At 39.8% G+C, this 132,077-nt stretch overlaps 3 protein-coding genes across 5 annotated transcripts; 2 read left to right on the top strand and 1 right to left on the bottom strand.

The window, feature by feature from the left end:
- The first annotated feature begins 41,908 nt into the window (after nt 1-41,908).
- On the top strand, nt 41,909-110,389 carry LOC108597904 (protein bric-a-brac 1). The gene is made up of 5 exons (XM_033293700.1): nt 41,909-43,271; nt 43,338-43,547; nt 107,694-107,751; nt 107,819-108,243; nt 109,062-110,389. Exons 1-5 carry the CDS (start codon nt 42,081-42,083, stop codon nt 110,079-110,081), a joined length of 2,904 nt encoding a protein of 967 aa, XP_033149591.1. The 5' UTR covers nt 41,909-42,080; the 3' UTR covers nt 110,082-110,389.
- Nucleotides 110,390-111,928: 1,539 nt separating this feature from the next.
- On the bottom strand, nt 111,929-113,099 carry LOC108599038 (oxysterol-binding protein-related protein 11). Its single transcript, XM_017985818.2, has 4 exons — nt 112,928-113,099; nt 112,683-112,852; nt 112,233-112,629; nt 111,929-112,168 (listed from the first exon to the last, which is right to left on the bottom strand). Exons 2-4 carry the CDS (start codon nt 112,768-112,770, stop codon nt 111,964-111,966), a joined length of 690 nt encoding a protein of 229 aa, XP_017841307.1. The 5' UTR covers nt 112,771-112,852; nt 112,928-113,099; the 3' UTR covers nt 111,929-111,963.
- Nucleotides 113,100-113,475: 376 nt separating this feature from the next.
- LOC108597902 (kalirin) lies at nt 113,476-122,686 on the top strand. 3 transcript variants are annotated; one of them, XM_033293379.1, is made up of 5 exons: nt 113,476-113,555; nt 114,341-114,859; nt 118,404-118,962; nt 119,022-121,121; nt 121,184-122,686. In XM_033293379.1, the coding sequence occupies exons 2-5, from the start codon at nt 114,681-114,683 to the stop codon at nt 122,591-122,593; spliced, it is 4,248 nt and encodes a 1,415-aa protein (XP_033149270.1). In that variant the 5' UTR covers nt 113,476-113,555; nt 114,341-114,680; the 3' UTR covers nt 122,594-122,686. The 3 variants fall into 3 exon arrangements, with proteins under 3 accessions (XP_033149270.1, XP_033149271.1, XP_033149272.1); XM_033293380.1 differs by having other exon boundaries at nt 113,529-113,566; XM_033293381.1 differs by lacking the exon at nt 113,476-113,555 and having other exon boundaries at nt 114,246-114,859.
- The last annotated feature ends 9,391 nt before the right edge of the window (nt 122,687-132,077 follow it).

The following is a 132,077-nucleotide window of genomic DNA, read 5'->3' as shown; positions in this document are numbered from 1 at the left end:
ATGGTATGCGTAAGGTTGCAGCACCAGCAACAACAACAACAACAGCAGCAGCTGTGTATATAGATTTGGCGAAGCAAAAATTGTTGTTGCTAGGAAAACTGAGCCTGGGCTTTGAGTTTTGGCTGCGTCGTAGTTAGGGAGAACTGACAAAAACTCAATCACTCATTCGTCATATCACCTTAGACTCATTAATGCATTGGGGGCTGCTGGGCTGAGGGCTGGTGGAGGCGCTGCAGGGCGCTGGCATAAGATTTTACAGCGTGTGCGTCAGCTGATAACGAGATGCACTGCCTTTGATCGATGACGGCGTCGTGGCGTCCGTGGTCCGTGGCCAGCTAGCGCTGACTGCATTTCAATTAGCAGACAGCCGGACAGGACAGGAGAGGACCGAACAGGACAGCACAGCACCGAACAGGACAGGACAGGACAGGACAGCGTGTGTTACTTAAGCCAGCTCTGGCCAGTTACAGTTACAGGAGGCATCGGGCATTAGGACCGTGCGTAACAACATCAGCAAGTCCACGCAATAATTGAGTTTTCATCAAAGAGCAATCAGGCGAAATTTTGCACACCGAGCGCGTTCTTAACTAAAAGCCTCTGTACCCCCAAAAAACCTTTGCAAAGTCTGCAAGCGAACGTCAGAGGCACACACAGAATGCAGTTGCTGTTGTTGCTGTTGTTGCAACGACGCCATGTTTGGTGCATGATAGATGCTGCAAATGCAACGCTATAAATTTGCAGCTGCCTACGCATAAGTGAGGGTTGGGCCAAGGCTCGGAATTGGAGTTGGAGTTAGAGTTAGAGTCGGTGTTGCCGTCTAGTCAAAGTGGAAGGCGCCAAAATGGTGGCATAAAATAAAATTTAATTAGAAACGTAACCATGGCCGTACAGTCCTTAACCACACACATGCTGCCTAGCTGTGCCTATGACTATGCCTATGCCTATGCCTATGAAATATTTTTCGGCAACGGCAACAGCAACAGCAATGGGCAACAATAACGAAAACAAGAAAATGCATTTGCAACGAGAAATTGCAGGAAAATGTTCAAAAGGCAGAGATGCAGGCATGTGCCTTGTCTAAGGCCCCAGACCCAGACCAAAGAGCACATTGTGCTCTCTGGGGTGGTGGCATGTACGCGCTAGGCATAGGCGTGGCACATGCAACGGGAACGGCGGTCAAAAATTTCGAAGCAACTCGACAAGACAAGCCAAAGGGGTCCTCTATGTATTCCACGCAGTTGGGTGGCCGTGAGGCTGCGGGTTGCGTGTGCGTGTGCGTGCATTGGCAATTGAACAAGAAGAACTTGATGGAAAACCACGAAACTAAATTGCTGCCCAGGCGCAGGCCAAAAGCAAAAGGCGTGCTAGCGATGGTGATAAAAACTATACAATTGTTTTCTGGATGACTTTGGTTATTCTAGGCTTTGATATGTTGGCTTCAACCAAGTCTCTATGTGTGTGTGTGGTGTGTGTGCAATGCATAAAGCAAACATGCCTGATTTCCATGTAGTTAATTGATGCATTACGCGCACGCACAGCAAACTGTGTGGGGGCGGCGTTTTCTAATTAGAAACAAGAAATCACTTGGCCACACATGACGCTATTTGCAATCTAGACGAGGCTCCGTACTGCTTCTGCTCCTGCTCCTGGCAGTGGCTTGTGTTTGCTTTTTATTGAAATTGATTTGGCTATGCATAAATTGAAACGGTAAAAATTCTAGCTGCAGTAATTACAATATATCTATCAAGCCAGCCACCTGTCTCCATCTCCATCTCCTCTCAGTCTCTCGGTGTAGTTGGCCCGTGGTCAGTTGGCAGAGTGTGTCCTTCGGCTTTGTTTCATTTGCTTGGCGAAAGTAAGGGCGAAACGCAGAATTGAAAACGCTTTTGCATAAATAACTCTAAGTAAATTTTAGCACACATACACGTGCATGAACATAAGCATGCTATATATGATTGCATATATAAATTGCCAACTTGCTTTCCATCTTTGGATTTTAGCGTTGCCCTGCAGCTTTTGTTGCATTTTTTTCCTTTCACATCCATACACTTTGTTGTTTTTCTGATGCTATTCTATAAGAATTGTTGCTATAGTTGTTGCTGCGTTCGTCACGTCCATTGGCCCATTCATTTTTTCACACACACACACACACAATAATACGCAGCGTGAGGGTGTTTGGGTGGGTGTGCCACTGCCTTAGCGTTAGGATTTGTTTTCATTTAGTTTTTATGACACTTTTTTTTCTTCTTCTATCTAACTCGCTTATGTAGCACACGTAAGTATTTTGTGGCTGCTGCATGCAGCATATACGTCTTATATGCCACACAAGCTTTTTCCATATTTCAAGCTAACGATAAATCCAAATACAGTGCACACTCCTAAGTTACGAATTAAAAGCCTTAAAGCCATTACAAGGTTTATTATAACTTTTATTTTGTACTGGATTATTTTATAAACTCAGCGTAATTGTATTAAGCTTAAACTATATCTTAAATTTGTGTGCAATAAGAAATTAAATTGTATTAAATGTATTATTATCGAAAAGTATTATTATCACAGCAAACGCTAAGTACTATATATTTGAATGAGAATTATGAGACTTTTATGAACATTTGTTAAAAATGTTGGGATGAAAAGTGTGACTTTTTATTAATAAGCAAAGTTGCTGACATAGATAATTAACGAAAGGGATTCGACCAATTTTAATTTTCAAATATAAGATCTAATGAAATATTAGCATTTGCATTAGCCTAATGTCAGACCTCAATATGAATATGATAAACATCAGACTTCAATAAATATTATAAATACTATCAGAAAATTACTACATTTTGCAATAAAATTTTATGCAATTTTTATTAAAAATTTTTTTTTAATGTTTGAAATTTATTTATTCGATATTTCAGTTCCGGCTTAATTTATTTTTTGGCAATCTATTAGAATTTAAAACCATAAATTTGTAAAATTCATAGCTCTGCTAACCCTTGCGAATAATTAAGTAATTAGTTGTTCTGTTCAGGTGAACCCCAAGCAGCAACACCTGTAGAAAAGTTGGCCAACTGTATAAATTAATTGCCTAAAATGATTTTAAATACCATAAGATAAAACAATTATACATAAAATATGTTAAATCAAACGATTTCGAGTTGAATCACGCAGTCTAATTTTTTTAGAGTATGCGTATTCTTCTTAGTTTGTTACTGAGAAATAAGCTGGAAACTTCATATATCAGAGAACAGCGGTTGGTCAGAAGCTAAAAAATTATATATATATACCATATATATAAGGTAGATTTTTATATATAAATGAAAACATAATCAAACGATGTACGTCCCCAGTAACTAAAAAAAACGCATCATTAATTTTTAATTTTAGTATTTGTATAATATCGAAGATTCGGGTTTGGGCGTGCCATTCATAATTTCATTCGAAGCCTCAACCAAATCATATTAACCCAAAGTATTAGCCATGCAATTTTGCAAAATATTTAAATTCTAAAAGCTTGAGTTCTGATACTCTTCAATACAATTTGGTCGTTTATAGCGTACTTATGAATAGCCTCAAAAATAATTAAAAAAATTATATTTCCAACAATAATAACTATTCGACATAGCCAACATAATATGGGAACGTATTAAAAAGCGTTCTTACAAATATTTAATTTTTATACAAGTTTTGCTGTTACTGTTACATAGTAATTCAGTTGTGCTATATTATTAATATCTACAAAAGAATCGTTCAGATTTTTGAATGCTTGGCAGTTTAGAATTGTGAAAGCAAGCAATTTATATTTATATTTTTACCGAACTTGAACTGTTATCTAAATAGTTAATGAAATATTCAAACTAAACGCTAATCAAATAGATATAACGTGGCTATAAAATAGTTTAAATTTGATACGCTAGTAAATTAAATTAAAATCTAAATCGTAAGATGCTCGTTTTAGCCATAAAAATCATCTATTTAAATTCTACAACTTATTGTTAAGCTACAGTTTTTCAATAAGTTTGCAAAACAACAGCATAAATAATCTTTTATGGTTTCTCTGCTTTTCTTAACGAGCGCAAATTATATTTTATATACAAAGTAAGCGACATGTTTGGAAACAAGTTTTTGTTAAATAAATACAAACGTATTTTTTATTGAAACTAGTTTGCAAATTAAATGCCCACCGAAGATGCCACAAGCAGCGCCTGCAAACTGGTTTGGCACATCCTTGCAAAATTCATTTCTGCCCTGGGCTTAGGCATAGTCTGCATTAAATAAACTAAGCACGCATCTTGGCAAGCAAGTTTGCAATTAAATGCGTTTGTCTGCTATCGCTCTGCTAATTTCATATAAGAGCAACGCCTTTGGCTTGCAGAGCTCAATTAGGCAAAGGCTCTTACAGTACCCCTCCCCGCCTCCCCCCAGCGGTGTTTAAAGAGCGTGACTGGGGGGTAGAGATAGTGCAGCAATTACCTGCCATGTCAATCCATAAAAATCCATTTGCTTTTGGCTACCACTCTATGGCTCGAGTTTGCCGCCGCCTCCTCCTGGTTGTTGTTGTTGTCGTAGGTGTGACAAATGCGCTCAAGCAGCAGCCTGAACCAGGACCAGGACTTGGGGTGCTGGCTGCTCGTAAAGCATTTCACGCAACGCTGCAGCTTTCAATGGAAATTTGCTTTCACTTTGATGCGCTGACTAGCCCCCACCACCAACACAACTATATAGCAAAGGGTAGCTGGTGTGTGTGTTAGTGTGTGAGTTAGGAAAAAAGCAATTTTTCTGGCCGACATTTTTTCGTTGTATTAGTGATAAAACTGGCATTAACTGTATCAACGATGGCAGTTAGACAGTTGGACATAAAGCCTTGCGCCCTCAGCTCCAATCTCCTGCAACAGTGCTGTTTGTGTTGCTGCTGCTGCTCCCTGCTGGTCAATGTGGCAAGCATGCGTGAGAAGGTGGCACACACACACACACAAACACAGAGTGTTACAAATAACAGCGAGCGGATGTAGTATATAAAAAGTAAAACTAAAAAATGTATATAAAAGGCAAATGCGAAAGTAGATGGCAAACACACGAGCAGACACACACACACACACACAGACATAAGCAGCTGCGGCGTGATTGGTCCAGCCGTGCAGCCTTTGGGGCGTCTAGGCTAGTGCGTGTAAGCGATTTACACACACACACACGTGCATAAAGCTGTTGGCATTAGTATATTCTTCGTTTTTTTCATGCTTTGCTTTAGCTGCTTTTAGCATTATACAGCAAATTCATTTATTTGTCGAAGCATCAATGCTGAAAGCCTTTCCCAGTTCACAGACCCTGCTCAAAATATAATTAAGAAATGCATAAAAAACGTTATCTAGTCATATGCAAAAAACAAAGAGCAGCAGCAGCAGCAGCAGCAACAGCAACAGCAGCAGCAGCAGACAACGGCCAACAGCTAATAATAATATATTATAATAATTTGGATGCTGAAAATATCGTATGATTGCCGGCTGCTGCACACGACACGACTTCTAACAGCAGCAGCAGCACTACCTACAACAACAACAACAACAACGTTGTAGTTGTAGTTCAGAAAAAAAAAAGGTAGCCAGCAGCATCGAAGCATCGATCAACGATCGGCCTGGGACTCTTGCCAGTCAACAGTCAGCGCCATGCGCAACGCCCCAAAAAGCAGAAAAAAAAACTAAACTGGACTACTGTTTTTGGTGAGAGGAGCTGCCTGCTGCCTGCCTGCCACAGCCTGCAAATGAGCTGAGGGTAGATCCAAGCCAAGCCAAGCCAAGCCAGCCAAGCAAAAGGCCATCTTCGGCCTGCCCGTCTGACGGCTTCTGTTGTACGCAGTAATTTTGCAGTTGCCTGCCTGCCTGCCTGCTTGAGTGCTTGCCACAAGTTGTTGCAAGGCAAGTCGACTGCAGTCGACTCACTGGCAGAGGCAGGTTGGCCTTTGCTTTGCTTTGGCGCGCCAGCAACTGCTTATTACCATTAATTTTGAATTGTTTTTCGTGATCTTAACGATTGCCGCGATTTGCAGCTTAAGAAAAGAAAAAAAGCTGCAAGAGCAGCAAAAAATATGAAAATATATATTTGAGCTGCAAGTGTGTGTGAGTATTTCCTGCACAAGTTCGCTCGCTTTGCATGAAGCAGCACAAGATTTGTCTAAAATGCATTTTCAGACTTTTCCAGCAAAGCCATTGCTAGCCAAAGAAAATGCCGGAAAAGTAACTTAAGCTGCGACAAAGCTGCAATATGCAAATGGACTTTAAGTTAAGCGTTAGTAAATGTATTAGTCGTATCGTACTTTTGTTTTATAAAAATAAAGAAACAAGTATGTAAATTAGTTTTATATGGAGATTTAAATTTGTATTTATTTTTAAAAAAGGCGCATCAAAAATAAATCAACGCATATTGAATAAATCAAATAGCTCGGAACTTATGATTTTAATAAAAAGAAAATATTAATAAACTGCAATTCAATTTTTATCTATGCATAATGTTTATTTTCTTATATTATGTATATTTTGTTAGGGTTATTAGATTTTTGGATTATTCATTTGCTATTTTTGTATAAAAATTTTTTGCAATCAATATTTTATAGATAAATCGGATCTATTTCAATAAACTAAAATAAATATTTATTCTCTTATTATGTCTGGGACTTTCTCATTATTCTTTTTTACTTTTGTATGTAAATTAGTTTTGTATGTAGATTTAAATTTATATTTATTATATATATATATATATATAAATGCGCATCAACAATAATTTATTGATATTTTTCAAATACATTAACTACAACTCTTATTAGAATAGTTTCGTCATTTATTGAAATAAATCTACGCATATTGAATAAATAAAATAACTCTAAACTTCTGATTTAACAAAAAAAAAAAATAAATAAACGGCAATTCAATTTTTATCTATGAATACTGCTTATTGTCAGCCTATAATTATAATGTAATGTATTTTTTCTTAAGATAATTTAATTTTCGGATTAGTCATTTGCTATTTGCGCATTTTTGTATAAGAATTTGAATTATTTATTGTGGCAATCAATAAATAATAGATAGGATTTAAATGAATGAACTAAAATAAAAATTTATTCTCTTATTATGTCTGGGACTTACTCATTATTCTGTTTTACTTTTGTCGGCCCTAATTCATACTTGCAATCCTTGGTTTTTGTACATATATATTTTGTTTTTTTTTTTTTTTAAAGTTGAGTGAGTATAAAAACGATCTCGGTTGAACCTAAATGAGTTCATTCAGCTGGCATCATTATGACGATTCGTATTCAAATCGCAGCTAACAATTCTTGCTCTATAATTTTCTCAGCTTGCATGCGATTGCTGTTAACGCTGCCATTTCCATACTCTCCATGAATTTCTGTATGGAATTCTGTGTGCGAATGTGTGATTGTAATGGCTTCGTTTTGTGTTTTTCTTTTTTATGAGTTTCTTAAGAATTATTTTGTGTTGTGCCTGTTGTGTTTTTTATTGTATGCATTTTGCGTAATTACAGTAATGCGAGTGGCTGCAAAGCAAATGCAAAAACTTGCATCGAAATTAAACAGTAGCCAGCGCAAACGATCGATACACAGCGGCTGAAATCAGCGCCCATTAAGAGAGAGAGAGAAACGGAGAGAGAAGTTCAACTTCGTTATATTTGCATGTGTGTGTGCATTTTATACTTTTGTAAATTGCGCTTGCAAGAAGAAATTCAATTATGTGTAGTGCAATTGGTTGCATTGGTATTGGTTATTGCAGCGTATTATAAATTTAATAATTATTATCGACAATATTTGCTGCGTGCATAGAAGTAATGCAGGCGACGTTCAATGCGGCGTATACGCTATTTGAAGTATTGAATATTCATGCAGGCGCCCACCACCCACCACCAGCCCAGCACCCAACCCCCCACTGCCGAATGCGCTGAGTATTTCGCCCAAAATGCAGTTTGTTATATAACACACATAATTATAGGCAAATCGAGGCAACGAATTCTCGCCACGCATACAGTTGCGCGCACCTAATGCAAACGAGCCCCCTCACACTCACACGACGACACACACACAGTCAGCCCCCTCACTCCTAATTTTACACGCTAGCATTGGATGGGGCTGAGTCCACCCAACGGTCCTTATGTGGCATTGCATCAGTTGCTGTTTTGCGTGTGGCCAGTGCGGTCAGGAGGCCGAGGCGAATGCGCAAGAACGAAGTGTCTGAGCGCGGGTCTAGAAGCTTTCAATCGTGAACCCAAATCGCCTCGTACCCACTAACAACGGCAAACGGACGTGTTCGAATGTCGGGACTGTGTTGGGTCGTATGCTGGGGACGAGTTGTGGGTTGGCGAAGTCTGTACCAGCATTTTCTAATTATTTTATTACTAGATATTATACATAGTTAATATGTTGTAGACTCGCTAGTATGTTAGCTTTATATAGCTGTGGCGTATGCCCGTGTATATTGTATGTTTTGACCACTATATACATTAGTTTTCCTCGCTTTGTGTTTGCATAACTATTTGTATGTATGATGTGCGTGTGTGTGCGCTGTGCATGGTTTGCGGGATGTGTGCTGCTGGTGTGTAGATGTTTTGCTAAACCAAAGCTGCTGCTGCTGCTGTTGTTGTAGTTGTAGTTGTTGCTAGGATTCTGTTGCTGGCCATGAGATCGCAATGCTGAGCAGTATTTTCAATTCAACAAAAACCGATTTGAAGTGCGCACTATACAGTGGGCAAAGCTAGCGTTAAACTTTAATAAGCAAATTATAGACATAAATATTCGCAATATTCGAACTGGAGTTTGATTTAAGCTGAATTAAATTATAAGAAATATGTTTAGCTTGATTTAAGTTTTACTAAATACTAAAGCAAATAGTTTAAGAAATATATTTCTTTTAATTTATTTATATTTTATTAATTTACGACAAACATATTTCAGCTTAATGCTAGCACAAACTTATTTTAATTTTGTCAAAAAGAAGTTTTATGCAATAAAAAATTAATCGAGCATTTGTGTACTTATTCTACTAACACATACCACTGTAAAAGACAATACAAATGCCGTTAGAGGCGTTCGCTATCGCTGCTGTGCAGATGGTGGGCACCTCGGAAAAACTGCATATCGCCATTATAATTGACGAGAGCATTAGAGTGTTGGCTAAAGTCAGAGCAGGATAGCGCCTATATAAAGCTAAAAAGGAGCAGCAAACTACAGTGCGTGCGAGTTGCAGAAACTGGACATTAGGAAAAAGGCACATTAGTTTTCTGTCTGCTTGCCAAGGGTATTGTTGTTTGTTTGCTGTATGTTGTTGTTGCTGTTGTTGTGTTTTTTGCTTTTTGGAGGATAACATAGCAACAATATTTGCATATGCCACACACACAGAACATATACACACGCACAATGCATGCAACTAGGTCGAGTCTCAAGTATCGCAGCCAACAAACAAGGCGAAAACAACAAACAGACAACAGCAGCTATGTGTAGTGGAGCCGTTACAGAGCGTCCAAATGCAGCGAGTGAAAGAGAGAAAGAGAGAGAAGTGCATAAGAGTGAGAGCTTAGGTGGTAGAGTCTGCTCTCTGTGTAGGGTCAGCAGAAATTGGATGCGTGTGCAAAATGCAATGCATTTTCTAACACAACGCGAGTTGCAGATGCAGATGCAAATGCAACGCACACACACACACAGGCAGAGAGAGAGTGTGAGTGAGAGAGAGAGACCTATGCTTGCTTTGGGAGTGGGAGTTGGAGTGGGAGTTGGGTTGCCCGGCAATGTGCCCAACGTTTTTGTGATTTATTTTTAATTGAAATTCTAGAATGCGTGCAAAATACGCATGCAAAGTGTCTGGGCACCTAGAAAACTTTTAGGCGGATGTGCAGCCCACAACACATTACGACCTTCTCTTGTCTCCTTCGTCTCTTTTCTCTTCGCAACTGCACTGACGAGAGATGCGACGAGCTGTGCTGGGGCCTCGAGGCATAGGCGCATGCAGGGCTTGCGGGTTGAGCACAGAGAAATTTTGTGCGTGCCGAGTCCTGGGCAAAGGCAACAGTTACTTTAACAGTTGCCTGGGCGGCCTGCATTTGCTATTCCTACTGCTGCTGTTGTTGTTGTTGTTGTAATGCTGGCCACGCCAAAATTGTCTACAAAAACAAAAATTGGAATTAATTTTGTTTTAGAGAAAATTTGCGCTGCAACAGTCACATATGGGCTACGCCTAGTGGGTGGGGGCAGGGCGGTGCAAGGGGGTGGCGGTACTTTGCTCGTGCACTGGCTGCATATTTGCTGATAATAATTAAGTGCAGGAAGGCGTATAAAAGGCCTGCCCAGCCCACTACAGTGGTCCACATAAATGCGCAGGCAGTGACAATGGGCAACATGGCGGATTTTCGAACGTCGCGCTTGCGGTATTGATAATTGGCCAATGGCTCATATGTAGAACTACGCCAAGCAGCACACATAGAAATACATATAGCATATATATATATATATAGATATAGTATATATATAGTTTGCATTAGTCAGTGTGTTGTCTGCTTTGAGTTCCTGTTGACATGGCAGTTCTTTCGGCCTAGCACAGGCTGTCAGTAAACTTTGTTGGGTTTTGTCATTTCCGGCCTGAAGGTAACCAAATTTTATCGCTGATGTTCAAACTGTGCTTGTGTGTTGTGTGCTGGATTGTTTGGTGTTGCTGTTGCAATTCCTGTGTAGTCCTTGCTTGTTGGAGCTAAGCACGTTGCTGTTGTCGTCAACATCGTCATCGATAACCGGCGACAAGCAGCGCATTGAAAAGTCCAGTGTAGCCCATACTCTTACCCTCTACAACACCCCCCTGCCACTCCCTGCAGCTAGCTGAGGGGCGTTTGTCAGATTGGACTTAGGCCTGGCCACGTTGTGCAAATGTGCAAGCTGGCATCCGTTTTCTCATTTTGCAAGAATTTTGTTTTTGTTTTCTCTGGACACACTCGCTGCATAAGAGAAGGAGAAATGCACACACACACACAACATAAAACACACGCACGCACGTTTGGCCAGGAAACGGAAACGAAAATTTTGCAAAAAACAACGGCAACCGGGCTAGATGAGCTTAACTCTTGCAGAGCAAGAGCTGCTGGCCGGGAGGGAGGGGTGAGACCTATGCCTATGCCTATGACTGGGCCTGTGCCTGTGCCGCAGGAAAAGCAAAAATAACGGCGTAGCAAACATCGCTGATGAGCAACAGCAACATCAAATTGTAGTCAGCAGTTGCCAGTTGCCGTCTAGAATGCACAGTGGGTCAACAAATGTGCAAACCACCAAGATCAGCAATAAATAAGATTTTCTATAAAAGATTATCCCATACAAAAAAGAATAAATGGGAACACGCTCTAGAGCTCGTTACATTTTCTAAGCTAGCGCAAATTTTCTTAAGAGTTAAAATATTGGTGGTAATAGAAAGTTATTGCAAAAAAGTATTTAAAATTTGAACGAATTTTTAAATAATTAAAATTAAATGTTTAAACAAGGTAATGTATAAATGTGAGTGTTAAACAGATCTAACATTTGTTGCCAGTATTAGGAAAAAGTGAAGCTATCTAACCTAGTTTAGTTATAAATTGAACCTCAAATATCTAAAATTATCTATTGATATTTTTAATATTAAATTTTGATGTGCGAAAAGAATTATAGTTTTAAAAAGTTCGGAGGAAAGCCAACGAATATTAATTCAATATTGCAAAGTAAAAGTAAAAAAAAGACTTTCTGAATTTCGACTTTGGTATAATTACAAATCATTTTACCTAAAATTAGCAATACTCATTGATAATCTAGATCACAATACCTTTTATTTATTTGTCTTCACAATATATTTTAATAAATAGCTGTATTAAAACATTAAAAATGAGTTGTCAGTAATCTCAGCATAAAGATTATTAAGAGAATTTAATTGTATTCTATTTTATAGCAAATTCGCAACGAATAGTTATATATTATCCCTTAAGTCTTTTATAAAAGGAGCTATTAACAGACATTAAGTGATAGTCGCAAATAAAGTTTAAAATTTTGCCACACAGATTTCGGTAATCTCTGATCGACTGTAAATGTTACTGCTGGGGCCTTTGGCGTCAGCTCCTCTTCCAGTCTCCAGCTGCAGTGCGCTACGTCACTTTGCTTGTTCAATTGCACTTGGAGTAGTGGGCAGTGCAGCTGTTTAGGGACAGCGACCGTGCTAGTTCTCCAAAGGTACTTTTTTGGGTCTCAAATAAGTGCGCTCGGCGCCTTTTGGTCGCGGTGATGGCAGGTGCCCAAAGTTTGCTTGATGAGGGCATTGGGTGCGATGGCGATGGCGATGGTGATGGCGATGCCAGCGCAATGCGCCTGTTGATTATGATTTCTGTTGCGTGAAATACACACGTCCGTACGTAGGTTAGCCCAGGAGACAAAGCTGCGATGACGACGACGACGGTGGATGCGTTAGTGGGGCCTCTTGCTTTCTCGCTCTTGCACTTGCTCGATGCTGCTGCTGCTGCTGCCACTGGGTGTCCAAAATCGTTGAATGTGGGCTACAAAATGCCATTACCGCCACCTCAAACGATGTGCCGTTAGTTTTCGTTTTTCACTGACCAGCAACAAGATGGAGTACCCATCATGCGTGTATATACGTGAGTGTGTGTGTGTGTGGGTGTGCGTGTGTGTTTTGTTTTCTGCACATTTGCATTTTACGAATATCCTTGCGCATTAGAAGCCATTGCTGTGTCCGTTGCCGTTGCCGTTGCCTGTTACCCGTTGCCATTGCCGACCATCACCAACAGCCTCGAGTTAGCCTTTCGTTCGCAACGAAAACTCCACCCCGACTCCATAGCCGCCATCTCGGGCTTCTGCTACAGCTACAGCTAGAGCTTTGTCTCTGCTTCTGATGTCCGTATCCGCATGGGTTCTGGATTCTCGGTCTCGCTCACGCGCGCGCTTTCATTTCATTTGCCAGCACTCGCAGCCCAAAAGTTGTGCCTTCTACTTTGGCAGACTCCTCGACGGCGTTGGCTAACGCATTTTTCGCCAACGTCCAGCAGCAGGACATTGACGAACGGCATGCTGCGTTCAGCAACAACCAACCCAAACACCCACCCACCCAACAGCAGCAGCAGCAGCACCAGCAACCGACGCAGTGAAGTAGTATAAGGTTGCAGGCATTTTGAATTTCAAATTCAGGCAGCGCACACAGTCAGTCGAACACACACACTCACACACACCAACACACACACACATACGCTCTCTTTGGCTTGTGCGTTGTGTTCTTGCATGTTTATTTTTTTCTATTTCTGCTTTAGCTGCTGCATGCAACATCCTTGTAGCTCTGGTCAACGTCGTCAGCGCTGTCGGCCGCGCCTTTTTGTGCGAAAATATTCAACTTTTTCGCAACAGTAAAGATTTTTGGTTGGCTAACGCAGCCAGCAACCTGCAGCAGCGGGCTGTGGCTGCTGCGGTGCTGCTGCGGTATAGGCGTTTGGGTGTGCGGCTCTCTATATATATTTTGATATACATATATAGATTATATGCTTGTATAGTTAGAGCTGCTCACTGCCCAAGTCGCAGAAGTGGCAAGTGGCGAGCTGCGTTTTGTGGCTGGCTGGCTGGCTGGCTAGCTGCTTGCTTTAGGCCTGGGCCTACATGGCGTATGCGTTATTTATGCATGCACAGCGTACAGGCAGCACAATTATTTATGTGCAGTCTATACATAATCCATGCGACTGCAAATGAATTTCGAAAGCTATGCCGTGAGCTCAGCGCTCGCATGCGAGCATAATCAACAATTAATTAAATAAATGTTTTAGTTTAATGTGCTTTAATATAAAATATAATTAATTGTAACTTGAATATGTTTATACTATAGCACAAATAGATTGTGACGGGCAATCTGTTGGGTCTACTAGTGCTGCATTGAACAATTTGTTTATGCCACATGTGGCAACTTGCATAGCTTGCAAGTTGCGTTAATAAAATATTTAGTTTATATATATTTTTTGCTTTGCTTTTGCAGCGGCAACGTGCAACATGCAACAAGCTAAAAACGACTGCAACTAAAAGCAATTAATTAATTTGTTTACATTTGCACAAATGCCACAAAGAGTCAGGAAGTTGCTGCAAGATCCAGACGCAGATGCAGCAGGGCAAGCACAGCGAGGCAACAACAACTGACATGCATTGACCGCCGAAGCGTGCAGTAAAACATTTTCAATGGAACTGCCAACAGGCAACTGGTCTGCGCTCTTCTGCTGGTTACTCTAGGTGCCAGAGTAGAGCGGGAGAGCTCAAGAGAGACAGAGAGAGAGCTGGACTGGGCAACAAATAATTAACTGCAAGAATGCAATACGAGCAATGCGAATGGGGCGGCAGCTGTAGTTGCAACAGTTGCAACTGCTGTTGCTCTTGCTGCTGCTGTTTGTTATTATTTTTAATATTAAATTGCAATTGCTGCGTTGATTTAATAAAAACGAGCAACAAAGCGAACGTTCAGTGCAATAAATGTGGCAGCAACAACAACAGTAAACAGCACGTTGCAACTTTAATGACCAAAAAGAGATGCAACGTCGTTCATTGATCGCTGATCGTTGATGTTGCAGATGTGAGTCCCGCCGCAGTTGTTTTTACAATGTTTAGCTAAAGCAAACAAACCGCGATCCCAGCAAAGAACTCACACACACACACACACGCACAAAACTAAATCCAAACAATCTTTCGCTCAACTCGTAAATTGTGTAGTCTGCACAACATAAACTAAACATTAAATAAAATATTTTATTATGTTGCAGCGACCAGTTTTGCGCTTGTCTAGGTTGTTGTCATCAGCAGCAGCAGCAGCGGCAGCGACAGCAGCAGCAGCAGAGTTGAAGTCACAGCGTCATATCAAACAGTAAAAATAAAGAAAAGGTGCAACACACAGCCAGCACACACACACACACACACACACACATTGTTGCACGCAACGCTGAGCGTGGCATGGCATGCCGGCAATCCATGGCAGCTGCAACTTGTCGTCGCATGCAAATTCATAAACAACTGTCAATTTTTATTTATAATTTGTTTTTTCTCTCTTTGTATTTACAATTTGCTTTTTTATTTCAATTTGCAATTCAATAAATTTTACGCATTATTTGTGGCGCGTTTGTGTCTGTCAATAAGCTTTTTATTGAAATTGATATAAGGAAGTTTACCGCTAGCTCGTTGCACGTTGCCGCGTTGCGCGTTCGTTGACTTGCAACGGAAATAATTTAGACGCGCTCAAAAGTTTTGTTTATCGCACACACATTATAAGTAACTGGCCTTATGCTCACTTGTCTGAATTTCTCGATTGGCCTTTAATTAAATGACAAAATATGCGCGAGTGTAAACAACTCTCTCGCATCCACTGACAGCTGCAAAAGCATGAATTATGCCACTAATTGAGACAAACATGGCCAGCACAGAAAAATAAAAAAGCGCCAAAGCGACAGCCAACTGCGATTTGCTTGCCATGTGGGCAGTGCAGCCACTTCAAACTACAACTTGGACTTCGACTACGACTGCGACTGCGACAGCAGCAACAACGAAGACAGCCTCAGTCAAAGTCGATGGTGCTTATAACAGCATTTGGCTTGTTAATGTACAAAGAGGGCATGTTTCAGAGTGTCAGCAAATGCAGCACCGCCTTTTGTTCTTGTATTCTGTATCCTTTCGTGAGCTAGATGCTAAATGATGTATCTAGTATTCCACTCAATGTTGTTTTGCCAAGTCTCCACAACAGTTAACTAATCATTATTAACAAATTGCAGCGTGTCAAGTTAAACAATTTGTAGCTTTAAAAGATAGAAAAAGTAAGACGTTGACTATGCTTAGGCTTTGATTGGGCTTCAGCTTTGATTTATAAATATAAAAGTGTATACAACAGTCAAGTGAATCCAAATACGGATTACATTTAAAATAGTACTAATTAAAAAGTGAATTGTTCAGTCGATTGCAACCAATCGGTGTCTAAGTCTTTCAATAAGGATTTATTTTATATTCGAAATAAATACCGCAGATTTTCATACAAACTGTTCGACAAGTGTATATCGTAGTTGAAAGCGGCTGTCCATTTTCAAATAGCGCAGCTTGGCTCTTTTGATATTAAATACAAGAGTGTATATCGTAGTTGAACGTGTCTCTCCATCTTCACGTATCGACTTCAATAAGTTTAACTAGTTAATAGCTGCTCCCAAAGTGTATATTGTGGTCGAGCTTCATCAATTTGTACTCCTAATCAACACTTAAATTAATTCTGTTATAATATGAGAGACAAAAGTTAACATCGCACTCTCCATTTCTAAATCAACTTCATCTCGAACGTTCCCAAAACTTCAATCTCGTCTTTGCTCTGTTTCCATTTTAATATGTTCCAATGTTTAGCATTTTGTCTGATATTATTTTGATTATTAACGCTGTTGCTTTCGTTAGTTGGATTGTTTTTCATATCATATCTGAGTTGCGCTTGGCAAGCAATTAAAAACAAGTTTATTTTACAACAATAAAATTACTAATTATTATTATTATCATCAGCGAGTGTGGCTGCTTATCAATATCAAACGAGGTAAATAAAAACTTAACATAAAATAGGTAAAATGCCACTAACAAAGCAAAAGCAGAAAGAGGTGGTGGTGCGAGGGGCGGGGGCTGGTGGTGAGGTACTAACTGCATTGAGGACGTGCCTATCGAACTCAACAAGTTTCAATTATGTGCTTCAGTCGTTGAAAAAATAAAAAAAAGACAAAGATTGAGTATAAAACAAGCAATAGCTAAAACACTTTCGTAAGAAATGTTGTTGTTGTTGTTGCTGTTGTTATTGTTGTTGTTGTAGCTTTTGCTGATGTTGTTGTAGTAATAATTAATTGACTATTTGTTGCTTTTGTAGCGCGCTCAAGTGCCGCCGCTTGTTGCGAGGCACGTGGGGGGTGGGACGACAACAACGTCTCAACGTTATACTTATTATTAAATTGTAATTTTATTTATTTTAAGTGAAAGATATGATAAGAGCGCGCTGCTATCAAAGGCTGCCGACCGATCGCAGCAGCAGTTGCAGCTGCAGCAGCAGCAGCACTAGCAGCGGCAGCAGCAGGAGGCAACTTGTGTAAATTGCAACATTTCTATAAAGCCAGCTAGTTTATTAGTACAAACTAAATGCAATATGCTAAGACTAACGGTGACTGGCCAACAAGTTGCTGCAACTTTGTTGCCAATAGTCTGCTAATATCTAGAACAAAAACAGGCTGCTTTTAATCTTGAACAAGTTCTATGCCTAATGTTTGTGGCAAGCCACACATATGTATATTCAAAACAGACTGAGATAGTGAGAGCGAGAGGGAGAGACAAAGAGAGAGATGGCGTGATAGAGTGTTGCATAAGCACTTGACTGACAAAGTGGTTAAACTGCCAGTCAACGGGGCAGTCGATGGGTAAAAAGCGTTTTTAGTTGAGTTTTTAGTTAATGACGACAGCCAGTAAATTTAAGCAAAACTAATTGAAATGCTCATTTAAACTAGAGTAAGAACCTGGGGCGCAAGCAAAAAAAAAAGATGAGTTTGAAACAGCTCAGAGAAGCGAAGATTACATGCCCTTGAAACATAGAACATAATTAAGAAGAATAAGGATAAGGATAATAATAAGAAAAACTTTTTAAATAATTTTTGTATTATTAGAAGTGCAGAATTTAGTTTGCTACAAAAATTATACATTGGATAAGATATATCCCTATATGGAATTTTAACTTATTAAATTAAAATGTTTTATCGTATTATTATTCTTCAGATTTCAAATACAAATATATGTATAAAATACTAAACTATATAGCTCACATAAGCTATAATCTTCAACAGGACGATCTATAATCGAATTTCACTTTCAGCTGCCGACTCTTGTGTCATTATTTTTTTGAACATCAACACTCAGGCTTATAGTTAAAGTTAGAAATTTGTATAAGAGATTTTGTAAAATTCATTAATATGCAATTATTCTGTTTTAATTTCTATCATAATAGTTATTTTTTGATAAATTACATATTAATTAATTTTCAGATATGATATTGCCACAAATCGTTGTGGGCTTGCTTAGAAAAAATAGTAAAAATCTTATTATTATCCCTATTCTTATTGCTCTATATTATGCTTTATTTTAAAAGGTCATATAATCTTTGGTTCTCTGAGCTGTTTCAAAATCATCTTTCTTACGCCTCAGGTTTTTACTCTAATTCATGGTTTTAAGTAAACCGTAGTCCTGTGCAATTTAAAATACAAATTTGTGGTACCTCACAAATAGTCATAGAATATTTCGTAGTTTTTTTTTATAACAATCTCTCAATTTTTTCATTCATACAAATCGCCTAAATTAATTAACAAAATACTCTCAGCTCTGTTGCTTTTCGAGAGATCTAAAACCAACAAAAAAAGAGAAGACTAAACTGATTTATTCTACAGAAAACACTTTCGATCTTGGAGCTTTGATTGCCGCACATTATAATTTAAACTGCAGCAAAAACCGAAATCAATTAAGCTCGACCATTAAAATGCTATAGCCTTGGCTTGATTAACTCTCAAGTAGAAATAAACATATTTTTTGCACTCTTGTCTGCAACATTGTAATTGCAAAAATTTCTACAAAGCTCGTTTAGTTTAAATTGCATGTTGTACTACATGTAGTAGTTGCAAGTCTAGAGCGAGAAAAAAAGACAACAGAGTGAAAATATAAAAGTTAAGCCAAATGCTGAGCGTGGAGGCGGAGGAGCAGGAGGAGGAGGAGGAGGAGGAGGCTATAATCAGTGGCATAAAAAGTGTAGTCCGGAAATGACATGTATAAAAATCGCGAGTTGCTGCTCATTCCATAACTTTGAGTGCAATCTCAAGCTGGACAGCGCCACCCACATGCGCGAATTATTTCAATAGTTGCAATAATGACCTCACACACACACACACATACGCACACCCAGTTTGGGCTGTGGATTTCTATTGCTTAAGAACTACAACTTGAGTTTGCAATGCGAGTTGCCTGCTCTCACTCTGAGCTCTGGAGCTCTCCTCTCTCCACTCTCTCCGCTCTCGTCGCGTACATAACACCAGCGAGTTTATTATGTCTGCACTTGGGTTTATTTGCTTTTACTGCCTTTGCCGCGGCGATTTGTTCTTTCGATTTATGGTCGTGGCAGCGCAGGGCGCACTCGCAGTGGGCGCTGCAGCGGGGGCAACATCATTATCATCGCTGCTGCCGCAACATCATGATTATCGCAAGAGTCGTTGCTGTCGTCTACTGTGCAACATTGTTGCCTGCAACTGCGAAAAAGTCTGCGCGAGCGTGCGCAAAAGAGCGTATAAAACGTATAAATAAAAGAATTCAAATAAAATTTTTAATAAACGAGTTGCCATTAAATTTATACATTAACTATAATTTTTATAGTTGGCGACTTTGTTTTGTATATACGACTACGTCGAACTACAACGAAGCGCAAGACGAGGGCTGCGGACTGAGGACGGCGGCTGAGCATGACGACGACGTCAATGTGAAGAGTCGCTGGGAATCATCGAACTGAAATCGAGCAACTTTAACGATTTCATTTACGAACTTTTTAGCTTCATTGTATTTAAACTGCTTTGCTCTGTGTTTTTATGCTTTAAATATAATTTAAAAATTTGCTGTGCTCAGCAGGGGAGCTTGAATTAATATTTCGCCAGCGTCATACATAATTTTTTTATGAATCAACTGTAGGAACCGTGCAAATTATTAGTTATAAATATTTGCCAAAGCTTTAGATTTATTGCACATTTTATTTGCAGTGTATGCCCGATTCGTTGTGTTTTATACTATAAACATAGTTTTCAATAATATGCTGTGCGATAAATTTATGGATCAGCAGTTTATTTGTTTGCTTTATATTGTTGACAAATCGCAATCGCATCGCGTTGATATTTTGTGTTATTTTGTGTGTCGAGTAACGTTGCATTTGACAAGCTGAAAAATAATTTGTGTCTGTGTCTTTGATCTTTAATAAATTTTTAGAGCAAACAAATCCAAATCAGAAAGATTTCAAGCAACAAGAACAACATCAAAACGCGACAGCAGCAGCAGCAACAACAACAACAACAACAACATTGAGCAACACTGCAACTGGAAGGAAGAGTTGAGAACTTTACAAAACTGAGAGTGAGGGACGACCCTCAGTAATTGTTTATTTGTTTGCATGCTTGTGTGTGTGTTGTGTGTGTGCGTGTGTTGACGCTGTTGACGTCGGCGGCGCTTCTTTGAGTTAGATTGAAAATGAAAATGGAAAAAATAGAAAAGAATCTTGACAGAAATTTATAATTAAACAAATGCGGTGTGTTGAAAAATAATTTTCCATTGCTTTTAACAGCGCATTTCTCTAAATTTCTTAAACTGTCTTCTTCTTCTAGTCAGACTCATGTGTGTGTGTGTGTGTGTGTGTTTATCTATGAAAAATTTATATAAACAAAGGCAATTTAATTTTGTGGTGATGAATGTTAGCGGCCGTTTGCTGCCGCTTCTTTTGTTGTTGGTAATTGAGTTGTTGCTAGAGTTGTTGTTATTCCAGCAATTGTTGTACTCGTAGTTCCTCCGCTTGTTTGAGTCGGCGCTGATTAAAGCGCGCGCGGCACATTGTTTAGTTATTTTCAACATTCGAGTTTTTGTTTATATAAAATTATATAAATATGTATTGTATATGCTATTACTCTGTACATTTGTGCTTTGTTTTAATTCCCATTTCAATTACCTGGGCATTAGAGGAAGTCAGAGTTTTTAAATACTACATGCCATCCATTTATTCTTTTTTTTTCTCGATTTCATCTCTGAGCAGAAAATCAAAAATAAAACTTGTGAATTTTGGAAAATTGCATTTTGCATCATTAACAACGCATTTGTCAAATGCAATATGTACGCCTACATATTGCTAAGTATGTGTGTGTGTGAGTGTGTTTGTGTGTGTGTGTGTGTTAATGACATGCTCACAAATTCAAATTAACATTTTGGCAGCAATGCAGGCGACAGCGATATTGCCTCTGTATGTGTGCAAACTGCTGCAAACAGTGAGCGCAAATAATATGAGAATACGCTTAAAAACATGAGAGAAAATAATATTTAATATAATAACTATTAGCCAACACTACTATATTATAAGATAAAAATAAAATTAAATATAAATATTTTGGCTTTTAGTTTTTGTATTTGACATTTATTACTAAACTAAACTAATTATAAACAAACTATAAAAACTTTTGTATTGCAATTTAGATTTAATGTAGGTAAACTTGTCTAGCGCACTGTAGGTACATTTGTCATTTTTTGATCGAGCATCAAGCAAACAATTTAACACAGGCACATGAAACAGACACACATACGCGCATATTAGGCACAAGTGAGAGCGAGAGAGAGATAAAGAGTGAGAGAGAGAAACACGCACGCAGGACACACATTCAAAAATGCTGAGCACATTGCACTCGTCGCTGGACAATACTAAAAATCACATCAGAAATGCAACAATAAACGCAAAAACTACACAACAGCAAAGCCAACGACAACAAGCAACAACGCTGACGATGACGATGATGACGATGACGAGATGACGATGACGTTGGTGACGACATGGCAGTCAGCCGCAGCAACAGCAACAACAGCAACAGCAACAACAATACGACGCCCAATTGCAATCCCAGTACGTTGCCACCCACGCGCCACGTAGCTGATGCATTCGACATGCATGAACAACGAGCTCAACAACAACAACAGCAGCAGCAGCAGCAGCAACAGCAGCAATGTGGCAGGTGTGGTTGGATGGGTAGTGCAACAAAAGTTTTGTACTTGAACTTCCTTAATAGAATTTTTGAATACGCAAAAACACTTTCAAAGAATATAAATAATGGCCATTCGAATTATCATCATGGACTACTGCTGCAAGCTCTCAGGCAAACCGACAGACAGACAGACAGACAGAGACTTTTTTGGGGCTCAACATGAGTGCGAGTGCCAGGCATAGTCCTGGCCTGGTCGAGCAGTGCGATAACAATAAAACAAAAGGTTTAGGCTTTGGCTTTGTATGCGTTGCATTCGTAGAGCTGCAGCTACCTTTGGGTTGGTTGTTAGTTACTTTTGCTGGATAATGCAACTGATGACAATTGTCGTTACGGCTAGCTTAGATATGTATGCTCTGAGATCAAAGATAACAACATAACGACTATCAAAGATGCTTCTGCTTCACTGCTAAGTCGACACAACTCTGAGGCACAGATCTATGTCAGTTAAGCTAAAGTCAACTCTTGTTTAAATTGTATTTTGTTGGTTAAAAATTCCAGTATGATATCTGACTAGTACGAAAAGTCCACAATAGATATATACAGAGTCTCAGTCTTAAAGAAAAAGTAAGTCAAAAATTAAATAAAGAAAAGAGTTTTAAATATTTAATTTAAAAAATGTACAAAGCATTGAAAAACTTATTTAGTTTAGTTTAGTTGCATTTTAAACATGCATATATTTTTTAATTATTTCTATTTAAACATAAGCTGTTTGCTAGATTTGTTATAAATCTTTGACACTTGTTTATTAAAAATAGAAAAAATGTCTGTTTACTGTGTACAAAAAGTTTATAATAATGATGCGAAGAGTTTTACAATTTCGGATTAATCACAATCAACAATAGGTTTAATTTAATATTATTTATGTAGCAATTATTTAAGCATGATCTGTGAACTAGCTCTGTTAAATATAGTTTTATTCATTGTAAGTTAAATATGTAACCTAAATGTATAATAATTTTTTAAAACTCTGTAGTAATCTTATAGCAGGCAGTGTATGAAACTGTTGGTTGCTGCCGAATTTACCTACAAAATTGTATAAAATAAATATTTGAGGCGTAATTTCCTTTTATAAAATATGCAGTCTGCTCTTACTCTCGGATAGAATAGAATATAGAATATTCTATTGAACATTTTTTAAATTGGATTTCGTGCTGTCAAATTAAATATGTTTTAACAAAGTTATTTACTCCCACTCAAGTATTGGCTTAATTCAATATTACGCACAGCTCTGAAGATTCATTTATTATGGGGACAGTCAGTCAGACTGGAGTCAATGTGCCCAGCAGCAACAGCAATAGCAACAACAACAGCAGCAAAAAATAAATCATAAATTGGGCCCACAATAGGCACGAAGTCCAAAACAAACAATCCAATGAGGCAGCAACCAAATATGCATTGACAATTACAAGAGCACCCCAAACACAGCAGAGGACACCACACGGGGACATGGGACATGGGACATGGGCACAGAGACAGACAGAGAGGCAAAGGCAGCTATCATTATTTTCATTCTGGGCAACGGAGACGTAGCCCTTTTGCATTTTGCAAACATTCGCAAATTACGCATACGCAGTGTGATGCGGGTGCACACCCATGACCCCATGCAATGATATATTTTAGTTTTGTAGAATTTCAAAATTTGTTTGGCCAGCCCAGCGCTGTGTCGTTGTCGTTGTCGTCGTCGTCAACGAAGCGAAGACAATATCTGCTGGAGTACGGATTGGAATTGAGCGCTCGCGTTGCATGAAATGGAATTGGTCTACGATCTGGAGCTTTATGGTTCACTCGAGATGCCCAGTCTATGCATATGCAATGCGAATGCAAATGCAGCAGCAACTAAACTAAACAAAAACATGTCGAATAAAAGCAAAAATAAAAAGAGGGAACAAAATAACTAAAAGTATATGAGAATTGCATAAGAAATCAAATCAGAAATTGTCATAATAAAACGCATTGCTCCCATCTATGCTTTATTCAAGAGCCAGCTATGTTATGTTATATGGCTATGGCTACAATATCCTCAGTGTGCTAAAACATTTTCGGATTTTGATTTGCTGTGCTGAGCTGCTGCAAACGCTTTTATGCTGAAACAAAACAAATTAATAGAATTGTTAAATGCGACAGGCAAATGTGTGGCGTCTAAAATCCAGCAACATGCAAAATGTTACGTGAAGTGAGTGGCAGTGGGTCTGGGTGTGGGTGTGGGTGTGGGTGCTCCATGGAGTTTTTGTATAGTATACTGTGGTCGTTGTCGTTGCCATTTCTGTTTCGCATTCTGACTGCGTGTTGCATACAAAAAGCGCAGACAATGCGATTAGTTGTCGTTGCTGCAGTTGCTGAAGTTATTGGCAGTGCAAAAACTCGACCCGAGCAGAGGCAGAGGCTCTGCTCTGCTCTGTGCGCTGCATGGAGGGGTGGGGGGTGGTTGGAGCGTGTACGCAAAAACCAAATGACGAATGACATTTTATTACGGCACCCAGAGGGCAACACACACGCACAGTCGTGCGCCTAGCACTAGGCACAGCTCGAACTATGTGTATGCCTCGACAGAACTCATCTTGCATGCAAACTCAAAACTCAAAAATTCGTAGACACACTGCCCCACCCCCACTCCCACCCCAGTGGCTGCCACAGACTGATGGCTAATGCTCGGACGGCTGCTGATGAATTGGGCCTAGGTGGCTTGGAGGCAACTGCCCAGACCAGAACAGAACTGAACAGAACAGAACAGAGCACACATGGCAGCCAGTAACGGTAACGGTGACGGTAGGTCCAAGCCCAACTTAAATAAATATGAGTTCAATTTTCATTTTCGGCAATGTGCAAAAGGAGCGCCTAGCAGGCAGTAGCAGCAGCAGCAGCAGCAGCAGCAGCAGCTGCAATGTTGCTACGTTGATTTTATTGGCGGTTTACTGACCTGCGCCAACGGCAAACGACAACAGCAACAAGCAAAGAGTAACATTGCGTATACGTAACGAAGAACAGGTAACTGTCAAAAATGCGTGCCAGAGAGCTTGTTTCAATTTTTGCTGTGCTGCCTATTCAAACTGAAGAACATTTGATAGCAAAAATAAGTTTTTTTTTCTTGCTTTCAAGTTAATTGAAATTGCACTACAGTTTAATATGATGTCTATAGCTAATAAATATTTATCAAAGCAATATTTGTTGATTTATTAATAAAATGTCAGGTTGTACTATTCAATTATTTAATGTTTACAATGGGCAGCAGAAAAATTTTATAAATAGGAATTTAAAATTATTTAAGCGAACTTAAAATGAACACTTCTTGCAAGGATTAGGTCAAAGATTCTAAGCTGCGGACCTCTGTGTTGAAGACAGACGAAAGTCTGTTATAATCTATATAGATTACTCATGCAAGGAATAGTTAGTAATGCAAACATTAATAAGAACGGTTAGAAGCTGAAAAGTTCTTTTTACTTAAACAGACCTTAGTTTGACCTTAGTTTAGTTTTCGTGGGGAGTTTAAATAAAGTAAGTATACTAGAATAGAGAGAGAAACTCTAAAGCAGTGGTGCCCAAACGCTGCTTACGGCAGGGCACTCACTAATACATATGAACAAAAACACACAAATATATATATGAGAAAAAATTTAGTTGTCAATTTCTACACTGAAAAAAAAATATTGCCATTATTATCAAACAAATTTGTTATTAACAGAAATGTACAATAGAAATAATAAATTTCATTGAAAATTCATCATTATTAATTATTTTTATTTTTTTCACTGATTTTAATGACATTGTCAATGTCTTTGTTAGTTTGTGTTGTGGACAGCTTAAGTAGCGCTTCCAAGTGTTCGTTAGTTATTCGTGATCTGTGCTTGTTTTTTATTTGTTTTAGGTTTGAAAACGCAGCTTCACAAATATAAGTCTAAAGCCTCGCAGAGCAAAAATAAGAATTCTTCTAAACAAATTGTACACAAATATTTTTGTTTTGCTTATCATTCATACTATATTCATATTTTTTACAAGTAAGCAATCATCAACTGCAAGACGTATTATGTTGATAGCCTACTTTGTGGCGCTGGAGCGTTTGTAATCCACAGCAGCGTTAATATAGCTATTGTTAATACCTATTGATGCCTCAGCGAAGCATTAGGAAACACAAGCATGCAGTTATGCAAATGTTTACATAACTTTAGAGCTAATGCAATTGTCTAAGGGTCTGTCTATATTTAAAAAAGCAAAACACTTGCAGATCTCACGCTGCTGGATAGATAGTAAGGGTCCATTGCGGCGCCGCATTTCCTGTTGCCGCAGCTCAAAAGAAATCTGCAACTGTGGCCAAAAAGCAACAAGCAAAACGCCAGCAAACAATTACCAAACAGTATTTCCTTGAACATATTTATTAAACCTGTCCAAGGGGAACAACAATAACAACAACAGCAACAAAATCTACACAATGCGAAGACAATTGCAAATGAAGTCAATTGCTACTGCAAAAATGTTGCTGCCGCAGTGCCCAACAGCCAAACATATGACGTTCAAGTTTAGTTGTTGCGGGACCAGTGGGGCGGGGGCAATCGCGTAAAAAAGACATTAAAGCCAGTCAGTCAGTAAAAGCAATAATAAGCTAGCAAAGAACGCACAAAACTATAAAGAAGCAGCCATGCTCTAGCTCGGGACTTTGCCTATGAATTAAATAAACGGTGAACGGCAATTTTGAAATAAATAAATATAATGAATTAATGATTTTACTTGCTGCCGAAGTCGAAACGTTTGGCATAGTCAACGCATTGTTAGAGTATTAGTAATAGAAAATTGCTGCTGCTCACAGTAGCAGCTTGTCTGCAACATTAGCCACCACAGCAGCAGCAGCAGCAGCAACAGCAGCGGCAGCAACAGTTGCTTTGGTGGTTTTTGGCGGCGCACGTTTTCTCAGTGTGCCGCGCCGACGCGTCGTGTATCGTCGTGGGCGATGCTGCCCTCCCCCCCGTGGCCGCCGCCACGCCTCACAACGACAACTATTTTGGCTGCTACTGTGCCAGCTTTGCTTGGCTTGAAGCTTCACTCTGTTTTGCATGCCTCGTTGGGCACATTGCTGCTGCTGCTGCTGCCGCTGCTGCTGTTGTTGTTGTTGTTGTTGCTACAACTTCTTCAGCTGCAGCATCTGAAGACATTTGCCGGTAAGTTACTCACATTTGGGGGGCATTGTGTGTGGCTGCCGTTGCGACTTTTGCATACATATTGCTGTTGCAACTTGTTGCAGACCAACAATTGTTCGAGAATACGAATATGCTACCGGTGGTTGGTGGGCCGAGTTGGGGTCTGGGGTCGGGTAGGCCGCATGCAAAATATGTGTAATTGTTTGTTATAAGTTGCAGCAAAAGCGACTCAAAATGTGGCCCATTGTTTTGTGCATGATTTGTTGTTGTTTGCAGCCCGCCTGCCTGCCCAACCACCCACTCTGCCCCCCCAGCACAGCACAGCACAGCAGCAACGTCAGCATTTATTGTTAATATTTCGCATATTATGGAAAAACGCTGCTGTAATTGTTGGCAGCAATGCTATCTTCGTCGTCATATGTTGCAACATTGTTGTTGTTGCTGTTGCTGTTGCTAGTTACAAGTTGCAACTGCAGCAGGCATTCGCTTAATCGTTTATGTTTATTATACATACTTTATTATAAGTATTCATATGCCGACATTTGCATGGCCTTTGTTCTTGTAGCCGACAAGTTGCTGTTGTTGTCTACGTATGGAAATTATTTAAATTGCATTTGAGTGCTGTGAGTGGGTTTTTAATTTGAGCATGTTACCCTCACGCTTTGATTTTCAAATGCCAGCAAAAATAAAAATGTTTAACAAATGCCACACAATAAAAACAAAATTGTAGCCAAGGGTTGTGTTTGATGTAAGCGTCGCCCCCAGCTCCATGGCCAGAGGCGCAACCAAGCGAATTGTTTAATTAGAAGCTGCCACTAGCAATCGATGGAACCAAGTGCAATTTGTCAGCAATACTTTAATATTTTCAGCTACCCTATACAAATACATATACATGCATAATATTTTATTCCGTTTATTTGCTTGAAAATATTAATTTATGTGCCCCTTTTTGCATTTGTGTTTGTGTTAATCTTATTTGATACACTTTTGAATGCTTTGTCAAAGCTTTTGCTCATGCTTCAACACAAGCCTGTTACCCTTGCTCTAACTCACACACACACACACACAGACACACACAACTGCTGTGCAACTCAAGCAAATGGACGCAGACGCGTTGCCCTTTTGCAAGGCGCCAACAAATCAAACACAAAAACGCATGCAACACACACAGCGAGACAAACTCACACACACACACACACACTACGCTAAGCTGCACATAGATAGACAGATAACAGCGAGTCGAGTCGTGTGTGCAGCAGCGCAACCACCAGAGCACTCTCTAACACTAAAGTAATTCTCTCTCTCTCCTTTTTTTTCGTTGTTGTTTGGCACATGTAGAAAATCAACTAAAAATTCGCGAATTTGTGCGCTGGACAACGGCGCAAGTGCCACGCCCCCAGCACCCCATACTGAACTTTTAATTTTTTAACATTTTGCATATTATTTTGTTTGCAACGCAGTGGCCACCCCACTGTCTATGTGTGTGTGTGTGTGTGTCAAACATGCCATTTATATGCGAGGCTGTTGCAGTGGCTTGTAACGTTGGCGGAGTGGGCGGTGGGCGTGGAGCGCTGGGCTGTAGTAAAGGATTTCAGAAAACATTTGCCAAAAAATTTTTTATCAAAGCCTTCAGCTTCAGCAACATCTCGCAGGCGAAGCACATGGAGCATGGAGCATGGAGCATGGATCATGGACAGGCGGGCAACGCATTGTACGTGGCTGCTGTCCGGGAAATTTGAAACTCAATAGGCAACTAAAAACAAAACAACAAAATAAGAGAAACAATTACAAAAAGTCAACAGGCAATAGAAAAAGAAAATATATATACATATGTACATATATACAAATGTATATAGCGAAAGGAGTGGGAGTGGGAGTGGGAGGGGGAGCGGGAGCAGTGCGTTTGTTCCAGTTTGTTGTTTTTTTCATCTTTCGCTTGATTTTTACTGCACTTCAGAGCCAAAAGCACAGGCGACGCTTTGTAACCAAACACAAACCCTTTGCCTGCTCCAGCTCCAGCTGCTGCTGCTGCTGCTGCTGCTGCTGCTGCTGCTCCTGTCTGCAATTTGAGGCTGTGTTTTTTTCATTTGCGCTGCAGCGACGGCAGTCGGGGGCGACACACGTCGATTTTGCTGCGTTGGCGTAGGCTAGAGCTAGAGCTAGAGGCCATGCCAATAAAACTAAGCAAAAAACGCATTTAGTCTAAGGGCTCTGAGTGGTGTGTGTGTGTGTGTGTTTGTGTATGCGGCACTGCAGATAGCGCCTCGCACTCAGCTTGGGCACTTGGGCTGTAAAATACTCTTTTTTTTTTTTGGGGCGAGTTTGAGACACAAACGACTGCGACAGGCGGCAGGCAGTCAAAGTGGAAAAAGTATCTGGAAAAGCTTTAGACAGCGTTACGTAAATTGTTACAAAGTAAAAACACACACATGACGTAAAGTGTTGCATGCGCTTAAGCAGTAGCTGCAATTAAAGTCAAACTAATGTGCAAAAGCCTCACACACACACACAGGCAATCACACGCACACACACACACGCAGTAATGGGCGCCATCAGCTGCTTAGAGGCACTTTTTTGAAACTTGTGCTAAGAGCAGGAACAGGAACCATCTCGGGCTGCAGGACTAAGTACATTGTAAGACGACAGAGCACTAAAAGTTGCAGTTGACAATATTTTTCAGACTTTTTTCTAATTTATACGAAAAGCTCAGCCTAATCTCTAAGATATTATTCAAACAAAATATATTTATAAAATTGATTCTGTTTAAAAATGAGGAAAAAGTATTTTATGGAATTAGACCCAATAAATAATGCGCGGAATGAAAAAGCCCAAAACCTATCAGTACTGAAATTATGGCAATAAAAATTATTCTATTTAAAATATGTACAAACTTAAATAAAACACTTCCTCTTAAGTAGCTTGCAACTTAAGTAACTTATTATATAGACTCTTTACAACTTAAATATTATATTAAAATGTTTATATTGGGAACTTGTAAAGATGAGGATCCAATATTTGCTTCAAGCCGCAGTAAAGTCTTTTGTCATTTTATAGATTTTTTTTAGGTCGCGTCTGAGGCTTTTGTTTTAACAAGTCAGTAAACTCTGTTGTCGTAGTGCCCGCAATAAAAGTGAAAACTATTTCTGATAAGTGTCGTAATTCAATTACAATATTAATGTTTGTTTAAGTACATGTTGAGCTTAATTGAAGTTCACGGCAGCCAAAAATCTGCGAAAACAAATTGAGGCTCACTCAACGTTGCTTAGTTGTGACGTTAATCAGCAAACCGCATATTGCCTATGCGCTAATTAATAGCTTGTTGCATGCAACATACAACATTTGATATTGCCAATTGTGGCAAGCAATTAAAGCCAAACAAAAAGCAGCCAATTGTCTGCCTCACGCAAAATAAGCGCAGCTGCCACTGGCTGATTGACTAACTGCAATGCAAATAAAATGTTGCATCAGTAACAATAACAAATCCAGTGGCAGCAGCAGCAGCAACAACAATCGCATTGTGAACGAGTGATAAAGTTACCAAATGCGCTATCAATTACACGGCGATTTTTATCCATTGATGCTATAAAACGTGTCCGACGCCCAACTCTTGCCACCACCTGCAGCAGCAGCAGCAGCAGCCCCATATTGACACGTGCAACATGCTGTTAACAGCAAAACGCGGCAACAACACACACATGCAGTCATAATACAGCTGCAGTGTGCATGTGTGTGCGTCTGTGTGTGTGTATGTATGTGTGGGTGCGAGCAACACTTTTGCTTTCAAACGCATTTCGCTGCTGCTGAGCAAAAACAGCAAAACAAAAAAAAAAAGGCGTGGCTGTCGCGGCTGCATTCAAAAGTGTTATTGTGTGTACACATGTATGTTGTGTGTGTGTGTGTCGTGTGAGTTCCGTGTGTCTGTGTGTGCTGCAATCAAACGCACTGTTGCATGCAATAGCAACAAACAATACAAACAGGTCAGGAGCAGCCCACAACCGACAGCACACTTTTTTTTCTTGCACTGCTTTGTGTTCATGTGTGCGTGTGTTTGTGTCTGTGTGTGTGTGTTTGTTTGTTGATGCAGTTTTTTATGCACTCGCTGCTTTTGTAGTGACATTTAATAGCCGCAAACAGCTAATAGTAGTAGTAGTAGTAGTTGTTGCTACGTGTGGCCGAAAAATTTCATTCATAAAATGGCAGCTCAAACGCAAATGTTGTTTATCCCGCATGTGCGTGTGTCTCTATGTGTGTGTGTGTAGTAACATATTGCTGTCAACAGCATTGATCTGAAAGCCCCCTGAGCAGCCGCGCACACTTGCAACAGGTGCTGGCTGCATGGCGACAAAAAAATAATAACAAACGCCACTTGCCACTTGCCGCTTGCCACACGCCAAGGGCGACCACTTAGTTGTCATTGTCAATGGGCAATGCTGCTGCTGCTGCTGCTGTTGCAATTGCAATTGCATTGAGTGGCAGCCAGCCATAGCTGGGTTGAGTCTCTTGCCGAGCATTACGATATTTCAATTTTCATAAATATGCCTCACAACTAAAAACAAAAACAAGAGCAACCTAACCACAATATGTTAGCCAACCATTTGGCCATTTGGCAATGTGTGCACAGAGAGATTAAATCAATTTTTATTTACTGCTCAATTGTGATAAAAGGATTTCATGGCCATATATCAAACACATTTTGCCAAATGCCAAAAACGTTTTTCAACTGCACTTTGTGCTACTGCGCGACCAAATGTATCTCAACACGAACGTAGCAAATGCACAATTTAATTCAAATTATGTTTGATTAAGAAACGCAAGGAGTGAACTCAGTTGCTCATGCTGATAGACACAATAATAAATATTTAAGCTGCTTTGCGACTTAATATTAATTAATATTGAAAGTAAATTGCAAATGCAATAAATATTAATAGAAATTGTATGTCAAATGTAATAAATGCCTCCATCATATCTGTTAAATAATCATTTCTAATTGTAATCAAAGTCATTTTTCGATTTTACTTAATAACTTAATAATTGCCATTTCATTTTACTTAAAACACTTTGACATTTTTATAAAACATAGAAAGTTTAAGTCAAAGTTGTGCAAATGTATGTCAAAGGGAGTAACAGGCGTAGCTGTCCCCATTAAGTATATATATTCTTGATCAGCAAGGTAAGCAGAATCTATATAGCCATGTCCGGCTGTCGCTCCGCCCGCCTGTCTGCGTATTTGAGCAACTGTTTCTCCACAATTATCAGAGCTAGACCAACTAAAATTGTTCTCCTCCATATATCGAATAAAATGATTTGCATCCACAATATAAAACAATTAAAAATTCTTTAAAAATCTAAAATAAACGCTCTGTCATGTTTTTGACCGGTGCGGAATAATTGGACTGGATAACTTAGGGAATTATTTACATTTCAATATAGACGGCGTGCGTTTGCTGACGCGTCATACAAACTTCTCTGCCGACGCACAACAAGTAGGCAAATCAGGTAGCAGATTTAGGTTTGTGTTATAATTTCTAATAAGTCAGGGACGGGAAGCGCCCAGGGCTAGAGACATCTGGGCGGCCGATCGATAAGATGAGCTTATCGGCTCAGCTGATCCCGTGGCCTGCTCAGCTGATTTCGTTACAATACGTACGTAATATATATACGTATATAATTAATACTGTCCTAACTATTATTGCTGGGTGGGAAGCTCTCTCCGCCGGAATCGAGTCTGACTAGCGTGCCAAGTTAAAGTCTACGCAAGTCAATTGGGGTAGACCGCAAGCTTGCTTTGATACTTTGCTTTCAACTTGACGATTTTAACAACAAAAAATCCCTTTTGTCAATATTTAGGAATATTTTCATTCCTAATGTACCACGGTGGTCCAGTGATGAATCTTAGGATCTTCGATAGAACTCTTCAATTCAAAGCGATATCTATGTTGCTGGTTTAAGTGTAGATCGCAGTTATATATCCAAGTTTGTTTGAGTTTTAAGTTTCAGATGGTTTCTCATTGCTGCAATGTGTTGACACCAAGTAAGTCGACTATCCAGATGGAAACGAAGATAGTAAATAGATTACAAATGACTTAATAGATTATTTTCAAAATAGACATTTTAAAGTACTTAGAATATTTTCAATTACTTAAATTATTTTAGATAATCTTGAACAAACCCGGAATACTCTTAAATTATGTGTAATCGTTACTTGTAGTATTTTAAAATAATTTACGTATTCATTAAGATTATTTATCGAAAATAGTTTAAGTGATTAGTCATAGAAATTATAACTTTAAAGTTACGTCTTACTAGAGAAGAGAGTCAATATTCATATAAAGATCTGTTGATTTCACTTAACAGTAAGCAAAAAGTTCCTTGAGAAGTTGTGAGGCTTCGTGAGGCTTCGCTTTTACTTATGCTAATATGGATTAATATGAATAGGACAAAACTTTGGTAAAATAAAACTGAAGTAGTTGAGTTGAGTTAGAGATCGCTCTGTTATATTCGTGAACTTGTCTATCGTTCAGAAATATTAAGTTTTAAAGTCCGTATAATGAACAAAGTCTAATCTCTCATTGTCTGACTTTGAGGCAACGTTTTGGAAATAATTTTGGTTGTAAGCATAATTGCATTTCAATTAGTTTTTGTTTTGCGAACAGCAAAATCAATTGCAGCAATGCCGTGGCAATTAACTTGCTGACATGCCACAGATGCATTGTTGTAAGCTCAAAGGGTTTAACAACAGCAACAACAACAACAACAGCAACAACAATGTGGCAATTAAATATGCATGGTAATAGAGAGTGTTTTCTTGTTTAAATATCTGCAATATAACACAAACAAAAGTGCATAAAAAAATAAAATCAATGATGGGCCAGGCCCAGGACTTTGGGCTGGGATAAAAATCTGTGTGAAAAAGGCCACGAGGGCAGCCACAAATTTGCGGTCAATTGGGTTTGCCTGTTGCCGCAACAATCAACACAACATTGCATAGCAAATACACACACACAGAATATAAGTTAAATAATAATTTTGCCAACACACAACACACACATGCAGACATGTTGCACTTGCAACAAAAATGCAAGCTAAACTGAAAAACGCGCAAACCCATAAAAGCGTTGATGTTGCCGCATTTTCAATTTCATGTTGTTTTACTTTGCAACGCGACGCGACGCGACGCAAGCGACGCAGCTGCATTTTCACACTTCAACGATGAATGCAAAAAGGCGACAAGTCGCTGCATAAAAAGTGCAACAATTCAAATGACCAATTGGTCGATGGACCCCCAACTCAGCCAATAAGCCCAAAAAAAAAAGTAACGTGGGAAAAAACGCAGTAACAACCGCAAACAAGCGGACAAGGGGTGGGGGTTCGGTCTAGCCAATGGATTTGCAGCGAGAGGTGTTGGGCAAAAGTGCAGTGTCGATTGAAATCCCTAATAATCGCGTTGCCAACGCGCCGCCGAATGCACTTGCCACTCACAGAGGCATAAAAAAGCGGCGGCCAAAGCACGCGCCATAACCCAAAAGCCAAAAGCAACAACAAAAACTGTTTTTGGGTGTAGGCGGGGGCAGCGAAAAAATGCAAAAATGCCCAACGAGGCGCAGTCCAAATTGAGCGCCAAGGGGAGGGGGCGATGTGGCAGCAAGCAGGTTGCAACAACACCTACGCTGCTGCTGCTGCAGTGGCCGTCCACAGGCTGCTGCAATGACCTTCAGTGATTTTCATTTTTGAATTTTCACATTTTTTTCGCTCTTTGCGTTTGCGTTTGTTTGAGTTTCCAATTTTTTTCTTTTCATTTCGAGCTTTGTGGCATTGATATGCAGCGCGTGGATAATCGCAGCCAGTGCAATCAAAGTGCAATGCCAATGCCACTTTGCTTGCCTCTTTTTTTCTGCCGCCGCCGCTGCTGCAGCTGCGTTTTTTTCTGATTGCCGCCAACTGTTGCACGCAATTTGTGCCTGTTAGCTGGACAGTATTGCATGTTGCAGTCGCAGAGGCGTCAGCAAAGGGCTTGGAGTTGGGAGCTTTGGAGTTTTTGTGCGGCGCGACAGTGCAGCAGGCGCATAATTTGCGTGGGGCAGCTAGGACTGAGGTCCGAAAAACGCACAGAGGCCAGCCATGACCTTGACGCGTGTGTTGCATGCTGAACAATCGAATCGCCAGCAACAACAGCACAGCGTGTGATTTTTTACTCTTTGTTGTTGTTGTTGTTGTCGCCACGCGTGCACTTTGTAAGCTTTGGCTGCAGCCAAACACCTCATCGACTGCATCACTCTTTTTTCGCTGTCAATGACAACCAGCGGCAGCACCAGCAGCAGCAGCAACATTGCAACGCAGTTTGGAACTCGCGTGCGTGGCCCATTAAACAAACGCGCCGCATGCCGCGTCAATGGAGCCCTGGCAAACATTTTTTTGCGCCCCATTTTTTTGTGTGTGTGTGCTGTTGTTGCAGCGCTGCATGCAACGCACATTTTCATTCATGCATTTTCTCTCTGTGTGTGTGTGTGTGTGTGAGTATTGCGGACAAATTCATTCAGTTTTGATTCAGTTTTGGTGCATGTTTCACAGCCTCATTCATTGATGCAGTTTGCGGCTTATCAAACTACACTTTTTTTATTTACACCCCACCCCTCACCCACTCAGCCTTGTTGGCTGTTAGTCTAGGCGTTCATTTCGCGCTTTGTGCTGCGATTAGTGCTCATCAATTAGCAACGAGCGTTTCAAAATTAGTTTGTAAATTGCAACAGGCGCTGCTTTGTCTTATCTACAGTTGGTCCATTCAAATTGCTTTGAGGCATGAACTGCAATATTTTTGATCAACATTAGGACCAACATGTTGTTGCAACTTTTAAACAAGTTATAGCCGCTATAGCTTTAGCATTATACAATTGATATGCTCAAAATATAAACGAATTAATTTAATTTCATTAATCTGCAATCAACACTGCGCATATTTCAATTCAATTTGTTTATAAATTTTAAGAAATAAATCTTGTTATATATTTTTGATTAATCTCACATTTAATTAAAACAATTTTAATGTCTATGAAATACATCTTAAGCATTTTTTTTTGTTATAATTTATTTTATATGCATGATAACAAGAAACCAACTTAAAGCAATAAATCTGAAGAATAAATAAATGTTTTTTTTTTTAATAATTTCACATTTAATTAAAAAAAACTAATGTTAGCAACAAAAAGTCTAAGATATAAATCGTAAGCATTATTTTTTTTTGTAATAAATAATTTTATTTTGTTGACAACAACAAACCAATTTATAGAAATAAATCTGAAGCATAATATATGTTCGTATTTAATTAAAACAATATAAAAGACAGCAACAAACAAGTCTATGAAACAAATCTTAAGCATTAGTTTTTTTTTTGTTATAATTAATTTTATATTTATGCATAAATTTAAAGCAATAAATCTTTTTTTTATGATTAATTTCACATTTAATTCAGCGCTTCACCCCAAAGTCGAACATTAAGCCACAGCTTGTTGCACATTTGCTCAAAGCTGAGCAACAAAATGAGGCAGCCACATGACTTCAAACATAAACTCCAACTCCATTGTTGAGTCCTCGACTGAGAGTTGTGTGTCTTGCTTTATTTGCCAGCTTATTATAAGCGCGAAGCCCCTGCGCCTGCTGCAATTAAAAACAATTCCTTGAGCAACACACACACACACACACACACATACAAAGATCAAAATCTAAATCAACCCCTGCTTATGCTGCTGAGATGCCAAAAGATGTTTGCAGCATTTATACAAAGATAAGTATTTTTGCTTTCGTGTTGTGCTTGCGTTTTTAATATTTTCGCTGTCATTGTGAATGTTTTTAATTAGTCTGCGGCGACGGCAGCGGCGGCGGCCGCTTTGTTGCCAATGCCTTGACAATTTCAATCAGTGCAACCGCACACCGCTTGCCACCAGCAGCGCCACCGTCACTTGCCCCTTGGCAAGTTCGACTAAGAAATGTTGTTAAAGCGCTGCTGCTTTAAGACGCCAACTGCAGTGGCGGCCACATATGCGCCTGCTGGCAACTAATCCGTAATAAAACGTATACGCCCGGACGGACGGCCAGCCCCACTGTGCGAATGACCACAGCGTTTGAGTAGGCGGTGGATAGTGGGCAGAGGTGGGGGCGTGGCAGACTACTAACATCAACAGACGTCGACTTGGTTGTACGTAGAACAACAAACGACAGTTGCTGTCGATGTTGTTACAATAAAAGCAACAGCAACAGCCGCAGCAGCAACAACAACAACAAGAGAAGTGGATAAAAAAATTGTACATAGAAATGTATTTGCGTCTGCACTTGACGGCCCAGCTGGCCGAGCTGCGGGGGTGGGGGGCAGCATGGAGTCTGTTGCGGAGGCGTTCATTTGTATATAAATGCGAGAGAGTTGCCGCCAAAGGAGCGACAATGGCCAAGTGGAAACGGAAGCGACGCAATGCAATCAAATGGCGCAAAATCTACAAAAACTGCACACACACACACACACACACACACACACACACACAACAAAGGACACATACGAGTACACACAGATACACATACGTGCAGTTTCAGTTCAAGTTGCAACGCACGCGAAAATCTTTTGCCACACAGCGCCAGCGTCATGTGGAACTTCAGCCTATTGCGTTGAGAGTACAGTTGCGTCGTCTAAGCCACAGCACACACACACACACACACACATGTATATATATATATATGTACATGCAGTACCCTCGTCCTTGGTTGCCGCGTTCGTTTTGCCGCGTTAACTGTCCATCAATGCGGGCCCGGCAGGCAAAACGCCGCAATGGAGTTGCCCCCCCCACTGCATACAAAACTGCCCAGCTGGACTGTCTAACTGTTTGTCTGTTTGTGTCTGCGTGTGCACCCCTCTACCTGTCCCACACCCACACACACACACACTGGGACATACACTCACTGGCTCCAGTGGCAGTGTCAGCCAGCGGCATCGTTAGCACTGCGCTGTCTACTTGCCGCCCAGTCCGCTGCTGCGTCAGTCTTCCGCCTGCATTCGAACTTTGCTTTGGCTCTACGTGTGTGGGGGTGGCCACTGCAGCATACACACACACAGACACAGACACAGACACACGCTAAGCCCTTTTTCATTGCTGCTGCTCCAGCTCCATCTCCAGGCCTACCCCACACGCATTTTGGTTCTCGTTTTATTGCGCTAGGCATTTTTGCATATTTGAGGCATCATCGCTCATCGCTTTTGTGCGCGTAAGCTAACTTTAGACGCGGACATTGTGTGGACTCATGTGCGGTGCCCAGCCGAACGCAGCCCAACCCCAACTTATGCTCTGACCCTTTGCATTCTAAGCTGCAGTCCTTGCGCTTGTCCTTGTTGTGTCCCCTCGTTGGGCTGCACTCTTCTATTTGGCGTTTTAATATGCGCGATTTTTTACCCCCTCTCCGCATCAGTAAACTCTCTAGCTAGATGCTAACCTACCCATCTCCCCATCTTACTCTCTCGTTTGGTCACCTTCACACACACACACACGCAGAGTCACACTCATACATGAGCAAATGCTATGCAGCTGTTTTATTTGTTTGTTTGCATGTTCGTTCACTCATGTGTGTGTGTCGCCCACCACCCCCCCTTCTAAAATGTATTTGCCTCTTTGCTGTCTTCTCCGCCACCTACCACCCATCACCCTTCCCCTCGAACTGTCGCCCCCTTTCGAAAAAAGCCGCCGTTGTCACCCAGCGGCGTTCGCCTTGTCGTCGTAGTGCCTTTCGTCGCTTTTTGGACACATCCAAAACTCGAAACCCTCCTCCACCCCGCCCGCGACAGCAACCACATCTACTCTCGCATATCCACTGGCCAGTGTCCATGTCCACGTCATCGTTTTGCTCGTCAGCGTCGTCGTCACCAGTTAAATACATAAATTTTCGTATAAACGCGTTTCGAGTCGCGCGCGCGTCCTCGCAAAAGCAAATTCTCATATTTCGGGCCTCTGCATATTTCGCTACAAAATGCGTATACGCATGCAAGTTGCAACAAAGTGCAACAAATTTGTTGCAAGTGCCCCAGCACAGTGGAATGCTAAGCGCTACACATGGCAACCGGCGCTATATTTACAAATTTATTAGGCAAAACTATAGATTCATTAAATTGACAATAATTTTCAATGTTTTTCTATTTTTAGCATAATATAGATATAATAATAATAGAGTGCACGATGTTTTTTTAGCTATTTATTATCCGAATTGTTAAACAAAATTATAAAAATATAATTTAAAATAGTTGAAAATTATTCCTATCAATTTCAAGGAATCCCTTATTATTTGTAATTGCAATGATTAGTAATTGAAAATATTTATAATTGCAATTTTTTTTAAATTTAACAACTATGATATCTGAAATATATTTGATCTCACATTTAAGCATTAAACTAATTAATTATTTTTTTACAACGAGCATTTATTATTTCTACGCACTGTTAATGCTAATTAATTAAAAACTAAATGCTCAAACAATTTAAGAACCAAAAATCTTTTGTTGTACCTGGTGAGCTTTACGTAACGATCACTAAACAAAAATGTTAAGTAAATAAACAAAAACGGCTGAAATGCCTGTCAAATTGTTATATACAACAAGTCGATGAATCATTCTTTAGATCAATTGCGCTCTATACATTTTATTTGCTGTCTTTTATTTATAAGATATTCTGTGTGCAGTTGGCTAGTATTTAAAATAATATAGTCAGCCATTTGCCAAAACGCAAAAATTAATGCATAATTTATGACTGGCTGGCTGGCATTCGCTCTCTCGCTATCTCGCTCTTACTTGAGACTAGCTGGCTTGCTCTCACACACCTGAAGCGAGTTGATTTTAGCTAGTTTTTCTTTTTATTTCTTTATTTTATGCATATTTTGCCAAAAACAATAATCAAAATACAATTGCAAGGCGCACACACACACAGAATCACACACACAAATACACACATACATATGCAGCTAGAAACAATGACCAGTCTCCAGAGACAGCCCCCCAAAGCCAAAGCGGGAACTCAGTGTGGGCAGTACCAAAGGCAAGCGCACGAAGCAAACAAACGAGCGCATGGCAAAAAAAAAACAAAAAACCAAAAGCAAAAGCAAAGAAAAACTGGCAAAGTGCAGGTGCAATGCTATGCCTATATCACACACACACATACATACAGAGGCGCCCTCCTGCTCTACACGCTCTTTTGCTTAGTGGCCCCCCAGCAGCGTTCGTTCGTTTCTTTACACAAAGGCACCTCTGAAATCGAAAGAGAAGTCCAAGTCCAGAGCGCACTGTTGGCGTTGTGCGTCTCTTAAACACAAAAGAGCGACACACGGCAGGCAGTTTCAAGATTGCGGCGAATTTGATATGGCAAGCAATGGGAGAGCGTCGCAGTCGCTGTTGCTGTTGCTGTCGCTGTCGCTGCTGCGGCTGCAGTCGCTGCCATAAAGCCGGCAACTGAGAGCAGCAAACGGAACTAATTAAAGAACAATCTTTTCGCTGCCGCCGTCTCTGCTGCTGCTGCTGTTGTTGTGTTTTTTCTTATGAGTGCAGCGTCAGCTGAGAGCGCTCAAGAGAAAAAGAGAGAGAGAGAGAGAGAGAGAGAGCGAGAATGTGTGTAGCTTGTAATATAGGCAATAATATATTAAAAATAATATTTAACTATTAATGAAATTATTAATTATCAATAAATTACTTAACAATAACTCTCCCTCTATCTCTGTTCCCACTACCTCTCTTTCTCTCTCTCTCTCTCTCTCTCTCTTGGGCTGGGAAGCAAGTGGGCGAGCTCACGCACCTAGACCCCCCCTTAGCACGCATTGCCGAAAATCGAAAATTGCAGAACGTCTCCTTTTGAGCAACAGCAATTTGAGTAGCAGCAACTTTTTTGGGGGTTGCATGCGGCGCATTGTGTGTGTGGGAGAGAGCGCCGGCAAAATTTCGCGAGCGCACTTTGTGCACATTCGTTTCGTTTTCGTTTTCCCGAGTAAAGGAATTTTGGTGCGTTGCCGGCATTTGGCGTTGCAACTGCTGCTGCTGCTGCTGCTGCTGCTCTCCGCAGAATTTTTGAAGGCAGCAGCAGCAGCAGCAGCGACGTTGTTACTCGCTGTCGCTGTTGCTGTTGCGGTTGCTATCGCTGTTGCTGTTGCTGTTGCTGTTGCTCTTGCTGCGATTGCTCCTTTGCCTTGGCAATGCAATAAACTGCAGTTGCAGCGACTGCGACGCTGGCAGCGCACTATTTGCGACTTGAAAACTCGCGATTGACGACGCTGCCGCCGACGTCGACTCAGCGAATTCGCATTCGCAACTCTCGACTCCAATGCAAAACGCGACACGGCAACTACAACTACAAGCACAACAACAACAGCAGCAACAGCAGCAGCAGCAGCGGCAACAACAAGTCGCTGGGCGCCCTCTGCTCCACACAGTTTTCCACAATGCCGTCGTCGCCGTCACAGACACCGTCGTAGCCATTGCTAGTCGTCGTCAACATCGTCGTTTTCAACCGTGTGTGTGTGTGTGTGTGTCTGATGTGTGTGTGTGTGTGTGTCTGCTGTGTGTTAAGTTTGTTTTGAGTTTTTCCGTATCAAAATGTGCAAAACGTTTTCAGTCTAATTCAGACACTCGTGCTGAAAAGACTTTTGGGGCACGTTTTATTGCCAATACGAGAGGCGCCACTCACACGATACGTCATACGTTATACGTTATACGTTATACGCCACACGATAAACATACGAAACTGAAAGCCGCCAACAACAATAGCAAATAACAAACAATTTAAGCGACTTTTTTGGGCAACTTTTGTCAACCTTGCGTCGAATAGCGACGCCAACAATGTGCGCTACGTAGTGCGCGTAACGTAACGATAAATAACGTTAATTATTACGCGACGTCGCGGTTTACGTAAAGTGTTAATACACACACACACACACACACACACACACTAACACACATAAACAGACTGGCGATCAAATGCAACGTGCTGCTGATCAATAAACTTTTGGCGCGCGCTCTCTCGCTCTCTCACACACACACACACACACACACACACACGCGCGTAACGCTCTCTTACACTCCAACGCAAACGCAAAAGCAAACACAACAAAATGGCGTCCACGGCAGCGCCAACGCCAACGCTACCGCGTCAAAGCAGCAGCAGCAGCAGCGACGCGATCGATCGCAGCGAGCAGCTGGACAGCGAAACGAACGCCACGGAGCAGGCGCAAGCGGCTCAGCGGCAGCGCAGCGGGGGCACGCCGCCCAGAAATACAACGACGCCACCCAGCGCCACAGATAAGCCCAACACGCCGCCACCCACGCCGCTCGGCTCACCCAATCCCGTGGGCAGCTCCTCGCCCGGCTCCACGTCCACGCAGCAGCAGCTGCCCCAACAGTTCTGCCTGCGCTGGAACAACTACCAGAGCAATCTGACCACGATCTTCGATCAGCTGCTGCAGAACGAATCCTTTGTGGACGTGACGCTCGCCTGCGACGGCCGCTCCATGAAGGCCCACAAGATGGTGCTCTCCGCCTGCTCGCCCTACTTCCAGACGCTGCTGGCGGAGACGCCCTGCCAGCATCCGATCGTCATCATGCGCGACGTCAACTGGTGCGATCTGAAGGCCATTGTGGAGTTCATGTATCGCGGCGAGATCAACGTTAGCCAGGATCAGATTGGGCCGCTGCTGCGCATAGCCGAGATGCTCAAGGTGCGTGGCCTGGCCGATGTCACCCACATGGAGGAGCTCAACGCCGCTGCCGCAGAGGCAGCCGCGGATACGGCCGCTGCCTCGCCGGCACAGGTTTCACCCAAGGACACGACGCGCGGCGCGGAGGATCTCTTGGCCTTTATGCAGCCGGAGAAGAAGCTGCGCACCAGCGCCGCCGCCGCCGCCTCCAGCGATTGGGATTGCGGCGAGCTGCGTCTCTCCCCACTCGAGCGCCAGCAGAGCCGCAATGTGCGCAAGCGCCGCTGGCCCTCAACGGATACCATATTCAATCCACCCGCCAGCCCACTGAGCAGCCTCATTGCCGCCGAGCGCCTGGAGCAGGAGCAAAAGGAGCGCGAGCGTCAGCGCGACTGCTCGCTCATGACGCCGCCACCCAAGCCGCCCGGCAGCAGCACGCCGCGTCGCCTCACGCCCGCCGCAGTGCTCGAGTCGGCACTGCAGGGCCTGGAGATGCCCTCACCTGCAACCACACCAGCGCCCAGCATCAGCAGCAGTGCAGCAGCGGCAGCGGCTGCTGCTGCGCGTTGCTCACGCGCCTTGCCCCAATCGCTGCCCAGTCCAAGTCCACAACAGCATCAGCAGCAACAACAGCAGCGCAGAACAGCGCAGCAGCAGGTGGCACATCACTTGCATCAGCTGCAGCAGCAAGCGCATCATGCTGCCTCCGCTGGCGTTGGCGTCGGCGTCGGCGTACATGCCGCCGCTGCCGAGGCGCGCTTTCCGCTTGGCATGGATCTACCACCGCCGCCACATCATCATGGCGGTCCGTCGACTTCCGGTTCGCTGGCTGATGATCTGGAGATCAAGCCGGGCATAGCCGAGATGATACGCGAGGAAGAGCGGGTGAGTACGGCAAGTCTCTTTATCTCTTTACTCGATTCATTCACAAATTGGCTGAGAGCGCTAAGCAGAGAGCGAAAGAGAGCGCGAGAGCGATCACTGAACGTCGGCAGCGTCGCCAGCAGCGCTGCTCATATTCATTCGTTCTCACTCTCTCGCTCTCTCGCTTGGTTTGTTTTGATTCACGTTTCGCGCGCGTCGTGTTAGCGATCTTTGGCTTTGACGCTGACGCTGCTGCAGCTTTTTGCCGCCGGCAATTCGCTTCGTGACGTCATAATTGCTTTTGCGCTTGTCATCAGCAACAGCAGCAGCAGCTAAAGCAACTGTGTGTGTGTGTGTGTGTCAGTCAGTGGAAGTCGTGGAATGTTGTTGGCTTCGCTCATGATTGACGGCATTCACGTGCTACACGTCGACACCATTGCTATGGCTCTGCTGCTCATTGTTGCTGCTGCTGCTGTTGTTGTTGTTGACTCGCTTGGGTCGCTGCTCCCCAACAATTTTGTCTTGTCATAGGTTCCGCTCTGACTTTTGTTGTGGTTCACTGTCTTACGATACTTTCAAAAAAAAGAATAAAATAAACCACTGCAAATTGTAATTTAAGTGGAGCTTTAGATGAATGGGCTACACCGTTATATATTTCTGGGGCATTATAAAAATAAATGTAGAATTAAGTCATATCAGCAAAAGGTGGAGTTGGACTATAAATAAAATTAAGCATTTGCCTTACTACATTTGAACTACAAACATATTCTTAAAAAAAATTTAATAAATTATGAATATAGCATATAATGTTAGAATAAGCCATAACTAAGCATGGAAATAGTTTTAAAAACATATTTAAATCAAACAATTTATTTTGAACATAACTAAATTTTAAAATAAGCTAAATAAATATTCAAATTTCGAAGCTCTTCTTAATATCGTATTAGTTCTCTCTTTATATTATGACCATATTTCATATATGCGCTTATAAACAGTTTTAATTAAGTGATCTGCTCATCGATTTAATTATTTATTTGAATTTTTATTAAGCATTTGACAACTGTGTCTTTTCTCCACACTAATTTTTATTATTGTATTTAATAATTAAAAAGAAAGCAAACTGATCTGCAACTTTCATCAAATTAAGCTGGCTATTTAAGATGATCTTGAATACATATTTTATAATTCATTTGCTATCCCCCCAATATGATCTATAGAATGGCTAACAGTATCGATAACCGGTTATCGCTTTTAGCTTTTTCCTTAAAGACAAACAGACAGACAGACAGACAGAGTTCCATCAACATAAAGCTCTCGACGTCGACGTTGAATTCGCACTTTAATAAAAACTTTTATTTATTTATCTAATAGACGTCGACAGGCCAAAGTCAGCGACAGCGACGCGTTGAAGCTGCAACAAGCAAAGCGAAGCTCAGTTCTTCACATATTCAATTTCTGTGGCATTGGAATGCGATATTTGTTTGCCTGTGTGTCTGATCTGACCAGGTGGGAAGGTGGGCAGAGGAGCGGGCGGCGGGCGGCGGTGTCTGCACTCACCGTTGGGTCTGTTCGTGTTTATTGTCGCTTTCGAGTGCATTAATCAAATAAGCAATGGCCAAAAGGGTTAGGCGACCGCTGATTTGACTTAGAGCCAGCCGCAGCGCATTAGCGTGCTCAATACTTATGTTTGAGTTTGAGTATATTGCCGTTTGTTTTTCTCATATTTTTCTTACTCTTCTTATAGCTGTTGCTGTTGCTCTTGCTCTTGCTGTTGTTGTTGTTGTTGCCTTCTCGCGTTTGCTCGTTAGCGTCTCTTTCAATAAATATTTTGTTTTTATGCATTTTTAAATATTTTTTCTAGCTGGCCCGTTGGCTTTGCTTTTTATGTGCATAGAAATTCTTTTGAAAAGTGCATCTGCATCTGCAGCTCATCCAGCCTCTAACTCTTTCTCTCTCGCTCGCACACATGCATATATTGTTTGTTTGCCTTGGTATTAGTGTTGGCCATGTTTATGCTTTCCTGCTGTTTGCCTAAGCAATTGTTGTTCTTGGCGTTTATTCACACATTTCATTTATTAAAAATCTCTCTTGGCGATCGCTACTCCACACACAAATAAATAAATATATGTATGTGTGAGTGTGTGTGTGCACCCCCACTCCCCTCCTTGTCTGTCAGCCAATGCCATATATAAAAATCAAATATTGACAGGCTGCATCCGCGGCGCAACAAAATGCAAAAGAATCAATTCTCATGCAGCTTCTTTAATATTTATAATTCTTTTCCATTTATTTATATGTTGTTTGTTCCCTTTGTGCCGAAGCTGCATAAGCAGATAAAGCCGATAAGTGTCAGACTCGCTCTCGCTCTCGCTCCCTCTCCCACTCTTGCACTCTCTTGCTCTCTCGGCATTGATCTTTCAAGCTGTTGGGGCTCCTCTCTTCGTTTTTCTGGTGATTAATTACACTTTTATTTGTGTGCGTTGCCTTTTGTTGAATTTAAGTTTTGTTTTTCATATTTTATTGCGGCGGCATTTTATGATTGTGTGCATCATTAGAGATTGCATTTTATTTTTTTATTCTGGCTGCATCCACACACACAGTTCAGTGAACTTTTTGCAGCGATCTCAGCTTAAGCCGCAGGCGTAGGTGATGAGGGTTAATTAAATATTAATGGAAAAAAATATATGAAATTTTCGACAGAAAATATTTATCTTATGATTGTTAATTTGCGTTCATATAAATTGCATTTTTAAATATTTTCAAGCACGTTACGTTTAATTGAAATTTATTCTAGCCAAGAGTCAATCTTGATTAGCCGCAAATAATTACAAATGTGGTTTTCTGAGTATTCACACACAATAAATAAAAAAAAAGAAAACTCAACCCCAATGCAAGTCAAGCCTTGTCAATTAATCAGAAGATGAGGGCCATGCCCAAAACCCACACGCAAAGACCCTTAGACAGGGGCCAATGAACATAATTAGCGAGTGTCGCTTACCTCATGCAACAGCAACAAACTGCAAAAAGTTGTGTAGACAAATTACTGCAGGCAGACAATGAGCAGGAGCGAGAGAGAGAGAGGGAGAGTGAGACTTGAAATAAAAGGAATAAGCAGCGTCAAACGTGCCACATTCAAACTACTTAAGCTGCAACAACAACAACAACAGCAGCAGCAGCAACAAAAAAGGTGCAGCAACAAAAACTAAGCTGAAGCAGAGCAATCAAATGGCAACAGCAGAGAACAAAATGTGTGGCGTGCATAAAAATTGAAAAAGATGCAACTCAACACACACACACACACAAATAAAAAGAAGAACCAAACCATACAGCAACATAAAAAGAAGAAGAATAAGAAAAAAATGCAGGAATCTCACACGCTGCATTTGAACTGCAAGTGTATGAGTGAGCACTGATGCTGCACACTGTGTGCGTGTGTGTGTGTGTGTGTGTGTGTAGGTGCGCAAAAAGGAAGCCAACAAGCCACTTAACCCAATCGACAAAAGTCATTACACTCGTCACTCTGCTACAGTCAAGTTGCCAAACTCCCCTCGCAGCTGCTGCCTCAGCTTAGCTTCCCAATCTTTTTTTTTTGCTGCTGCTGCTGCTGCTGCTGAGCAAAAACGCTTGACGCTTCCGCAACGCCAGCAGCGACGTCTGCAGCGACTGCAACTGATCTTGTGCTGCTAAATTGGCCTCAAGTGGCACTGCAAGACTTTTTTTTTGTTTCGCTTTGTTGCAGCGCTGTGTGTATAAAATAATATAAATAATACAATTTATTACAAGCTGGCAGCACATGTGTGCGTGTGTGTGTGTGTGTGTATTTATCTAATGTATCTGTATCTTTAGCTCGCGCTGCGCTGCGTCGTTGCATCTGCTGCTGCTGCTTTTGTATACAGCGCAGCCTGCTGGCTCAATAAAAGTAAATAAATAAAATAAAAATGAAGAAATATATATATGCATATAGTAAATTCCGAACGCAGTCGAGAGGCGAACGCATCTGTGTGCGTCTTTAAAAATAAAAGCAAATATAAATTGTATAATCCGCTTTGATGTATCGCCTTCTGTTTTATATTATTCAGTAGTCAGGCATTATATGGCCACATATGTGTAGCCCGAGGCAACGTTTACGCATAGTTTTTAGCAAAGATTTAATAAAACATTTACATTTACAGTTACATGCATGTAAGTGAAGTAAAGTAAAAAAAAAACACAAGTTGCTTACGCAAGCAACAAATTGCTGTGTTTATATTTATTTCAAATGCTTGGCGGAAAATTTTTACTCAATTTTATTTTCATAATTCCACTGGGAGTGGGGGGGACAGCGGGCAACAGCTGCAGCCGCAGCCGCAGCCCCGCAGCCGCAGCCGCAAGTAAAAACGTTGATTAATCTATAAAAATAAATTTGTATCTATGCAGTCTTACATAGGCTGCTCTGCTGCGTGGCATTCTAATCGGATTTAGTTTGCCTGGGCTTCATTTATTTTATTTATTTTTATGCTTGTAATGCGGCATAAATAATTTATGCAGATAAATAACCCAAAACCAAAAAGCCTCAGAGCACCACAGGCAGCCCTCGCACCCGTTGCGCGCCCCCCTCCACCCACCAGCGAAGCTGAAGTCGCTGTCTAAGGCTGCAGAGCTAAATGTGTGTATCTGTGTGTGTGTGTGTGGTATATTGAAAGACCCAAGCTACGACATCATAAAGCAAAACAACAAACTGACAAACTGCGAGGCGAGAGAGCGGCAAAGGCACAGAAAAGGGTTTGGCGGCAATCAAATCTCTTTTTCCCAACATGCATACATATATCCTTCTAAAAATATTTATTTATTTATTTTTCAACTGCGCACACACACACACACACACACATGCAGCGAAGTTTAAGCCAGACACACACACACCACACACACGCACACTTATTTGTAAGTTTGTATAAATTTATTATATTTTGCATTAGTTGTAAGTCAGCCTCAACTCCACTCATGCCAAGAAATTGTGGCCTGCTGAGTTGTTGTTGCTGTTGTTGTTGTTGCGTGGGCAGGGGGTAGCCGCAGCCTGCGTCTGCGTCTTCGTCTGACTCCGAATCTGAGCCTCAGCTGCCAGGCTAGAGATAAAAAGGTGCGTGAGGCAAACGTAACGTAACTTATTATAAATTACGTTATAAAATATAACAGCATAAGCAGATACTGCGACTAGTGTATTAACGATTGCTCAGCTGGGCAGTCTAATTAATGAAAGAACTTGTCTGACAACCCAAACATGCAATACACATGCTTTGGGCCCATAGCCAGGGCTTAGGCTTTTTGCAAAGATTTTTAAGTTGATGTGCAGCGTCTTTGCATTTTTAATAACAACAAACAGTCAGTCAGTCAGGCGGGCAGGCAAACGATTTTATGGGACGAGCCCCACCACCAGCAGCAACTTGCTCTGTAGGAATACAAAGAACCGAAGCTGGGATGCTTAAGTAGACGGCAGCGGCAGCAGCAGCAGCGACTCAGTCAGTGCAACAAACTAAAGACAAATATTTACAATGAGCGGCCGATTAATCACACGAGAGAGTGAGAGAGCTAAAAAGCAGTGCGAGAGGTGGAAGGCAACAAAGTATTAAATAAATAAATAAATGGCAGCGACGCGCTCAGCAACAACAGACAGCATCATCATACTCAGCCTGTGTATGTGTGTGTGTGTGTGTATCTTGAAGATACAAGTTTAACTTGGCTTTTGTCTTTGTGCATGGCTTTGTGACTGCGCCTGCAATATATCGACAAAAATAAATTAATTAAAAATGCAGTCGAGCAAACAGACAACAGCAACAACAACAACAACAACAGGCAAACTGACAGCGACACAAGTGGGCGGCAGCAAAACTTTTTAATTTTTTCTGTTGCTTTTATTTTTGTATTAATTTATTTTTTGTGTGTAATTTATTTAAAAGGCAAAGTGAGTCAGCAGCAGCAGCAGCAATTTTTATAATTGCATTTATTTATATACAATAATTGTTGTGTGTGTGTCTCTCTCTTTCTCTCTCTCACACTATCTCTGTCTCTCGTATTTGAGTTTATAGCCGACTTGTGATTGTCATCAAAAATCGATCGCTGGTTGCAAAACACACATTTATTCGCTTTTATTGCAGCTGCGGCGATAAGATACACACTGGCTGCTTAATCTGCCACACGAATCGGTGCCGCGCAGCAAATTAATGTAAAATCATAAACCAACAATATCAATTGATATTTTTTTGTTTTTTATTATTTATAAATAATCCTATGATTGATGGCGCGCCAACAACCAACAAGTTAACCCAACTTGGCTCCAAGTGTTACGAAGAGCGCAAAGATTAGCTGTTTAGCTTGTTAATGCGTAAAAAACGTTACGCCCTGCGCACCGTTACTTTCTTTACACTTGTTGTTGTTAGCTTTTTTACACGTTTTTTCGCTGCTGCTGTTGCTGTTGTTGTTGCTGCTGCTTTGTCATGTCATCGTCATCGTCAGTCTCATTGAGAGCAGCTGTTGTCGTCATTGCCGCACGCTTTGGCTATTGTATGTGTTTCAGCTGTGTGTGTGTGTGTGTGTTTGTGGCGTGGTGTTACTGTTTGCGCCGGGCCATAACCTGCCACAACATTGAAGCTTTGCCCGCACAGCAACAACAGCCAAAAGATACTCACACATCCAGAAGCAAACGAATTTAGTCAAGCCATCCAAATTGCGTATACCCTTTAAATACTTTTTAAAATCTTCTCATTTGCTACCGAAGTGAAATATAGCATACCATATATTACATATATTTTTATATATATGTATAAATTATAATAGTTCTTGCAACCAATGTTGCGTCTTTAACATCCTTATATATAATTTGTTTTCTTTTTAAAGAACAATTCATTTTCAGTATATTTTGTTTTCATTTTAAATACTTTTGATGTATAAATATAAATTGATATATAAATATATTTAACACTTCCAATCTATAAGCTTATCAAATTTAAAAGCTAAAACATAATTTTAAAATACTTTAAATATTTTTTGTAATCTTTTTCTATTATCGTCGACTGTTCATAGTTGACATTAAATAAATAAATAAAATTAATATAAATTTATGCAACAAATTTTAAAAATTTCGAAAATAAAATAGTAAAAGTTATTAATAAAAAAACTTAAGTTAAATGAATATAAGCTGCTCAACCAATCAGATACTGCTATTGAGCTCTGCTCAATTCTTTCTTAGAGTTGCTTCAAGTTTTAGTTATCGATATGTGCAAAGTCAGTGCTCTCTCCAGTTTTTACTTACTGAACACTACTGCTGCTAATCGAATTTCTTACTTTATTTGAACTTAAGCTCATAGTTGATATACCCCATTTGACATTCGGTTAACAAAATCAAAAAAAACCCAAAAAGCAGCAACAAATTCGCGGCGCATACGTCGACGACTTTGACTTTGATGCGTTTGCTGCACGCTTTGCTCGCTTTTGTCGAATGGACTGGCCGCAAGCAGCAGTGGCACGTTGCACTGTGAATGGGGCAGGGGGTTTGGGGGCACTCTTGAGCATTCGCACGCTCCACTAACGGCGCTGGCTGCGTGTTTAGAGTGAATCGCTCGCTGCGTCGCTTTCATTCAATTAGATACATTTGTATCTTATGACATGTATTTTCACACCTTTTGCGTTTGCTGCTTGTAATTGTTGTGAGTGAGTGAGAGGAGTGCGCCAGCTGTGTGTATCTGTAAGATACTTTATTTTATGCGCTCAAGCTGCATTGTGCAATAAAAATAAATACGTTTTGGATTTTTATAACATTTAACATTGTGCAGAGCGCATTTTTTCTTACTTATTTATGGGCTCGCCGCCGTATAGCACACAAAGCGTTCTAGAAGAAGAAAAAGATGCGCGCGTCCCCCCACCCCTGTCCCCTCTCTCATTGTGTGTGCGTGTGCTGCGCTGCGCTGCGTGTGTACCTACGTTTAAATTTTTTATGAGTTCGTAATAAAGTTTCAACATTTTTCATCATTAAAATAAAATATAAAGCCGAAATTATATTTTATCGTCTTTGCATCATTCTTTTTCCTTAAATACAAGGCGCACACACACACACAAACACACACGCTGCCGCTTGGCAGCAGCAGCAGATACAAAGATACAGATACAAAGTTGAAGTTATGTGTAGCCAAGTCGCGGCAATAATAATGAATATATATGGAGAAAGACAAGAAACCGCACTTTAAAGCGAAGACGGGGCTACTCTTGCAACGAAATACAAGTAAAGAAAGGAAAATAATAATAATAAATAAAATAACACAACAACAAAAGAATAAAATACAAAAAAAATATATATATGAGCTCGGGCTGGATCTGAAGCTGGAGCTGGGGAGAAGCTGCAGCGAGGGCAAGGGCGGCAGAGGAATATTCTTTAATTTAGACTCTGCACTGCTTGGCAACACGCGGGGCGTGGGGAGGGGGATGGGGATGAAGCGCAAGTGTGTGCGAAAGGGAAAACAAAAATAAAAAACGAAAACGTAATATAAAATAAATATTTCAAGAGCTTCGACTTGGTTGCTGCTGCTGTAGTTGTTGCGGTTGTTGTTGTTGTAGTAATTTATAATATTCCTTAACGATGTGCAAAGGGCAAAGGCAGCAGCAGCAGCAGCGCACAGTGGTCAAAGCATTGAGAACACGCGTCTTAAAAATTATGTTACACAATTAATTTTAAGCAATTATGTAAATTTAAATAAATTTTCAGTATAGTTAAAATATTCTTTTAGCAGCCCACTGTGCACAGTGTAGCTTAAAACATATTTTTTTGATTATTATTTTATTTTTTGTTGTATACTTTACTTCTTTTTAATGCGCAGCTGCTAAGGAAATGATTTTTGAAAATTGAAGTTTATGACGATGAATGGAATACATTTTTTTTATTATATGCGTGTGTGTGTGTGTGTGCGTCTGTCTGTATGTGTTAATATACGCTCATTTATATTAATATAAACAATAATTTTTTTGTGTTAACGCTGTAAACTTAAGTTCTGTTATGGCAGCGCATTGAACTTTGCTTGGCAGTTAACAGTGGTACGATATAATAATGGCACAGTGGAACGCAATGGCGGGCGGAGGGTTGGGGGGTAAGCATTTTAACACGTATTTACTTGTAGAGTGTGCTGCTAGCTTTGAGTTTAATTTGGCTTAATTGCGTGCAAGTCGTTGCTCGTATCTCATTATCAGGCAACGTCGCTGTCGCTGTTGCAGTCGCCGTCGCAGTCGACGTCGGCGTCATTGTTGTAGTCGTGCGATTAATCAAATCAAACGAAATCAAATCAAAGGAGATTTACATGCACACACACACACACACACACACGCTAATGACACTAATACATTCAGCTATGTGAAGTGCAAGCCGTTTGTTGCTGAAGTATCTGCAACTCGAGGTGGCATGCGGCTCTGACTGCAGCTATGAGTATGACAAAGCATTTTTAAGCCATTTGATTGACTGACGTTAAAATATTCACGTGCAGCGATTTTAATCGCTAACAACGTGCCCAAATGCACTTTTTTTCATAAGTGCGCCCCTTTGCTCGAGGGGAACTTTCCCAATTTGATGCAATTTGTAACGCATTGTAATTTATTGAACTGATCATAGCTGACAATAAATAAATGCAATTTATTTATTTAATGTCAAATATGAACTGTCGATGAAAAAAGAAAAAAGATTACAAAAGGAATTTAAAGTTAAATTTAAAAGTATTTGAAATTTAATAAATTTGATAAGCCTTTAGATGGAACCCAATATTCGATGCAAGGATTGGGGCAACTCAAAAACCCAATCAGGTCTGGATTAGTGTTAATTATAAATATTTAAAAAAAGTTAAAATAAATAAAATCAGAGGCCTCTGTGTTGATAACAGAATAAACTTTGTTGCAATTTGGTAATAATTTACTACATTTAAATAAATAGTAAATAGTTGCTTAAAATTAAACTTGAAATAAATACTTAATTATATTTTGGAAAAAGAAATTCATTTTTAAAACGGCAAACATTATAAATTTGCTCAGATTGAATTTGGTTTTGCTGATTTTGACATTAGTTTCTTACCTTTTTATTGCGTTTATATTAATTGCATTAAAAATAACATTTGATTTTATTTATTTTTAATTTAAATATAATTTAATTGCGAAACTCTTAAGCTAGAGCATTCAAGATTCGATCTTTACTTTTTACAATTTATTTGTATCCTCTTTGGATGCATGCAAAAAAAAAATCAACAAAAATGCAACGAAATAATAATTATTAAAAACATATGTGTGTGTGCGTGTGTGTGTGTGCGTCTATGTGAGTTAAACATTACAGAAAAAAAGATAATAAAGAAAAATGAGTGCAAATGCAAGCAAACAACGTTGTCATTGTCATTGCTGTTGTTGTTACTGTTGCTGCTGCTGCTGCTGCTGCTGGTGCCTTTGGCTGCATTACTTGTTGTTGCTGCTGCTGCTGTTGCTGTTGTTGTTGTGCCTTGGGGCCCTGCGTTTGGTGCGCTCCGCACTGAGTGGTGCTCAGTGCTGACTGTGACTGTATTGGGGATTAATGAATTTGATATAATGACATTTTAGATTGCATCTGCATAACATTTAATTGTGTTTGCTTGTCAGACAGTACCCCAGCGCCCAGTGCCGCCCACTGCCGCCCGCTTGCCTTGGGTTGCTAACTGTTGTTGGTTGCAGCTAACGCAATTTTTGTGCCTTGTCATTTAGAAAAATGAAAATCGTGTGAGTTTAAGTGTCTGCACTCTTTATAAATTCATATAAAAATGGCACATGTGAGTTTGTGGGCGTGGCCCGAGCTGCGGACAAGGCAAACTCTGTATCGATTTTGTGTGCGTGGCCGAAACTTAGGCCGTCTTATTATTACGTTTGGCTTTTTAATTTTCATATGCAAATGGCGTATAATGGGCGACTTATTACGGCTTAAGCTGCGCATTTCGTATGCAACACCAAATGGCAAATAGTTTTTCAGTTTCTGTTGCTCTAGCATTTCCAAAAGCGAGCCCAGACCTAGTTTTTTACAATAGGGCTACGTTTGTTCCAATTAAAAGCGCTGTGTGCAATTGCATGTATGTGTGCCTCTATATGTGTGTGTGTGTGTGTCTCTGTGTATGCCTAATTTGCCAATTAAGTTAATAGGCATTTATTATTTAGCAATAAAATATGCAAAGCAATTGCTCAAAATGTGGCACAGACAGCTAAACAAACTGTGCGCGTAGCTAGCAGTAAAAGCAACTGCAACAACAGCAGTCAAATTGCAACTTTTTGCAGCGAAAACTTTGTCTTCTCTCTCTTGCCAAAATGACAGCAAACAAAAGTGCATTCTATTAATGAAACTACACTGCTACAAAAATTGTTAATACGCAAAAATTTTACGCTCTACCTGTTTCAACGATCTCCACCAATCAGCGCAGAGCAGCAGCAGCAAGACAAAAGCTGCAACGACGGCGACGACGACGACGTTTGTATCGACGACTTTGCCGACAAAAATAAAAAAAAAAGAAACATAATTTACTTTCGGCTGCATAAACAATGCAATAAAATAAAAGAATCGATGCGAAAAGGCGGCCCAAAGAGCAGCAGTAAATAAAATATATGGCATTGGAATAAAATATTTGTAACAATAATAACGCAGTTCAGTTGCCGCCGCCGCTGCCGCTGCAACGAGTCTGCAGCCAAGCTCTGTTTTCATACTTATTTATTTTATTTTTTTGTAGCAGCAGCAGCAGCAGCAGCAAGACGTTAGAGCTGCCAGTGGCTGGGGCAGCTCAAGTGGCAAGAAGTTGTGTGTAGAGTTGAAATTGGCCACGGCCGCAGCGTAGCGCAGCGCAGCGCTGGCAGAGGCGGCAACACTACTCAGTTATTAGGGGCAATCAAAATGAGCAGGAATTCAGAAATTATTATCCATACGGCGGCAGTGAGCAGTGAGCAGCAAGCGATACCCAAAGAGACTTTCGTACAGGACACGATGATGTTATTGCTCTGCACGTTTCGATTCTGTGCGATTTGTTTTGTGGATAAAACTTTACCTGTATCTCTCTAGCTGAGTGTAGCGAGGGGGAGTGGGGGGTGGCGCCAAAAACTTTGCTAGCGCTACCTTTTGGCTAAATACAAACAAAATACGTGGCCCAATAAATTTTGAAATGCTGCGCTGCTTCGCTACTATTTGCTGCTTGTTTTTCATTTTCTTTTTTTTTTTTAATATTTTATAAATTATTACTTTTGCGCAATTGCTTGTTATTTTAAATATGTATTTGCTATGTGCCGCACACACACACACGATTTTTATTGCATATAGTTTTTAGCTAGAATTCGTTTTATTTATGTGCTTATAAAATAAATTACGCATACGCTGAGACTATTTACAGACTTTGTGCGCTACAAATAGCTTTGCGTATGTGTGTGTTCGTGTGTGTGTTAGCCAGGAGAAGGCCTGAAAATAATGCCTTAAATAGTTTTGCGCATAATTTTCAAGCGCATTAAATTTTATATGCGTTATTTTTACGACTTACTTATACTTATATTTTATTTATTATGCTTTTTGCAATAGAGCAAACGTACGCATATTGTAAACGGCAGAAATGCAATGAAAAATTATGAGCTCAATTTATGACAGGCGCCATTACTAAGGAAATAACAAAGCAATTTATATGTAGACAGTAATATACTATTGGCATTAAAAACATTACTCACAATCTGATAAATAATCGACAAGGTTGTGCTAAGAATAAACTACAATAACATTTTCAATTTTTAAGTATACACAAATACGAACTAAAAGTGTATAAATTAAAATGAACAAATTTTAATTAAATTTTGTAGTTTCAAATGATTTACTGTTTATATTAAACAGAGATGATTGGGTGCTGGGAGTTTTTCCAATCCGTATTACAAATGTTAACTCCTTAAACAGAGCTGCTTCAAATGTAATTTTAATTTAAAATATTCTTAATTAAATAAATAATCAATCAGCGAATTAAGCAGAACGGCAAGCAAAGAATTTTTAAATGTCGAAATTTCTTCTTAAATTTTGTGCTAATAGCTGAACACTGCGGCTGGTAGTAAATTGGCGATTTTGTTGGTGAGTTTTGTTCACCAACGTTAGGTATTGCAGGATTATAGCTTAAGTAGTACATCGATTGGATAAATTGAAGCAATGCACACCATTTAAAATAAGAATCAAAGCAGGCGTAAGTTAGTGAATTTATTGATGATAGGTATGAATTAATTATTGTCAATGACATACCCATATAAATTTCACCTATGCTAGTGAATTTTAATCTTATCTCAACTGCTTACTGCTCAACATCTTTGCTTACAGTTAACATTTATGTTACTTAAAATATGTAACTTTGACGCTATTAAAACTTAAAAAATTCAGCATAAACAAAATATGTAAGCAAAGCAATTTGCTAGCTTAAAAAATTTCGAGTTTTGCGCAAATTAAATTAAATTAAAATAAAAATTGTTTAAGCCCTAAGCGCTTCAGCTCTGTTACTTAACTGCACGCTCACTCACCGATCTGCGCCTTACATCATGTAAATATAAGTGGGGCAAACGCTTTTATTGCATGATTTTATCACTTAAAACAAAGATTGACTTGTCATAAAAAATTTTCCACTTTTAAGACAAAAGCCAACTTAACTAAATAGAACACACATATACTCGTAGTACAGACAGAGCCGGCAAGTGTTAAAATAAATATGAGCGTTTAAATACAAATAAAATATATATGTTAAGAACAAAGTCAAGCAAATATTGTTAGCTAGCTAGCATTCGATAGAGTCAGAGTCGCTTTAGCTCTCTCTGTCGTTCGTTCGCTTGCAGCTTTAGTAACTTTGTTTGTGCATTGTCTAGTTTACCTACAACTTGGCTCTGACTGTCGGCCAAAAGCAAATATTTGTAGCTTTAAGGCATTTTTCTTCTCGTTTTAATATTAACTTATTGTTTAAATAAAGCGTCATGTAAATATCGTTGTAAGTGTGTGTGTGTGTGTATTGTGAATTATAAATAGTTATTACGAAAAAGTCACAACGTCAATGCCCTGACTTGGCCCGGCCATGTAAACTTATGCCAAATTGTGTATTAACGCTTTACATGCATAACATAAGATACATATAGATATATTTACGAAATGCTACGTACACGTTCGACCCATTAATAAAATGACAAAAGTTACGAATTTCAAATTATTATTATAACAATAGCAATATTATCATTGTATTTATTATAATGGCCAGGGCCTGACTTGCTTTTGCTTTTAGCTGTTGCTGTTGCTCTTGGCAGCGACGCAAGTCATAAAAGCCACAAACCAAATACAAATTCGTTTTCTCGCTGTCTATGTGTGTGTTTGTATGTGTGTGACTGTTGATAATAATTATTTATATTTATAACAAAATGCATAAAGTTTTATTGCCAGAGACAAAGTCGTCAACAAAACTGCGCATAAAAGTAAATTACAAAACATTCTCTACCGACCAAAAGAGGCAATAAACACTTGACTAGATATAGAAGTCATTTATTTGGGTTTTATATATATATATGTATATACAAAATATATATTGCACAATATATTTTATAACAAACGTATAATGGTTCTATTTCGTGATGGCACGTTGCCGTTATAAAATAATATGTTGCCATAAATGCGACAAAGCTGCTCACCAAGTAACAGAGTTTACCTGAAGAGTTGGGCTTGACCGACAGTGTGACACGCTGTAACATACAGTGCAGACTGTTAAATGCATAGCAAGTTAAAATAAAATATTAAAATGTAAGTTGATTAGTAGGATAAATTGAACATTAAAATAGACAATTTTGTGATTCAATTTAAAATTTTGATATTTCGATCAAAAGCAAAAGAACAGTTTAACATAATACTGAGAATATCTATATGCCAATCTGTAAAAAATAAACTGCTGAAGGTCTTTGTCACCCCCAATTATATTCTAGAATTCAGTTTGAATATTTGAGAACCTGCTAGGCTAGTTTGTTGTCACTGCTCAAGAGTTAACTATCTTATAGGATTTCCGAGCAAGTCTTATTCAAATCAAAGTGTGTACAATTTTAGAATACAGTTTATTGCTAAATACTTTATAGTCGCTGCTCACAAGTTTCATAATTAAAATTAAACTTTATTCTCTGTAACTTCGTTCTACGTACGTCCCATAAAACTTGTCATTCTGCAGTGAGTTGTGGTTGAATCATAGCAAAATCTAAACAGCTGCCCCGGGCCACGCCCTTAATCAACTAAGTAAGCATTATAAAAACGGGCTCGTAAAAAGCGCCAAATGCAACTGGCAGCTGGCAGCAACTGGCAACTGCCGCCTGCAACATTGTTGAGGCGTCTAAAAATTGTGGAAATGCGAAAAAGTGGTGAAAACTCTTGGCAAAAATAGCAAATAACTACCACAATTAACTTGGGCCAATTTTTATGTGGTCTCTGCCGCTGCTGCTGCCGCTGCCTGCGGCGCCAACTCAAAGAAGAACAACTAAGGCAGAAATCTCTCTCACTCTGCTCTCAGCTCTCAGCATGGCAGCTGACATTTTATTGGTTGCAATTCCATTTTCATGTCGCATATCATTAGAATTAATCATTAAAATGTAATAATAATTCGTATAAATGTGGCAACAATGTTGCTTATACTAAAAAGCGCAAGAACAAAACGATTGCTACGAATTTGACTTTTACGATTGCATGTTGCTGCTGCTGCTGCTGCTGCCGCTGCTGCTGCTGGGGGGGCCTGGGGGGGGGCCCCCCCCCCCTCCATTGGGGGGGCGGGGGGCCCCCCCCCATATCGGGGGTTTTTTTTCCTTGGGGGCCCCCCTTCCCTTTCAAAGGGCGGGGGGAGTCGCAGTGTGTCTCCTGTTTGACGTCAGCTGAGGCCAGTTGCATGCCGCTGCTGCTGCTGCTGCTTGCAACTTTTTATGACCCGCATGCATTTTTACAGCTGGCCCGGCTAGCGGCTACTACGGCTGCCAGCTGGCCCGGCTCTCTTCCCTGCCTGAGCGGGAGCCACAAGCGCCGAAGCGCCAGCTTTTTTATATTAAAAGTAATAAAAGTTAAAATGGCAACAACGGGGTGTTGGGCGCTTCGAGGAAGCGGCACGAGAGAAGTATTGCCAGTGTAAAGACGACTGCAAGAGCAACAGCACAATTTATGGTCTTAAAACTAATTTAACTTTTATAAAATTACCAAACACGCATAAACACAATTTTTATGCCGGACGCACGTTGCACGCTGCACGTTGCAAGCGCTTGCAACTCTCTAAGGCACTTACACACATATTATAGGTGTGGTATGTGTGTGAGTATACGTCAGAGAGTAAACTGTTTTTTTTTTTTTTGTTCTACTCGCTCTTGTTCTTGTTGTTGGTTTTTTGTTATTCATATAAATTTTATTTCATGCCATTTTGATGTTGTTGTTTTATTTGTTTCTCTTTTTGTTTTTGTTTTTTATTTGTGCGCAATTTTTTATGAGCCGCAACTTTGTTGCTGATTTTTATGTGTTGCAGCAATGGGCGAGAAAGCGGCAAATACACTAAGTTTGGCCTACATAGTTGACTAAAACGGTGCAGCAACAAAAGTGGGAGGGGGAGGGGGCGATAGCTTAGCGTTTGTCTAATTGATGATGTAGACTGGGGAAAGGCATAATTAAGCGGTGGGGTCATAGGGCAAATTACATCTAAAAACTGATGGTAGCAACTGAAATAGTTAAGCTAATACTTTAAATCTATTAATTGCTTATTTATCGATAAGCTCGAACTCTGTTCTGTTAGATCTTTCGTCAGAAAATAAAAAATATATTTAAATCAATTTAATTGTATACATTATTAAATAAATATTTAAAGTTTAATAAAATATTCATTGTTAGTTTTTTTGATTTTAATTCTATGCGCTCAAATCGGCAATGCGAATAAGAATAAGTTGCCTTACAGAATATGTTAGATTCCTAACCTAAGTCGGAAGTACCCAGAGGCCATTTAGATTTTGATGTAGTTAGGGTTGAGGATGTTTATGAAGAGTCCTGTTTCATTGCTGAATCCAGTGTCTGTTGTGGGCTCAGAATGTGTGTAAAATTTTTCATTCTTATCTTCCTAATGGAAGAATTCCCTAGAAGTCGGTAGCGCCTTCTTCTTGTATCTTGTTCATCATAGAAGTTCTAGCAAAAAGTATTTACTTCATTGTATAACACACATTAATAGATAAGTTATAGATAAAATAAAATCTAGTTCAAATGCTGGGTAATTATTTTCAAACTACACGCGCATTTTTCGTCGATAGATTTCGTAAACGGAAGCAATTAACATTTCCTCATAACAACATGTAATTAAAATTATAATAAGATGCTTTGCCAAAGATATAGAAAAATAAAAACAAGCGTATGAGATACGTGAGTAACACAGACAGTATTATCCTGTGTGTGTGTTTGTAAGATAAATTCGTTGAAATACATCTATTGAACTATGGAGCGATGACTGCAAAGCGCAACGGTAAACAAATACAGCAACTGTGGCGACAGCTGGACTGAGTAGCTTTGAGCGGTTACAGGGCGGGGGGCGGTAGCTAGTGCAAGCGTGTATAGTAGGGTAGACAATTATTACGAGCATTTGCTACAAAATAGCGGCGATAAATTTCAATAACTCGCAGCAGCAGCAGCAGCAGCACTCGCAGTCGTAGTTACACGTATATAGAAATGGAAAAATAATAACAATAATAACTAAAAACTACTTGAGTACAAGCGCAATAACAATGATAAAAGATACAAATACAGTTGCAGTTGCAGATGCAGATACAAAGATATGACGTTGGCATCAAATGCTGTAATTAAAAATTCGTGTGCTGTTTATTGTTGTAACTTAGGCAAATATCTATAGCTGCAAGATCAAGATATATATGTATGCATTTTACTTTAATTTTTCTTTTAGCTTTGCATACAGCATTTAATTTTATTTCCACTTGTCAGACAACAAAACTAAAGTAGGCTAATTGTTTTTCTTGTAGGAGAGCGTACTACAACTATCTTATGCTTGCACGAATAAAAAAACCATAAAAACAACAACAACAACATTTAGTTCTTGCTCATTTATTTGCTTCATTTCTGTCTTCATTATTTGTATGTCTATTATGCCTTGTTATTGTTGTTGTTGTTGTTGTTGTGGCCTTCTTAGAAAATAATGTACAACGAAAATTAATATTATGCAGCATGTTGTTGTTATGCGCTGCAAAGATATACAGCTTGAGATACAGATACATTTGCGGCCTATCTGGTAAAGTAACATTTGGCGTAATTAATGCTGGAGATGCAGACGAGCGGAGCCATAAAAAATATTACGTAGATATAACTTGAAAGCAAACAAATAATGAGTGGGGGGGCATGTACAATAATAAAAGCTTAAGAAATTGTTGTAATATTTAATTGAATTTTATTTTTTTCTTGCTCTTTACGCTCTTTACGTTCCAAGCGGCTTTGCGCGCTTCATTTGCGCGCTGCTGAGTCATTAGAAAATGTACGATGTATTTAATAAAAATCCATAAGTGCAGCAGCAGCAAACGCAGACTGGCGGCATCGATTTGATGTGTATGCTGCTTTACTTCAATTTATATATTTTTGTGGCAGGCAGCAGCAGCGGCAGCAGCAGCACTGGCTGCAACATGTGCTGTAATTTATAAAATGCAGCCTAGCTGCAATTAAGTAAAGCATAAAAGTAAATTACAAACAAATGCGGAAGATGCTCTCTATGTATGTGTGTGTGTGTGTGTGAAATTATTAAAAATTGATTTGATATTAAAAATATGACGCTGCCGCGCTGAGCAATATTACAAAATTAAGGGCAGCTGTATAAGATGAGAGAGAGAGCGAGAGACAGAGCCTAGACAGACAGCAACAGCCCTGCGAAACTTGATTATTTTTAGATAAATATCTTTCAATATTTTCCATTTCATTTCCTTGTCTGCAGCCGAACAATTATTTACTTTACTTTTAATGCACATTTAATGCATTTGTTGCAACTGCCTGTGCCCAATGATCATCAATTAAATGTGACAGTGGCCAAGAGCAAGCTTAGCCAAAGCAAAAGCAATGCAGCTGCTAAATAATTAATTTTCAGTTGCTGTCGATAAGTGAGCAATGTCATAGCTTCCATATCGATACTGATTAAGCTATGTAAGCTTACAGCTTCTGTTAAGTAAGCAATGTCATATTTTGCATATCGATAAGTTATGTTAAGCTTAGAGCTTATCCGAAGCGGACAACTAACTATCGATCAGGCCTGTTACGCATTTAAAATTTATTGTTAAGCTTTTATTTATTTTATTATTTTATAGTTGCATTCAAATATGCAGCTGTCAAAAATGCAACTGAATTAAAATAAATTAGACAACGAGCACATATTTAATTTAGTTACTTGCATTCAATATGCACAGCCCCGGCCCAACCATAACTTTACTAAAAAGCCAATAACTACAGCAACAACAACAACAACACAGCAGCAGCAGCAACAAAATGGCAAAAGTAACGTAGCTGGTGGGTAGGGTCAGTATTTGGCGGCAGCCAGGACGTTTGGACAAGTTGGCAAACGTCGAAAGCAATTAAAAATGTAGAAAATTCAATCGGAAAAATCTAATTCGATTTCTATGCCGCGTTTTGCCAATGAATGTCAGTGCTACGGCTGGAATGTAGCTAACACACACACACACAGACACCGACAAAAGTTATATATTTATGTCTGTGTGTGTGTAAGCCATTGCATATAAAAGCAATAACTGCCAGCGCCGTTGTAGGCCAAGAAGAAATATGAACGTCACATCGTTTTTCTTCGAAACAAAACAAAAAAAAAAAGTCAAACTGACGCCTGCTTGGTATATTTAGAAATATACTAATGAAATTATATGGCAACGTTATATATCCTGCCATAGACAGACACACAAAGCAAAAGTGCCAATAATAACATTTAAAGCTGGGGAAATTACAAAAGGAATAATGATAATAAAACGAAAAATGGCGTTTGATTATAAAATTCGAAGCCTGTCACATTCAAGCTTCGAGTTTTAAAGTGTCTGCGTGCGTTTTATGGCCTCGCCATGCGTTTCATTAACACTTTGGTTAAAAGGTGCGTAAAAGCTAACTCCACTTTAGCTCGGCTTGGGCTTGGGCTTGGGTTGCACCATCATGTGTTTTAGCTTTACAAATGAATGCGTCTGGCCGTGCGAGTAGCCTAAAGAGTTGATGCTGCTGCTGCTGCTGCTGCCCAGCCAAGCCGATGGGTATGGTCAAAGGAAAAAAGCTCAACGAACGCAACGTTACGCCTATTATTGGCAACTGCTGGCCATCGCTGTCGCTGTCGCTGTCCCTCTCCCAATCCCTGTGTGCGTCGACAATTTTAACATGACCAACAGCTATTGCCCCATTCTAGGCAACAGCAGCAGCAATGCGCCTTTGCACAGAGACTCGAGTTGCATATGCAATGCGGCTTGCACCTAATGCAAACACACACACAAACACATGTGCACACACATACAATTACTGAATTGCAGATGAAAGGGTGTAGGCGACTGTAGCTTAAATTTTGACTGGGGACTAGTAGGCGCTGCCTAACCGTATCGAAGCCGTGTGTCTGCTGCGGTCGCCGTTAGCAACGCGTTTTCTATATAACACAGACACACACGCATACGTATGTATGCATATGTACATATATGTGTCTAGTATATTATAACGTACGTTAGGCAAAATGCATTTATCTCGCAACTCTAACTCTGCCTCTGCCTCCGCTCCAAAAATGTTTAGACGCCGTTCGCTACGTTTTTGGCAGTCGCAGCGCATAACGTGAACAATTTTTTGGACTCTGTATGTAAAGAGGGGCTTAAGCAACAGCAGCACCAGCAGCAGCAGCGTCTGTCTACAGTATATAGCATAAGTGTGTATACAGCAGCATTTTGTATGTTGCATTGCGTATACGCAGCAAGCTTAATAAACGCCAAAAACTATGCAGTAATATTTTTCAATGCACACCACACACTTAACACCAGGGACTTTTATTTATTAATCGACTTTAATTGCGGCTAAGTCACCTTTAGAACTAAGAATTTTGACGCGCAAATTGCTATGCGCAGGACTAAGCTGACGAAATGTGCAGCGCAATTATGCATAAGGCGGCCCCGGCCCAAAGGCTGCCCCGGCGAACGCTAAGTCAAAGCGCAAATTAATGAACAGCGGCGCCAAAGCAACTACAACAACAACTACAATAATAACAAATCGTTGGCCAGGTCGATAGTAATTGCCACAACCAAAGCAAATAATCAGCACACAAGTCAGCTGACTGACCCCACAGTAAAATACTCGTAACTAAATATATGTATGTCTGTATGTTTGCGCCGCAATATGCATAGCTGTGTGCATGTGTGTGTGTGTGTGTTAACTACAATTCACTTTGGCAATATGTAAATGATTTCAATGGAAGCCAGCTAGCAAACGAACAGAGCCAACTACAGTGCAAAATAGAAAAAAAAAAAACTAATAACAAATTACAACAAGCAAAGAAATTTAACAAGCTCGTAACGAACTCAAACTACGCTATAAAAATTTAAAAGCAAGTGCTAAAATAAATTAAAGCACACAATTCTCACGTTGCAATTTAGCTAATTGAAAATTTCTTAAAATATTTTCACACACTCCATTTTACACACACTCACACACTTTGTAGAGTATTTACCCACTCGCATTGCTGCGCTTGGACTTGTCGAGAAATGAGTTGAAAGAGAAAAATTAATTCATATCCGGTGCATGATTATGCACCAAAACTCTAAGAAAACTTGTAATCCCCATGCAATTTGTAATTTTTAATTTTGTAATTTTGCATTTTGCATTTTGCAAAACTAATTTGATGTTTGGAGAAGCGATTAAATGTAGCAAAAGGGTTTAGGGCTTATGCTTGAGCTCCGCGTAGCTATAAAATATGAACAAATGCAAATCACAAATAAGCCAAAGCGCATTTTGTCTCTGTTACAGTTATAAATGCAAAAACAGTTGACAAGCCACCCCTAACAACAACAACAGCAACAACAAAAAGAGTAGAAGAAACAAAACCGCCACCGCCTGTGGCAGTGGCAAGCGTTTGCCCTTAAGGGTTTTCGCAGTGTTTTGCATTCAAAATAAAAACATTACGCACATATATAAAGTAAATATAAATATTTCAATAAAAGCCCACATAAACAAATGCGCCACGGCCACGACCACGGCGTAGAAAATAATGCAGATGGCTGAGAGAGATGGTCGCCGTCGATATGCAAAAGCTACTAACATATCGTATAAAGGGCGCAAGTATTTATATATGCATAATTTAAATGTATTTCATATCTCATCTCGACAACGCGCAAAGTGCGCAGCTTATTAATGTGTATATGTGTGGCGGCTGCTTTACTTTGCTTTGCAACTTGAGCCCGAACCCTTCCGCATCGAATCGTATGTGCAACTGTAAGCTGTGGAGAGGGCTGCTGCTTTACTTTGTTACCGGACTGCAGCATAGCAATTACACTCTAATTGTAGCAACAGCTAATTATATAGAGATCAAAGCTATTGATATCAGCCAAATGCTCAACTTAAAGGCTAAATCTGCAGCAAGTCTGCGAGTCGCGGTGCATTGCCCCGAGCAGCGCCAGCAACATAATTCATAAACAACAACAACTTTTACCAAATATAATAACTCAACTAAAACAATAAGAAATTGGCTGACTTATAATGAAAATAAAAAACTGCAATTTTTCTCTTTCGCAAAACTTTTCTCACACATTGCCATTGCCATTGCCATTGCCCAGGCGCCTTATTGACGCACTTGCTGAACTTTGTAGCGCGCATAAATTTCAAATGTGCTCACATAAATATCAGCACATTTTTAGCAGACACTATGAAAGGGCCAAACAATAGACAGGTTACACCTGACTATGGTATACACTTAAGTGAATATTTGACTAAATCTTTAGAAATAGAATTAAACACAAAAATTAAGAAAATGTATGAATTTAGTATAAATTCTTTGATTAACTAAAAACATTTAATAAATATGGAAGTGAAAGTAAAAAGATCCCAGCACAAATCTGTCGATATAGCAGAAAATAATTTAGAAATTTTGAAAATTTAAAAAAGCGAAGCTTAGAAATTCGACATACTCAAGATATGTCTACTCAGCTATTGACTTTAAAATCCTGCTTAAGTCCTAGACGTCTTCGAATATTAACAATTACTATTTACTATTATTATCTGGTTATGAAAACCTTAAAATATATGCTTACAATAGCTACAAATCATGCAATATATATTTCAAATAAGATAAAGTAGCTTAAATTGGTAGTAGCAATAAATAAAAAACAATAAGAAAATTCAGAAAAATGCATGCATTCAAAAAAGAAATAGTGTTAAAATATCAGACGAACGCAGCTAATTTAGAATGAACTTTATTTTGAGCTAAGCATATATACTGTCTGTTCATTTCCCATTCATACCCTTTCTATGGCTTTCAATAGATACAGCACATAAAAGCCAAGAAAATTTCAAGCTAGCGCCAAGCAGCTGATAAAATCGATACGCAACAGCAGCAGCAGCTTGCCCCAAAATAAAAAGAAGCAGCACCCACCGAATCCAATGCCGCCAAGACAGTTACTGCATTATCAAACCTTTTTTTTTTGTGGCCTGCTTTACCACAATGCAATGGCATTGGCTTGGTAAATTTCGTTTTCCCCTCTTTATTTTTTTCTTGTTGGTGCGTACTGCATTTGCGTTGCAGTTTTTCTGCTGCCACAAGACGCAAATGCAGTTGAATGCACAGACTGCGCCTATGCCAGGCGCACAGCAAACTCAGCAGTCAGCCAGAACACAACAAATATGCAGCAGCAACGTCTTCGAGCTCGACACTGCAAGTCGCTCGCAACAGACTCACACACACACGCATACACTCTCCCCCTCTGCCACTGCGCTACCTGCAGCGCAGCTGCCCCAGCCGCCACGATTCGCAAAACGCAATCGCACTCGAAGTCGCACTCAAAGTCGACGAAGATGTTCGCTAAAGAAAAGCGCGCAGAAAGTTCGCGTATATAAATACGTATCTGTGTGTGCGTGCGTGTGTGTATGTGTGTGGCGCCAGCGTCATTACTTTATACTAAAGCTGCTTGGTTTTGACAGCTGCGTGGCCTTTGATGCAACTGCAGCTACTAAAGTTATTACTTTAGTTAACTTACTTGCTTGAGTTTAAAATAAGAATGGCTTATTATATGCAAATTGTTTGTCAGTCCATTTAATAGTCCACCCTTTGTGCTTTATTCATGAGGCTTGTTAGTTTGCCTGCCTGCCTGCCAAGTCGAGTTGAGTCGAGTCTAGTGCGTGTAAAGCTTATACAAATAATCAATAAATCTAATTCAATTATTATTATAATTATATTTTGAACATTCATAGACATTTGTATAAGGCTGACTAAGCATTTTCTTCGTAAATAACATATAACAATATTATGTGCGTGTGCAGACAAATACACACACACACAGATATCTATATGTATAACTGCGTCCAAGGGCTGAGCGACACCCTCGTTAATTATTCAAAAGCCAGCGCATAGGCAAACAGTTACAGGATTCAGGCCAGGCGGTCTGCACCACCCACAATACAACGAGCCACTAATAGTTTGTCGTTTGTGTCTGTTTCTGTGTGCATGTGTGTGTATGAATAGATAACACACACACTCACACACACACACATGTGGCTTGCATTTGTATTGGTAGAAAATTCATTAGTACGCATAATGAATAAACATAAAGACAAATAAAATTATTCCAATTAAAATAAATTGCGCACCAATATTAAAATAAATTCTCATTTCAAGGCAAATCGACCCTCCCCCCACAGCTGATGACTCTGCATGTAATTAAGGGCAATATATGTGGGCATATATATATATACACTATATATGTTTGTTTGTATTATTAGCTGGGGTCAGCGCAAGACATTGACTCTCTATGACTCGCTATAAATTCAAATGCAAGTGTAGAAATGAAAATAAAAAATGTAAAACTTTAAGTTGCGACTTTAAGTGCTCTTACTCATCAAATGGGGCAAATAATTTTTTGTGCAGTAATTTTATTTGCCGGCAAGGAGTGCGAGCTGCGGCGGCACCTGCCCGACTCCCCTTTAACAATTAAACTTTTACAATGCCGCCGAGTCGGCTTATGGTTTTCTTACTTCTAATGCTGCCACACAGAGCAGAGCCCAGAGCCAGAGCCCCGTGTGGTGGCAGTAGTTGCAACTATAAAACTGACTTTGTTGCTGAATTATATTTAATCAATTTTTATTGCACGCCGTCTTCATTAAAGTATAAAAAGTTGTGTGTGCGTGTTGCTTGCTACACATGTTGCAGCTGCAACTTGCCTGCCTGCCTGCCTGCCTTTGCCTGCCTGGCTGGGCGGGCCTGCAACAAAATAATTCTATTGTAAATTCAAGTCAGCGCAACATCTTACCACAAAACGTAGCAGGGCGGCGCACAGCCTTTCACCTCTTTCGCCCTGGCAGTCACTGTCTTCGCCTTCGTCTGCGTCTTGGCAGCCATAAAATCATTTCTAGCTTGCTTAATGTTTATTTTATAGTTTAAGTTTGCATTTATTTGGGCATTTACTTTTTATGTGCCGGCAGCATAAACACAAAACCAAATATAAAAATAACAGTAATTACTAAAAAACATTCATTAAAGTTTATAATGAAACAATGTACAAGCGAAAGAAATGTAAGTTAACAGTGTAGCTTATCAGCTGATCTAGCAAGCAGGCAATCGCTTTTATATCGATAGGCAAGAGTTGTGTTAATCGCAAATTAAAAAACGACTTCTGTTAAGCAGAGTCGTTTACTGTAAGCAACTGCGCTTAAGCTTAAATTCTATCTAAAAGTTTTTTTCTTAAGCTATAAATGATTATTCTAAACTGCAAAATGAAACTTTCATTGTAAATTAAATTCTTTAGTCGTTGTGCTTTATTCAATTACAATTTGAAGACAGATTGAAAGCTAACAAAGACAACAAATAACAATAACTACGTAGATATGTACGTACTATAATAATAATCAGTGCTGCGTATGAGCAAATGACTTTGGCGTTGCCTATGGCTGGCAATTAACTATTAGCGTTTGAAACAAATCAACGGAAGCGCTTTATTTGCTCAGCCTTAATTACAACAAACAATTACAACGCATAGCAGACAACATAAAATAACTATATACATTTGTTCTACACTGTTATGAGTGGTGGGGGGACAAATCTAACCCCTAAATAAAATAAAAAAACGCCAACAAGTCGCATAGTAGTAATAATAACCATAACTAAGGGAAACATCAACTAAAATGACAATGAAGGCAAACAAAAAATGTCTGTAGCTGTCGTTATTCGTTATGCATTTTATTAAACATGAACAACAAGCCAGTTTACTGACTGCTATATAATAAACTATATGTGTGTTAATTCGTAAGGGCAGTCACATGTACATACTAAAAATGCTAAAGAAGCACAAAAGTAATTAATGAAAAGACAGTGACAGTGGAGAATAATATATAATTAACATACATATTCATTTATATATTCAAATGTACAGCTGATTGTTGAGTGTGCTTCTGATTTCATTTATTAACAATAATATCTATACTTTGTATTGAAACTCTCTTCAAATTTTGCTCACACCCTTACCCTAGAATAAGTTTAACCCTCCCTTGCTTCAACTACAGGGTATCTGTTAGTTTTTACTTTAAATGCCCCAAGCTCTTATGGTTTTAATATAATATTTGCGCTTGTCTGGCCATTTGACTTAAATATTTCGTGTCAAACAGACATTTGACATAAATTTTATGTTTGCATTTAAAATACATACAATAACAATAACACACACACACACACACACACACCAGTACAAATTGATACTTATATTTAAATGAATTGTGGCCAGGCAACGGAGTCAGCCAACAAGGCATTAAAATGCATTGCAAACAATAACAATAATACAAACAATACAGCAAAAATAAATATCAAAATAAAATATTGCAGCACAAACAAAAAGGGAAACCGCAATTATGGCGACAAGGCACAAAATACAAGAGCAACAAAACAAAAATCTAAAAAAAAATAGTTGAAGGCTGCTGACAGTTTTTTATGCGCTGCAGCTTAGGCCTAATTTTATATTATTATTTACAGTTAGCTATAAACAGCTGTCAATATTTCAGCCACCCTCAACTTGATCTTTTAGCCATATCTTAGCAACTTCACAGACCTGCCCTCGAACTTAGTTTAGACTTCATCGAGTATTTGCTGTCTGCAACAAAGAATAAAAAACATTAAAATTCTACTTTGCGCGCTTTGGCATTTAAGTAGTTAGAGCGGCAGCCAGCAGCCCGCAAAGGCGGTTCGAAACTTTTCGCCAAATTGTGGCAAATGTGGCAACGCAACTGCGACTGCGGCTGCGACTGAGGCGGCAATGGCTGCATATAAATTATTAGCAGTCATAAATATGCCATAATGTCATTTATTATATACGTTTTATTATTTCATATTTTTTTTTTTTACTTTTTAAAGGCGTTCGCTTGCATTGGGGAAAACGCGCGCTGGCAAAAAAAAAGTAAAGAAAAAAAACTTTTATTGCCAAGTTTAATGAAAAATTATAAAAGGCGGCAGCGCCGACATCGACGGCAACGTCTGCGTGTTTAATATTCAAATTCAAAATTCCCATTGCATAGTTCACCTTGTGGCAAGACCTATGCAGTAGCTGCTGCTGCTGCTGCCCCCATTTGTAGTAGGTATTATTTAAATTATAAATTATTGAATATTTGCCGCACATTTTGGCAAAGGCAGCGCGAGACATTATTATATTATATAGCAAAGTATATATATATATATATACTTAAGCATATTAGATGACGCACCCTTAGGTAGCAAAAGCTTCAGCTGAGTGCGCAGGCTGTTGAAATTTTTCTGAGTGTACGCAGCACTTCGTACCACTTGATATCTTGCAGTGTATACCAGAGTCGTTGTGAATTGTCATTAAATATTTTATTTTCATATATATTCGTTTACTTTTTTTATACATATTTAAATAATAGATTAAGCCCGGACAGCCTCGTCGCAGCATTTATAAGTACACTTGGGTGGTTGGGTGGCTGCTGCTGCTGCTGCTGCTGCTGCCCCGTGTATTGTAGCATAATACATAGTACGCCGTATCTGTATAATCAGGGGTGGATTTTTGGGTTTTTATGTATTTGCATTATTAAAATACATTCGTTGTACATTCTCTGCAGTTTGGTTATAATTTATTTTTTTGCTTCGCTGGCGCGTTTGCTTCTTCTTTTTATATTTATTTTATAAATTGTATAAATTGATGAAATATGAGGGTGGCTGGGGTAGGGTTTGGAATTTCTTTGTCTGCTGCTGCTGCTGCTGTACCATGTTTGGTCACTCAAGCATTTTTACTTTTAATTAAAATGCAATGACGTTGGACTCATTGTTTGTTTGTTGCTGCTGCTGCTGCTGTTGTTGTTGTTATAGTAATCAAAAGTGGAAATTGACATAAATTGATTTTATCGCTGCAGATTTAATGACAACGAAAAACAACTTGATGCCCCACACAACACAAGCACAACAACAACAACAACAGCAAGCAATGCAATTTTTGTAATGAAAATGTTTAAACGCATAAAAATCGCCAAAAGGAAGAGCGAGAGCGTAAGCAGAACTAGCGCCAAGGATTTTTATGCACTGCTGTCGCATTTTCGCGTTTACATTGTAAACTGGCTGACGGGCAATGGCAAAGTGCGAAGGCAGCCCATGGGTTAGGGAGTGGGTGGTGGTGGTGGGGGTGGGGGAGTTGGGTAAGCACAAGAGCGGAAACGGACCAGGCCTGAGTCATGGGCTTGGACTGCAACTTGTAACTGCAACTGGGCTTGTCTGCAAGAAGGCGCCAGAGTCCTTAAAATGTCAGTGCGATTCAAGGAGAAAGAGAGATGGGGAGAGTGAGAGAGAGGAAGCGAGAGAAAATAGTACGTGAGCAGTCGAACAAAAAAGTGAAAAAAATATACAAAACACAAATATTTTATTACGCTTCAGACTTGAGTAGTTGCGTTGTAAATTTTACAGTTTTACGGTGCTTAAGTTGTGCTTACCTACAAGTCCACAGATATATATATATATATATATAGAGCGAGCTAGTTGCAAAGCTTGTAGCGCTTTAGCGCTCATCAATTTACATAGTTAAGACCTGAACATTAAGTTGACTGGCAAATGCTTTTCTAGATTTATCGATTCAATTAACGCGCAAAATAACTTCTTATTAGGCAGCCGACATTTCATTACATAATCAATGTCAAAAACAATATTAAATTGAACTCATATACATAGCAATATATACACATATTGTGTGTTTATGTGTGTGTGTGTGTGTTCAGTTCGTGTAATAATCGACACGTGCATTGCGCATAAATATTGAAGACATTTTAAAGTTTAATACGCCACTTAGGCGCAAATTAGCATACAAACTGAATTAATTACATTCGAGTTATACAATTAAGTAAATTTCATTGTATTGAATTTTTAAAACTGTTTCGTTGCACAGCATACATGTAATTAGAACACACACACACACACACAAATATAATTATGCATGGCCAACAACCAAACATAACATACATTAGGCATGTTAAGAGTGACACACAACATTTGTCTGACGCCAACATCGACAACGAAAGCTAATTAAGGCTCAAACGATATAGCAAAGTATATGCTGAAAATCAAAATCGAAAGCATTGAGAGTGTTATCATTCAAATGATGAGACTATCGATAGTATCGATGACTGAAAGTGTTGCCTAATGGTGAGCGCATTGAAAAGTCGACTTCACTCATAATTTCCTGCGGACTTGCCTGCCTACGCAGCACTCAAAACTCAATTAAATCTAATTAAGCTCCTAAAATACACAAGATTATTTAAAGTTGACAAAATCGATTTAAATTATTTGAAAGCTCTGCTGCTTTATGATAATACAATTTTTATTTTTAACTACTCTACATTTTTAGCGTTGAGCGTTGTCCTTCGCCTCGTGCTAAAGTTTTTATGCCTTTGGTGCGTTGCGCTTAACCTAACCTTTCTGACTGACTACAGGACGCTCAATTTATAATTTATTTTTATAATAAAAAAATTATTATGAAGCAACCCGCCGCCTGCCGCCGCCTGGCGCCACCATTGAGGGCCATAATTTTGTGCCTGTTACGACCCCATATAAATTATGCCTTGTGTAATAATTAATCTGCCGTCAGTAGGTATTCTTTTCTTTTACTTTGGCTGTAGATACTTGTAATTGTATTTATTTTGCATTAAAGCGCATTTTAAATCCATAAGTAAGCAAACTCCCAGACTACTGGGCAAAGCAAATTTAAATGACAAAATTATATATTTAGTTCTCAGCCAAATCGCAGCGACCTCGACTAGAAAACGTTGCGTTGCGTTAACGTTGCGCTGTCTCCTTTTCTATGTATTGTAAATGTAATCAAAAATATCGATCGGTTTTATGCAAATTGACTGCGCGCTCTACTCCGCCCACCGCCCTCTGCCCTCCTTGCCCCCAGCACACAAGACCACCTTTGGCCTTTTCTTTGGCGCCTTTTTATTATAATTTTCATTTTTTTTTCTATTTCTATTTATGCTTTAATTTAGCAAGAAAATGGCGACGAAATCATAAAATTACATTATAATAAAGAAAAAAAAAATACTTATTATGCTGGCGTCAGTTGGGCGGGAGATCCTGCCGCTGTAGACGCTGCCACCGCCGCTGGTTTTACAATTAAATTGCATTTGCTGCCACTTTTTGTTTTTCTATATTCTTTTGTGCGTTCTTTGCCGCCTTATACAATTTAATAATAATTTTTTTCCTGCTTTGGTTACCTTTCCCTTGGCGCTATTGTTGTAAGCTGTTGTTGTTGTTGTTGTTGGCCTCGTTGCATTTCTAGTTGATTGGAATTCAATTAATTTTATTTGCTTTACTTCTGCAATTTCCTTTGGCATTTTTTATTGTAATGTATTTATTGGCACACCACACCGCACACACAAACAAGCCAGGGGGTGCAGCCAACAAAACTACAGTTTAATGGATCCTTTTTTTTCAGCGCGTTTTTGCCTTTGCATTTGGCGCCAATTTACTAAATAATAAAAATGGCAGTCACCGCCTGCAGTTCGCACTTGCCTTCTCCTTATTGTTGTTGTCCTTGTGGTTAGTCAACACTGCGGACACTTTGGTGGGCTGTGCGCTGTGGCTGTGGCTGGCCTTTGTTTGCACTGACTTATTGCCAGCTTGAATTAGTTGTGGCCCAGGCAGCGACAACATTGATTTTGTGCTAGGGCAGCGCGGCGTATACGTAATCTGCCAGCTAATACCCACTGGGCCGCGGCCGCGCCACATTTAATTGTATTTCATTTATAACAATTTGTGTGCTTTGCGAATAAAAAAAAGCCAATGCATGAATAAACCTACGAACCTAAACAAACAGCAGAAAAAAGTGAATGTGCAAATGCAAACACGAAGCTGTTAACTCTCATTGCCTTAACGGTAAAAGCTGCCAGAGCTTAAATATATAGATTCAAATAATTTTTTTTGTTGTTAAGCATATGTGTAGATATAGCAAATGGGTACAAAAAGATAATAAATAAAACTAAAGTTTCAAATTCTTTAAATGATTCTTAGAATTTAAAGAATTTAAATTGTGCTCATTAGTGTAGCCTTTGGTTTCAATAATAAGAAAAGAGGATTTGTTAGGAATTATTTAGAGCTTGTCACAGCTGAGAAATGCCTTCGAACTAGCCATGATAATGTTTGCCTAAGATTTCACATACTTCAAAATATATCTAGCCTTAGTGCCCTAATCAAAGTTGTCGCTTAGTTTATTGGCTAAAGTGCGCTTCGTTATAAGCGTTAGCTTTTCAGACAGTCCAGCTGCCATGCTGTGCTGGGTAAAAGTAAATTAATTTAGTTGAAAGCTGTTAACTCGAAGCTTCGCACACGACATTCAACTATATATATATATATATATTTTACTTTGTCACTTTTCGTATGTCGACCAAGCTGTGGCTGCAGTCTTAGCCATGAACTTCATGACGCCACTTGCCACTTCTTTGTGTGTGTAGGTGCATGCATGTCTCTGTATTTGTGTGTGTGTTTGGTCGCTTAAGCAACTTGCGCGTTGTTCATTGCACAGATTTTCATGCTGGCGGTTGATTTTAAACTTTTGTTAACGCCCGTGTTGGCCGTGTCATGTGACAAAGTGGCGTTAAACTTTCAAAATGTTGTATGTGTGTGTGTGTGTGTGTTGTGTGTGCTGCAGGAAGCCAGCAATTAAGTTCCATTAAGTGTGTTGTGTATTTGCATAAATTTTTATATCAAATTGTTTAAAAATAATACATCAAATAATGTAAGCGATTGCAATCACATGTGAGAAATACGTTGGGCACATTTTATTGTTGATTTTTGTTTGCTTATTGTTAGCGCATTTGCATTTGCAAAAATTCAATTCAAATAAAATGCCATTAGCATATAAATAAATTGCTGAAAGCTTCCAAGTCAAAAGGCAGCATTTAAAAGTGCAATTCATGGCAGCCTAGTCCAACCGGCAACAACAAATAAATAAAATTATAGTAGTGCCTACTAATAACTATTTCCGGCACTGCATAATGTAAATGACTTTTCACAGCAACAACAATATTGCTTTTCTTTACATTGACTTACGGTGTGCCTTTGTCAGTGCGAAAAAATAATTGCATACAAAATGTGTGCGATTTATTTGAGAAATAATAGCAAACAGCAACAGCAACAGCAATAAAAAAAAACAACATATTAAAAAACAAACAAAATTGTAATGAAATTAAAGCAGCAGCAGCTAGTGGCAGAGACAAACGTAGCAACAGTTGCATCACATCCTCAGTTTTGCTAAGTAGAAATTATAATGCAATAAAATGCAACAAAAAAGACAAACCGAACTCAGCTGAGCGGCAAAGCAATGCATAACAAACTACTACAGCAACAACAACAACAGCAGCAACAAGCAGCGGCAACAAATAATAATATTAAATAAATATGCAGCAGCAGCTACAACTGCAATACTAACAACAATAAGTTGAAGCAAGCAGCTGAGCAGCTGCCAAATGCCCTCGAATTAATTTGTATGCATATCAGCTACTCCGATTGAACGCGCATACCCCTTTGGCTTCAATTTTCTAATGGGTATTCTCACATAAGCACAACAACAATATGAAGATCTCAACAGTCGGTTAGCAACATGACGATGACGATGACGATGACGAATGTTGCGACTTGTTCAGCTGCTTGCTGCTGTATTTTTAGTATAATTATGGCAGAAATGGGGCACAGCCATAGCCTGAGCAGGTTTTCGTTGGCAACAGGGGGGGCGACAGCTTGGCCAGGGAGCCAAACGAACAAGCATTACACATATAATTTAAATTTAGTTTAATTGTTATTCTCCGGTGGCGAGCTATAGCGACTCTTGTCTGTTTGCGCTCATGGTTTTTCATTTTATTTTGTTGCCAGTTGCTGCTGCTGTTGCTGTTGCAGTTGCACGAGCTGAGGCAACAAGAAATAAATAAGTTAAATACATGACAATTGCAATACAAAATGCAAAATGAAAATGAAAACATACGAATACTAATTACCGCGTACCACATGCGAAAAATTAAATAGATGCAATTAAACATCCGCTAAATAATCAAATCTGCAAATGCCAGCAGCTGCGGACAAGTGCACGAGAGAGTGGGGCAAGATGCAGTTAAAGATATGTTAAGCGACTTGTAGATGCATTTATATGTTGCAATTAATTGAGTTAAATGTGTGTGCGCTGAATTAAATTTAAAGAAATACATTGAGCAATAGAATTAATAAAAATTTCTTAAACATTATTTGCATGTTTGATCATTTTATATAAAATGTAAAATAATTAATGGAATTCAACGGAAACAAGAAATACGACGAATCAATTAGCTGATAAGGAAGATAGCTATGGGACTAAATATACATTTTGATTATTGTCGGTAAGACGATTTAGTCTATAGATCGATATCTCTTTTATGTTGGAGACTTTTGTTTTCTTTAGTTCAAGACTTCTCTTCTTATCAATACTTTATCTTTAAAAGAAAATCAATCGATGCTTTGAATATATACTCAAAAAATATATTGTTTATGTATTGATTCTGCATAGCTAACAAATTTGCGCTTATTATGTTTGTCATAAGCTTCATAAAACTTATTTAGCAAACGCTTCAGTTTTGGCAAGATTGTTGCGCTGCTTGAAACTGTTGCCAAGGCCAAGCAGCTTACAATGAAATTTACAGTCATTCTGGGTGGATGTGTGTGTGGTTCACTGGCTGGGTGGCTGGGCAGGTGCAAATGCAGACACAAGCTGTGCAGGTAAACTTTATATAAAATGCAGCGCAGCCATAAAAATGCAGGCTAGCCATGTATGCCAAGCTACACTTTGACTTTTATTTATTTATGTTGTAGCTGCTATTATTTTGTTTTCTTTTCTTATGTGTATGACATAAAAATATTTAAACAACAATGTTGCTCGACGGTTGCTGCCGCTGCTGCTGCTGCTGCAAATTGCATTATTTGTATGCCCAAGTTGAAGGTTTTTCTTATTTTAAGCGCAAAATTAGATTATGTCGCTGTGCCGCACTTGACACGCCCACAAGCCCATCCCAGCCCAACAAGCGAAAAAGTGGGCGTCAAGAAGTCATCGATACTTTTGCGCAATCAGCGCTATTCGCTGCCTGCCTGCAAAAGTTCACTTGTTAGCAGGCCTGGAAATCAAATTTAATATTATTATGATACACTTGGGCGCCAAACGAAGCAAGTGATGTTTGCCTTGTGACTAACAGAGCAGAGCAAAACAAGGGAAGCAACCAAAACCAACCAACCCCACCCCCCAACCAGTTGTTGTAAGAAACGTTGGTGTTGCTGCTGCTGCTGCGGTGATTGACTCGACTTGAGACTCAGTCATGTGCGGCTGCCATGAGTTAAAAGGGTGTCATTCTAGGCAGTTGGCAACCCCAGTTGCTGTTGCTGTTGTTGTTGCACAGACTTGTGGCAGGCAGTCAGGGACGTGTTGCGTTACACTTGATTATATATTCCAACATATTCACGGCTCAATAGAGCGACCAGCGCTGATTTCTCAGCTCGGTTTACCCTCTAATCAGGGCTAACCAAAGGGTAAGTTAGCTTGTTGCCAGCCTACGCCACATTGAAGCGGCTTGCAGCGTAACTCCAAGTCGTAGCCACCCAAAGAGCGCATACCAAACCACGACTTGCTGCTCTCCATCTATGTATAAAAATAATAAGTGAAAATATGCATGTTTGGTTTTAGTGCACAATTGCGCACGTAAGCCTCTTAATATCAGAAAGAGAGCGAGAGCGCGCGAGAGTGAGAGAAAGGGAGATTCTCTGTGTTATGATTACGATTTTTGTAGCCTTGTGGCTTGTGGGGCTCTTTGGCTAAAAAAAAGGGTTTGCCGACTGCATTATTTATTAAGCTCAGTATTTCTCTTTTTTCTACAATTTAAAAAGTAAATAATATTGCCAAGTTTACTGTTAGAAATCAAGACTAATTTATGACAATTTGCTGCCATAATTAACATCAAAAAAAAAGCAGCCGAGTGCAGCCATCAAGGCATATTTTCAATTTAGCACGACAGTCGTAAAACCGCATTGCCAAACATAAATCAAAAGGCGTCAAAACAACCAAAGCTTGTCAGGTGACATGCAACACACACACACACACACACACACACACACAGACAGTAGTAAAAAATAACCGGTGCTAGGAAAGCCTCGCTCTAAGAACCTTAGTTTGATTTGTGGCATAAATAAGTGGCACACAACATAAGCTTACAAAATATATCTGTGGGCCAAGAGAGAAGCCAAGAATGAAAGCAGTTATGTACTTGGCAATACACCAGTTAGTTTTATATTTAAATGGATTCTTACAATGCTACAAATGTTTCAATTAAAATATTCAAGTCTACAGCAGTTGAGACAAATCACTTTACAAAAAATAAAAATATCCTCTCACATTATTTTAGCAAACATTTTTTTATAATATATTAAGCTTATATTAAGCAAGCCTAACAAATAAATATGTTTTTATAAAATAGCTCAGCTTGAATTGCAATAAAAATTCAAAGCAAAGAAGAAATAAGCAATAAATTTTATTGAGACACTTTCTAATATATTAAAAAATCTGTGCTATACAAGCTTAAATGTTTTTATCAATTTTTTTGCAAATATATGTTTAAAAATACTTCAAGCTTAAGAAAAATTGCTGAAGCTTCACGAGCTAACAAATGTAAATTTTTTTTGTTTAGTAATCTTGCAATGTATATAGCAATAAAATGTTGACTTCAGCAAACAATCAAATTTTATTATGGCAAATTGTTAGTTAGGCTGTCACCAATTTAAATTTCCAGGTAGCTGCCCAAATGCTTGCATACAGTTATTAATTCAGGCTTTAGCAGGTATTAGTCTATAAAAGCTCATAAAGTGCTAGCACACATAAACATTTTGATTTAACAGCAACTGTCTTGGTTTTTATTTTGAGGACTATCATAGTTTCCTGGCAAGTTGGCAAGGCCAGGCCAAATGCAGAATTGTAAAGCATTTACCCTCTCAGCACCCCCCACCCACGACGAGCAGCCAGCACATGTAACTATGTCGACATTGCTACTCAGTGCTGTGTGTTGGATTTTTACATTTTTAGATTTTAACATTTTATATTGCACGTCATTACAGACAATTAAATGCAAAGTAGTTTCCTGCACTTGCTTTGCCAAGCGAGCGTCATCACCAGCACCAGCACCCACCCACCCAACTAACGCCCACGTCAAAAACGGCCAATGCAAAATGCAATAAAAACAACAAAAGCAGTTGAGAAGTTAAATGCCGACACATAGTTGGCGTGTAGCAACAACAACAACAACAGTAACAACAACAATAGCAAGGCATTCATTCATATGTGGCACAGCAGCGGCAACATAGAGTGATTATTGCCGCAACACAGCACATTACACTTGTTGTTGTAAATGCTTGCTATATTTTTTTTTCTTTTTGCAAGTTGCTTTCCTCACTGAAGCAATTGCTCTCATTGTAGTTGTTGCTGCTGTTGTTGCTGTTGTGGCTGTTGATTGCAAATCTACATACGGCATATAAAACTCGTATGCTACTCTTTACTTATATGCAGATAAATATCAGAGAAGCTGACGTTGAACTTTTTTTCAGCTTATAGCAATTGAAAGCAACCGCAACATAGTACAACAAAAACAATTATTATAAATACATACATATATATACAATACATATACATATATATGTTACTCGCTTGCTTGGTACGCAATTCACTTTGGCCTACCTAAGACGACTTCCGTTTGTGTTGTGCTTGAATGAGACTGCAATTTATGCCACTTGCCACAGCCGACTCTGCCACTTTATTATTATAATACAAAAACATAAATTTCTTTTTCACTCTTGTTGTTGTTGTTATTGTTGTAGCTCTTGCTTGCTAAAATATTTGTCGTTAGAAATTCCTACATTTATTACAAAATACTTTTGTCGCATTACTAGCATAAATCTAATGTAAGGCTCTTAGCTTGAATAAAATATGATTAAAAAAGCAATTACTCATAGAAATATTAAACTAGCATAGCTATGCAAATTACAATTAATTACAATTTGCAGCAAATGCTCAAAACAAATGGCATTAAAAGTTATCACAATTTATGATAAATTACCCCAAATCAAAATCAGTGCAGGCAGCTAAAAGCATTAAACATTAAAACCATTGCAATTGCCAGCAATTAGCTAAATGCGCAGCCAGGCCAACATAGCAAAAAAAAAAAGTTATAAACCAAAAAAAATTGCATTGCAAAATTAATAAATTTTAACACAAACAAATCAGAGCTAACAACAAGCAGCGAATTATTTAAGCAGCAGAAAAAACAAAGCTTATAAAAAATGCATGCCATAAAATACACACAGAGTGCAAGTGCATGTGTGTGTGTGTTTGCATTTGTCTATTTTAATAAAGTGTCAGCGCAGTAAATCAACAAATTAAAATTTGTAGCCGCTTTGCTGCCAAATGCAAAAAACACACAAAAACACACAAACTCTCACTTTACACAAACAAGCGTGCAACAAGTTGCCAAAACGTCTGTCTGTGTATGTGTGTGGGTGTCAACGCTGCATGAAAAAAAAGTGCGGCAACATGTTGCGCGCGCTTGTTGAAAATACCACAAAAACCCGGAAACCACAAATATTTGCGGCATCAACAACAACAAATAACAAAAGCATTGTATGTTATATTCACAGGCCTTGCGAAATGTTCACTAGCTCATGTTGTTGTTGCTGTTGTAGCTGATGCTGCGTAATGTAGGCTTAAAAGCAGCACGCAGCACGCACACATTTGAAAAATATGCCGAAATCAACGCAAACAGATTTTACCAAGGCAGCAGCAAAGTACAGACAGTTGCTCGCAAGAAAGCAGACCAAAGTTTAAGTAGCAGCGAGCACGAGAAAAAGTAGCAGCAGCAGCAGCAGCGGAAGAAGAAGGAGTGGGAGGAGGAGGAGTAGAAGGAGGGGAAGCAGCAGCAACGCAGCGAGAGCATTGAGCAGAGAACTAAACAGTAGCGCTGTGCTTATTGTATGAGGTCCTGGCACAATTTACAGTCGCACAAACACACGCAAAATCACCAAATGTATACATGAGCGTGTGTGTGTATGTGTGTGTCTGCTTGCCTCCCTAAAAAGTATGCTACAAACAAATATAGCGCGCTGTCTGCTCAGCTCTGCGCTGCTCTGCTCTGCTATGTGTGTGTGTGTGTGTGTTGTTACTGTTGCTGCTGACGCCTTGCCAGTTTGCTCAAGGTCAAGTACAAGCCAAGCCATAAAAAAAGGACACACAGCACGCCCAAAAGACAGCAGCAGACGTGCCTGAAACAAGGACCTCAGACCTCAACTCAACTCAACTCAACTCAGCTACCCTGCTCAATGCGGCGGCACTTTGCCAAAACATTACATTTTTTGGTTAGCTTCTAATGTGGCAACGCCTGACTGCCGTTTTGGGTTTGGGACAGCAAAAGGTTCAGTCTTGCTTTTTTTTGTTGTTTTTTTGGAGTGTCGACATGATTTTTCATGATATTTTTGCGCTTTTATTGTTTTGGCGTGCTGTGATTTTGTGCGCTGCCAAAACAAAATGAACTTACTGTCTGTGGGTCCTTTTGTTTGCCTTTTTTTCTACCCCACTTGCGGTTGTGGCTGCCTCACGCCATTGCAACTTGTTGAGCTACTTGCTTGTGTGCTTGGCTGCAAGCATTAAAGTCAAGTGAGCGCAAAAGTGCCAAAGCCAAAGTACAACTGTCCGCTGCACAAAAGAGTATCACAGTCTGAGTGTGAGATGGAGAGAGTGAGAGAGAGAAAGAGAGTGCGAGCAATTTGCATGCGGCTGAGATGACAGGCAAACAAGCAGCAGCAGAAGGAGCAGAGCAGCTCTGACAGACATAAGCAGCATTGCTGGCGGGCAACATTTAAGCATTGCATACTTTGCGGGCGCACATTTGCAGCACATTTCGGCTGGGCGTGCAGCAAAATCAGCGCATACCATTAAATAGCATTCTAAGCACTGCAAGTCTGTGTAAGAGAGAGAGAGAGAGAGAGAGAGAGAGAAATAGAGTGAGAGAATAAGTGCTGTGGTAGTCGGCAAACGCTTTGGTTTTAGTTTGTTTCAATTTGAGCTTAGCTCAAGTAACTTCCAAATTGGAATGTTTTAAACAACCTTAATTGTTGCACAAAATCCTTTGCTTCCTTTACAAGCTCTTAATTTCATGTAGTGATTTAAGTTTGCACATTACTTTATCCTCTTTGTTAATAATTCGATTTTCGAAGCTCTCATGTTCTTCAAGCTTTCAGCATAGTTTGCATTGATTTGCTTAACAACTTTCTTGGCTTTTGTGCCGCCTGCCATGCATTATTATTATTATTTTCTCTTTACTTTACTTGACTTGACTTTACTTTGTCGCCAGCCTGCTTATGATTATTATGTTGCCATGCTTTTGTTGCATATATGCAAAAGTTTTGCAACAGAGCAGTGAGTAGGAGTAGACAGACTACAAGTATATTAAAAAATGTTGGGTGGCAGCTCAAGCAATGACAACCTTTAGGCACCTTTGTCTTTGCCGTCGCAGCTGTTTCTCACTTTTAATTTGACACACACACACATAACTTCAGCAGCCCTGTCTGTAAATCTGCGTGTGTGTTTGAGACAAAGACACAAAGTTTTGTTTGATTCCTTTTGTGTGTGCAACGGCGACAACATCAGACAAATAATTATCATTGATACAAAAGCATAATGCATAGACATATGTAGAAAATACGAAATACAAAATAACGCATAGCGAATGTTGCGCCACTCTGCATAACATACCATACATATGTTTATAAACATATACATTTGCCTGATTAAAATGCAACGTTGTTGCACGGCATCTTTATACAAATGTGGCAGCTTTAAATGTAAAATGCAAAGCAGCTAAAGTCAAGTGGAATATACTTGATTAAAAGTTGTACAAATTTAAGGGGTTGGGGTGTGCAATTGTTGCAGCCAGAACTACGAAAGTAATTACTGAGAAAAGCTTTAAAATAATGTAAATATTAAGAGCTATAAGCATAAGCAAAGGCAACCCTTTAAATTGTCCATAACTATAATGACTTGAAGCAACTCTAAGAAAGAAACGATAGATACGCAGATCGATCTCTTTGATCTAATAAAATTGTGAAGTGTAGACCTATAAATGAACATAAATAAAGAAGCAATATAATAATAAAGTAATGTAAATAATATGCATTAAAGCATAGTACCTTACATAAATAAAACAATTGTAACAAGCATTCTTTTGAAATACTTTTGGAATACAAAATAAAGTAATTGATTGCCTTCCATTATTGAATTCCATTGTTCTACCATTTCATATTACTTTTCATTAAGTCCCACATTTGCCTAAGTAATTGCTCAGAATTGCATAGCCGACTGCAGTTTGTACAGGAAATCAACTAGCTTAATGCTATTTTAAATAAACCACAAAGCGTATTAAAAATGTATGCTGATTTAATTCCGATGCGTTAACGCATTAAAGCTTATAATTAAAACCATAATTACATTTGAAGCTCTCGCCACTTGAGCCCTGGCTGCCACTTGAAGAATGCTTAAAGCTGCATGAAAATATAAATTCATTGAAGGGCAATTATGTTGCCAAAGTACCATAGACCACAACATGTGTATTTGGTATGTTTTGAATGCGATTTACCAATGAATGCATTGAAAGCATTTTGCTGTTGACTTTTATCAGCATAGACAATTCATCAAAAATAGCCATATAAACAAATTATATTATAGTCAACTGATCAAACGATTGGACAGCCTGACAGACGAGCACACACATCAATTTATTATAAATTAGTTGGCCAATAACTGATTTATGCGAAACAAACAAAAAAAAACAAACAATCCAAACTAAACAAAACAAAACAAAGCATTTGCATGCAAAAATGTTGCAACTAAAATTGCTTAGGTGCAACTATGCCTGTGTGTGTGTGAGTGTGAGTGTGTGAGTGCTTGTGTTATGTACAATATTTTATTAATCACATGTTATCAATCAAACGACAACAACTACAAACTGTCACTGCCCAAATGTCATAGGCAGACACTCAGGAAATGGATGGACGCCCAGACGGACGGATAGACAAATATGCAGTTGGTCAAACCTGCCAGATGCATGGCGTATGCGTAATGCGCAAATCAAAGTCACAAATTTTGGTGCCCCAACCCCAACCCGCGCCCTGCTGCTTGCGGGGCGGCTGCATGTTGTACTCCTAATGCGGCAGCTACTTAGCAGCAAATTCGATTTGTATGCGCTGGGGCTTGGGCAAGGCTTTGGCCACGCGCACACACTTAAGACAGTGACACAAAGCGCCTTTTGCAACTGCCGTCCCTGCCCGGCAGCGTCTCTGTGTTGGCCATGGACGGCCATGGACATGCCAGCCAGCCAGCAGGATGCAGGCAATGTCCGTGTCAGTGGAGCCTAGTGTCAGTTATTAACGCAATTAATTCAATCATTATTGAATCATGCAATGCGCAAATGCAAAATGGGCGCACTTCAAACACGATAATCAGCGCACAGATAATAATCATGATGACAATCAGGCAAAACGTTCAGCCAAATGAGGCTGTGCTGTCTCTGATGTTGCTAATAATGATGATGATAATGCTGTTGCTGTTGTTGTTGTTGTCGTTGTTGCATATTTGTGCTCCCTCGTGTGTTTGTCGTGCATGCCAATGCACATATTTGTCATGTCAAATCGCAACCAAAGTGTTACGTCAAATTCAACCACACCCTTGCTCAAGCCCCTGGCAACAGGCAAAACCCCCTCAAAGTTCCCCACCCGCAACACATTTGACAACATTTTCATTAAATATGCCCAAAGTGAAGTTGCCATACCCTGACAGTTTATCAAATCCATTGCACAGTTGCTCTAAACAGCCAAAACCCCTAATCCAAACCCTGATGCTCTAGCCCCAAAGCAGATCATCTGCCATGCCACCCGACCGGCGACCATTGCACATAGCACAAATTAGCTACAAAATCGCTTTGCACATATGTATGTGTAAGCGAAAAGCACAAAAATTAGTTGGCCAAGGGATGGGGGTAGCTAATCGTTAGTTATTAAATGCGCGCAAGCCATAACTGCATAAACTACAAGCAGTTAGGGGTAAAAGCCCTTCAAAGCAATTAAACTGTTTTAGCTTTAAATAGTACCTTGGGCTTTTGACTAAAAATAACATAAGGAAGCGCGTTACTTAAACAACTTAAATTTGCAATTGATTAAAAAACTGATAACTGCTAAGTTAAGGTAATGCCAAGCGTACATCGATAGGTGATTCATGACTATCGATAGTGATAAATAAGTTATATGGCTTCAAAAAAGTGATGTTTCAACCAAAAGTCATAGTGCAGCAAAGTTAAATTAAAAGCGCAACTTCTTTATCAAAAAATAAGCTTAAAATAATACAAATTCTCTTGACTGCGACAGTGTCATAAGCCCCAAATTATACTTGCAAATACATAACAGTTTGCATATAGCATGTGTTGCAGCGCTCATAAGTAGGCAACACATTTATTACACACACACACGCACGTACACAGCTATATGCAGCTGCAACCACAACTCAATTGAATTTAATTGAATGCATAATAATAATTTATTAAATATTTAATTTGTCACTTGAGTCTGGTTCTCGCTATAACTCCCACCGCCACCTGCCACCACCCACCCGCTACGCCAGCAGACACATGCAATTTTTTTAATAAGCAACATTGATCGCATTTTGTAGCCAGACGACAAGTGGGAGTGTTGTCAGGGCTGTGTGCTGCTGCCTTGCAGCGTATTATTTTTGTTATTATTTTTTTATTATTACTATTTACAATTTTTTTTTTGTCATTGCATGCTGCGTTGCTTTCACATGCTGCCGAATGCTGAGGCAATTTTTCATGTACGGAATCAATTTGTTGTTTACATAATTGTAAAAAATGTTTTTCAATAAACAAATTATTTGATTATTATGGGCGCCAATTAAAACAACAACAACAAAATGGAAAAAAGGAGTGTAAAAACAACAAACACGCTGCTCAAGCGACAATTGGTTGTCCACAAAACGGTTGCAGCAGCAGCTGCGCTTACAGACAGCGCAGCCTGCCACAGTCAACTGGCTGCAAAAACTGTTATTGCAATTATTATTGTTGTTGTTGTTGCTTTTTGCTGCTGCCACGCTTTGAGCTCGTCTACGCGTATCTCTTTCCATCTTTTTTGTTTGCTGTGTGTGTGTGTGTGCGTGGCGGATATGTGAGGCGTTGGGCTGCGTGCAGCTCGAAATATTTAATTGCCTTGTATTGCGGTTGAATGCGACGCGTATTAAAAATATTTACCCACATGCACCACAAACAGACGCAAACACATACGCATACATGCGCCCACAACTGTTTGGCATGGGCAGACGATGTTTACCAGATCGTAACTGAGGTGTCTGAGTGTTTGCGTTTTCACACCAACAATGAAACTCATATGTCATGGATGCATTGTCATTGCAGTTGATAGAATCCATAGATGCACTCAATCAGTGAGTGCAATAGCCAAAGACAACAAACATCAAAAGAGATGTCCAAGATATTTTAAGCCTTTGCTTTCTTCTTTTAATATTTGTTAAATAAAATAAACTAAATGGCAATAAATAATATTAGTAGAAAATTGCCACTGCATAGACCCAAATAAGCTTATTCAACTGCCTAATAGTAACTTTTAATAGCGTTTGCCAATTATAACATTAAAATATAAATATTTTTCCAATTCTATTGTTAAAGCAGTCGCATTGTATTGCTTTGCATTGCAGCTTTGCAGCTTAATACTGGGCAATATATTATTAACACATTATATACACAATTAATTAACTCTTTAGCATATTTTTTTTATTTTACTTTAACATGTTTTTTTGCTGACTGAGTAGCATATTATGTCTACTGTATTAACAGTTAATCATCATTAACATAATGATGTTGTAATTGTTATTGTAGTGGTTGTTGCTGTTGCTGTTGCTGCTGGTGTTTTCTCCCCCAACCTAACGCTAGCAATCGGCATACAAACAACACACATCATGTTGCTCATTATTTTTAAATCGAAGTTTAATTTTTATGAAGTCACTGCGATTATGGAAATACTCTGGTCAATAACGTTTCACACACGCAGCGGCAGCGGCAGCGGCGCACGTTGCAGTTGCAGTTGCTATTAAATTATTTTCATTTTTTGTTATTGTTGTTTTTTTTACAACACGTTAATATTGAATTTTAATTTGTAAGCCGTCGCAGGTCAACCTGCATATGTTAGTGTGCGAATGACCAAGTGTATATGTGCATCAATTAGTATGCACATGTATGTGTCTGTGTGTGTGTGTATGTGTCTTTGAGCTGTGACAGATTGTGCGGCTGGCTTGCAGCGCAGCTTGTTGCAAAAACAACAGTAAGTTGTCAATTAAATTTGGGCAGCCGCATCAAGCAGAACAGTGCAGCCGCAGCCGCCGTTGACGTCGCTGCTGGTCAGTTGTTGGCTTCGATCGGTCGTTTGCTTAATTTATATGTATCGCCCGTGTAATTGTCAATATGTCAATAAGCCGTGTGTGCGCCAATATATATAAAAAAAAAAATAATGAAAGACGCGTACGTTTTGGTTCAAGTGTTGGTGGGAATGATTCGATTCCAGAGTTTTTTTTGTGGAGTTTATTAAAAGCAAAATCAATTGATATTCAGGGCTACATACTACATACTATAAGGCTTTTGAAATGAATATAAAAACTTACTTAGAAAACATTTAAAGTTTGCTTTGTTACCACAAGAAAGAAATGTTTGTGCGCCAGCCCTGGAATGCGTTACACTAACAATTGCAACAATTATAATAAGTTACCCATACGCTACGTGTTGCACATAAGTAGCTCAAAAGTGTTAAGGATTCAATTAAAGCGATACAAACACACAAACACGCACACATATGTACACATATACAGCACTGGCAACAAAAGAGCCGCAGCAGTTATAATTCGATTATGGATTTTCCGCCATATTAATGTGAAATATTTTGCAGCACAGCAAGAACAACCACAACTGCAACAACATGAGCTGCAACAATGTCTGTTGTAATAAGCGCTACGCACACAAGCGAACGCACACATATGCTGACCATAATGACAACACAAATTATAAATTACCCGACAGATGAAATGTCAATGCATTGGCGCTGACTTATTACATTTATTTAATTAAAAGTGCTTGGCAAAACCTTTTCCAAAGGACAAATTTATAAAGACCAACTAACCATACGTATAAAAAAATATCATCTCGAGAGTAAGATGCTGAGAGTAGTGAAATAGAGAGAGAGAGAGAATGAGATCTGCACAAGAAGTTCACTCATACATTTTCAATTAGAGCGACGTCTCTTATTTTGCCCAGCTCTGATCTAAAGAGCTTCCCATGCAGAATACGCTTAACAGAATAAAGAACTGTTAGCGGTTGTAAGCTGTAAAGAGAGTGTAGTGCTAATAGCAGTGCACTCGTGAGCACTGTTATTCCCACTGTCTATTAACAGTTCTTATCCTCACTGCTTGTTAGCGCTGTTAGTCAGCTATTGTAGCACGCGTCTGAGAACATTTATTGAAAAATTACTAATAACGGTAAGAGCCAACGCACACGCAGCGTATTGAGCACAGCTTAAAGTTAATAATACTTTAACTGGGCCTGCACACACATGCACACATTCTCTCTCTTCCACAATATTATGCACTTTGCAACAAACTATCAACTTAATGCAAATTTCTATGTCAGTTATACAAATAGAAATGCACTTGCCAAGACGTTTTTGGGCTTTGGCCGCTACATAAACTAAAGCTAAAAAAACTTAAATATGCAACAGGAAATATACGCCAATCAAGTGCCAATCTTAAAACTGACGGCAACAACAACAGTAAAGCGAAAAGAAATGAAATAACAATAGAGGGCCGCACATGAAATGTCTTTAAAATAGAACGAAATGTTCAACGGCACTTTTAGCGTAACGTCTTATGACCTGAAAAGTGCCAACAGCCCTAGCCTAGCTAGCTAAAAACCTAGGCTAACAGTCGCGAGCCCAGTCGAGCCATAAACTTTAGCCTATAACAACAATAAGACTTTGTAATAGTAGCAGCTACAACAAAGACTTGCCACTTTTACTGCGCGTATGCAAAATACTTTTGCTTGCCACTTGCATAGATTAACGAAAAATGTTTTGTGCCTCAAGACGAGTTAAAAAGTTTAAAGCGCTGATACGGCGCCGACCCTAATAAGTTTTTTTATAATTTACATTTCTAAGAAAATAGTGTAATATATAGATAACAAAATATTTTAATCATAGGAATAATTTAATTAGGTACATACAATTTTATAAATAATATTTATATGTATTATGTGAAATTAAATCTTTGTATCTTTTACATACAATTTCAAATTTATTGACTTTAATATTTGCCTACCAGCTAAACAAATCACATCAATTGCAATGCCAAGCGAGAAATAAAAAGAATCCACTTGCATAAATAATGATTTGTATATCAATACTAAGCTCTGCACAGGAATTGTGCATACCTTAGAACTTTCAGGCACAATAATTTATAAAATTTTATTGCTCTACAACAGCGACATGGCCAAAGAACAAAACATAACGAAAGGCAAACAAGTAAGAATAAACTAAAATACAGAGATGCGCGTTGTCAGCTTGTCAGCCACGACAAAATTGCCATAATATGCCCAAAGTGTCTGGCAACACTTTTACTTATACACTATACTACATAGTGCTGTCTCATATAAAATGCATGCAGCAGCGTTGAATAATTCATTATGAATTGAAATACATAATACTCATTTAGTTGCTGCATTTGAATGGAAATGGAAGCCCTGCACTAGCTACTCTCTCTCGCTCTCTCTTTCTTTCTCTCTCTCTCTCTTTCTCTCTCTCACTTTGTCTCTCTGGTTGCCAGTCAAGAAAATGTGCAGCCATTTTCTAATATATACTTTACTACATGCCCCCATTTTAGCACGAAGACGCCGCCACCAAAAGTTAAAGCCCAGACAGCGTCTTAATTGTTTTTCATATTTTAATGCCACAACTTTTGGCAAAGACAACCCCCAGTGGCAGCCTCAGCAGCAAAAGCAGCCGCAATGTGCTTATTTTTTGATGTGCGTACATAAAATTTAAAATTAAATTTAGCCATGCCTCAGTGCAACGGGCAGGGCAGACAGTTGCCGCCATCTTCTAGTCTCAGATCAAAAATACCTTCAGGTGGGCAGTAAGCTCTTAACAAGAACTCCGTAAGCTATGGCTAAATGTAATTAAGCATATTTTAAATTGTTTCAATTATTTTAATTTATGGTCTGCTTGTGTGTTAATATTTTGGAGTTAAAAGAAAATTAAGCTTGAGCTTGCTTCAACCTAAACTCAATTCAATGAAAATGAAATTCAGAATTTTAAAGTTGACGTTATACATCAAATCTACATAAAAATCAAGTCTACAGAAAAAAAAATTAAATTAGATACTTAATATATATTTAACATTCGAATTTTATATAAATTAACTATAAGTTTATTTATCCTAGAAATATTTGATGCTAGCATTACCTAGTTTCATATTGAAAAGATAAATGGGATGAAATCGATTCTTCTATTTTACTAACACTAAGAAAAAATGTAATAAGCTGTTTTGTTTAATACAAGACAATTATTTCGAAATAATACTCTCCACTATTTTTTAAAACAAAATTTGATGAAACAGAACAAAAATCATATTGACGATGAGAACAGTTATTCCTTTCTCCAACTCCAAATAATATTACATAAAATATTTTATAGATATTTGCTTAATAACTAACGCCAGACATTTGCTTTTCAGAAATAATAATGCACTTGGTACAATATTCACGTTCATTAACTACGCAGACTAACAGATTGCCCTAGCATTAGTCAACTAAATATACAAAAACTAAAACAGCTCAGTTGTAGCTGAACTTTGGCCCAATGCAGACGCATATCCGTTACCAGCATGCGGCTTTATTCACGTTTGGCGTCTATTTTGTGTTGGCTTCAGTCACAGGCCTTTCTAATTCTACTTACGAGCAAGCAAAACGACGTTTTAGGCCATCACTTTTTGTGGGCCTCTTTCGCGTATTCGGAATCATATCTATTGCTTATCCTCTCATGATATTTTTTTATTCGAAAGAGATTGGTGAATCAGAGCGTTATGGATGTGGTGTCCTTGGATTAGTGGCAATGCTATTGCGCTTGAATATTAACTTTTCCAAAACTAAATTATGTGACTTGTGCAATGAAATGCTGGATACTCTTGATCAGTTGCAAGCACCACAAATATTCAAATTGCACCACGTGCTGCTCTTGCTCTTTGTGCTCTATAGTGGCGTGCATAACGTTGTGGATCGAATATTAAGGATTGTGGGATGCTGGAGAAGCTGTAGGGGAGGCTATCTTGTGACATATGTTTGGCGTTCCTGGATTAAATTACAAGTGACCTATGTGATTTATCTGCAGATCGGCATACACATGTGCCTAATTGTAGTCCTAATGGCTGGCTATGAAACGCTACACGAGCGTACTCAGGTTATCTCTCAGGATTTGTGCAACTTGTGGCACGCTCAGGCGCATATTGGCGACCAGCCCTATTTTTTGCTGCAACTCTTACAGCAACGGGCGGCGAAAATTGTTGACTTTCGCAATAAACTCCAACAGCTTATGGAGCAACTGGGTCTATACTTTCGTTTTTCTTGGCTGTTAACGTGTTGTTTTATCATCACATTACTATTACTGGATTTGCAAGAGAAGTCGTATATTGTCGATATAATCTGCTTCTGTGGAATATTTAATGTGCTTAGCTAAGAAGTCGCAGCTTTCACGCAGCTTCTGTCACTTCCATTTTATCAACTATCATGTGGAATTCGAGCGGACTGTGAGTAAACTGAGTTTGTGTTATAAAATATCCTTTTTTTAACAGACGAATTATCTTTATAGCTTGAAGATCTGTTTATAATGGAAAAAATCAACACTTCTGAGCTAAAAATGTTTGACATTACAGTGAATATTAGATCGGCATATAAGCTTTTAGTCATCTGGATATTGTACTTTATTGTAAGAGTTCAAGCAGTAGGCGGAAGGCAAATGCTAGAGACAGTAATATAGATTTAAAACCTGTGTAATTCGCATTAATTATTATTATTACTATTTCGTTACTATGGAAAAGCACCTATCCAACTGTCGTGGGGTATTTTCTGACTCAAGTCAAATAGTTAATTAATTTCAAAGTTATTTTACAAGTTTGCAAATAAAAATGTGACTCTTGCTATTTATGGGGGTTTGTTCATATTCAATCTAGCGGAATCATATTTCACATCTAGACATCCGACTTTGTCCGCGACCAAGGATTGGAAATTTCTCCTAATTTGTATGCACTTTGACATTTTTATACAAAATGGAAAAAACTAGGCACTAGGTGTCTTTCCGCCAGTATGAGCAACAAGTACTCGAAAACCATAAGAGCTTCAGCTGGAGGTAGATGGTTCATTGAAATCAAGCGACAGGCATTTGCTTTTCAGAAATAATAATGAACTCGGTACAATATTCACGTTCGTTGAGTTCAATTAAATACGCAGACTAACAGATTGCTCTTCATCAGGTCTATAATACACTTAGACGGACTTTGTTACCCACCCCCTCTAGCATTAGTCAACTAAATATACAAAAACTAAAACAGTCGTCAGTTGTAGCGAACTGTTGCCCAATGCAGACGCATAAACTTTACCAGAATGCGGCCTTATTCACGTTTGGCGTCTATTTTGTGTTGGCTTCAGTCACAGGAATTTCTAATTCTACTTACGAGCAAGCAACACGACGGTTTAGGCCATCACTTTTAGTTGGCGTCTTTCGCGTATTCGGAAACTTAGCTATTGTTTGTCCTTTCTTGCTATTTATTTTTTCGGAAGATGATGAATCAGATCGTTATGAATATGCTGCCGTTGGATTAGTGGCATTGCTGCTGCGCTTGAATGTGCACTTTACCAAAGCCAGACTATGTGACTTGTGCAATGAAATGCTGGAGGCTTTTGATCAGTTGCAAGAACCGCAAATCTTCAAATTGCAGCACGTGCTGCTCTTGCTCTTTGTGCTCTGTAGTGGCGTGCATAACGTTGTGGGTCAGATCTTAATGACTGTGGGAAGCCTGTGGTGCTGGGACTGTCTTATAATATTTGTTTGTTATTTCTGGATGAAATTACAAGTGACCTATGTGATTTATCTCCAGATCGGCATACACATGTGCCTAATTGTAGTCCTAATGGCTGGCTATGAAACGCTACACGAACGTACTCAGGTCATCTCTCAGGATTTGTGCAACTTGTGGCACGCTCAGGCGCAGATAGGCGACCAGCCCTATTTTTTGCTGCAACTCTTACAGCAACGTGCTGCTCAAGTTGTTGATTTTCGCAATAAACTCCAACAGCTTATGGAGCAACTGAACCTATACTTTCGTTTTCCTTGGCTGTTAACGTGTTGTTCTGCCATCATTAAATTATTATTGGATTTGAAACAGGAGTCGTATATTTTCGATATGATCTGCTTCTGTGGCATATTTAGTTGCTTAGCTAAGAAGTCGCAGCTCTCACGCAGCTTCTGCCACTTCCATTTTATCAACTATCATGTGGAATTCGAGCGGACTGTGAGTAAACTGAATTCTCTATTCGTATGTTCTTTGTTTTTACAAATTAATTATTTTTACAGCTAGAAGAGCTGTTTATATTGGAAAAAATCAACACTTCTGAGCTAAAAATGTATGGCATAGTATTGAATACTAAATCGGGATATAAGTTTTTAATCAGTTGGATGTTGTACTATCTTGTAAGGGTGTAAGTCAGAGGCGTATAGATAAATGAGATAATAAATGTACTTTTTCAGCAGCTGGTGATACTTTTGTAAAATTGCATTGAGGGCAGATTTACAATTTACTATCCTATCCTAACCAAAGAAAAATGTGACTTTTAATTCTTACTATTTAGCCTTGATATTTCCTGTAACTTTTATACACTTGGACATTTTTATAACAAAATGCAAAGGGTTCCTTGGCGTTTTGTAAATGTATGTAAGAGGCGGAAGGAGGCGCGAGTTCTGCTCACAAAATATATAAATTCTTTATCAGCAAGATCATCTGAGTCGTCTGAGCCCTGTCCGTTCGTCTGTCTGTCTGTTCGTCAGTAGGAACAACAAGTAATTAGAGACTATATGAGTTAGAGTTACCAAATTTGGTATGAGAATTCATTTATTTCCGAAGCAGTACGTATTTATTTTTGAAAATATGATTTCTCTCCCCTTCAGCACAAACTACTTTTAGCAAGTTCTCGACCTTAACCGAATGAGTCAAAGTGTATCAAAAATTTACCTGCGCTCAAGCTTATTGCATTCTTCTCTTAGTTCAAAGTTTGAATGTTATTACATTAAATACTGCTTAATAACAAAAGTCAAACAATTACTTTTCAGTAAAAAATAATGCACTCAATACAATTTCAACATTAATTAACTTCGCAGACTAACAGATTGACCTTAATCAACTTAATACACATTCAATTAATCAACTATATACAAAAAAAATTAAAACGCTCAGTTGTAGCTGAACTTTGGCTCAATGCAGACGCATAAGCTCTTCCAACAAGCGGCCATATGCATATTGGGCCTATATTTTGTTTTGGCTGCTTTCATTGGCCTTTGGGAATTTACCTATGAGCGTGCAAAATCGACGTTTTAGGTCCATCAAATTTTACTGCGGCAAGTATCACTTTTTCGTAAGCTTTAATTACAATAACTGTATGTTGCCATCTCTATAATCGAACGAAGAACTAGCGGAATCCAGATACGTCGTAATTACATATTCGGAATGGGAGCATTTGTGTTGTTGCGTTTGAATGTGTACTTATCCAAAGCTAAACTATGTGACTTGCTTAATAACAATGCTGCAGGATCTTGATCAGTTGAAAGAGCCAAATATATTCAAACTGCAGCATGTACTACTGTTGCTCTTTGTGCTCTATGGTGGAGTGCATGAGATTATAGTTTACGCTTTTAGCGTTTAAGCGTGGCGACTGGACAAATTATCTTATAATTGCTCTGTGGTTTGGTATATTGCACTAATTGGTGGACTATGGGTTTCAAACTGCAGATCGGCATACACATATGCTCAAGTTATAGTTCCTAATAGCTGGCTACGAAAAGCTACACGAACGTACACAGCGTCATCTCTGAGGATTTATCCAAGCTTGTGGCATGCTCAGGCTGCAGCGAGGCGAACCAGCCTTATGCCTTGCTGCAACTCTTACAGCAACATGCTGCGCAAGTTGTTGACATTCGCAACAAATTCGAGCAGCTTGCGGAGCAACTGGGCTTCAGCACTTTCGATTCTTATTGGCTGTTAAGCGTATTTCTATCACCATCATATTATTATTAATGAATTGCGAAATGCGCTTGTTTATGCCCTATATAATTTGCTTCTGTAGCATATTTAAGTGCTTAGCCAAGAAGTCGCAGCTCTCACGCAGCTTCTGCCACTTCCATTTTATCAACTATCATGCGGAATTCGAGCGGACTGTGAGTAAATTTCATTCTCTTTTCAAATATTCTTTTTTTAACAATAGAACTATTTTTTTAGTGTACTATTTTTACAATTGCATTAATTTTTACAGCTGGAAGAGCTGTTTATATTGGAAAAACTCAACACTTGTCAGATGAAAATGTATGGCATTGCATTGAATATTAAATCGGCCCTGCATATTTTATTCATCTGCATATTTATATTTATCAACCCTGGGTTCAACCAAGTGGCGTGAAGCAAATGCTAGGAAACAAAGCAACAACTTTTCAACAAATATGTAATATGCATAAATTATTGTTATTTAAAATTGATAACAAACTTTATAAAACTTTGCATTGAAATCTCAATTTCGATAAAAAGTGGCAAACGATACTTTCGCGGCATTTCGTCGATTAATTTAAGAGCTAATATGACTTTTAATTCTTGCTGTTAATAGGAGCTTGTTTTTATTCAATTTCCAGAAGTGAAAACAGTTTTTAGAGATGGTATATTTGACATCAAGAATTGTCTGGTTAAACTAAATAATCTTACAATGCTTAAATTTACTTTTGTAAATTTGCGTTGTTGTAATAAAAAAAACTTGTCTTGTCTTTGAAGGCAGATTTACATTTAGAATAAAAACAGATTTCAGTGGGAATGCACCCATCCAAAGAAAAATGTGACTTTTAATTATTAATAGCCTTGAAATTTCTTGAAGCTCTGATACCCTTGGACATTTTTAAACAAAATGGAAAAGGGTACCTTGAAGTTTTGATTGATTCCTGTCCGTCTGTACATCTGTATGAGCAAAAAGTACTCAGAGAGTATAAGAGCTGGCTACAAAATTTGGTATGAGGATTCGCTTTTTCCGAAGCAATATAGCTCTTCTCCCCTTCAGCACACACTGCGTTCTTCTTTTAATTCCAAATTAGAGTAAAGTAAAATATGAACTAGCCGTAGATGTTTGGTTTATAACAAACGCCAAACACTATTCAGTAAAAATTAATGCATTCAATACTATTTCAACAATTATTAGCTTCGCAGACCAATAAATTGCCTTCATCAACTTAGTAATAAACTATAATTAGTCAACGAAATCGACAAAAAATAAAACGCTCAGTTGTAGCTGAACTTTGGCTCAATGCAGACGCATAAAATTTACAAGATAGCGGCCATATGCGTATTGGGCATCTATTTTGTTTTGGCTGCTTCTTGGCCTTGTGAATTTCCCTAGAGAGTGCAATCGACGTTGTTAGGTCCACAAATTAATCACTGCGGAGACTATCACTTTTCGCTAAGCCTTACTCACCTTAAACTGGTATGTGCATCCCTATACGAACGAAGAACTGGGAATCCACTTTACTCGAATATATAACTTCGAAATGGGCCGCATTTGTGTTGTGCGGTTTGAATGGCACTTATCGCAATAGCTAAACCTGTGTGACCGTCGCTAATAAAATGCTGCGGATTGACAGTTGAAAAAGAGCCAATATATTCAAACCTGCAGCATGGTGCTACCTGTTGCTCCTTTGGTCTGCTAGGGTGCGTGCATGTATTGGTCATATAGCTTTCGCGTTTCAAGCGTTGGTGACCATCGCGAGAGGAATGATATTATAACCCTGCGCGGTGTGTTGTGGTTTTACTACATAATGGCCTATGGTTTCCAAACGCAGATCGGCAACATTCTATCCAATTAATAGTTAGAATGGCTGGCTACGCGAAAGCTCACGAACGTACCACCGTCATCTCTCCCGATTGTGAACCTTGTGGCAATCTCAGTGCAGCGCGCGACCAAGCCTTATCCTACTGCAACCTATACAGCAACATGGCAGCGCAAGTTGGTGACATTGCAACCAATTCGAGCAGCTTGCCGGAGGCAACTGGCTTATACTTTACGTTTCTTTGGCTGTTAACGTATTTCTTCACCATCATATTGTTTATACTGGTATTTCAAAATGAGCTTGTATATGCTCTATATAATCTGCTCATGTGGCATATTTATGTGCTTAGCTAAGAAGTCGCAGCTCTCACGCAGCTTCTGCTGCTTTCATTTTGTCAACTATAATGTGGAATTTGAGCGCACCGTGAGTAAACTGAATTCTCTATTCGTATGTTGTTTGTTTTTACAATTAAATTATTTTTACAGCTAGAAGAGCTGTTTATATTGGAAAAATTCAACACTTGTCAGATGAAAATGTACGGCATTCCATTGAATATTAAATCGGCCCTTAATATTATCATCATCTGTTTAGTTACCACTATTATAAGGGTTCAACCCATGGGCGTGAAGCAAATGGTAGGAGAGAAAGCAACAGCATTTTTTACAATCTTTTAACGCAATTTATAACAAGCCAATATATTATATATGCTTCTGTCACAGTTTATTCTTCTAGTAAAAGTATTGTATGGAGAGGAATTTTTCTGATTTTTTGCTGATTTTGCGATAATTAACTCAATATCATCAACATATTTTACCAGATGATGGAAAACTTTGCATAGAAATCTCAATACATGCCATTGATACTTTCTCGGCATTTCATCGAATAATTTTAGAGCTAATATGACTTTTAATTATTGCTATTTACAGCGGCTTGTTCTTATTCAATCTCCACAATTGAAAGCAGTTTTTAGCCGCGGCATCTAGAACTTTGACTTTATCTTATAATGCTTAAATTTACTAACCATTGCATTAAATGATTGTGAGGTTAATATCGCTTGTTTTCAGGCAACCACAGCGTGTAACTTGATCGCTTATCAATTTGCGTGCATTTCTGGGAATTGCTTGATTAAATTTGTTGCACACACATACAGAGGAGTGCAGCCTAACAGTGAGAAACAGCGCGTATATAATGATAATCCGCATAATTATATATAGAATACATAAATAGCACACAGTTATATGACTGTACCTAAGTGTGCGTGCGTGTGTGTGTGTGTGTCTATATAGGCAGAAGAAACTTTGCAGCCATCAAAACGGTAACTGCAACAGCAACAGCAACAAATGCTGCAACATGCACATCAGCTACACGGCCAACTAATGGTCCATTCGTGGCACTTGGTTATTGACGTCGGACTCGAATTGTATTAACAATGCATGCAGATGCATTGGGTACGCTGTTGTTGTTGGTGTTGTTGGCCACTGAACTGCAAGTGAAAGGTTGGCTCTGAGGGTTGGGCTGGGGGGATGGGGGCTCGGGTGGATTTGGTAAGCAGCAGTGGCTATGACTGCATTTCAGCTTTGATGCAAAATCGAAACGTGGTCAACTTCATTTCGCCTAATTTCGCGTTGGTACTGCGCTCACACGCACACACACACACACATACACACATACAATATGCTTGCGTATGCGCGCTAATCTGCATATGGTGGAGGGCGTGGCAGTTGTACCTAGCTGCCCAACTACGACTACCTGCCACTCAGCCATGACAGTTTGGCAGCGTCGAGTGCACCAAGACTGTCAAATGAGTTGTAATGAAATCTCGCTCAGTGCGTAACTCTCTCCTACGTCTGTGTGTGGGTGAGGTTTGTGTGAGTGTGAGTGACGCTTTGGGCAGTTGCACATATAATAAATAAATTATTTGGCATTTGCTGTACGTATTATTGAAGGCAACTGTAAAACAGGCTCAACACACATACAGAGATGCACAACCGCAGCTGCAGCGCCATCTGGCGTCCGTCTTTAGCGACAAACTTGCGCATTAGCGTGATTAGTCTCAATAGTCGCTCGCTGGCATTTAGTTTCACATCAGCAACAGGATTTGCCATTTCCCTCTCCAACTCAACGCCGCTTTAAGCGCAACGACAAATTGAATTATCCCCAAATTCCTTGCGTTTCCGCCATTTTGGCGTCTGTCTGCATATAAAAAATACTTGGAAATTGTTTTGTGATATAATATAAAATACGCCCCAGTGTCAAGTAGCCAGGAAAAAGGCGTTGCATGCCACGCAATTGAAACCTTTTGCGTAGCCTTGTTGAGCAAGGTCTTTAAAAAATAACCGCATCCAGGCAGTCATTGAGGCGTTAAGCCCACACCAATTGGGCGTAAAAAATCCGAATCCCTCCGCCCCGCCCCCTCCGCTCAGCTGTAGTTAACCCTTAGCCGACCGTGCCAACAAACAAGCATTATTTGCGGTACTTGCGTCACTTGCCGCACTTGGCGGCACTTGTGTGGTAAGGCTTTATAACAGCCCCTGGGCTTGCTTTGACTTGACTTTGACTTGTCGTGTCGCGTTGTATCGCATCGCAGTCGCACTGGCAGTGGCAGTGGCAGTCACAGTCTCCACCCGTCTCGTTGCCTTTGGTGGGTGGTGGCTGCCACAATTTCTGATTCGTTCAGTCAACAGGCCGCTCAATGCAATTTAGCCAAATTCACAGCAGGAACGCCAACGGCTGCCAAGGGTCCAACAGAACAAATTTTCTAATGTCCTTTACACAAGCAGACAAGCAATAAAGCAAATAAAATAAGTAAATGTACTTTAAAATAAACCACAGTGGTTATTGAAATAAAATTGCTGGCTTTGCTTGTTAAATAAAAGAGTTATGCGTTTCAAAATTAAGTAAAAATTAATAAATAAAAAAAAGTTATATGATTTTTAAGTTTACAGTTTCGCTTTCTTTTAACCTTTCAATGTCTTTCATCTTAGCGTTATTATTTTATATGTGAAATCTAGATATAAGTCATTATAAAAACTTAATAGATTAAATCTTAAGTTAGGTTTGTTTATTTACAATTATTAAGCTTTCTTTTGGAAATGAGAAGTTTTTTTCTCAGTGTGTAGCTCAACTCATACCCGAGCTCACTGCCACGGAACTATAACAAAAAAGGCTTAATGCTCAATCTGGCAAACGTATTTTAAATTTTGAGCGCCGTCGCGCAGGAAATTATCAAGTGCCATATGTGCACATATACATATGAATATATGTATGTTTATATGTATTTGCATTTGTGTAAAGCCAAAAATTAATTAGCGTGAAAAGCTTTATTGAATATGCGGCAAAGTAACAGCGTTTAGCCCAAAAACGTATTTGTGGCAGTGGCTGGGGCTAGAAACTTGCATTAGTTTTGTAAGTTAACGTCGTCGAGCTCATTTCCTTAAAGTATCTATGTGTGTTCATATATATTTATGTGAGTGTGCAGTGGCAGTCGCAGTTTTAATTTGATTTAGTCGCAAAAACTTGCTGCCAATACTTCATTAAAATTTTGCAACAACAAATAAACTTGAGCCTGGAAAGTTTTTGGCGCGCGCACGCTGCTTTTTGCTACTTGAAACATCAATTACAACATGCAATAGCAGCAGCAGCAGTGGCAGTGGCAGTGGCAGGAACAAGCGGCATATTTCCGACCCACAATGCATGCCCAGCCCTAATCCCTTAGGCGTAGGGGACTTGCCAGCCAACGAGAGCGTTCTGAAGTGTGCTAGGATTTCATTTGAAAACTGCAATCAAGTGAATTTTGATATATATGTAGGCATGGCATAAATATACATCGTATGTGGGCGTAGGCGTGGGCGTGGGCGTATGTGTGTAGCATAAAAAAACTTCATGGATTTAATAATCAAACCATCGATGGCTAAAAGGGGCTTGAAATATGGTAACTCAGCTCAGGGCTTGTGCCTCATTCCTCTGCATTATTATTATATATTTGTAATATGCCGATCGGCAATAACAGACGGATATGAACTGTGCTAGAACAATTTCAAATGTAGCAGTGTAAATTAATAAAAAAAAAAAAACAAATATGAAACGTAGCCATAATATGAATGATGTGTGTAGCATATGTTTATTGCATTTTTATATGCAACGTAGGTGTGTGTGTGTGTGGCAAAGAAAAAACAATGTGTATTACGTGCAATGCACCCTCAAGGGTTGTATACAATTTTCAAGTTAGATAGGTGAAGGGTTGTTGATAATAAGCGTATCAAAATATTGATGAATTCATAAATTCGATTCTAACAAATCATCATACAATAGGCTGCGATGATGGGTCAATGCAAATTTTGTATTTAAAAACTTACAAATACAAAAATATAAAAATCGCAACAATGTCTTATGAATGAAAAATAAAATATATAATAAACTGAACTTCACCTACTGAATTCCTTTTGCATTATTTTCTAAACAATGGAATATAATATGAAACTGAGCAAACATAAAGATGAGAATATCTACATAAATATAAAAACAAATAGGCTAAGCATTGCGCAAATAACTAGAATTGTGAGTCAGCTGCAAACTAAGTTGGATGAGCTTGGCAAGAACAATAGACAGGACCTAAAACGTATTCCAGCATACAAGAATACTTCAGGAGATCAAATAGCTTTTGAGGCTAAACACAATTCGTAAGCTAAACAATTTAAAAAATAAGAATGCAAATTTAGAAAAGAAAAAAAAAACTACTGAAAAACTACTACGATATTTCTAGAAGCTTTCTATCTAAATCGATTTAAGTCTCTGCTTATCTAAGAATGTTATTTATTATAGAAATTATGTTGGGTTACTTGCAGGACTTACTTTACTTGTAGCATTTATCCTGCTTAGCAAGATCGAAAGTCCAAATTCTGAAACGCATTCAATTCACTTTTATTCGTAAGCCTAAGTAGGGTGTAAAGGTAGGAAGACCCTTGTAGTAGGGCATATAGTAGGTCGTCAATAATTTTGATAATTGCATCGCAACTAATATTGGAATTAAGGAATTAAGCTAATAAACAACTCTAGTTAAGTGCCATGCAACACAAATTAACTGTTGGCCTTGCTGTAAATATATATTAATTATAAACTTTAGCGTACAGTGTGCAATTGCCAATCATCAAAGCCATGCAAACGTTTTTGATTTTAATTTGTTTTTATTTTCTAGTTCTGTTGGCTTTGCATGCGTTTTGCAGTTGGCAGACTAATTACCTTGCAATCGTGTTTAGCCAATCAGCATTTGGTGCTGTGAACAAAAAAAAAAACACACACACCACACCACAAAAACAAAACTTTAATTTTGTGTGCGCACAATTTTTTATCATTGTTTACGGTAATTTATACAAACTAAAACTTTTTGCAGCTGGTAAATGAGCTAAGCACGGCAAAAGTTGTGGCTAAACCAGCAATCGACAAAATAATGCGTTAACTTTTAAAAACAACAAGTAACAAGCGCACACACCCACACACGCATGCACGCAACTTTAGCATTTGGTAAAAAAAAAAAAAAGTATTGCCTACATGTAGGCGCAATGCCTAAATGCTGATAAAACGGACCCTAAAATAACACAACAACAGCTATAAAAAGTTGAACATATTTTTAGCCCATACGCATTTAAATCTAAGCTATGATATGCATAACAATTTTTTTTTTTAACCCAACTTCGATTGAGATTGAAAAGCAAATATTAAAGCAAATTATTTGTATTAGTATTAGCTATTGAGAAGCTAGAAGATCAAGCTGCTTAAGTTATAATTATAGGATGCCAACGCACTATATTTATATACACAAAATTTTAAAAAAGACCAACCCAAATCAGCTTCCAGATGGTTTAAGGTAACACAATTTGCACTTTTAAGGGCTAGGGGACATTATTTTTGCCGCCATATCTTATATACTCCAACCAACAAATGGGCCTCATACGATTTCGTTTTCCTTAATGCACGTTATACGAATGTAGCTTTAGCATTCTTTTAATGCAATATTTACCTGATGTTTTAGAAAACAATGTACATTCAAAAATCATTCGTATTTATGATACCCAAACCTTCTTCAAAATTTAACAATTGAATAATTTGTTTTTTAAACAGATAATCGACATAAATACAATGACACTAACTCTTATAGTACCTGAATAAAACTGTACCTGATAAAAATAAAATATTTAATTCATGTCAACTTGCTTAACAACTACAGAGCCAGTCTATAAAAGCTTTTTAAATACTTTGCCATAAATCAAATTTTATATACCGAACAATTGGTAACACTTCATTCTCGATTTCTAAACAAAGTTTACAAAGTGTGTGTTTCAATATTTTCTTTACTCATTTTACTGGCCCATAAAATGCCCATAAGCATTTTTTTATCAATATTTGTACAGTTATAAATCACGTATCTTTAATAGTCTATTGCCACAAAAACAAAAAATATTAAAAACCCTATTTTCTATGGTGCTCTCACCTATACACGAGCAATGTCCATATTTTTGGGCGCACAAATTGCAACAGAGCTGGATTTTTTATGGACTTTTTTGCTTTTTTTATTTTGAATGCGCCTGCCTGTTGTTGGCAGCACATTAAATGGGGGGCGCAGTCAGCGCAGTGCAGCTGTAGGCGTGTCAGCAAGCACGTGTCGGGACATCAAAAATCACGAAATAAAATCGAAAAAATTCATTGAAGGCCGTTCGGTGCCCAACCGCGCGTTTTATAATCTAATAAGCAATCAATGATGTGAAAAAATGACTGGCAAACCGTTTAAACGCTGCGGTGCACCACATAGCCGCATCAACAGCTGGACAGCAGCCGTATCGGAAGATTAGCCCTATGTGCATGACCAGGGGATTTGCCACTCATGCCATATTTTTATTTTGAGTTGTTTTTGTTTTTTGCGAGGCCGTTTTGCATTTTGTTTGTCCACACACGCGGCTTTTTATAATTTTTGTTTTTGGCGCTGCAGTTTTACACACACACACAGACACATGCATACAATTGTTGCATGTGCATGCGCGTGTGAAAAAAAGGACAACAACAGGATAACAGCCACTCGTGTGGATTTTATTGAAGGGGTTATGGGGCAGTGCCGCATAAACTGAATATGCCGCACAATGACAGAGTGTCAATTTATTAGGTGCCACAATTTATGGCGCCAGCCCCAAAATGACCAAATGCAGCACCAGTTTTTTTGTTGTTTTTGCTTTTTGTTTACATTTTAATTGCTTTTAATTGAATTCATTACACATTTTTTTGCTTGCATTACCAATTTTGCTATTAATTAAGCTATGAGTGCGAGTGTGGCATAAATTATTTAATATTCATTTTATTTAGCTAGCAATTAGTTGAACTATTAAGTAAAGAGAACCATAAGAGTACGCAAAGAGAAAATTGTCATGACGATATGTTCCTATGTAGATCTAGCATATTTTGAAACGGCCTATTAATTTTGAAAATGCTTTTAGCCATAAATCAAGCATATTTTCATATGCTAGCCATTAATAAATATATAAGTTTTTGATACGTTATTGCGTTACTTATCAGAACTGACTTCTCATTTTAGTAGGGAAGTGAACTTGAATTATTGCAGAGCACTCAGATTGCTGAGCAATGGATCATTTGGCTAAATTATGTTCGACCCAATTTGCAGCCTGTGGCACTGCAAAAGAGATTAAATTGTGCAGAACTAAATGCATTTAAATCATATAATATCCAGTGCACATATTTACGCTCAGACATTCAGAATATAGCCTTTTGTGGATGAGTCCACTGACATCAGCATTACTAAACTTTAACTTATTAGAAAAGAATGTTATTTTGTCAGTCTTTATATGTAATTAATTACTTCAGTGTAAGTAAGCAGGTAATGGCTTCGACCTGTGTAGGCCTGCTTAAAATCTAATCGATGAGCAACATCGAGACGTGTTATCGATAGTTTAATCATAGCTTAAAAAGACTAAGATGCAACTTTTAAATCTCAAAGCATCGAAAATTAGTTTAGAAGTATGAAATTTAAGAATAACTACACCAAATACTTAAATTAAAAATAATTAAAAAGTCCAGTTATTTTCAAACTATAAAACGGGCCAATATTCCATGTCTAAATAGAGTAATTTCGCCTAGCTTTTAAATGTGAGAAAGAAAAATTGCAAAAACAAATTGCAATAGCAGCGCGCCATTTAAAATCATATATAATTTACGCCATAATAAGCTCAAAAACTAAATGTGGCCAGCAGCTGTACACTCGGAACTTTGGCAACTTGCATGTTAGTTGCCCATAAAAGTATACAACGAAAATTTCGGAGAACAACATCAGAGCGCTGCGCATTGTCTGGCAGCTGTGATTACTCATAACACAAATACAACAACAAAAAAAAAACAGGAACGAAATAAACTGCTATTCAGTCACATGGTAAACTTACAAGTAATACTTAGCCCTAAATGGGCACAAGTGGCAACTTGAGTGCACCGCCTCGTACCACTTGAATATGTTTTATGATGCGAAATTTTTGTAATGAAGTTATCGACAAGCGGCGCACAAACACATACAATATACATGGCTATACATACATATGTATGTATGCAAGTGTATACATATATGCATGCAAGCACACGTTTAAGCATATGTAGAACAATATGCAAATGTTACTTTGTTATGCAATTAGTGAATTCAATACGAGCCACTCGGCAAACAGACAACGTCAGCAGCAGCAGCAGCAGCAGCGCCACTTTGGGGGCGGAACAGGCTAGGGTTCAAGTTGCAGTTAAATGTATCGTTACCGTTAGAATCGCAGTCATTATATTGTTAGAACTAGTTAACAAGGCAAGCCTGCACATAGGCGACTTGTGACATGCTCTATAAAAAGACAGAGCCCCTATATTATAATTCAACTTGAACAACAATATAATAGTTCATAATATTTCCACACATTTAGTTAAATTATTTTAAGCTAGCATGTTGATATTAACTAAAAGTAGGTCTAGATTTTGCAATCGCTGCATTGAGCACTAAATAAAGCAAGTTATGCAATTAATTCAAGACACACTCAATTCAGCTGCTACTATTTGTCTTTGCCCGTTGCCATTCTTTCTCTCATACATATTTTTGTGCTCTATCTCTTTACAGGCAAAAATGATGGAGAACTCGCACGCTTGGATGGGCGCCACCGGTTCTACACTCGCAGGTTTGTTTCCCTTGCCCCACATGCACTTGAGAAAACTGATTTTCTCTCTTTGTCGCACCTTCAGCAGACAGCTATCAGTATCAATTGCAATCGATGTGGCAAAAATGCTGGAACACCAATCAGAATCTCATGCATCATATGCGCTTCCGCGAACGTGGCCCGCTCAAGTCCTGGCGACCCGAAACTATGGCCGAGGCCATATTCAGCGTACTCAAGGAGGGACTATCACTTTCCCAGGCAGCGCGCAAATATGACATACCCTACCCGACGTTTGTGCTCTATGCCAACCGCGTGCACAATATGCTTGGTCCCTCAATCGATGGTGGCCCCGATTTGAGGCCCAAGGGACGCGGACGACCGCAACGCATTCTGCTGGGCATTTGGCCAGACGAGCACATCAAAGGCGTTATCAAGACGGTGGTTTTCCGGGACAACAAAGACTTAAAAGACGACAGCCTTGCCGCGCATATGCCACCGTACGGTAGGCACTCGGTAGGTAGCGTGAATAAAAACCGAATAGTAAACAAATTTGCCCACAAAGTTATTAAAAGTTCTCTTAAACCAAAACAATCCATGCCATGCCCTTTAGCTTAGGATAAAGTCCTTTCACCACACTTTGGTACATCTTTGGTTCTATGTGCTTAACGCATAATCCCTATTGAACGTTGATTGATAAAAATAAATTTGATTTATTCCTACTTCTGCCCTAGGAACTGAGAGCAGTTCCGCCTTCCTCTTTTTCTGCACAGTTGCAACTTTGGAAATAAGAGAAGCAAAGCGAAGCGAAAAGTGATGAGCAAAGCGAGAAGACGGCAGAGTAAGAGCTTTGCGAGTTGCGAGCTACTACATGCCACAAAATCTTTGAACGCTCTGAGCGAGTTGAAGCGATTGAGCAGGTAGCAAACTGTTGTCTCGCTTTATCGCTTGAACTCGCAACGCGCTTCGCTCTCACTCTGACATCTTTCGATCGATTGCATATGAAAAAGCTTGCTCGCTTCGCCTCTCGCGCGCTCTCTGACCTCATCCTAAATCACTCCCAGTCTCCTGGCGTGTGTGCCTATCGGTCATTGAGATGTGGGTTATCTTCTGGTTAAGTTGGGTGGAAGTGCGTTTGAGATTTGGGTTCGGCCGCTATGTATAGTCCCTACTCTATTTCGCATTTCGTTTTTGCTTCAAATTTATGTTGTCGATATCGACTATATCGACTTTCATTAACAGTTATCTTTCAACTTCAATTAAATCCGATTGTAAAGTTTGTTTTTAAAAGATTACTAAACTCTCCACGGCGTTAGCCTGCATTTCCCTTACAGGACATGTCAATGAGTTATCCTGGCGCTAGTGGCGGCATGCCCGGTAGCGCACTAGCTTGTCCGAACGGCATGGGCAGCGGTGGAGGCGGCGCTGGACCTGGAGGCGCTGCCAGCGGTGGCGCTGTGGGCGGCGAGCAGCAAATGTCACAGGAGCAAATGTCCGCTGTGGCTGCTGTAGCTCATAATATTCGCCAGCAGATGCAAATGGCCGTAGCTGCGCAGCATCAGCACGGGGAAGCGGGGCCGCCGCCGCCTGGGCTTTTTAATCTGCCGCCACATTTGGCGGGCGGACCAGGACGTGCCAGCATATCGCCCGCATTGAGCAGCGGCTCAAACCCATCGCTGGGTCCACGACATGCGCCCTCGCCCTGCGGTCCCGCTGGCCTCTTGCCGAATCTGCCGCCTAGCATGGCTGTTGCACTGCATCGTGATCCCGCCGCCGCAGCGCTGCTTAGCCAGCAGCAGCAGCACCATCTGCAACAGTTGCAGCTGCACCAGCAACAGCAGCAACATGCGCTGCATCAACAGCAGCAGGCAGCGGCAGCTGTTGCGGCGGCAGCGGTGCATCCGCATCATATGCAGCCGCACAAGTCCGGTTTCGGTGCTAGTTCCATGCCTGCGGCCAGCGCCGCCTCATCCGCAGTCCACCAACAGCAGCAGCAGCAGCAGCAGCAACAGCAACAACATCAGCAGCAGCAGCAGCAGCAACAACATTCACATCAGCAACAGCTAAGCATCTCAAAGTCTAAAAGTCCGCATCGCAGCGTTACTCCCAGATTGCACTCACCCCTAACCGAACTGGGACTGGACATGGGCTACAAGCGTGACTACTCACCCACGCGACTCTTCGCCGACGATCTTGCCGAGCTGGTGGGCGGCAGCAGCGGCGTAGGCATCCCTTCTATATCGTCGACCACGACATTGACCACCGCAACTCCAACGCCAACAGGAACTGGCAACGCAACGACGTCCAGTGCGGACAGCATCAAGGTGGAGCCCATTACTACCAGCAGCGAGTAGAGCGCGAGCGTCCATGTCAAGTCCATACAATTAAACAATCAAAACGCGTAAGCAAAAATTGGAAAATATTTTGTAATGTTATTCTTTTATATTTAAAATCGGTCGCCTACTTAAGTCCACTTAAATTTATTGTCTAGTTTTTAATTTTAGCTTAACTACACTTAACTCTTTAAAGCGAAATCAAAATGAAAGTATTATTATGTTATAGCGCATAATTTTAAATCAAACAAATAGCGATCTCTTTAATTTTAAGCAAGCCCAAAATAATGCAGTCCCCTGGAACATTCCACAAGCAAATCCTAAAAACAAAAACAACAACAATGCAATGAAATAAAACTCTAAATAAAAGCGATAATATATTAAATAATTATTTATAAATTAGCAATTGTGTGCCCAATTTTTTGAACTAAGTTTATAATTGATTGTAAAACTTGTACAAAATTAATAAACTTTTGGATGTGCATTGAAGAAAACTGAAACACTAAATATGGAAACAACTAAATTTAAATGTTTAGGTCTAAACAATACAAAACATTAAAAATTAAATTCACATAAAATGCCTTTCGGAATTAAATTCAGAGATGAACAAAATAATGCAAAACTGTTAGATTAAAGCTAAACAGAAAAAAAGATTTGTAAAAATTTAACACAACTTTTTTAAACTTAAAATATTTATACAAAACAAAACAAAATTATAGAAAATTTTGATAAATTTAGCAACAAAATTTACATGAAAACGAAAGTTGTTTTTTATTTTTTGCATACTGCGGCAACTTAAATGAAATTTCCAAACAATTTAGAATCCTTATTAGTGGTACTTAACGATCATTTAATATTGGTTTAAACTAATCGTTTTTCTCTTCTAAAGTGCCTTTTCTAAAGTTCATATAATATGTACTCAATGTTTTGTTTATGTATTTTCCAAAAGCCCAGTGCAAAATTAACAACAACTTTCGTTTATTTATTTAGATAAAGTTTGGCAAAAAAAAAACTATTTTTAAAGAAATATATATTTTTGTTGAAAACTTTAGGCGTACTTTCGGCAAAGCGTTTTGTATAACAAACCTATTGTTTTAAAGCACACAATAAATAATTAAAAATGCATAAAAATCGTATAAATATAAAACAAAGATAGCATGTCCTTATTCCCAAATAGCAAACAGTAAAATGAAAATCAAATTTAAAAACAAAATATTAAGTATTATTATTTACAGTATACACAATGCAGCAATAGCCATAGTCATAAATACTATACATATGTACGAATATAATTCTCCTAAAAATAAAATACCAACAAGCAAGCAAAAAACACTCCATGTCCCCACCCTATCAATAGAACTTCCCATATAGTCTCTAATGTTCCAAATAAGTCCTTACATTTTTGGTATAAATGAAATGAATATTAACAAAAAAAAAACAAAAAAAAAACCACATGAACTACATAGCATCCTTTGACGTTGTATTGCAGTTAGTTTTTACTATGTAATGATAATCAAAATCTTCAGCAAAATGAATTTGTACGAAGCTTGAATGGCCTTCAGTTTTTTCTATAAAGCTTTAGTGCAAAACTTTATGTTCAAATTAACTTTAAATGTCGAAATGAATGTTCTTATTAATCCAAACATGAAAAAAGAAAAATCGAAAAAAAGAAACCAAAACAAAAAATATTTTATAAAAACAATTGAAAAAAAATAATTTGCAGATGCGACTTTTCAATTCTTTAATCTTTAATCGGGGGTTCAATAACAATTATCATTTATAAAAGTTTCAGGCGTGACTCTATGAAATTATTAATACTGAATCACTGTTTAACACACAACAACGTTGACTTATTGCTTTGAGTTTTCCACAACTTAGTTAGGGTTCACTGTAGTAGACCGAGCTATTGCAATGCCAAGCTTATACTTGGTTGGGCGATTTCGGCTGGCGGCTGATTGATTTCTTGATGGCGCTGTAGTAGGCTAAGACACTGGTGTAAGCATTGAGTGCTGGCGGTTGAGATGGCTTTGAGCAGTAAGAGGTCCGGGTCCGTGGGCGTGAAGGAAGCGCAGTCGATGTTCTCAATGGCGCGTGCCAACGAAGCATTGCTAGCATAAATGACACCAGTCAATAAAAGAGAGTAATTTACATAATTTAAATATATTAACTAACCACTGTTCGGTAAGGAACAAGGCCTGGCGTGCAGAGACCATAGCATCAGATGCAGCTAGTATCTCGACAGGCGGCAGAGGCGAAGAGTTGCTTATGTCCATGGCCTTGCTATGACTCTCGACAACGGCGCGTAGTCCATCAACCCATTCTTGTCGTGCACGCGCATCGCTGGCACGTAACTTGATTGTCTCACTGTTGGCGCACGCTATAGAAAATGTGCGTGAGTCCTCGTCACTCGGATAGACAGAAGCGCCAGCCAGCTGCACTTGACCGCGAGGTGCGCTTGCCAGTACATGTGGCGAGGGAGCAATATCATCGCCCACCGCTGACGAGTCGCAAAGATAATAGCTGAGGAATCCCGTCTTTGCGTCCACCGTAAACCATCGATACTGCCAGCCTGAAGATAATAATTGTTATTAATGTAACAGCATTTTCTTAAAACAAACTCACCTTTCATAACATTTGTATATTTGCTGAGCTGGCCGCTAAGCGGATGGCGCAATGACTGATTAATCATTCGATTTAAATTGCTTTCCATGGCTTTCTCGATGCTATCCTCGCCACTGTACTTGCTACAGCTTTGCTGACACTGTGCCTGCTGAATCTGGTCTAGCGATGATCTGAATATTTTATTGGTTTACCAATGGGTGTCATATTATTTGTTTGGAACTTGCAATCTGGCAGCTGATACGTACGGATTTCCGTTGTCTGATACGGGAGCTGGCAGTTGTTTTTGTCGGGATTTCCTTTTGCGATGGAGTGCGGCCTTAATTTTGCGCAGAATTTTTACAATTTATAACGTTAAACCAATTGCAAAGAATAAAATAAGAACTTCTTTTGTAATGTTTTCGTACACAGCTGATTTTTAGTACACAATTTAGTACGCATACAGTGCTAATTTTAACGATCTGGCAACATAGGGGCTGTGGATTTCTTAAATTTAATTAAATACTAAACTGCTAATGTTGAGAGCAAAAAATGTAATTTTTTATTTTATTTTTACCACTTACTGTCGATAATATATACAATATAACCGTAAAATGCAAAAAATTGCTTAAAATGTAAGATTTATAAATTAAACGATTCCATACTATCGATACTTTCGATATTAACAGAGCCAATTTGAGCATGAAATGTTACTGCACATTGGGCTGTAATGTAAACTTAACAGTCTCAAAACAACAACAGAACGAACGGAGCGCATAAAATTTTGCAAAATTTACACGCTCTTAAATTGTTTAAACAAATGCCCAGTGTAAACAAAAAATATGTGATTATCGAGTAACTACTGGCACCAAGTGTAATGCGTGCGCGTATGCAATGGTAATTTAAACGTGCGGTCGCAAATGAAAGCTGCTAAAGAGTGAAAAAAATCAATTTGTACCCAGAAGCGTTTGTTGGGGTGAAGAAGAAGAAGAATCAGTAGCAGCAGCAGCAGTAGTAGAAGAAGGTGCAAAGAGGCAGACAAGACGCAGAACACTGAAACTGTGAAAAAGATGTTGCTGTTGCTCCAGTGATGATGTGATATTAATGAAGTTGCTAGTACATAAAATGAAAACATATTGCAATATGGGCAATTGGCAATTAAAAAGTATATGTGACGCCAAGAACGAGTGCAAGAGCATAAAATTATGAAATTTTTTGCGCGCTCAAATAAACACAGAGATTTGTTTGTGCTCCCCTACTCCACTACGCCCACCGACGCAAGATTTAAATGTGCATGTGTGTGCGTGTGTGTGTTTTAAAAATAAGAATACGAGCATACATGTGAGAATACATATATTTCCGCGTTTATGTTTTATGCGGCAGTTGCGTGCGCTGGTGTTGTTGGCGACGCTGCCTTCGAGTTGATTTATGACATTTAACATTTGCCCGCTTTTCGGTGGGTGCCTCTACCAAACATGTGTGCGTGACTGTGTGTGTGTGTGTGTTGTCTCTATCTGTCTGTGTATGTGTGAGTGTAGCAGAGTTCAAGGGTTGCATTTGTGAAAAATTAATTTAAAAATTAAGGCACATTACTGAAGTGTGGCCATTTGCTTAATTTGTTTTTTTTTGTTTGCCTTTTCCATGCTCTAAACAAAACCCACCCACACACATGCACGCGCTAGCACTCACATATGCACAGCAAGAGAGAAAGAGAGAGACTCGCCGCAGTCGGCATTGCTGCTGCTGCTGCTGTGACCATGAAAAATGCCAGCGAGAAATTTGCGAAAATCAATGAAAACCCCAAATAGCAGCAAAAGTGTAACAACAACAATCCAAAATAAAATATATATATAAATATTGCAAATTAAGTGAAATTCAAGGCGAGTTCGAGTTCGTTATGCTGCGCTGCCTACACAAACGTTAAGACTATTTACTCCCCCCTCCCTGTAAACCTCGCAAGCTTCGTTGCAGCTTCATAAACACAGCTGCCATAACAAAAGCAACAACAACAACAATAACAATATGGATGGTCAACGTGCTCGCGATTTGCTGACGCTGCTGCAGGAGCGCGTTGTCTTTCTAACTGGCGGACGCGATAGGCGTGGCGGACCGTTGCTTTGCTTTCCCGCAACGCCGCGTCGAGATCGTCTCAAGCCGGAGGATTTGCGTCGCCTGCTCAGCTACTTGATTAGCATACCAAGGTAAGTTTTCCCCTCCTCCACCTACCCCACGCAGTTCTCGACACACACACACACAGACAATGAGCAACCATTGTTAACAGCTGACGTTGCAGTTGCAGTTCGCAGCGACGCTGCTGCAAGTCGTTTTGCGGTTTTGTTTTGTCGCGCGTCACCCGCGCTTAACTGCAGCTGCACAGCCAAGCAGAGCAGAGCAGAGCGCAGCGCAGCGCAGCTTTCTGTCATTGCATTCCACTTGATTTTCCAGTTCTTTTGCGTATTCTTTATGAATCATCAGCAGCATGGCGACGACGACAACAACAACAAGAGCAACACGCACATGTTGTTAGTGTTGGTTGCTGCCACGGCTTGGCTGACATTGAATGCTTAGTCTCCCTCTTTTGTTGGCAAGCGCAGCCAAAGCCAAGGCAACAACAACAACAGCAACAGCAAAAAAGTTGCATAAATCTGTGGCGACAACAAATAAAGCAAATAAGAAAATACATAACAAAAAGGTAACTAAACCGGCAACCAAGCCCGGCTTTCTCAGCTCTCAGCATCTTCCACGTCTCAAGCTCTCGTTTCTTTTTATAAAGAATGTGGCTTGTTGTTGCTGTCCCAAAAAAAAACTACAAAAAAAAAGTGGCCAAGAGTCAAAGTGCCAAAAAAACATAAAAAGGCAAAGCATAAATAAAAACAATCAAAGCAAGATAGAGCCAGCAAAACAAGAGATACAAAGTAAAAGGTAGAATATATAAAGAATATGTGTGTGAAGCGAGACAGACAATCTTTTTATGCGATCTCATATTATGTTGCTTAAACAGTTTGGACTTTAATTTGGCTAATAAAGCTCGTGCTGTGTGTGTATAAGCTATAAATGTTAAAATATTAAATTTTAATAAAGCGAGCGGAACCGTACTGGACGAATAATTCTAATTGGTTAAAGCCACACGACTTTATTTATCTAAAGATCAATCGATTTGCTTGATCTCAATAGTTCTAGAGTGAAAGTGTAAAACTCTTAAATACAAATTTAATTCAATAGTCCAATTCGATTTCTAACTCCAGACATATTGAATTAATTTTATATTCCTTTTGCCTACTTATTGCTATTTCTCTTTTTCTCATCAAACTTGTTCTGAAGACAAAGTCGAATCAAAATTTAATTATATATTTGTGAAAATACTTGTGAATATTAAGTATTTGACTCACAAACTTTATTGCTTTCCATGTAGTTGCTAATATAAAATCAATAATCTCAGACCCTGGGCAATACTATATACAGTAGTTCTGTCAGCATCAACAGCAGCAGCAGATGGCAAGGCAATCAAAAATGCTGCCAAAGGCAACACAAACTTGAGCAATGACGTTGATGATGAACACGATGCTGGGCTGACACACAAAGATTGCGATTGCGACAGCACTAAAATCAAAAAAATAAAGATACTGACACACAATGCGCTTTGATTATTCATTGGAATAGCTACCATAGTACATGCCATATTCAAAATAGTTTTCAGAACAACTAAAGACAACGTGTGTGTGTGTGTTTGTGTGTGAGCAGCCTAGAAAAGAAGCAAATCACGCTAATGAGCTTTAAGCAGCAACAAACATGAATCACAGCGAAAGCAGCAGAAAGAAGCAGAAGCATGAAGCGTGTTTCCCACGCCATTGCCCACAATTTCTTCTTATCAGCAGCGTCTAAGTGGGGGGTATATGGCACTCTCCTCACCATTAGTGTCGCCTGCTATCTCTTTGGCCCATATATGTTCATACTACGTTGGCTACAGCGGCGGCAGTAAACGCCACTGACGCCGTCTTTAGTTTGACTGATAAGCGAGCAATATGCCTAAGTGTTGTTTTCGTAGCGGGCGGGCGGGCGAGAGGTGGAGTGGGCGTGCTGACGACACTGCTCGACTTGGACGCGTCTTATCTCATCGTTGCCCATCAAGCTTCTTCAGCTCTCAGGCCCCACCCCCCAGTCAAAGCGCGTTCCAGCTGGCAGCTTGCCCACTGTGTATGTGTGTGTGTGTGTTTGTGTACGCTTTATCTTTGCCTTTTGCTTGCTGCGCTTTGTTTTGGTCTTTGCATTTTCTTTCTCTCTTTTTATTTTTATTTATTTGCTTTCATGTGAAACATTTTTTGTTGTTTGTTTATTTCGTTTGCCCCTTTGTCTGCTGCGCCAATTTAGCAACTGAAGCCGCACGTCAATGCAAATTTTGTTTTTATATACAGCGTGCCTCCCACAATACTAACAACAGCAACAACAACAATGACAATGACAACAACAACAACACCAACAGTCTAACAAAAGCAGCACGCATAAGTTCTCAGCATTTCGTACACGTACGAGGCCAACTTCCTTTTGCTGCCTTTTGGTTTGTTTCATTTTCTTCAAGCCCTTGTTTCATTTCTTATACGCGATACGTAGATTTATGGTTTAAATAAACGATTTTTGATCGCCGTCTATATAGCGGTGTATATGCTTTAAGTTTTTTTTTTAATGTTTTTTAATGCGGGCGGTTGACATGTGTTTATTCTTTTCGTGGAAATGTTATGACGACACACACACACACACATATGCTGAACTTTGCTGTTGTTGATAAAGCAACAAATGGTGTATAACATTCCTCTTTACACTTTTATTTTATTAGTCATCAGCAAGCTGTTAAAGACACTTCAGAATTCATGTATGTATGTGTGTGTGTGTATTGTAACTAAGACAAGCTCAAAGCCGCATGAAAGCAGCAACATACAATTTACAGCTACAATTTCGGTGAAATCTAAGATTAGAAGCCAGAAGTTTGAATAACATAGCGATACATTCAGAGAATCGATTTGTATCGACTCAAGAAGTTAACTTAACAGTTGTGAGCATCTATAGAGGTTATGTAACATTTAAAATAGGTAAAAGACCTCTTAGCTGTTATTTCTTTCCGCCTTTGGTAAACCCCTAGAAATGCCAGACCACATGATAAATAATAAAAAATAGTATCAAACTCATATCTATAAACAGAACAAGCAAGAGGCAAAAAGCCTATTGATAAGAAAGCGCAAGAATTGTAATTGATCTTAATTAAATGTAAAATATTGAATTAAACTAGTTAAGGATTGCATTTTAAAACAATTTGTAATGTAGGCTTAAACAGTTCAATTAACAGATATCTTTACAGTGTAGCTAAAGCATAAGAAATACATTATTAACAATAAAAGAAATATAGTTAATGTTGTGATTAAAATTCAAGTAGAATGCAAATCAGAGCGCACGACTCGTAGCCATAGAAGGGCGCGCTGGGGTGGAAGGAAATAACATAGAGCGAGAGAGATAGAGAACCGTCAGAAATTATTAGCTGAAATTGGTGTCAAAGCGATAGAAACTTGAGGAGAAATGCCGTAATTTATGCACAAAACGTAAACAGAGCAACGAACTAACAAACAGACAACAAACTAACAACACTCTCACTCACGTTCATAGCTTGCGCTCTCTACCATTTGCTCTCTCTGTTTGTCTCTCTCTCTCTCTTTGTAACTTGATTTCTCAACCTTTCCGCATACCTTTCACTTGCAGCGATGCGGCCAAGAATCTCGGCTTCACAGTCATTATTGATATGCGTGGCAATGGCAACTGCTCGACGAACGTCAAGACTATACTAAAGGTACTCCAGGAGAACTTTAGCGCCAATATACACAACGTGGTCATCATCAAGCCAGACAACTTCTGGCAGAAGCAACGCGCCAGCATCAGTTCGAATAAATATAAATTTGAGACGCAGACAATATCGATCGAGGCGCTCAACAAGATTGCGGAAACGCATCAGCTGACCGCAGACTTTGATGGCCAGCAGCCGTACGATCATCAGCAGTGGACGGACGCACGGCTGGCCATTGAGGATTTCTTTTGGCAGGCCGGGGATATGGCCGATCGCATTGATGATCTGCAGGAGGATCTCAATCGCAACGACTTTGCCGAGAACGTGAGTCTGGCACGCCAGGCCATTGATCATCACAACGAAATGCGCAAGAAGATAACCAAACTGCCCATCGAAGATCTCGATATGCAGGGCAAAAAGCTATTGGCCAAAATCAATATGAGTGAAACTTTTGTTTTTGCGGGCCAAGCAGCACAGGTGAGTAATTCATATAAAAAAAAACACACATAATTAATGTATAATATTTGCTTATGCAGAACGCTGCTGTTGCGGGCAACTCGGATGGCTCGGACTCGGGCACCTCCAATGCCACCTCACGCGGCGGCGGCGGTGGCAACAGCAACAACAACAATCCGGATATGTCAGCTGCCGTTAATAAGGCATTGCGACAAATTGACCTCATACACACGGGCCAGGAGCGTTTGCTAATGCTCTGGCAGCACAAGAAGGTGAAGCTGGATCAGTGCTTCCAGTGGCGCCTCTTCGAACAGGACTGTGAGAAAATGTTTGACTGGATTCTGCACAATCGTGATGTGTTCCAAATGAGCTATGTGGAAATTGGACACAACTATTCGGTGGCCAAATCGCTGCAGGATGAGCACCAAAAGTTCGCTGTAGCCTCCATGAATGTGAACGTGAACATTGATCGCATTTTGGCGGTGGCGGCGCGTTTGATTGAGAGTCAACATTATGCCGCGCAGCACATAAAGACGCTGGCGCAGCGTCTGGATCGCACTTGGAAGGACTTTGGCGCTGGCCTGGACGAGCGCACGGCTGTGCTGCAGCTGAGCGTGCTGTTCCATCATAAAGCTGAGCAGTACTGCAATAGTGTGGCCAGCTGGGCGGCAGCCTGTCAAGCCTCGCAGCCACTGCCCTCGGACATACAGAGTCTGGAGACGGCCATACGCACGCATCAGTCGCTGTACGAGGCCATGTGCCAGGCCTACACCGAGGTGCACTCGACCAGCAAGAAGCTGCTCTATCAGCTGGACCATTTGGTGCAGGTGTGCAACCAGCCGCCGCCACCAGGTGTGCCCGATCATCGCAAGAACAGCAACAACAGCAACTACAATAAGTTCGAGCGCCAGAATCCAGCTGCGGACTATAGCGAGGGCGCCAGTCATGTGCTGGCGGTGATACATCAAATACTGGGACATCATCGCACGCTGGAGGCCAAATGGCATCAGGAGAAGGTGCGTCTGTATCAGACGCTGTCGCTGCGTCTCTTCCAGGAGGACGTCAAGCAGGTGCTGGACTGGCTCAAGAACCATGGCGAAGTCTTTCTGCGCAAAAACACGGGCATTGGCCGCAATCTGCAGAAGGCGCGCGTCTATCAGAAGTCGCATCAGCATTTCGAAAACGTAGCTCAGAATACGTACAGCAATGCAGAGAAGCTGCTGGCGGCAGCGGAGGAGCTGGCACGCAGCGGCGAGGCGGACCCCAATGAGATTTACTCGGTGGCGCGTGAGCTGGAGCTGCAGGTGGGCATCTTTGCGGAACGTGTGGAGCAGCGGCGACGTCGACTCGAGATGGCCGTCATATTCTATACGCACGAGAAGGAGGTGAGCGCTTGGATTGAGTCCTTGCGCACGGATGTGAGCACAGATGAGACGCGTCTCTCGCAGGAGAATCTCGAGGGCATTGAGCGACTGCTGCAGCAGTACAGCGATCAGCAGGAGAGCACTGTCAATGCCTGCATGACTATCATAGCGCAGGGCGAGGCGCTGCTGCAGGAGATGCGCTCACTGGAGTATGTGGACAATACGGGCTCGCTGGCCGCCTTGGAGACCACACTGGAGAAGCTGAGCAAGCAGAAGGTGGAGGTCGAGGAGCTCTGGTCGGCGCGCAAATTTCGCGCTGATCTTATACTGCAGCTGCGCTACTTTGAACGCGACGCCATGGAGCTGTCCTCACAGCTGGAGATCTTCAGCGAGGATCTGCAGCATGCGGACTTGTCGCGCGACTATCAAAAGGCCGAGCAGCTGATACGCATGCACAACGAGTCCGTCACCGACATCCAGAATGCCACCTATGCTGTGCTGCAGCAGGGCCAAGAGATGCTGCAGCTGTTCGAGAAGTCTGGCTTTATATCGATGGCGGATGCCACACACACTGCCCAGGCGCGCATCGAGTATTTGCTGGACTTTTTGCGTGAGCGTGAAATTGATCTGGAGGAGCTGTCGGAGGCCAAGCGCGCCAAGCTGGAGCAGGCCGTGCAGCTGTGTCAGTTTCAAAACGATGCCAATCAAGTCATCTCCTGGATACGCAATGGCGAGGCCATGCTCGTGGCCAGCTTTGTCACTCCCAATAGTCTGCAGGAAGCCGAACAGCTGCGCAAGGAGCACGAGCAATTTCAGGTGAATAGCAAATGATTAGCGCTTTATATATTCATTAATTCGATTTCTTTCTTGACCCACAGATTGCCATTGAGAAGACGCACACGTCGGCGGTGCAAGTAAAATATCGCGCGGATGCTCTGATCAATGCCAGTCACTATGACCCGCAGTCCATACGCGAGATTAGCGACGATGTGACCAAGAAGTGGCAGCAGCTGGTCACCTATGCCGAGGAGCGCCACAAGCTGGTGACGGCCTCCATAAACTTCTACAAAACGGCCGAGCAAGTGTGCTCCGTGCTGGACAGTCTGGAGCGTGAGTATCGGCGCGAGGACGACTGGTGTGGCGGCGGTGGCAGCAGCGACAAGGCGCAGACTATAGTGCAGCTTATCTCGAAGCATCAGGAGCAGAAGGAGGCGTTCCTCAAGGCCTGCACACTGGCGCGACGCACTGCCGAGACATTCCTCAAGTACGCGAATCGTTCGCAGCAATATTATCAATACACGCAAGGGAATTGCGAGGCGCACGTGAAGAGCAAGCTGGACAAGCTGCTGACGCAGGAGAACCAAGTGTTGGACTTTTGGACGCTGCGCAAGAAGTCGCTCGACCAATGCCAGCAGTTTGTCTTGTTCGAGCGCAGCGCCAAGCAGGCCATTGAATGGATACACAACACGGGCGAGGGCTACCTGTCGTCGCGCACCAATCTGGTGGGCATAAGCAAGGAGGAGACCGAATGCTTGCTCAAGGAGCACAACGAATTCCGCAGCACCGCCAAGGAGACGCGCGAGCGCGTCAAGTTGCTCATACAGCTGGCCGACAGTCTGATGGAGAAGGGACATGCGCATGCCAGCTCCATCAAGCAGTGGGTGGCTTCTGTTGATTTGCGCTACAAGGACTTTAGCAACCGCATGGACAGCTACTGCGAGCAGCTGGAGAAGTCGCTGGGCATGTCGCAGCAGCAGCTTATGCTGCAGCACGAATCTGATGCCAATAGCTCCATAAGCAGCGCCTCGGGTGCCAGCAGCAGCAATGATCGTCACTCGGATCCCACGCTGGAGGCGAAGCTCACGACCTCAGCCAGCTCAGCGGCCAGCAAGGAGATCAACGAGGAGAAGCGCAAGTCCGCGCGGCGAAAAGAGTTCATCATGGCGGAGCTGATGCAAACGGAGCGTGCCTATGTCAACGATCTGGCCACCTGCATCAAGTGTTTCCTCGAAGAGTTTCGCAGCGGCCGCAATGTGCCGCCCGCCCTGGTGGGCCAGGAGGACATCATCTTTGGCAATATACGTGAGCTGTATCAGTTTCACCAAAAGATCTTTCTGCGCGAGCTGGAGAAGTATGAAACCATGCCGGAGGATGTGGGCCATTGCTTTGTTACCTGGGCCACCAAGTTCGATATGTATGTGCACTACTGCAAGAACAAGCCGACCTCCAATAATCTGCTCGTCCAGCATGCGGGCAACTATTTTGAGGAAGCTGCAGCGTCGCCTTGAGGTAGAGCATCCGCTGCCGGCGTATCTAATAAAGCCCGTGCAGCGCATCACCAAATATCAGCTGCTGCTTAAGGATCTGCTGTCGTGCTGCGAGAGCAGCCAGGGCGAGATTAAGGAGGGTCTGGAAGTTATGCTCAACGTGCCGAAGAAGGCCAACGATGCAATGCATTTGTCGCTGCTGGAGAACTGTGATGTGTCCATGGACAAGCTGGGCGAGGTGGTGCTGCAGGATGCCTTCCAAGCCTGGGATACCAAACAGATAATACGCAAAGGGCGCGATCGTCGCGTATTTCTATTTGAGCTCTATTTACTTTTCGCCAAGGAGGTCAAGGAATCCAATGTGGTCAAATATCAGTTCAAGAGCAAGCTGATGACCACCGAAATGGGCATAACCGAGCACATCGAAGGCGATGAAACAAAGTTTGCTGTGTGGACGGGACGCTCGCCCATGCTCTCGGATTGCCGCATTGTGCTCAAGGCCAATAGCTTGGAAACCAAGCAGGTAAACTAACAACATAATTCACATAATAATCATTTTTATTAAATACACTTAACTCTTGCTTAGATTTGGGCAAAGAAACTGCGTGAGGTCATGCAGGAGACCTGCTTCTCGAGCACCTCGCTAACGTTGCCCAAGTCGCCGGCCAAGCACTCTGGCTCCTCACAACGCTCCTCGCGCGACCTGGACGAGCCACTTACCGAGAACGATCACGATCGTTGCTCGCTGGCCAGCTTCGGTTCCGGCAATACAACAGACAGTGATAACAAGGTAAGTGCTTAACATAATGTTACGGCTAACAGCTGCACAGAGTCTGTTAGCACTAAGCATGCTTAGTGCTGTTAACTAATTTCCCCTGCCACTGTTAGCTCACTGTTATGAGTATAACAGTTCTATGTGCGCGCTGTTAGCGCTTTACAGCTTTAAGCGTCTGTTAGGTCAAAGCTTACGCTGGTCCTACCTCAAATAGAAAGCGCGTATGCTCTTCACAACTCCTTGTGCTTTACTCTCTCTTTACTCTCTCTCTATCTCCTTGCATTATGGTCTCGTGTGCTCTCGGTGCTATTCATTAGGATGCTGCTGCTGACATACTATTGGCCAACGAACTTGTTGTTGTTGTTGCTGTTCAGTGCTGCCACTGAACTAGTTTTTCGGCTCGGCGCTTGTCTGCAATATGTTTAAAATTCATAGCATGACTTAATGAGATTTTTCTCACTGCTGCGTGCATCGGCATTTTACACATGTACATACATACATGCATATGTATTAAATGCGTGGGTGTTATACGTGTGTGTGCGTGTGGCTCTCTTTTGCTTTCTGAATTATATATGACTGCTTTTAGCGTTTCGCTACAGTTTCTTAATGTTGATTTTATGCGACACTTTTTATAGTTAGTTGTCCCAAGCTCGACATTCACTGTTCACTGTTGAGATTTGTTAATGAGCCTTTCAAGGGTTTTTATTAGATACTTTGTTGTTGTTTTCATTCAAGCAATATAAAGTGAATTTCGCAAGATTTATAATCAAACTAAAAACAGCAGTGCAGCTACGCATTATTTTTAATTTTGTAAAATATGAATTATTTGCATTATAAAAAAAAACTTTAACTTTTTTATATTTTAACATTAAATATATGATTAAGGTGCTATAAACGTGTTAAGCTTAAACAAAATGCGTTCCTCGCTAGAAAAAAAAGTCAACAACAACAAAGCTTCCGGCATGCGAAGCCAGAGAGAGTGAAAAGCTTTTTCACTGGCAAACATTTCGTATACGCAGCGTATAACAGTAGCGAGTGCAAAACACTAATTGGCAGCTTGCCACTTGAACGCGCTCTCACACTTGCTCTCTGGCTCACTCTCTTTCTCTCTGAAGCTTTTTTATTTTTTTGGCGGTTCACGTTATTTGTTGTTGTGGCAGTTCGCTTTGCGTTGTTTTCATCGTCGGCATCGTTGCGTACGAGCCGCTGCTCCAGTTGATTCGTAGAGTTTAAGCCAAAAGGTTCATCGGCGTCGTTAAACTCGCTCGTCGTCGTCGTCCTCAGCGTCGTCGTAGCCACTGTCACTATCTTTCTCCTTAAGCTTCGCAGCTGCCTGCAGATGCGTGCCCGGTCAACACAAAAGTAAACGCGTTCTCGGCATTGCCGCCGTCGTCGTCGTCGTCGTGGTCGTCGCCTTTGCGTTAAGCGTTGCAGCAGCAGCAGCAGCAAAATCATTACACAGTTTTACCGTTGCTCGCTTTCAACTAACTGTCACTGCGGCTAGCGCAGCATCTGCTGTTGCTGCTTCTGTTTCTGTTGCTGCATTTTCCTCTGCACTGACTTTTCGCTCGTGTACGCGCGGGTTTCTTGTCTTGAAGTGTCTCTGTCAGAACTTAAGTGAAAATACTCAATCAACGGAAACCAGCAACAACAACAGAAACAACTTAAACAACAACAGAAGAAGCAGCAACGTCGCATTTATTTATACAGATATTTGTATGCTAAAAAGAATTTTGTTCGTAGCTCTTAAGTAGCCTGAAATTGAGTTTAATCAGCGATAAGAACGCGCGCGCCCTACTGTGCGTCAATAGGGGTAGATAAACTAAGCGAAAAGCAATAAAAGTAAAAACAATTTCTAATGCAGCAGCGCGCCAAAGCAATTGCAAACCATAAATACAATCTTAAAAGCCTATTCAAAAATAAATCAATCTTGATTAATAAAATTGCAAAATTAACTAAATGTGAGACCACAATACAAAGCCTTGAGTAAATAATTAAATGTGTAGCGTATAAATAAATGTGCAACGATAACAACAACCAGAGTCGGCAAATAAAAAATGAACTGTGCTCTATATATATACAAAAAATAATATATACATACATATTTATATTTAAAATAAAAAGCTGCTGCCTTTGCCCAAAAACTAGACAAACAAAAACCCATTTTTTTGCTGCTGTTGTTGGCATAAGCTCTTTTTGTTTCACACACACACACACATACATAAGCTGCCTTGGACCAACCGACGCACAATTTACGCTGCCTTTGACCTTTTTCACGCCTTCAGTCACTTGAGTAGCAGTTTTCATTTTCTGCGGTACACATTTGCTGTTGTCTCTCTTGCATTTTTATTATTTGCTGGCAGCCAGCCCAAGCCACAGACCGAAACGCGATGACTGCCCGCTGGAAAGCAGCAGCAGCAGCCACCAACAACAAAAACAATTGTGACAACTGTCGTTGTCAGCTGCACTGCGATCAGGCTGATAGTAGTACTATAGCTATATGTGTTTGTATGTTGGGTATACCATTTAATTTAAACAGTACTGTATAGTTAGTGCTAATAAATTTCTATTTAAGTTATGTGTTGTTAGCTCAATTGAGAGAGTCTGCTTAATGAGCGCTTTAAACTTTTTAATTTCAAATAATATATTGTTTGTTTTTCTTAGTAACTTGTTCAAACTTATGCTCTATCTAATTGTCTTAGTTGCTGGCATTTTTTATCTACAGCAAATAGTCGATAGTTTGCTGCTTATCAACAGATAATATTTCTACGCTTTATTGCTTAGCCATATCTACGCTGTTTGTTTAGATTTTCAACATGGCCTATAAATTAGAGTAGCTTAAAGTCTTAGCAGCTTGTATTGTTTGCTATGTAGGGTAGCTAATGGCCAGACTCATGCTCATTTGGTCGCTTTTAAAGTTGACAAGCCAATTAATTGCACGCTTAGCTTATCTATTGCATTTTAATAAGTCAGCGCATGAAAATTGCATTGCTAACTATGTTTTTGTTGCCATGGTGCGGCATGTTTTGGTCATATATTTAATAATAATAATGACTAACGGCGGTATTGCAATTTAATTTTTCAATCGCATTGGGGTTAGGTCAACTGACAAACGTTTATTGGCTTAGCTTAAGCTGCATAATTCATAACACACATGCGCCCTGTTGTCTGCTGCTTGTTGACATTGCTCTTGTTGTTTGCACTCTTAGTTGGCTGCTATTTAATTAAATTGAATACTCATTAGCCACAAATGTCATTTATTTATAAAAAAGAAACAATAGCAATCAGCATAGTTTATTTTCAAAATGCCACAAAACTGTTTATTAAAGTGCAAAACCACAAACTCTTTTAATTATAAAACAGCAGCAACAACAGCAGCACACAAAGTAACTTTAATTTAATCCAAACTGTTCGAGCTTTAATTTAATGCCAGCTCTGCTCGGCTCTGCTCTGCTCCATGGAGAGCAATCAAAAGTTGGCTGTTTTGCAGCTTGCGGCTGCTGGCCATTTTCAAATGTTATATTATATATATAGTATTTTTACTTTACTTTCAGTTAATTTGGTTTGAAATCTAAGCGTCCTATTGCAAGTTGCTGCGTCTCGCTTTAACTTAATGTGCGCGCTCACTCGCACAAATTGAATTAAGTTGTCTTTAGAGTGAATGTAATGAAAGTATTAGCAACTGAGTTGGTACTCTACTATAGCTCTCTATATATTTCTAACTGTCTGTCTGCCTAGCCATGTAGGAGCAAGCAACTGGCAAGTGGGCGTGGCATTGGGGGGCTTGGGTGTTGCCAGAAAATGTCAAGCTATGTGTTGTTGCTATTGTTCTCGATGTGCTTTTGCTTTCGCTTCCATGTTTGTTTGTTTGTCTGTGTGCGTGCGACACAAAGTAGCAAAGTTTTTAATGCCATAGGCGACGCTTGAACCACAATATATGCATACATATAAACCCATATATATATATATATATATCTATATATGCATGTAGCTCAGGCACTTAGCAGCCGCAGCTGCTGCTCGCACGCCTTTTCACGTTTTCTAAAAATGCCTGCTGCAAATTTCCACCAACATATGCAAATTTTCACGCGTACGCTAAAGTTAGCAACAATATACCGATGAACACCTTGCCGCACTCAATTTGTTGCACGCTCTCTCTCTCTCTCTCTCTCTCAAGGCTTAACGTCTTGAATTTTATGGACGACTATTCTTGTTTTAGATTTAGCTTTCTTTTTGTTTGTTTAATAAAATAATATATAGTTGATAGTTACTTTGAATAATAATTATTGCGCAATTCTAGCGTTATTAATATTTTTTAAAAGAGTATATTGCATTTCGTATTAAATTCAACTTTTCGTCTTGGCGCACGCGATTTAAGCGCTAAATAAATTTATGAGGGCGTTGAGTGGCGCCTACGGTTTTATTTTTTGTATCGTTAGCCGTAAATTATTTAATTTAATTGCAGTCGATTCCGTTCTTTGGGTCAGTTGAAGTTTGAGTCAGTCAAGTGGCAGTCCGCTATGCGCACTGCGAAAACCAAACACACACGCTGCGTTGAGTCGGTTGAGTCAAGAGCATAACAAAAATTGTAAAAATAACAAAACATTTATAAACAAAAAGAAATGTGTGCGCGCTTTGCTTAGGCAAATTAACAATAAATTGTGTATACGTAACAAAGACAAACGAAAAATGAAAATATTGGCGGCAGCTTTTTATTTAGAGTCAAACTATTAACGCAGTTAGACTGACATATACAATACGCATACGCCACGTTGCACTAATTGAAAGCGAAAACGTGCAAAAAAAGTTTTGTCAATCAAACGCAATTGAAATGAATACAAATTGCAATGTTTGAAACTGACAGCTGCCTGCTTATATATCCATATAGCTGGGAAAACCAATCAGCTCCCCACTCGAACACACACACACACAGACACACACGCACACACATGAAATACATATAAAGCTGATTTGGCTGTAGCTTTGCAACGGCTTGTGAACGCTGCTTAAATTTAAAAATAAATTTATACCTTTCCCCGTAGACAATTTATTGATTTGTTTGCGGATTTATTGACGAAAAACGAATTTCGCTGCTAAAAATAAACTTAAAATCTTTGCGGCTTAAATTATTAAAACATAAAAAGAACAACATGCAAAAATAAAAAGTAACAGTAAAGCAGTGGATTAAAACAAAAAAGCATGAAGAGTGTTAAAAAGTTTTTAAATGAACGCATTAATAGCGTTGATGCCGCCGATGTGGGTGGCGTTAAAAAGACGCCGCTGGAGCGGCTCAAGTGCAGCAACAGCGCCGGCGAGCAGACGGGCAGTCTGGATAGCGCCAACTTTGAGGCCACATTGACGCCCTTGGCACCACTGAGCGCACCCATAGCCATAGGTGATCCATCGCCATCGCCATCGCTGGCGGAATCGGCACAGAATACACCACTGTGCACTTTGGAGGAGGACAGCAGCACTTCACCCAAGGAGTCGAGCAATGGCGAGGCAGCCACTGCGCCGCTGGAGCACTCACCATTCACATTTCCCACAGTGACAGCAGCCGCATCAGCCTCCCAGCCCCGCAAGAGCCGTCGCAAAATCTCGCTGCCCTGGTTCCGTCAATCAAGCGTTAGCAGCCATGGCGTCCTGTCCCGGCAGCACACCATCGATACGCCCAGCTCGTTTCGCTTTTTTCGACAGCCCAGCAGCAGCGGCTTCAAGGTAAACAGCTAACCGTAAGCAGCGAGCAGCTTTCATTTTGGCCAAGTGATAAGGGTTTTGGTCTAAGCATTGACAGGCGACGTGTGATTATAAAATATTTATGCTAAGCGCAAAATCGATTATATTCTATTCAGCTACAGCTTCAGCTTCAGTACTCGCAACTCACAATCAGAGACAAGTTGCTCGGCTAAAGTTTTGCTGCTGGTCAAAGTGCAAAGTTCATAGCATAGATTTTGCCTTTGGGTCTTAGTCTCTCTCTTATTTTTATCTCATTTTACCTATGAGTGTTTTGTTGTGCTCTTGTTGTTGTCCCCGAAATGGACGCAGACACGCGCTGGAGCTTGACCTTTTGGATTTAATGTGATTTGTACCACATTTGTGGTTGACATGTATCAATGTCGATGCGATGCGATGCGATGATGACGACGAGCGTTGCGTGCCCCAAGCCCAAGACCCAAAGCAAATGACCAACACTCTTTTATATTTTCTCATGATGGTCCCATTGCTGAGCAGCAAACAACCACACACACACTTCAATGTGAATTTAATTTGTAGTACTTAAAATGAACCAAAGTCATAAAGCAGCTAAAAAAGTTAAAGGAGGTGTGTGGTGTATTAATAAATTTGCTATGCTTTTAGTTAAGTTTGAAGAAAGAATAATTTGAACGCAGAGCCAAATTGGCTGCAAGCCAACTTAGCTATACACTTTGAGCTGACAATATTTGCATGCTTAAACGCTTAAAAACTTAAATAAAATTTGTGTACTATATAGAAACTTGAATTTATGTTTGGGGTATAACCAGAAACTCATTCGATAAAGCAGCTGCACATCAAATCTTGGCTGTCTTATAGCTCTTTCTATATATCAATGATATTTTATCTGAATTTATTTGCATAGTGCCAAGCCTTTGCCTAACTTTAAGTCATCCCATTTCACATCAAAGTGTATGCGGGCCTGGCATCATAACCGACTAAACTTTATATGCTCTAGCGCTTCAAGCATTTCAGTTAATTGAGCCACAGTTTGGCTTTGTTTACTTCTTTGCTCTCGTTTGTTTTTAGCCATAAAGTGTATAAATGGCCAAGCAGTTTTTGGCCATTTCGCTTTGATCTGAGCTTTAGCGTTGAGTGCTGTGCACTTACGACTGCTGAAAATGTTTTTGGCCGCCAGCCACACTGTTGGCCAACTCAAGTCTTTTAGCCTTTGTTGCTTATTGCCTGTGACATTATTTTATATGGTTGGCATTTATTTTGATTAGTTTTAGATGAAGTTGTTGGCTGCCACACACATTTGTTCTATGTACGTTCCCCAGTTGATTGTAAAATGTTTGTTGACCCTGCAAGCAAACACGCCCACTCCCACCCCCCACTGCCACTGCCGACGCACATGCAGAGAAAGTGAGAAAGAGAGAGGCACACAGGCTTTTTACTGTTGCCATTTTAATAAGCACATTAATCATACGCTGTGTTGTGCGCTAATTTATTTACTTCAAGTCGCTTCAATTATTTCCCCGCATGCTCTGTCTCTGTCTCTGAGTGTGTGTGTAATTTATCAAGCGCAGCCAATCAACGCTCACATGGCCAGTGACCAGTGAGGCCTTAAGCCTCAGACGCTCAACTCGCTCACATAATGTATTTATCACTTCATCAGGCCATGTAAAAGCTTTTCATATTATGCTGCTCATCATTGTCAAACAGCACTTTGTCTCCCCCTCTGCCCGACGCTCGCTCCCGCCTTACATTGAGTGCATGCAGTCTGGAGTTGACCTTGCTAGCCGCTGGTCACACCCCAACATGTTTTGTCAATTTGGTATTGAGTAACGAGAATGTTGCTGCCGGCAACGGCAACGGCAACTGCCTTTGACGAATTCCAAGCATTTTATACATTTACACTAGTGTGCCACATTCTTTTGTCTGCTTTAAAAGGTTTAATATTTCAAATTTCATACGCTCAAAATAAATGCGAGTAACTACGTTAAGATGCGTGTTTCAAACTGCTGATGCAAGTGCTTGTTGCATGCATCGCTGAGTTCCTGTGGCGTGCATTGAAAGTTTGCTGGCACACGGGCCGTATGCTTTATGCATTCCATTATAGCATAGCATACTTTTGCGCGCACACGCCAAAAAAAAAGAAAGCGGCAAACTGCAAGCCACATCAGCATGAAAAACGTGTCGTCGAAAGCAAAATTTCTTGCACGCAGCTGCACAACAAAAAAAGAATGTGCACAAAATAAAAAAATTCCAAACCTCCCAACGCCCAACGCTGCTGTCTGCCAAGCTTACGCGCTTACTAGACGGAACAACAATGAGAGCTGCGCTACAATTGCGACAAGTGAAGACAAAGCAGCAGCAGCGTTAAAAGTAGCAAGTTTCGTACGTTACAGTGAACGCTGGCAAAGGAACTGAAATTCCCTAAATGTCAAACCTAATTTCTTCAATTTTAGCTGAACAATTCAAATTCCAGCTTATTCATAATTTCTAAATTTAGTTGTAATTTACTCAAACAGGTTTCTTCATTAAATTTTAAAGTATTTTGCATGAAATTATTACAATGCAACAATCTTACAGCTCAAAATAATATACAAGAGATTGTTTAGTATAAGATTAGTAGAGAGATAAAATGAGACTGTCCGAATCATCATCTCAAATACCATTCAGACTGCTTTAAATGCTTTAATTAGCGTTAAGCTAAGTTCCTAACTATGTCTGCTTGGTTTTTACACTAGAAATCTCCAATTTGAATGGCAATGTTAAACTAATATTTGAAACGTAATAACTGAAATTTTATTAGCGTGTTGCAGCTGTTGTAATAAGATGTCAAGTGTCGCCTGCACTCTGATTAATTAGTGTACGACTCGTTGCTTAGCTATGCTTGGTACTTTTTTTTTTGCGAGTGCAGTAAACGCAATAAAAAGCAGTTGGCAAAAATGCCAAGAGATGCTTGTGTAGCTAGAGCAATGTGCAAGCCGCTTTGCTTATTCTTATTGTTTGGGTCGCTTGTATTTATGACAA

The sequence above is a fragment of the Drosophila busckii genome, chromosome 3L (genome assembly GCF_011750605.1).
Source record: "Drosophila busckii strain San Diego stock center, stock number 13000-0081.31 chromosome 3L, ASM1175060v1, whole genome shotgun sequence".
NCBI lineage: Eukaryota > Metazoa > Arthropoda > Insecta > Diptera > Drosophilidae > Drosophila > Drosophila busckii.
Note: the sequence above shows the minus strand (reverse complement) of the source record. Positions and strands in the feature narration are given on the sequence as shown.

Excerpts from the sequence above, each read along its gene's own strand:
- LOC108597904 (XM_033293700.1), top strand. The coding sequence starts at position 42,081 with ATGGCGTCCACGGCAGCGCCAACGCCAACGCTACCGCGTCAAAGCAGC. Across the intron at positions 43,548-107,693 it reads TGATACGCGAGGAAGAGCGG|GCAAAAATGATGGAGAACTC; the intron begins GTGAGTACGGCA and ends ATCTCTTTACAG. Across the intron at positions 108,244-109,061 it reads CACCGTACGGTAGGCACTCG|GACATGTCAATGAGTTATCC; the intron begins GTAGGTAGCGTG and ends TTTCCCTTACAG.
- LOC108599038 (XM_017985818.2), bottom strand. The coding sequence starts at position 112,770 with ATGGAAAGCAATTTAAATCGAATGATTAATCAGTCATTGCGCCATCCG. Across the intron at positions 112,630-112,682 it reads ATATACAAATGTTATGAAAG|GCTGGCAGTATCGATGGTTT; the intron begins GTGAGTTTGTTT and ends TATTATCTTCAG. Across the intron at positions 112,169-112,232 it reads TTGTTCCTTACCGAACAGTG|CAATGCTTCGTTGGCACGCG; the intron begins GTTAGTTAATAT and ends CATTTATGCTAG.
- LOC108597902 (XM_033293379.1), top strand. The coding sequence starts at position 114,681 with ATGGATGGTCAACGTGCTCGCGATTTGCTGACGCTGCTGCAGGAGCGC. Across the intron at positions 118,963-119,021 it reads TTGCGGGCCAAGCAGCACAG|AACGCTGCTGTTGCGGGCAA; the intron begins GTGAGTAATTCA and ends TTGCTTATGCAG. Across the intron at positions 121,122-121,183 it reads AGGAGCACGAGCAATTTCAG|ATTGCCATTGAGAAGACGCA; the intron begins GTGAATAGCAAA and ends CTTGACCCACAG.